A 144,179-nucleotide genomic window follows, 5' to 3' on the forward strand; every position below is an offset into this window, starting at 1 on the left:
TTTTTATTTTACCTTTCAACTAGTATTGCCCAAACCAACAGTGATAATTCTGTTACATGCTTTTATGGACTCAGCAATCTTATACTAAAAACATTTTGACAAAAAATGGAAATGAGTAGGATTTGGGCACTATTTGTTCCCCTTGTATTATCATGCAGGGGAAGAAATGTTGTATTTTCTTTGCTTGTTACCATCATACTTACAAGGTCCAGGGTGTGATTACCTATGGGAGAGTGTGCCTTTTAATGATGTTCCTTGGTGGTGACACAATGTGTACTACAAAGAAACTAATTACAGTAAAGATTGTATGCTGCTCAAATCAGGGTTGCCTAATTGAATCCAATATTACTGCTGATAGCTATGAATATATTCAAAGAATTTGTTGTGAAATTTCCTCCCAGGTTTACTATTATGACTCAGCCTCCATTCTGTGAGATTACAGGTCAGGAGGTTCCTGGTACTAAAGGGATAATGTTAGCTTGCAGTGTGAGTGTGTATGTGTGTATCTGTGTGTGACCCTTCAGAACCTTTTCATGCACTCAAACCCAAGCAGGTGAAAGCCGTTTTCTCATTTACTAACAAAGGTTTCTGTGGTTACCATAAACCACAACCTCCAAAGGTCCTTGTTTACATTAGTTGATATGCAACAGTTCTGACACACAGTTCTTCACTTGTCTTCACATGTGTGGTAGCTACTGCTCATGGAAACCCCGTGAGTCTTAGGACCTGGAGAATGAAGAGAGCTCAATGATATACCTGGAAAGTGTCGTGGCTAAATGCTCAGCAACTGCATTATGACCTATGACTGCAGTAAGGGAATCTTCTGATGAGTATTGTTGAGTGGAAGGATTTTACTGAACACAAAAAATACATAGATGCTAAAATGTTTGCCTATGGAAAACTAGCAGTTTAATTGGGGGCAACCATAAATAGGCCTATTCACCAAAAACTATTTGACATGTGGATGTATGCACAAAATGTTAAGTGGAAATGCAGAGAAGAAAATGATTGATTTTACTTGGAATTAAACAAGAAAATTGAGAGTGGAACATGGTTTTGTAATTCCAGTGACTCAGGGGACTAAGTCAGGAGGATTGCAAGGTTGAGGTCAGCCTCAACAACTTAGTGAGATCTATCTCAAATATAAGAAAGGATTGGGAATGTAGCCCAGTGGTAAGGAACACCTGAGTTCAATCACCAGTACTGGAAAAAAAGAAAAGAAAAAAGTGTCTTGGGAGTCCACTACTATGTACAAGAATACTGCATATAGTCTATGCTGTATGAGGCTTAGACCTCCCCAGAGGTGTACGGGAAAGGTGAGATTTAGAGTTACAAAGCCTTGACCTTGAGTTTCAGCTCTTCCATTATCAGACACATGTTAGTAAAGTAATAGAGAAACGAACTTAACCTCTATTGAGACCCAGTTTCTTTTACTGTTAAAATAGGAGTGGTGGTGCTACCTCACTGAGCTATGAGGACCAAAAGAGAAAACCAGTGCACATAGTGCTACACAAATGCCAGTCTCCCTTCCCTCCTCTCACCTCCATCCCTACGTTGAGAAATGTGGAAAGGTCAAGTTGTCTGTTTACTGGGAATGGTCATTTGGTCATACTTTCAGGGATTCAGGGCAGATTTCAGAGTATTTTGAAATCTGAAAGCCAGATAATCGTCCAAGTATGAGCAAAGGAGAAACTAACAACAAGAATTTTTTTAATCTTTTTTTTTTTTTTTTTTTTTTTGGCACCAGGGATTGAACCCAGGGGTGCTTAACTACTGAGCCACATCCCCAGCTCTTTTTTTTTTTATGTTTATTTTGAGACAGGGTTTTGCTAAGTTGCTGAGGGTCTTACTAAATTGTTGAGGCTGGCCTTGAATTTGTGATTCCTCTTACTTCAGCCTCTGAGGTGCTGGGATGACAGATATATACCAACAATAGGCTTAATAATTTTTTTAATTCTCCCAAAAGCCCTATGAGGGAAGTAATGTTCCCCATATTCAAATACTATTTTCTTACCTACTATAATAGTTAGTATGACTTAATTCATTTTATCATGCAAGTTTGGTGCCTTTCAAAACTCTGAGACACCTTTTTTTTTTTTTTTTTCCTTTTAGTAAGGTTTCCAAATTTAGATACACTGCCATCAGATCAGCCTACTTGGCTGCAGACACCCAATACAGATGGAGCCACAAGGCCTGGTGTTCAAATGTGCTTGATTGACTTAAAGCTCGGTATATTTTGCATATTTGTATAGAAAGGGTATACTGCTTCATTAAGAGTAATTTTTTGTAAAGTTTCTTAAAAAAAAGAGGAGTAAATAAAACAATCTGTTATCTTTCTGTTTCTTTTTAATCAGCATATCACAAACTTAATGTTATATAGAGTTCAAGACTAGAGTGTTCCTTTATTATGCATTCTGAATCTTAGCTGGGGGTCAAAACTCTTCCAAGACTTGGATATGCCTCAGAGCTTCTGACTAGATTAGTATGGAGATAGTTTTTCTCTTGGTTGGCTGTGTCTTTTTCCCATCTTTGGCAAAAGGACACTGAAAAGTAGAATTTTTTTATTTATCTTTTTAAACCACAGATCAGCTACCTTCCATGCTTTAGCTTCTCTGTTTAACGTTTCCATTGGCTTCCCCTCATTACCCCACACTGGATATAGGATAAGTGGTTCTAAACAAAAGACCCTAGGATGCACCATGACTCTAAAAAAGGGGAAGTTAATTTTCCCATGTGATACAGATTGAAGGTGAGCATTGGCAGTCATCTAGCAGATTGTGTCCTATAGGTCATTCAGGGAAGCTGGTCCCTATATCTGGCTGTTCCACCATGATGTTGCAGACAAACAACTCAGCAGGGTTAGCACTCTGTCTGATTTCCAGCCCAAGAGATGCGTGAAATCTTTTCTTTTGTCTGTGTCCTTAAGGAGATAACCTAGAAGCAGTACACATTACTCCTGTTTATTTCCCATTGGTTTGAACTTATACATGAGATCACTCCTCGTTGCAAGGACAGCTGGGAAATGTAGTTTATAATCAAATGGCCCTGTGTCTAGCTATAACTTAGGGAACTCTAAATAATAAAGGAGAATTGATACTGAGATATAGTTAACAATCTTAATCCTATTCCATTAGATAAAAGTTGAAAGAGAAAGGTAGCTACTTAAGGGAAGAACAAAACCTCCGCCATTGTGTTTTTGTTTATTCGTTTTCGTTTTGTGGTGCTGGGGATTGAATCCAGGGCTGCATGCATGCTAGGCAAGTGTTCTACCACTGAGCTTTCCTCCACTTTTTTTTGGTCCCCAATCATGAGGCTTTTCCCCAATTTGAGTTTTTAGTATTCCTCTCCTCTATCATCCTCTGCATCCTCAACAGCATTTAACTGGTATCCCTGTCTACACACTTGTCTTCCACAAAGGGATCTTTATCAAATGTAAACTAGGCAATGTCATTTCTCTTACTAATAACTTACTGATGACTTCCCAGGGCAATGAGAATCAAATCTAAACTCTCTTTCATGGCCTGCAGGCTGCCCTGTTAGCTTCTGCTTACTTTTCTTTCTTCTCTGCCCTCTGTTACAGTCTTTTATTTGTCCAATTTATTGCTTGAATATACACCTTGGTCTTTCTGTCTTGCTATTCCTTCTGCTTAACAGCCTATCTTCACAAATTGCCTCCTAGTATTCAGGCCTCCACCCAGATGTGATCTCTGCAGTGAGGCCTTCCATGACTACCCCAGCTAAGGCAGCCATACCCTCCCAGTCACCATCTGGGACATGACCCCAAAGTATTGAAAAACTGATGTGACTCCATTTTTGAAAAAAGCTTCTACCTCAAAGCCTGTCCAAGGAAGGGGGAATGACCCTTGTCCTTGGAAAAACACACAGAGCACTCCTAAGCACATACCCACCCTGCTGAGTTGTTTGTCTGCAAATAACAAGAGAGATCTTAGGCACTAGGTGTTCCTGACTCAGTTAGACTAGGTGAGGACCCATAGCAACCCCCTAGCAACTACCAATCAGCATGAGACAGGGAAAATACCTGGGGTGCCAGATAACCCCCCAGTAGTTTATGGTGATTGATAACATGTTGGGAAACCATGTAGTTTAGCACATACACCGCTCGTGACTTAAACCAATCAGTTCAAAGGAATCCCCCTCTTGTACTAACCAATCACCCCCACCCAACTTGTTCCAGCCAGTGAATGTGCTAATCAATGTTAAGAGTTGTAGTTTGATTTTCCCACGGTGTGAAATGATTTGCTGTGTGATGTTGTGATGCATAGAGCATCTCCAAAAACCTATAAAATCTCACTGAACAAAGGACCAGGACTCACTCCCTGGGACCGCTGCTGTGTTGGAATGGTTGTGAGTCCAGGCTCGAGTTTGCAATAAAGACTCTTGTGTGATTGCATCAGATTCTGCTCCTGGAGGTCTATTGGGATCCCATAAATCTGGCATTACTGTATCACCTTCATAATAAACATCATGATGACTATTACTTACTACTTGTTTTACATATTTATAGCATGTAAGTTCCTGGAGTCAGAGAGATTGTCTTCTTCTCCCCTGTATCCAGAGCTCCTGAAAAATAGCTATAAGTGTATAATAGGCACTTTTTTTTTTACTTATCAATGGACCTTAATTTTATTTTATTTTATTTATATGCAGTGCTGAGAATCGAATCCAGTGCCTCATACATGCTAGGCAAGTGTTCTACCACTGAACTATGACCCCAGCCCTAATAATATGCACTCTTTGGTCTTAGTGAAACATCAATACTATTTATCTAACAGCTATTAGCACAAGGCCTTGCACATGGTAGGCATTCAATAAATATTTATTAAATAAATAGAACTGTGCAAATTCCAGTGAATCAGAGGGACAAAGAGTGCCATTTGATAAATTGTTATAAACATTTTGTGCTTAATTAATACTTTTTCTGAATATTAAAGAAATAAATAAGCTTTGTAAAAAATACAGCAGATAGGGCTGGGGCTGGAACTCAGAGGCAGAGTGCTTATCTCTCACATATGTGAGGCATTGGGTTTGATCCTCAGCACAACATAAAAATAAATAAGTGAAATGAAGATACTATATCCATGTATAACTAAAAAAGAAAAATACAGCAGATAACTATAAAGAAAAGCCCTACCACTGCAAAAAAATAATTGTTATCATTTTGGTAAGTATTCAAATAGACTTTTTGCCTATATGCACACACACGTTTTTAAAAATTGGCATCATATTATATATGCACTTTAAATAGAAAACTTGCCAAGCACACTTGCCAAGAAATAATGCTTATTTTAAAGTATGAAGATGAGCATTAAAATAAATTAGGTTGGATGCTTAACTTACATATTTTAGGTGGTGATTATAGGAAGTACAGAATAAGGTTTTCATAGACATTCCTATCAGCAGCTGTAACTATGCCCTGTGCCAGGGACCCTCTGTAGAACAGGAGAAAAAAATTCCCTAGCAGTTTGTCAAGTCTTAAATAGTGCTTATTTTTATTTAGGTCAAAATCTCCTTCATTTCCAGAGATACATTGAGTACTTCTGTTAATCTTTTCTAGTAAAAGATGATGAATATTACTGGAAGGAAACTATCAAGAAATATATTTTGTCCTTTGCCATAACTTGTGTCCAATTCAAATTCCCATAATTGAATTGTATTTAAAGCTTGGATACTAAAATGTCAGGGGTGTGCCTGTCTCTCAGGAAGGGGAGGGAAAACAACTAGATTTGGAAATCTGGGATGCAAATGTATATGAATATACAAATGACATTTATAGATCCCAATACACCATGAATATACATAGTTGGCATGAAGTCACTAAGCATAAAAATGTTGTGGGTGTTTACAAGTTTTTAAAAAAGGCATTATTTGCATTAAAAGAAAGTTTTCTATTTTCCAAAATAGTTTATCCAGGGAGTTGGGAATTTGAGCTAAGAGAGAAAGGTGAGAAAAAGAAGTACTGGGGAAAAAATGGGAAAGTCTATGAATAAAATAGTCTTTGTGCTTTGGGCCCTTTATACATAAAGAAGAAAAATCTGTGTTCCCAGTTTTAACTTTGATTCTTTCCCTGGATGAGTCTGGCCAAGTTGTTTGCCTTCACTGAGTCTTTATTTCATTTCTTCATCACAAAAATAATGCAAGAGAGAAAAATAAAACCCCAGAAAGAGTTTACTCAGTAGTGCACCTAAATAGTACAAAATGTTCTATCTGGCCCTAGCTTCCTATGATTTTTTTTTAGTTGTAAATGAACACAATATCTTTTTTTAATTGATCTTTTAAAAAAATAAATGACAGCAGAATGCATTACAATTCTTATTACACATATACAGCACAACTTTTCATATCTCTGCTTGTATATAAAGTATGTTGACATCAATTCGTGTCTTCATACACGTACTTTGGATAATGATGTCCATCACATTCCACCATCCTTGCTAATCTCCTGCCCCCTCCCTTTCCCTCCCACCTCTCCGCCCCATCTAAAATTCATCTGTTCCTCCCATGCTCCCCCTCCCTACCCCTCTATGAGTCAGCCTCCTTATAGCAGAGAAAACGTTCGTTTGGTATTTGTTTTTTGGGATTGGCTAACTTCACTTAGCATTATCTTCTCCAGCGCCATCCATTTACCTACAAATGCCATGATTTTATTCTCTTTTATTGCCGAGTAAAATTCCATTGTGTATATATGCCACATTTTTTTTTATCCATTCCTCCACTGAAGGGCATCTAGGTTGGTTCCACAGTTTAGCTATTGTGAATTGTGCTGCTATAAACATTGATGTGGCTGTGCCCCTGTAGTATGCTGTTTTTAAGTCTTTGGGGTATAGACCAAGAAGTAGGATAGCTGGGTCAAATGGTGGCTCCCTTCCCAGATTTCCAAGGAATCTCCATACTGCTTTCCATATTGGCTGCACCAATTTGCAGTCGCATTAGCAATGTATGAGTGTACCTTTTTCCCCACATCTTTGCCAACACTTATTGTTGTTTGTCTTAATAATAGCTGCCATTCTGACTAGAGTGAGATGATAGAGTAGTTTTGATTTGCATTTCTCTAATTACTAGAGATGATGAACATTTTTTCATATATTTGTTGATTGATTGTATATCATCTTCTGAGAAGTGTCTGTTCAGGTCCTTGGCCCATTTGTTGATTGGGTTATTGTTTTTTTGGTGCTTAGCTTTTTGAGTTCTTTATATACCCTAGAGATTAGTGCTCTATCTGATGTGTGAGAGGTAAAAATTTGCTCCCAGGATGTAGACTCTCTGTTCACCTCACAGATTGTTTCTTTTGCTGAGAAGAAACTTTTTAGTTTGAGTCCAACCCATTTATTGATTCTTGATTTTAATTCTTGCACTATAAGAGTCTTATTAAGGAAGCTGGGGCCTAACCCACATTATAAAGATTAGAGTCTACTTTTTCTTCTATTAGATGCAGAGTATCTGATTTAATTCCTAGGTCCTTGATCCTCTTTGAATTGAGTTTTGTGCATGGTGAGAGATAGGGGTTTAATTTCATTTTTTTGCATATGGATTTCCAGTTTTCCCAGCACCATTTTGTAGAAGAGGCTCTTTTCTCCAATGCATGTTTTTGGCACCTTGGTCTAATATAAGATAATTGTAATTGTGTGGGTTAGTCTCTGTATCCTCTGTTCTGTACCATTGGTCTACCAGTCTGTTTTGGTGCAAATACCATGTTATTTCTGTTACTATTGCTCTGTAGTATAGTTTAAGGTCTGGTATAGTGATGCCACCTGCTTTACTCTTCCTGCTAAGGATTGCTTTAGCTATTCTGGGTCTCTTATTTTTCCAGATGAATTTCATGATTGCTTTTTCTATTTCTATGGGGAATACCATTGGGATTTTGATCAGAATTGCATTAAATCAGTATAGTGCTTTTGGTAGTATGGTCATTTTGATAATATTAATTCTGCCTATCCAAGACCTCTTTTGTTGATTCCCAAGTATCTTTTTTTTTTTTGAGGTTATTGTAAATGGGTAGTTTTCCTCATTTCCTTCTCAGAGGATTTGATCTACAGAAATGCCTTTGATTTATGGGTGTTGATTTTATATCCTGCTACTTTGCTGAATACCTTTATTTTTATTTATTTATTTTTATGTGGTGATGAGGATCCAAACCCAGTGCCTCACACATACCAGGCAACTGCTCTACCACTGAACCACAACCCCAGCCTGCTTTCTATGATTTGGCTGTTATAAAAGATACTGTGTCATTTTGTACAGGTTAATTGTATGGATTATTGCTAGGTTTTCTCTTGCATTCTGTTTGTTTGGCTGGCAGGTAGTTTTGCTAAATGGTGTTTTATCTGCTTAAAATGTCTTGCTTGGTACCAATATCTTTTTTTTTTCTTTCTTTTTGGTAGCAGGGATTGAACTGAGAGGCTCTAAACTATTGAGCCATATTCCCAGCCTTCTTATTTTTCATTTTGAAACAGGGTCTTCCTAAGTTGCTTATGGTCCTGCTAAATTGCTGAGGCTGCCTTTGAACTTGTGATCCTCCTCACTCAGCCTACTGAGTTGCTGGGATTACAGGTGTGAGCCACCGTGCCTGGCTATAACTAACTTTTCTAGTATCTAACAGCTGTACTTTGAAAGCCTCTGGCATTTTAATTGAGGTAAACCCTCCTCAAATGGTTGACCACAGTAGACTTGTTCACAAAGGAGTGGTGGGTTCCCTGAAGAAGACTAAGGTCATGAGCACAATCAGTTCAGAGCTTTGGTAGGCAGGACAGGCAACTGGCTGGGGAATAAAAATATGCTATATGGTTTTCAAGAATGGAAAGATACTTGCCATAACTGACTCTTAGTTTGTGAAAATAAAATTATACTGAAGTCCCCTAGAGCTTGTGAATCATAAAGTCTCCATTATTATCCACAAAACAATTTTCTTGAAACTTGTTACCTGAAAATTACATGCTGTCTTAAACGAGGGCTTGGAGAATGAGAAAGAAAAAACAAATAAAAACCCAAATAAAACAAAGAATGCAATTGAATGATGTGGAATAGAGAATTTCATGCAGCATTCATTTTTAAAATAGACAGTAAGAACTTTCAGGACCAAGGAGAAAACTAACAGAGTGTCTACTATGATTGCCAGAAATCCCAGGCTAAGGCACAGGCCACACTTTGAAAAACTGTGGTATAAAATAGACAATCCTGATTATTTACCATAATGTTTCTTTTAGAATTTTACTTGAGAAGATGGGGTAGGACAAAGAATCAAAACAGTTCTGAGATTTCCTCACACATCCAATTTGAAAATTGAATTTCTTTGCTGGAACTGCTGATCTGCAATTCCCCCAGCTTGTGTGGGTTTCAAAGGGCTGTTCTACCCTTAGACCAGTGTTTCTCAGTTTCTGAATTATTGATATTTGCAACCAGATAATTCTGTTGTGGGACTGGCTGGTGCATTATAGGATGTTTAGCGGTATCCCTGATCTCTTCCCACTAGATACTAGTAGCACCTTCCTTTTACCCTTGTCCTCACCTTCCATGTGTCAACAAAAAATGTTTCTAGATGTTTCCAAATGTCTGGAGGGTGGGGTGCTAAAAACCCCCCACTGAAAACCACTGCTTTCCTCTGGGTTGAGGACCTTTAGTGAGATTTAAGAGAAGACTGAGAGAGAGAGAGAGAGAGAGAGAGAGAGAGAGAGAGAGAGAATAGAAAATGATTCTTTCTCCATATATTTATTCTAGAAATTATTCTATTTATGGAATTTAGTCAAAGATGCTTACAAGTGTTTCTTAGGAAATTGATCTTATTCCAAAGCAAGCCAATATTACACATATTATTTTAAATTGTAATTGATAACTGCTTCTCTGTGGTATATTGTCAATGATTCGAGCCTTTACCTTGAAGAATGTTAGTGATCCATTAATTGTTTTCATAACTTGCAGAACTGCTGGCCTTCCACTGAGTATTGTATCAGGTGGTATTTTTTTTTTCTTCCCCCAAGCTTTGCAAACTGCTTTGATGCACCACGGAAAACACATTTTAGGAGAAAAAGTTATATTTTATTCCAGTTCTCAAATTAAACTAGTTATTAGAGCAACTATTTTTTGTTTGTATTTTGAAATTGTCTAGATCCATTTTACAATGTTGTCACACAGGCATAAAGCATTTTACTACCTGCAAATTGTAGTTTGCATACAATACTGACTTTACCAAATAACCTTATGAGCAAACCTCATATCTAAAGCGTAACTAGAGGGGCTGGGATTATAGCTCAGTCATGAAGCCCTTGCCTAGCAGGTGTGAGGCACTGGGTTCCATCCTAGGCATCAATAAATAAATTAATTAATTAATAAATTAAAAAAAGAGTGGCTAGAAATTAATATAGTGTAATCTGAAGCTTAGGGACATAGCCTTCTTCAGAGTATACATCTTATCTTGACTTGTATTTTGCTCCGAAAAACAGAAAAATATTACAAGTGGTGGGTTTTGTTTTGTTAATAGAGTGCAATTTATTTCAAATAATATTTTTTGGACACTGTAGGCCAGGAGTTGGGCCCATTTTAAGCAGGCTGGATTTTTATAAAGCAAAACCTCTGAGTTATATGATTCAAATATGGTGAGAATTCCATTTTCTCTCATTTTACTACTTGGCATCGAGTAGATGAGAGAAAAGCTGAAGCTCTGGGATAACCTTTTATTTTCTCCTTGGCAGTTCTGGAAGAATCAGAGGAAAACTCATGAAATGTCTGTGATTTCCGATGAGATCTGGACAAAATATATTCTTTCTGGCCCATAAAATTTTCATCATCTTTCTCCAAATTTCCTACTGATTTATTAGTAATATGTCAAGTATCAGTAGTAATAACATTGTTAATTTGTTTAAAACTTTAATTTTTTTTTAGAATCTGGATCTTTTATGTAGGTACTGGGCCTCTAATCTGGTACTTGTTTACTTGGCTATATAGGAGCTACATGCTATTACCCACTGCAACAAGCCTGGTGCTCATGAATCTTCATGAACCAGGGACCATGCTGGAAATTTTCAGGATTAGGGGTCAGTCCCATTATTATGTACAACTATTATGCACCAATTTAAAAAATGTGGAAAGAAAAAGAAAAAAAAAAAGAGTAGGTGACTGACCTATAGCAAGCATGACAGAGATGGCACGTGGGACTGTTGTCAGTGTCCCTTAGTCAAATTGTCTACACACAATCACTGGCTTCCTTGAAGAACCCCATTCCTCCCATCTAGGTTCCCTCTCCCCAGACACTAGGAAGAATTGTCTTTGGCAAGAGTCAGATGCACTGGCTTCCTCCTGCTCTGGTACAGAGAGTTTGCAATAGCACAATGTTCCTCATGCTCTATGGAGCACCATTCTGTCTGAGTGATAAAAAACAACTGGAACCTGAGAAAATTACTTTTTGTGTTTATCTTGGTTCTATATGTCACAGAAAACAATGCATGTGTCATTTTAAACACTGTTATTTAAAAACACTCTTTCTCTACTTCCTTTCTTTTTCTGTTGTTTCTAATTCTTGTTTCTTGGTTATTTGCTCTTCAAGGAGAAGGAAGCAATAGGTTAAAAACTAACTAGAAAATATGGGAGAAGGAAAGAGAACTCACTAGAGTAGTTTGCAAGCCTGGAGTGCCAGAGTAGAAATTGTTTGCTTAGGGCTGGTGTATAGCTCAGAGGCAGGGCATGTGCTTAGCATGCTGGATCTGATCTCTAGCACTGCAGTAAAAATAACAATAACTGCTTGGCATAGTAATCTATAGCAGTAACTATAGGGCAGTAAGTGAGTAGTCCTAGCAATGTATTTCCTAGCTCTGGAGACCAGTGTTCCTTCCTCCTATCACTCGCTCAGCTCCAGTGCCCGCCTGTGAATGTTGCTCTGAAGGTTAAGGAAATACAAACATTGTCATGAACCGAGTTGTCTCCCCTCAACATTCATGTTAAAATCCTGATTCTTGGTACCTCAGAATATGTCTCCTTATTTGGACACAGGGCTGTTGCAAGTGTAATTAGTTAAGATGAGGTAATGAGTAGGGTGGGCCTGTAATACCGTAGGAATGGTGTCTTCATAAAAAGGGGAAATTTGGAGATTGTCACATATGCAGAGAGAATGCCACGTGAAGACTGAAGTTATGCTTCCACAAGCCAAGGGACTACCAGAAGCTAAGAGAAAGGTCTGGAAACAATACTTCCCTAGTGCCTTCAGAGGGAGTATGGCCCTACCTTCAACCTTGATCTTGAGTTTCTGGCATCCAGAACTATGAGGCAATGGATTTCTGCTGTTTATGCTGTGAGATAGTCACCCTAGCAAACCAATATACAGTGTCTGTGCTAATTCTGACCAGTGTCCTTGGAAGGGTGCAGGTTTGGTGGAGCTAAGAAGTGTGTACTATCCAATTCAAACATCCAGAATGAAACCTGTGTACATCTATAACAGACATATACATATAAGGACATAAATAAAGTCACTGCAACAACCTCTGAACAATTCTATAACAATAATGCTATTGAACCTACTTTCTATGGTTCTTAATACAAATGATAGAATCTGCAGTCACTGTTGGATTTCTTCAATGTCAAAGGATATTAATCTCTAAATAAAAGGGTAATCCCAATAGGTGAGCATTCCAGGCCACCTCATTCTGTAATTCAGCTCAGTCAACATTTATTAGCCTGATCAAGTTTCAAGGAATTTGAAGCAAAAAAAGCATCAGACACAATTGTGTCCTTAAGTAGCTTGTTACTTGTAGCTAATAAGGAAGGCAAAATCCTGGGAAAATCTTTCATTAATTAACCTATAGGGGACTCCATCCATTTATACTCTGGACTGTTCAACTCTTAGTTTCAGGTGATGGAAACTCTATTCAAGCTGGCTAAAACAAACACAAAAGTAAGACATTGGATAATTCAAAGATGAAAGTACATTGTCAGTGCATTAATTGGGGTTCTCCGGAGAAACAGAATCCATGAGGGGTGATATTTTAAGGAATTCACTTGTGCTTACAAGGGCAACTTACAGAGTGGGCCAGCAGGCTGGAAATTCAGATTAACAGTTGATATTACAGTCTTGAGTCCAGATTATGCAGGGCATTAGGCTCAACCAAGGTTCTATATTGTACTCTGTAGTACTCTGGGAAACTTCAGTCTTTGCACTTAAGGCCTTCAACTGATTAAATGAGGGCCTCCCACATTATGGAGAGTAATCTGCTTTACCCAAAGTCTACAGACAAATGTAATCATATGTAAAAACAAACAGTAAAAAAAGAAACAAAAAGACCCCCAAAACCCACAGCAACAGGTAGACTGGTGTTTCTGAAACATGGAATTAATCATGACAGGGAGAGTGGAATCCAAGGAGTAACATAAAATCATCAGGAAGTTACCTCTACTCATCTTTACTACTTCTTTGCTATAGGCTTTGATTGACTTGTCTTCCAAATGTTTCCATTCCTGAACCAATCACTGTGGGTAAGGGAATGCAGTTTTCTGGCTGGGCGGAAAATAAAGAAATAGGCTGTGGTGTTACAGAAGAAGGGCTGTGGGTAGCTGAAATCAAGGACCTTTCATCAGATGGATCCCACCGACCAGAGGGTAAGGCAGAGAGAAATGCAGTTTTCAAGGGAACTGAAATATTTTGCGCAAAAGCAGTCCTTGGGTACTTAAAGGTAGGAAGGATAAGAGATAAAGGAAAGAATATCAGGAAAATCCTATATACTCCTGCTGCAGGAGGCAGCTGGGACATCAATAATCACCAGAGACCAATGGGATTAAACTCATTACACTTAAACTACCGTTGAATCTCATGAAATTTTCCTTTGAGGAAAATTTAGTTTTTTTCATTGATTTAAAGTAAGTAATCTCTGTTCTTCTGAGCACAGAATTGCTTTTAATTAGAAATGCATGACATTTAAAATTATTTAAATACAAATATTTTTACACCAAAGGGTATGGAATGTGGGGTGTGGGATGAAGGGATGGAAGCAATGAAATTTTTCCTGTGCAAAAACCCTGCTGGAAAAATATTTTCCCTTAGTCATCGTTCTGAAAATCATCCCTCTCAGGGATGCTTGTTATTTAAAATTAAAAGGAATTGGCATTTGGAGATTTTGAATAATTTATCTGGACTTGTTTCAGTGATTACATAATGGCTGCAAATAGGTCAAGACTCCAGTCATTCTGGGGAATTTGTAAATATACTTGTTTATGTGGACATCACCTCCCTCACCCTCATCTTCTATATGCACCCCTTAGCCACCTCCAAGTCTCCCACACTGGAAGCACACTTAGGGCAGGGCTACTTTTATTCATCTCACTCCCTGGCATCTTGGTGGTGTGTGGCATCTTGCATACAGTGCTTTTCTGTGTGTTGAATTGCACTAATGTCTGGGAAGCTCTGGCATTTTGGAAGGTTCCGAAACTCTCAGAGAACAAAGTCCCTGGGTTGGTTCTAGGATGGTTCTGAAATTCTCAGAGAGCAATACTCATTTAGAACAAAGTCAACATAACAACAGTTTCAAAAATTTCTAGATGTATAGCTGCCAACAATGGCATCTTACAACAAACATCGTACAACAAACATCTTACATGTAGTTAATGTCAGTCAAATATTGAAAACCCACTCAAAGCCAAAACTGAAGTGCTTTCTGTATACTCATTCTTCACTTTTGTTTTAAACTTCTCTCTTTCTCTCTCTCTCTCTTTTTCTTTGTAGTTGTAGATGGACAGAATGCCTTTATTTAATCTACTTTTATGTGGTGCTAAGGATTGAACCCAGCGCCTCACACATGCTAGGCAAGCACTCTACCACTGAGCAAGAGCTCTAGTGCTTAACTTCTAATTTTAAACCACTCTCCCAACTGTTTATCCAATTTCAATATTCAAATCTCCCCTACTGTTTTGATTCCTTCATCTTTTCAAAATAGGAAAGGACATCATTTTAATCATTATAATTGAATCAACTGGTTATTAGTTAGGAATTAATGAATTTCATTGACCTTTTGCTCTATTCTAAAGTGAAAGGATATGTTACACCTGCAAGGAAATCCAGGTATGAATAAGCTGAGAGGGATGGTCCTTCTGCCCATTGTCCTCCCTTCTCCTCTGGAAGGGGTTGGAAAAGAGCATGTATAGGGTTAGTGTGAAGACCAGCGCGAACACCGTAGGGATTTTACTCCTTTGAGAGTGATGATGGTATGAAATGAATATGGTGTATGGTTTCATTCCTACCTGCCAAGCATTTACTTCTAGAACATAAAAAATCCCTTTAGGAATGGTCATTCTACTTTGCCTTAAGCCAAGCACTTTGAGGAAATAGTCTTTCCCCTTGTTTCTTTTCCTCTTTTCAACACAGGTCACAGTCCCTTCCTTATCCTCCTCTAAGTCAATTATTTCTGACCCTGTGCTTAAACAACAAAAACTACAAAATGCCAACTTAGCCCAGCAGTGCTCAGAGCTTGCATACACTATTGCTGATCTGAACACAACCTCCAGTTAATATTGTTTCTATTTTGTGTGTGAGATTCAGAAAGGATTGGTCCCATCCTCAAGTGTTCACAGAATTAAGTGGCAGTTGGGGAGCTTTGGTCTCTTGAGTTCCAAAGCCATGTCCACTATACCACTTTGCGTCCCAGATGTATGGCATCTTGGATCACATCATCATGCCTACTATATGATTTCTGCTCTAGTTAAATGTCCCTGGTACTTTACATTCTATGTGATAGGGGAGAGGAGGGGATGTGGGGATAGGAAAGATAGTAGAACGAAATAGACATTATTATTTATGTATATATGCATGACCACTATGATTCGACTGTATGTATACTCAGAAAAATGAGAAATTATATCCCATCTATGTATGATATATCAAGTGCATAAATGTATTCTATTTTCATGTATAACTAATTAAATAACAACAAAAAATAAAGTAAAATAAAAATAACTGAATGTTAACCTACTTCTATGTTCTTAGTTTTGTTAATTCAATCAAGTTGCCTAGTTGTTTAAACTAGAAACCTGGGATTCTTGGTTATATATAATAATATTTAGATAATTATAATTAATAGTCTTAAAATAATCTTTACAACTTGGTGAGCAATTGAGAAAAGGGAGTGAAAAAAAGTGAGAAAAATCAAGATTCCCAGGTTTCCACGATGTCAGGTTAGGGAGACAGCAGAATAACATATTGTTGATTTTTTTTTTAATGAATGCCTGACTGCCAGATAACATTAAAGCACTTCTGGGAGGCGAAGTGGTGCAGTGGACATAGAATCTTTGGAGACCTGAATGAGAGAACAAAGAGAACTCTTACAAAAGGAAAACTGAAAATCCAGGGAAAGATCTCTCTCTCTCTTTTCCCCTCTCCTGCCTCTCTTCCCCCATTGCTATGGCTTCAGTGTGTCCCTGAAAATTCATGTATTGAAACTTAATCCCCAGTGCAATATTGTTGACAGGGTGGACCTTTCAGGAGTGATTTGGTCATGAGGGCTCTGCCTTTTTGAACAGATTAATGCTGTTTTCCTAAGAATGGGCTCCTGATAAAAGGAAAAATTCCCTCTTCCTCCTCCTCTTCCTCCTCCACCACCACCTGCTAATGCTCTTGCCTTTTCACCTTAAGCCATTGGATGATGTAGGAAGAAGGTCCTACCAGATACATGACCCTCAACCCTGGACTTCCCAACTTTCAGAACTATTAGAAATAAATCCCCATTCTTTATAAATTATTCAGTCTTAGGGATTCTGTTATAGAAGCACAAAACAGACTAAGATATCTGCCACGATAATCCTGACTCAATGGCTAGTTTTTAACCTACTAGTTATACTTTTGCAACTGCTAAACTTTACATTTTCACTTTCCACATGATCTTCTATTCATTCATCAAGTTCAAACGCCAGTTCTATTGTGAAACCCTCCCTGGTTTCTCTGGAAAACTGAGTTTCTTTGTATTTCATAATTCTTAACACATACGTTGATTAAAGAATACATACCATTGGGATGGTGATATAGCTCAGTGGTAGAGTACATACAAGGCCTTAGGTTCAACACCCAGAACTGCAAGAAAAAATAAATATACCATTGTACATGGCATATCTGTTGATAGTGTACCTCTCATCCCCACTAGAGTGAGAACTTTGTTGGCAAAGATCTTGTGTCATTTGTGTGTGGCATTAATGTCTTGCACTGTTTCTGGAAACCACAGAACTTCAATAAATATTGTTGGGTTGAATTTAGTTGAATTTATCTGAGGAATGAATTTCATAGTGCCCACCTTCCAGTCTGTGTTTGTGATTTAAATAACTACTCAATTAATCTGAAGGCTGAGCAAAATAGGGAAAATGTTAAAGTTTGTCTTTTCTGTCTGTGGCTCTCCTTCTTTCCTATCAGTAACAAGAGTCCCTCACTTCCTTTTAGATTCCTACTGATCTCTAACATATTTGCTCTGTCCCTTTCCCCATATTAGGAACCATCACTTATATCCCCAAAGAAATTCCCAGCTCTGCTGCACACTAGCTGGGATCCCAGACAGGTTCTTTACCTGACTGAATATTTTCTCTTCTAATATGGAGCTAATACTATCTGCTCCTAGGGTTGCTGTGGAGATTCAATAAGAAACTCCAAGTAAAGCACTAACACAATCCATGAAACATAATGGTTCAGTGAATGGTTTTTAAAAACCGCCTTGTTTATACAGGCATGCTAATTCTTCCCAAAGCATTTTCTTTAAAAATACTATTTAATTGTGAATGAATGATCTCTTATTAAAGAAATCTGTTAGATAAATATCTATTAACAATTTTCTTGGTGCCTGGCTCCTACCTTGTACTAGGAAAGCAGGTAAGCAGACTCACTTGCTGCCCTGTGAGGTATGCAGATCCCCACAAAGTTCCCAGGATGGGGGCTGCCACGTGAAATGTTTCCAGAGTTCAGAACAGAGGCACACATGAGGATGTCCAGGGAAAGTTTTCCAAGAAGGGGTCCACTAGGGTGGCATCAATCTGAGGAAGGCAGTCTCGTCAGAGGAAACATGAACAAAGGGATAGAAGTCAGATAGGGTTTGACAGGAGAGAAGTGGTTCAGTTATAGTTTGTCTGTGTAGGAGGAAGGAGTCAGAAAGATGAGTCTAGAAAGATAAGCAGGTGGCAAAATCCTCAGGGCAATAATAGCAAGTGAGCAGGGAAGCTATGGCCTGTATTCTTCTAGCCCAGTAAATCTTAACTGTGTTTAAATATTGGTATCACCAGCAGCTTTTAAAAGTACCAAGGCTTAGAGACAATCACATATGAATCACTATGGTGTAGTCAAGGCATACTCAAAAAAAAAAAAAAAGCTTCCAAAGTAGTTCTAATATACAGCTAATAATGACAACTGCTATAATTAAACCCCTGAAGTCCTACTAACCCAGATTTGGCTGCAGAGGTATTTAGTGTAATCATGGACCTTTAGAATTACAAGGAAACTGAAAGCACATGTGGTCCTAGGTACTATTTTTTTTTTTTTTTTTGCTGTTGGTGATTAAACTCAGGGACACTCTACTACTGAACTGCATCCCAATCCTTTTTATTTTATTTTACACAGGGTCTTGCTAAATTCGCAGGCTGGCCTTGAACATCCTTTTCCCCTAGCCTCCCAAGAAGCTGGGATTACAGGTATGTACCCCACTCTTGTATTTTTTTTTGTTAAATAATTATTATTGAAGCAAAATATACAAAAAACTTTTTGTTTTAACCATTTTTTAAAATACATTTTTTTAGTTGTAGGTGCACACAATACCTTTATTTTATTTTTACGTGAGGATCAAACCCAGTGCCTCACGTATGCCAGGCACTCTACCATTGAGCCACAGCTCCAGCGCTGTTTTAACCATTTTTAAGTGCACAGCTCAGAGGCATTAATTATACACACTGTTGTGCAACATCCATTTCCAGAAATTTCATTATCCCAAACCAAAGCCCTGTACCCACTGAACACTAATTCCCTATTTCTTTCTCCCCCAACCCCTTGCAAATACCATTCCAATTCATGTCTCTATGAATTTGACTTATCTAGATTCCTCATACAAGTAGAATCACACAGTATTTGCCTTTTGTGATTGGTTATTTCACTTAGCCTAATGCCCTCAATGTTCATCCATGTTGTAGGGTGTGTCAGAATTTCCTTCCTTTCTAAGGCTGAATAATATTCCATTGTATGTACATACCACATGTTGTTTACCCCTCATCTATTGATGGTATTTGAGCTGTTCCCATCTTTTGGCTACAGTGAATTATTTTGTTGTAAAATTGGTGCACAGATATCTGAGTCCCTGTTTAAATTATTTGGAGAATATGCTCAGAAGTGAAATTGCTGTGTTATACACTAATTGTATTCTGTTTCTGGGCCAGATGTGCTTTCAGTTTCCTTGTAATTCTAAAGGTCCATGATTACACTGAGTACCTTTGCAGGCAAATCTGGGTTAGTGGGACTTCATGGGTTTAATTATAGCAGTTGTCAATATTAGCTGTATATTAGACTTACTTTGGAAGCTTTTTTGGTTTCCACAGTAGCAGTACCATTTACATTCTTAACAGCAATGCATAAGAGTTCCAATTTCTCTACATCTTCACCAACATTTATTTTCTGGCCATCCCAATGGGAATGAAGTGGCATCTCTTGTGATATTGAATTGCATTTCCCTAATAATTAGTGATGTTAGCATTTTCTATGGGTTTACTGGCATCTGTATATCTTATTTGGACAAATGTCTATTTAAACCCTTTGCCCATGTTTTGATTTTTTTTGACCACTGAGATGTAGAAGTTCTTTATATATTATGGATTTTAATCCCTTATTAGATATATAGCTTGTAAATATTTTCTTCCATTCCACAGGTTGCCTTTTCACTCTGCTGATAATGTCCTTTGATGTGTGAAGGTTTACCTTTTGAAGCCCAATACATCTATTTTTCATTTGCTGCTGTGCTCATGTTCTGTTTTATAGACATGCACACTCAGTCCCACAGGATGGGGCCCCAGGAGGCAGACTCCGGAATGGAGGCTGGTATACAGGTCATAGGGAGTACCCCTGGCTTCACCACCTGTTGAAGGGAAGGGAAGAATGCATAGATAGAGGGAGGAGCTAGGCTCAAAGAAAGCCTCAGCTGACTCCACAGTGAACTCTGAAGATGAGGTGCATTTTCAGAGATGTCACTTGTTGGAGTGAAGGAGCTGGTCTTTATATTTGACTAGTCATTGGATATAAGATGCTACAAGAAAGAGGGTGGTCAAGGGCCAGGCAGTTCAGTTCTCCTGAGCCCAGACAATTTTTATTTTAATTTTGATTTTTTAGTTGTAATTGGACACAATACCTTTATTTTATTTATTTATTTTTATGTAGTGCTGAGGATCGAACCCAGGGCCTCACCAGTGCTAGTCGGGTGCTCTACTGCTGAGCCACAATCCCAGCCCCAGACAATTCTTAAGACTGACAGCTGAGTGCTGTAACTGGAGAGAATAACGTTTTCATTCCTGGAGCGGGTCTTGGTGATCTTTGCAACTATTACAGTTACAAAGAGGTCTCCTGCACAACAGGAAAATAAACCAAGTGTTTTCTCCTGCTATACTCTCAACACAGAACACTTCAGGTCATCAAAATGTATATGGGTTTTTTCCCACATTGACCAATTCTATAACACCAACTGGGATTCCTATAATTTAACTCTATTCTGGCACTAACCAAAGTTAGTGTGGATTCTACAGGTCAAGGGCTCAGTTCCACAAGACTTTCCTCAATTTCAGATGCCAATCACAAGCTCAGATTCCAATCTTGCCTCTGACTAACCAGCTATAAATTAGGTTAGAAGTTCCAGAAACCCCCTCCTCAGGTTTGATCATTTGCTAGAATGCCTCACAGAACACAGGGAAATTTGTTTACAAGTTTAGAAGCTTATTATTTGTTATGTTTAACAGTTTATTATCAAGTATGTTACAAAAGATACAAATGAAAAGCCATTTGGAAGAAATGACTAGGGCAGTATGGAGAAGGGGCACGGACTTTCCATTCCCATTTTGAGTTCTGCCACCCTCTTAGCACTTCCTAGCAACCTGGACCTCTCCAAACCCTCTTTGGGTTTTTGTGGAGGCTTCATTACATTGTCATGATTGATTAAACCATTGTCCCTCAGTGATTAACTCAACCTTCAGCCCCAAACCTCTCCCCTCTTTGAGGGTCACGGGGTGGGGATGAAAGTTTCAACCCTCTAATCACACTGTTGGTTCCCCAGGTAACCAGCCCCCATTTAGAGTGTATCCAGGAACTCCTAGTCATCAGTTATTTCATGAGCAAGCAAAAAGACACTTATTGCTTAGGAAATTCCAAGGGGGTTCGGAGCTGTGTGCTAGGAAACAGCGCAGGGCGAACGCACAGGCTAGTTGTATATTTCTTATTGTTTCACATCTCCTCTTACTTGTTTGCTCTTGTAGAGAGGGCATGTCATTGGTACTCCAATACAATTTACAGAGGAATCTAAATTATAGGAATCCCACTTCCCTTGTCACCTTCCATTTGCCATTTCTGATCTTTTTGTTTCCCATCTACAACATTGTAATGTTACTGTTGCCCTTCTGTTAATGTCTGCAATTTTATTTTATGCCCCAGGATTCCTGCCATGTTAAGCCTTTCCTTGCCTAAGTCATAAGTAGCAGGAATGGGGGCAAAAATGCAGCTGGCTCAAATCTTCAAGAATGAATGAGATGAGGGAAGAGCAGAGACATGTTGGGATAAAATACTTAAATACAGAAATCCCCGACTCAAGGGCATGAACTCAGGTACTGAGGAGAAGAAATTGAATCACATAGATGACTAAAAAGTTATGGGGGAAAAAAGGATAATAATGCTATTGTTTGGATGTGGTCTGTCTCCCAGCAGTTCATGTGTTGGAGCCTTGGTCCTCTGTGTGGTGGTAGAGAGGAGGGAGGACTTTAAGCTGTTGAGCTTAGTAGTGGAATATCACTGAGGCAACTCTCCTCTGAAGAGATTAAAGCAGTTCTCAGGGTACCCTTCGGTAAGTTTGAACAGTTGCTTAAAATTAACCAGACTGGCTGTGCTCCCTCTTTTGGCTTCCTGTCTTGCCTGATTACCTTTTACTCTTGCTAGTGCTCCTGCCATTATGATACCCTCTTCCAAGATGATGTAGCTAGGGGCCCTCACCAGAATTGGTGCTGTGCTCTTTGGATTTTCAGCCTCTAAAACTGTGAGTTAAATAAACTTATTTTCTTTTAAAATACCCAGCCTATAGTATTTTGTTATGGTAACAGAAAACATACTAATATAGATGGTTAAAAGGTTCTTGGCATCAGGAACATAAACTGACCTTGGTTTTAAATGTTCAAGAAATGACAAAATGAAAAGAAAAAAAATAAGTGTAATATTCATGTCTAATTACCATGCAGTATAATAATTCAGTATGTAATAAAATGTGTTAAAACTTAACTGGTTAAAACCATTTAAATTCTCTCTTGAGTTGATTGGAACAATATACTCTTACATAATAAATAATGAGCTGCATAAATTGTAGCTCACATAACATGGAGCGCTTAACACAACCCCACAATATCAGCGGAAATGATCACTGCAGTGTATCATCTTCAATAGAAGGAAACTATTTTTGGATACCTCTTGCTTCCCCTTAGAGCTCACAGATACAGAATCCATGTGCTGAGTTCTTGACCCTAAACCCTAAGACTAGTTTTTGATAAAAATTTCTTGTTAGTCAGGTGTGGTGGTCCATACTTATAATCTCAGCTATTTAGAAGGCTGAATGAAGAGGACCTCAAGTTTGAGGCCAACCTGAGAAATTAGCTAGACCCTCTTGCCAAATAAAAAATAAAAAGAGCTGGAGGTGTTGATCAGTGGTAGAGTGTTTGCCTAGCATGAGGAGGACCTGGGTTTAATCCCCAGTACCTCAAAAGAAAAAGCAAAATCTTACTGATAATCTTAATGGTATACTATAACTATATTTTGTTATATGTGTTCCTAAAATATTGAATTTTTAATTTTCCTAACATGTTGAAATTATTGCATTTATGGACACTTCTATTCCTACCTTAGGTAACCCACTACTCCTCAGTTTTAATTAAAGTCCATTACCCAAGGGTCTTCCCAAGGCCTTTATGTCAGTCATCTGAAGTCAGGCTCTATTTGGAGCCTGAGTAATCTCCCCCCACCCCCACCCCTGAGAAAAATTCCTGAGAAAGTATCTTCTGTTTGGAAATGGTTCAGGACAATCCAGATGGAAGAACAAAAGATGAATTTTATATTCTTCATTTCCCCCTCTAGTCCATGGTTTTAAGGACATTAGAATTTCCTTCAACCTTCATGCTACCATATCCCACTCCCTTCCCTGCCTCAAATTAAATCAGACTTTCTATCAGAGAGATTGGGAAGATTCACTGAACTAAATAAGCAGTTCACCTGCACAGACTTTCCATTTGACCCCTATTTTATTTCTGGGTGTCATTTTCATTTCTCATGTGGACCCTATTTATACACTCTACATCCTCACATGTTTCTCTGGGGAAATTTACTCAGAATAAACCCACAAACGCAAATTTCCTTAAAAATAACTTAATAAGAAACAAGTCTTGACATTTCCTTTGGGTTACAGCCTCATTTTTCTCAGGACACCCATGTGAGAACTGAAATGACGTTTTGGTTGCAGTAAAGTCTTCTTTATTCTCCTCTCCTTGATCATTGCTATTAAGTATTTAGCCTACGTTTTTATGGTTCAATCTTGGAAATGGCTTTTAGAGTTTCGTGATTATTTCCTTAATTGTTTCCATTTTTCATCTTTTACATGACATTAGCTACTGCCCATTCTTTAAACTGCCCAAAAATTAGGACCTGACTTGTATTACCAAATAGTAAAATGGAAAGTTCCTCTCCTAGGATTCTTAACTGGTCACAGGAGAAACCCTGAGGATATGTTGTCTCACCACAGAGCCAGCTCAGAAGCCCAAGACCTGAGCAAGTTCTCTACTTTGTTTACAACTTATCAGTGTGAAATCTCATCAAGACTTAGTAAAAAATCATGCTGCCTTTTGATTGTTTTGCTTCATTGTTTAGCATAAGACAAGTTACAAATCAAGTCTCCTCTCCCTTTGCTTTCAGTTCTTCCTTTATGCCAAGTGTTCCAAGCAGCTCCTCAGCTCTTATCCTCTGTTTCTAGTGGTTCCTGGACTCTCTAGGCCAGGATGAACAATATATCTCTATGAGGGAGATATTGACATCAATCAGTGATCAATGGTACTTGATGAAAATCACCCAAAGACCTGACAAAATATAGCATTGTTTGTCAGTGTATCCCAATTCTTCCTGTTTTCCTATCCCTTCTCTCCTCCCTTCTACCAGTCATTAGTAGTTAGGAATAGATTATATCATTTTGGGGCAAAGGAGATAATTCCTAATTATCTAACTTCACCTTACTGTGTTATTGGGTTACAGTTTCACCTGAAATGGAGGAAGATCCTTTGTTCTTCTAAAGTTCCTTTTTTCCCTGAAAATTCTTGCCTGAAATATTAGAGTTGGGGGAATGAAAGTAAACCAAGAATAATTTTTTTTTTCTATCATAAGTAGTAAATCTAGTTTTCAAGTCAAAGAGGGGAACTATTAAGACTCACAGCAACCCATTTATTACTTGGCTTTAAAAATCATGAGATGTTTTTTTAAAAGATTTTTTAAAACATTATAGTTTGCTTTTCATATTGTGATTGCCATACACAAATAATGCAAGACTGAGTCAAACCTGGGGTGTGTGCAGGGTCAGTTCCAGAAAACAAGGGACATGTAGTGTTTTTATTCTGCCATCTAAGGGAGAGATTCATGGGGCAGCCAAGGGCAGTAATTATTGATCCCTAGCCTTTACATAAAGCTAAAAGCAAAGTGCTAGAAGTTGAGAGTGGGAGATGAATATAGTCCATTGGGGAAAAATGGCAAGCTACCAGGCAACAACAAGTTAGAAAACAGTCACCAATGCCATTCAGTTAACTCTACCATGCTGTGTTTTCCTTGGCTGGGACTTTTTTTTTTTTTTTTTAACCTGGGTGGCCAGTCTTCATTGGCTTTTGGGTCTCAGCTTCTTAAAGGTACCACTTAGCATCCGGAAGTATATTGGTGCATTTAATCATCATCAAATCAGTAATTCTTTTTCAAGAATGCCGACCAAATCCTAATATGCCAATTCTTCTGGGAACTAAATTGTTGGTTGGATTTGATAAATGTCTTTTCCTTTTAGAAGTTTGTTAAGGTACTTTTTCTGGAGTTGACACCTTTCCTGACTTCCTGCAGCTTATTTTACATAACACCCATGGCATATGTATGATAGAAATTCATGCAAAAATGTACTGCATCCTACAAGCATAAGGATAGAATGGTTAGAAGCTATTATATTTACCCACCACAATTGACTGTTTGCTTTCATATGGGTAGCAATTAAGGAAAATACTTGGGAGAGAGGAAAAGAGAGAAAAAAGAGCTTCTTCTGTAACATCCAGTCTTTTCTGGGGGTGGGGGGAAAAGAATACCCACATCTGTGTTTAGTGGGCAATGTTTCCAACCTTATTATAAATAATGGAAAGGACATGAAGTCCTAAAAGAACTTTCACAAATCATTCATTTTGACAATACAGCCCTGTCCACCAAAGCTATTTCAAGAGAAATACTCAGGGGAACTTCCTGAACTGATAAAGTTCATCTACAAAAACCGCAAACTAACATCATGCACAATGGTGAAAGACTGGATTTTCCTCCTTATCAAGAAAAAAAACAGAGAGGTCACTTCTTGCCTCTTCTAGTCAATACTGTACTGGAGATCTGGATACTCAGGCAATAGAAAAAATAAAAGCATCCACACTAGTGAGGAAAAAAATAAAACTGTCTTTATTTGTAGCTTTATTGTCTTTTATATAGAGAAAACATTAAGTAATCTATTAAAAAAAAACTACTGGGAACAACTAAATTTAGAAAGTTTGCAGGACACAAGAGCAATATACAAATATCAATATCAATATCTATATCTATATCTATCTATCTATATATATATATCAATATCTATATCTATATCTATATCTATATATGTATATATATATTTATACTTTAGCAATGAACAATGTGAAAATGAAAGGTAAAAACTTTCATTTAAAATAGCATCAAAAAGGGGTTTGGGGATTTAGCTCACTGGCAGAGCACTTGCCTAGCATGTGGAAGGCCCTGAGTTCGGTCCTCAGCCCTGGGAGAAAAATAATAGCATCAAAAAGAATAAAATAGTAATAAATTTAACAAAATAAATGCTTCCATTCATATACTGAGACTACAAAACACCATTGAAAAAGACAAAGATCAAAATAAATGAAAACAGGGATACAAGTTTAGCTCAACATACGAAAATCAATAAATATAATTCATCACATCAATAGACTTAAAAGAATCATATGATTATATCAATTGATGCAGAGAAAGCATTTGACAAAATATAGCACCCTTTCATGTTCAAACTACTAGAAAAACTAGGTACAGTAGGAACATACCTTAACATTGTAAAAGTTATTTATGCTAAACCCAAGTCCAACATCATTCTACATGGAGAAAAATTGGAAGCATTCCCTCTAAAAACTGGAACAAGACAGGGATGCCTTCTTTCACCACTTCTATTCAACATACCCCTTGAAACTCTAGCCAGAGTAATTAGACAAAAGAAATTAAAGGAATACAAATAGGAAAAGAAGAATTCAAACTATCATTATTTGCTGATGATATGATTCTATACTTAGAGGATCTAAAAAGTTCCCCCAGAAAACTTCCAGAATTAAAAAATGAATTCAGCAAAGTAGCAGGATATAAAACCAATACCCATAAATCAAATGAATTTCTATACATCAGTGATAAATCCTCTGAAAGAGAAATTAGGAAAACTACCTCATTCACAATAGCCTCAAACAAACAAACAAACAAACAAATGGAATCAATTTAACAAAAGAAGTGAAAGACCTCTATGATGAAAACTACAGAACACTAAAGAAAGAAATTGAACAAGCAATCCCTCTCCTCTGTCTATTCCCAAAGGACTTAAAAAGAGCATACTACAGGGACACAGCCATATCAATGTTTATAGCAGCATAATTCACAATAGCTAAACTGTGGAACCAACCTAGATGCCCTTCAATAGATGAATGGATAAAAAAATGTGGCATATATACACAATGGAATATTACTCAACAATAAAAGAGAATAAAATCATGGCATTTTCAGGTAAATGGATGGAGTTAGAGAAGATAATGCTAAGTGAAGAGAGCCAATACCAAAAAAACAAATGTGGAATGTTTTCTTTGATATAAGGAAGCTGATTCATAGTGGGATAGGGAGGGAGAGGATGGGAGGAATAGATGAACTCTAGATAGGGCAGAGGGGTTGGAGGGGAAGGGAGGGGGCATGGGGTAATTAATGATGGTTGAATGTGATGATCATTATTATCCAAAGTACATGTATGAGGTCACAAATTGGCGTGAATATACTATGTATATAACCAGAGATATGAAAAATTGAGCTCTATATATGTAGTAAGAATTGTAATACATTCTGCTATTATATATAAATAAAAAATAAATAAATAAAAAGGAAAGAAATTGAAGAAGACCTTAGAAGATGGAAATATCTCCCATGTTCTTGGATAGGCAAAATTAATACTCCCCAAATGGTCATACTACCCAAAGTGCTATACAGATTCAATGTGATTCCAATTAAAATCCCAAAGTCATTCCTTATAGAAACAGAAAAAGCTATCATAAATTTATTTGGAAGAATAAGAGACCCAGAATAGTCAAAGCAATCCTTAACAAGAAGAGAGAAGCAGGAGGCATCACAATACCAGGCCTTAAACTATACTACAAAACTATAGTAACAAAAACAGCATGGTATTAGCACTAAAATAGACATTAGACCAATGGTACAGGATAGAAGACAGAGAAAAACCCACATAAATACAGTTATCTCATACTGGACAAAAGAGCCAAAAAAAAAAAATACATTGGAGAAGAGATAGTCTATTCAACAAATGGTACTGGGAAAACTGGAAAGCCATGCATATCCCTATCTCTCGCCATGCACAAAACTCAACTCAAAGTGGATCAAGGACCTCGGAATTAGACCAGAGACCCTTCGTCTAATGGAGGAAAAGGTAGGCCCAAATCTATCACATTGGATTAGGTCCCAACTGCCTTAACAAGATTCCTAAATGACAAAAAATAAAATCAAGAATTAATAAATTAGATGAGTTCAAACTAAAAAGCTTCTTCTCAGCAAAAGAAAAAATGAGGTGAAGAGAGAATCTACATTTTGGGAGCAAATTTTTGCCATGTGCATGTCAGATAGAATCTCCAGGATATTTAAAGAACTCAAAAACTTAGCACCATAAAAACAAACAACCCAATCAATAAATGGGCTAAGAAGCTGAACAGACACTTCTCAGACACTTACATCTCTAGTAATTAGATAAATGCAAATCTCACACCAGTTAGAATGACAATTATCAAGAATACAAACAACAATAAGTGTTGGTGAGGATGTGGGGGAAACGGCACACTTATACCTTGCTGGTGGGACTACAAATTGGTACAACCACTCTGGAAAGCAGTATAAAGATTCCTCAGAAAACTTGAAATGGAACCACCACTTGACCCAGCTACTTCACTCTTCAGTCTATACTCAAAGTAACACAGCCACATCAGTGTAATAGCTCAATTCATAATAGCTAAACTGTGGAAGCAACCTAGATGCCCTTTGAAAGATTAATGAATAAAGAAACTGTGGTAAATATACACAATGGAATATCACTCAGCATTAAAAGAAAATAAAATTATGGCATTTGCAGGTAAATGGATGGAGATGGAGAATATTATGCTAAGTGAAGTAAGCCAATTCCCCAAAGCTAAATGTTCTGATAAGTGGATGCTGATCCATGATGGCAGGCAGGCCATGGGAAAAATGGAGGAACTTTGATTAGGTAAAGGAGAGAGAGAGGCAGGGAGAGGAGGGTTTATGGGGGCAGGAAAGACAGTGGAATGAAATGGACATTATTACCCTAGGTACTTGTATGACTGCATATATGGTGCAATACTACATCGTGTACAACCAGAGAAATGAAAAGTTGTGCTGCAATTGTGTACAATGAATCAAAATACATTCTGCTGTCATATATACCTAATTAAAATAATTAATTAACTTAAAAAATAAAAATAAATGAAATGACACCCCATGTTTGTGGACTGGGAGATTTAAAATTGTTAAGATAGGAGTAACTCTCCAGATCTATAGTTGCAAATGCAATGCAATGCAATTCCAGCTTGATTTTTTATTAAAGTCACACTCCCCCCCCCATTTTTAACAATTTATTATTTTTTTGAGAGAGAAAGAGAGAGAGAGAGAGAGAGAGAGAGAGAGAGAGAGAGAGAACTTTTTAATATTTATTTTTTAGTTTTTGGTGGACACAACATCTTTATTTTTATGTGGTGCTGAGGTTCGAACCCAGCGCTCCGCGCATGCTAGGCTAGAGCACTACGCTTGAGCCATGTCCCTAGCTCCTCCAGCTTGATTTTTAAATAGGAATTTCAAAACTTTTTGCAAAGCTGCAATAATCGAGGCAATGTGGTAGTGGCATATGTAACAACATTTAGATAAATGGAATAGAATTGAGAATCCAGATACAAACCCCCATATTTGTGGCCAACGATTTTCTACAAGGGAGCCAGTCAAGACAGTTCAAGGAGAAAGAGTGGTCTTAGCAAAGAGTTGCTGAGACAACTAGATATTTGCATGTAAAAGCAAGAAGCTTGATCCTGTTTATGTATCTTATATAGTAATTACACAAATCAAAGATCTAAATATAAGAGCTAAAATTATAAACCTCTTGGAATAAAACGTTAGAGCAAATTTTTGTGGCCTTGGATTGGGTAATCATATAACACCAAAATGCAGGCAACAACAAAAATTGGATGCCATCAACATTAAAAAATTTTTGTGCTTCATTTCAAGAAAGTGAAAAGACTGAGCAAGGGTGAAGCTTAGAGACATAGGGCTTGCCTTGTACGCACAAGACCCTGGGTTCAATCCTCAGCACTGAAATGAAAAAGAAAATATTAAAAAAGTGAAAAAGACAAACTACAGAATGGATAAAATATTTGTAAATCAAGCATCCCTAAAAAGGAACTGCATGAGAATATGTAAAGAATTCCTAATAATTCAAATATGGGAAAGAGAAATGACTCAGATAAAAAATGGGCAAAAAACTTGAACAGACATTTCTTGCAAAAGGATACAAATGGATAATAATCACATGAAAAGATCCTCAGCATCATTAGTCATTAGAAAAATGCAAACCAAAACTCTTAAAATACTATGTCACATCCACTAGAATGGCTATCATCAAAAAGATGGATGATAACAAATGTTGACAAAGATGTGGAGAAATATAAACCCTCATTCCTTGTTGGTAAGAATGTACCAACTTGAGAAACAGTATGGCAGTTCCTTGAAAGGCTAAGAATTGAGTTATCATATAGTCTAGTAGTAGTAATTCTAGTTAAACATCCAGAAGAACTGAAAACATGGTTACACACAACACTTGTTCACCAATGTTCACAGCAATATAATTCATGGTAATTAAAATGTGGAAACAATCCAAATGCTCACCAATTGATGAATAAACAAACACAGTGTGATATATCTATACAATAGGATATAATTCACTCATAAATGTTCTGAAATTAATGCTGATAGTTGTACAACTTTGTGAGGAAGCTAAAATCATTAAGTTGCACACTTTGAAAGGGTGAACTTCTTTGTGAATTATATCTCAATAAGTCATTATTTTAAAAAGTAAAAAAGAAGGAAGAAAAGAAAAAGTAACAGAGCCAACAGAAACTTATCTAGGATGGTTTAGGACACAATTGCCATAACTGGTTGTTTTAATGCTATCAGGTATGCATAAATATGCAAATATTTATTTCTCATAGTTCCAGAACTATGAGAACTTTGAATCTTTTTGTGCCTTGATCTTGGACTTCTCAGTCGAAGTTCAAGAAGTGGGGACTCACTTCCTAGTTGACACATTGCAGTCTTCTCTCTGTGTCCTTACATAGTGGAAATGGGTAAGAGAGCTCCTGGGGCCTCCTTTATAAGGGACTAATCCCATTCATAAAGGCTTTGCCCTCAAGAGTTAATCATTTCCCAAAGACCTCACTACATTGGGGGTTTAGGATTTAACATATGCATCTAGGAGTGGGCACATGCAACCCATGGTAATGACATATCAAACTGATGATGGATTCTCTTTAGTGCCAGGTTAACATCTTGGAAATATTCATTTAAAGTTAAAATGAATAATAAATGGAATAAAACACATATAAAATTAAGTGAACCCTGAGGAATGCCCTTTTATATTGCCATATTAATAGTGTCAAAAAAAGAAAGAAAGAAAAAAGAAAGAAAAGCTGTACCCGTAGGTGTATAATGATTTTGGATAGTTAGGCAGCAACCCTCCTTTTGAATTGCTCACAATGCTTTACAGCATTTACTTCAGCGATTGTCACAACACCCTTGTGGGTGGCAGGCACTGTGCTAACAGTGAAGTACAACTGCAGGTCAGACAATTAAGGGACACACAGTTATCACATGAGCCATGGAGAGCCCAGGTAGGCGTGAAACCCAGATGGTCCATCTAATAATGCCTCATCCACATCTGACCAAAATGGCTCCTTCTTGTACTGATAAACTCCCTAACAAATAATAGTTTTGAGTTTCCATTATTCTGGATTTTCCCAAGTGTGTCTGCCATATCTTAAACAGATGGTCAGTATCACACAATACGACTGTTTTTGATGGTAATAGGAATCACATGGCTTAACACTTCCTGAGAAAAACTGGATTAGATATTGAAAACTGAACCCCAGCTTTTGAAAAAGTTGATTTCCTGTTTCATTTCCAGAAAAGCACAGAAATACTGAAAGCCTATAAAAAGAATTTTGAAATAAATTAGTGTCTACATTTATTATGTCATACAGTTTGAGAATTTTAAAAGAAAATATAAGACAAAAAAAAAAAAAAAACACTATACTATTTCCTTCAGAGACCAAAAATCAGCCAAGAGCACAGACAGCTTCGTCTATACAATATGTGGGGCCTCAGTTCCTTCAATGTAAAATGAATGTTTGGACTAACCAATCTTGTAGACCCCATATATTATCTGCTTGATCTGATGATTATGATATTTTCCCTGCTCCAGTTGGACAAGGACAAGCATTGCAGGGACAGTACTCATTTGTTTCATTTTAACCAGTATATTCCCCCTACTTAGCACAGTGCCTGGCACATAGCATGTGCTCAGAAATATTTTTCTGAATAAATGAATGTCATAATATTTTGTTTTATACGATTTTTTTCTTTGGCACACTCACAGCTCAAGTTAAATTTATCATAACAATCCCTCTCAGAAACATACTTGTTGGATTGGTAATGTGTATTTTTCCAGATTTTTAAATTCCTAATTTATTGACGGACCCTTCACAGAAAGATATTATGCTGGAAAGATTTCCAAACATCTCTGGTGAGGTAATTCTACACATGTTCACAGGTTTCTTAGCTAAATATTAAATGTCTATTTATATCTGCTATACTTTTAGCATTTAACAAATAATAACAATATTACATCAACTCTTACTTCATTGTTTAGCCTCTCGAAGTTTTTTCTTTTCTTTTCTTTTTTCTTTTTGACATCTTTCCTGATGCTATTACTCTCATCTCCAGTAGTTACCAGTGCATTTTTTTTTTCTAGCACCAAGATTCCTCGGGAAGACAGAGGAGATGACCTATTTGTCCTTGATTTTTGCTTCCAAGATGCACCACCAAATAGGAACTTCTTAGAGAATGCATACGCTTTAGGGGCATCTGTCTCTGCCTTTAACTTTACAAAAATAAAATAATAAAGTTATGTGTTTCCTTCACACATTTAAAAGCCAGAAATAGATTTAGACGTACATGTTTCAATTTGTGTGCCAAGCTAATGAGCAGAGCGCAACAGACTGCGGGAGCAGGGCCGTGCCTCCCCCGCCCGCGCCGCTCTTCCTCCGCCGCCTCCCAGAGCCTCCCGGCAGCCAGCAGCCCTCAAGAGCCCCACCAGCTGCTCTCCTGGCAGCTGCGCAGTTGCCTCTGGGTCCTTGGTGCCGCCTCGTGTTCCTGATCATAGAACCGCAATGTTTTAGAGCTGAGTGATTCTGGATTGCCTCCTTGTACTCCGAATTTCTGCAGATTGTTTACCAGTTTTAGACTCTTAATGCTTTACCATCAAGAACGGCATGGAGAGGACATTGGGACCGGCTGTCAGTCTGATCTGCTGGGGTATCTGTTCAGAGTCCTCCTCTAGAAGCAGAGGTCAATGAGAAAGATTCCAGGTGCCCAGAGATAAGATAAGCCTGAGGGAGGACACCCGATATGGCATAGTCTTCCTTCAAGGAAAAAAATCTCCGAAACTTGTGAGAATGTAGAGCCCAACAGTATAACGGGCTTTAAATTAGCAGTGCATACGACATAGGTTTTCCCTTAGAAAAGATACAGTCCATTCTGGAAGGCCTGCTATTCTACTCCAGTCTGTTACACTATTGAGTGAAGAGTATCCCTTGGCCTAAATTATGCTATCTGAATCTCTATGGGAAGTCGGTAAATAGGAAATGCTTATTTCAGTCTGTCCTGGTTCTAGCACTCCGAGCTGCGGATTGACAGTATTTGGGGTTGTGTGCCATGGGGCAATGAAAACACCTCTGTAGATCTTGCAGGCAGTGAAAAAGGGAAAGAAAAATAAATCTACTGAGAAACTATAGGAAGCAGAAAGAGCAAGGTTCCTGGCTTCCTGACTTGTGCTTCTAGCTTCCGGGATTGGGCAGCTTCCTACCCTAGTCTTAAATTCCCTTCTCTTATGTGCAAGGAAAGTTCTTTCCTAAGACAGTGACTCCACAAGGTTTCTGACCACATGACACAGTCATAATCCTTTCATCGAGTGTATATATCCAAGAATCTGAACTATAATTAAGAACCAGAAGCAATCAGATAATAATATCCAAATAATGGAAGCTGTTTTTAGTCCAGAATGGTAACACACATGGTTGTTGGTTGTACTTCTGACCCTACTATCTCCTCAAAAAACAATTCACCAAATACCTATAGGGTAGCTGCTATATCCTTTGTTAAACTTTAAAGTTGAAGGTCAAGTGAAGTCTTGAAAGCCATGAAGACAGCCCCTGCTTCCTAGAAGCTTTCAACCTCTTGGGGAAGCTACCCTAAAATAATTCAACCATCTTATGTTACTCTCCATATAAACTCAGAGTTGACTAAGAAATGATAATATTATTTATTTAATGTTTCAGGAAGCCAAGCATGAGCATCAGCTACAAAAATTTCAAGAATTTTTAAGACATAATGGGCTTGCATTGCATTCTTTTGATGATGTTGGACCAGAGCTTCAGAGTTCTAGATGAGGAGGCAGCAGTGTCTTCTGATGCTTACATATTCAACCAGATGAGGTATATTAGAAACTAGCTGACCTATCAAACAACCTAACTTCTTTTTGCTGGTTGTGTGGAATAGGTCTTACAGGATCACATTGACTTTGAAATAGTCATGTTGAATTTTTGATTGAGCTTTCTATGTTGACAATATAGCAAAGTCCTTTTTGATCCAAGAAACAAAACTTAGACAATGTCAGAGACCAGTTATATTATCAAGTGGCTTTATGAGATATGTGTGTTGAAATATCTATATTAATACTTTACTAATTTTGTATTGATTATATATTAAAGAACATAACCCATGTGTTTTAAAGTTAATTTGGCATTCAGAAAAGGGTTTATAAATATGCTGGGCACAGTGGCGCATCCCTGTAATCCCAACATCTCAGAAGGCTGAGTCAGGAGGGTCTTGAGTTCAAAGCCAGCCTCAGCAAAAGCAAGGTACTAAACAATGCAGTGAGACCATGTCCCTAAATAAAATACAAAATATTTTATTTTGGCTCAATGGTTGAGTGCCTCTGGGTTGACGCACTGAAGATACCCCCCCTAAAAAAAAGAACAGGGTTTATAAATAATCATATATCTATTACATATAAGATTCCAGGTACTACATTTATAATTTCAAACTTAAATTTAATTTGAAAAATTTCTGGTGACAAAACTTATAAAGAATAATATAAATACATATCCACCATTTATATTAAGAAATAATATAATAAAAAACCCAAAAACAAAAAAAATACATTATCCATCTAATTAAAGGTCTATGTACCCCATCCTGAAAGCATCTATGTCATAGTTAAGAAAACCTTGAACTCTTCTCAAGCATTTATTTAACCACATTACACATGTATTTTGTGTTAGCTTTTTGTTGCTGTGACCAAAATGCCTGACATAAACACCTTACAAGAGAAAAGATTTATTTTGGCTTAACAGTTTTAGTCCATGTTCTGCCAGCTCCATTGCTATGGGCCTGAGGCAAGACAGAAGTCAAGGTAGAAGACTGTGGCAGAAGAATTATGTTCACTTGAAGGCAGCTGGAAAGCAAAGAAGTGAGTCCTTGGGGACATACTCTTGACTCACTCCCTTCAACTAAGCCATACCCTGTATAGTTTCTACCATGTTCCAATAGTACATTCAAATTATTAATTCAAAAAGTGAATTAAATCACTGGTGAAGGTACAGCCCTCTTGATGCAATCATTTCCTAAAAGCCCCACTTCTGTACACTGTGGGTGACCAAGCCTTCAACACATGAGTCTCTGGGGAATACTTCATATTCAAACTATAACTTATTTGTAATGTATTTTTGCTGAGTTATTTAAGAATATTCAATTCTGCTATAGAAAATCGGAGAAATTAACACAGGGAGAAAAATGAAACTAAGAATCCAAGGAAGTGGCATACAAAGACAGGCGAAATTTGTAAAATATGTTAAATGAGAACAAGTTAGTAACCTGTGGGACATGTTAGACATATATAGAGTGGAGCATTTGTATAAGGAACATAAGAAGAAAGAAATGGAAAGCGCAAGGAACATCTAATAGTCATGATACACTAAATATACACAAGGCCTGAATCATCAAATTTTCAAGACGCACTGAAGATAATTAAGGCAAAGGAAATATTCACTATTTTCAAGGTCTTAATTTGGCCAGCCATGGGTTCCTCACATGAGGAATGAATCTTCTGCACAGGAATGTAAATAAAACCCATGGTTGCTCATGAGGCTAATTGTTAAGCTCCAACTATCAGTCAGGTGCACTTGCTCCGAGGACTGTAGAGCAAGCGTGTGTTTTGACACGAGTACCTTCTGCCTGTTAGGTTACTTTGCTTAAATCTCAATTCTGGTCCTTGTGAGCATACCCTCAATAAAGTAGGATGATGTGGGAGGGAGGGAAAGAGGGATGGATGGGGGGATGTGACCATGGATTCACGTAGAGTCATTTTTCTATCCTGCCAATACCAGATCTTCAATGAGTTAACCTACCCCATAGTCTCTGATTGATTTAACTAGCCATGTGATTTATCTTGTTTTGGTCCATGAGCCTTTCTGTTCTATGATCTCTTGAATAACCTGTCTGTTAGTATGCTACAGGCTACCATTGCAGCAAGGTAGCTTCCCACACAATTAGAGTATTTACAAGTTTTAAACTGATGTAAATATATTCTACACATTCATCAGCAAGTTGATTTTTTAAATTAAGGTAATATTTGTGATATTTTCCCATGTAGATACATAGATCTACTTCATTCATTTTCATGGCTGTATTCATTTATATTTCACAATTTATTCATGAATTCTGTTGCTTTAATACAGGTTGCTCCCGATATTTTACCAGAGTAATCAGCGTTGCTGTGAATATTTTTGTATATATCTCCTTGGGCACAGGCAAGAAAACTTCCTAGAAAATATATCTAGTAATGACCATCCCATTCCCTGCTTCTATGAGATCAACCTTCTTGGGTTCCACATATGAGTGAGATCATGTGCTACTTGTCTTTCTGTGCCAGTTTACTTCACTTAACATAATGCTCTCTGCTTTAATTCATGATGATACGAATGAATGGATCTTGTTATGGTTAAATAATATTTCATTGTGCAAAGAGATGATCACATGGCACTATGTACAATTGTTGTTTTTATATATCAGTTAAAACAAATTTAATTAATTTAGCACATTAACAACAAAAATTCAATACCTAATAAGCACTATCTTAAAGCTTGTAGGAAGTTTGAGATGATGGCACTAACCACGAAAAATATGGCACTTATTCACATGCCTATTATTTGGTTTAGCTAAACAAACAACCCTTTGTGTGAGTCAGGAAAAATGAAGCACTAAAAATTTGTAAAAGGTTTTACTAAGGTTAGGAAATGAAACTAAGTTCACAACTAAAATGTGTGCTCTGTAAAAGTTCAACATCTATGGGTATAATCAGTTAATTATGCTATGCACATATATGAATAAACCAGTGAATCCCATATTTATGTATATCTATAAAGCACCAATTAAGAAAAACAATAAATAAATAAATAGAAAGTCTAGTAGAGTAGAGGAAGAGAATAAGGGGCGGGGGTAAGACGGGTAGAGAAAGATGAAATGCTGGGAACTGAAATGAACCAAGTTATATTTCATGTATGAGTGATTATGTCAGAATTATCACCACTATTCTGTATAAATAGAATGTACTAATAAAAACATTAAAATACAAAAAAAAAAAAAAAAAAAAAAGAAAATATATCTAGGATTACAGTCTGAGTCAAAGAGTATGTATACCTTTAACTTGACTATTGCCAAATTGCACTCCAAAGTGTTTTCACCGATTTATACTTTTACCAGGAGTATGAGCTCCAGTGTTCTTAATCTTAGCCAACACTTTGATGTCAGTCTTTAAAATTTTTGCTGATGTGATAAATAGAAGCACTTTGCTCACAGAGAAGTAATAATTGTGGCAACTGAAAAAAAAATCTATGGCATATCTTTAGTACTTTGATTATGAGGAAAATATGTGCAAATTTATGTCATATTTTTGGACTTTTTCATCTTCTATTTAAGTCCAAATAAGGTTTCCCCTTTCTACTTCCAACACTATCATCACTAGAGGAAAAACAACTCTGCACACAATTTGTCGTACTTTTTCATAGGGATTAGGGTTTGGAAGAGTACCATGTTGGATGCTTTATGTCACAAAAATATCCTGTGATTATACAGAGGCACCAGAAAAATAATTTAGCTCCATCTATGCAAATCAATCATCACTAAGAACATGTCATAATGATAGTGGATCAGTAGCAGAACTACTATTACTCACAGGCTGAAAATGCACTCATTTAAAAAAATTCTAGAAAGTTGTTCCCTGCCCCAGAATATCTAGAGACTTATTCCATGCTTAAATTTGACCATTAGAAGTTAATGTGCTAGGGTAAAAAACTGTTCATATTTAAGAAAACTCCAAGAGAAAACACATTTCTAAAAATACATTTAGTACTGAAAAGTCAGTAGTACATTATTCACCTCATCTTTTTCAAAAGTACAAAAAAGAATGGGACACAGACCTGCTAGTACTAATAGACTATAAGATGAAGGCCATCCTCAACTTCATCCTTTCCCTTTACTCTGCCACATTTAGGCAGGCAAATCTCTGTTTATAACATCTTGTTTACATCTTTTGGAGCACTAAAAACCCTAACAGTATCCTCAAGGTGTGGCCTAGGGAGTCTGCTGGCTTCAGATCCCTTAAGATAATTATTTTAAAAAATGAAGATTCCTGAGTTCCACTGAAGGCTTTCTCAATCAGTAGTCTGAAAGTGAAGCCCTAAAATCTTCATTTTCACCAGATAACCCAGCTTGATGTTTCCTTTGTTTTTTCTAACAATTGAGAAGTACAGCACACAACAAGTATACAAAACATAAATGTGCAATTCAGTGCATTATTACAAAGTGAACATCCACATAACTATGGCCCAGAATAAGAAGGGAAGCCTTGCTAGCATGTCAGAAGATTCCCTTCCATTCACCTCCCTCTTCCTTAACAGTACCTCCTGTCTGATGCTCCCAGCATGCTGCTTCTCACCCCCCCAACCCCCCCACTCTCGCCCCACGGAAGATGAGAACTACAGGGGCTGGGTTTGTGGCTCAGTGGTAGAGTGCTTGCCTCACACGTTAGGCACTGGGTTTGATTCTCAGCACCACATATAAATAAATGAATAAAATAAAGGTCCATTGACAACTAGAAAAAAATGGGGAAAAAACAAAAAGATGAGAATTACAGCAACAACATAAAGTCCACACTCTTAGCGTGTCAGATGAGGTCCCTGAATAATTTGGTCTTTGCAACCTCATCTTCTGCCCTCGTCACATCTCATTCTCAAGTCATTTTGAACCAGTCAAGTTTCACTTTGTAATTATCTCCTTAATTCACTGCTCATGCTGTTTCACTGCATTTGTGCTTCTGTACTTGCTAAGCAGTGCCTGCACTTCCTGAGTCTTTCTATTAAATCCATCCTTCAAGAGCTGTTCAATTGTGGCTCTCTTGTAAGACCTTATGATATTCACCCTTCTGCCCCACCCAACAAAGAACCGTTACTTTTTTTTTTTTTAATGAGTATCATTAATGTGTGCAACTGCTGATTTATGTGCTTATTTCCCTTTCCAGACCAGGAAGTAAGGCAGATAATTTTTTTTCTTTTGTAATTCTCTTGTGCATGCATACAGACTTAGTGTGTCTCCCTCAACTAATGCTTAATTGTCGAACTAGTGAAATCTCCAGGTAGAAACGTCTTTGGAAAAGAATCACACTGCAATCCTAACACCTCCAGGAATATTTGGATCAGATCATGTTCTTCCTTGTCAGGAAACAAACTCAAGACATCAGGAGCACACTAGGTGCCTGTAAAAAGAGGTAAAAGCAAGTGAAGGAAGAGGGATGGAACACTGTAGAAGGGGGAGGAAAGAGCTAGCAATGTTGCCCAGAGCTCTGCCAGAGCCCTGCAGGAGGAAGCTTGTAGGAGTGCTCCAGGCAGCACCACAGAGCCCTCCCCCTCCGTGCCCAGAGGACTCCCAGTTGTCAGATCACTGTGCTGTATAGACAGCATGGACTATTCTAGTTTTTTCATCTTTTCTTGACTGTAATTATGTTCATTGCCTGCATCTGCTTCTCTGAGTGTCCATTCTTGCCTGAGAAATGCCACCTTATAAGTCAGTAACCTGCCTATTTCTTTGACCCTAGCATCAAAACTCCTACCCATCCATAGTATGTGTGAGTAGGAGTGGAGGCAATGAGCCACACAGAGGAGCCTTGTGTAACTGCCCGGGTGCTCAGAGGATCTGATCATAAGCATCTGGGCAGCTAGCCACGGGAAACTTTGCAGCAGTGTCGACAGTCCTTGACGCAAATGAACTCACTGTTGGGCATACTGAGAGGTTGGAAGGACAGAAATAGGAGGAAAATCTTGAAATTCATTAAAGTCCCAAAAGATATTATAAAAACTACAATATATAAACAAGTAGTCAATAAATTTAAACCCTTTCTATTGTGAAAGTCTGAAAGAGAGTCATCACTGGGGTTTGATTACTGGGACAGGGGCAGGTGGCTTTGGGTCTGGAGATGACCAAGGTTGGGCTGGAGCCAGCACTCTTGGGTGGGAGATGTTTGTATTTGTGAAATGAATGCTAAGCCTACAAGCTGCAGTTTTGGAGGAAACGGGCTCCTCTGTTTTCCCCTAAAGAAACACAGTGGCTTACAGACAGGCTCCACTTTGGTGCAGCCAAACAGGGCAAGAAACAGAGGCATCAGGAGCTTGCCTAGAGGCCAATTCTGTCACTGGGTATAAACACCCAGTGAACATCATTTTATGAACTGTAACAGCCCTGGGAGTGCATAGGTTCCTGGAGTAGGAGGATACTCAAGAAGGAATACAAGCAGATACATGCTTGAATGATGAATCAGGAAAAAAAGACTATGGCATCAGATTAGAGCAGTTCAAGCACGATATACACATATATATGTATATGACACATGGTAGACTCTTTAAGACAAGTAGTTACATAGGTTGAATATACTAAGTACTCAACACACACTTGTTGGATAAGCTCCTGATGTTTGTTTTCCTCTTCAATATTCAATATTGTGGATAAATACAGTATAATTTTTTTAAAAATATTTTTTAATTGTAGATGGACATAATACCTTTATTTTATATATATATATATATATATATATATATATATATATATATATATATATATATATTGCTAAGGATGGAATCCAATGCCTCACATGTGTTAGGCAAGCACTATATCACTAAGCTACAACCCCAGCCTCAATTTTGTTTTCATTTTTAGTTCATTGTGAACTGCTTTTGAAGCAGGATCTTTGTTAAAGTAAACATTTAATGTTTGCCCATTTTGAAGGTAATGCATATTTATTGTTGAAATTTTGAAAAATTGAAAAAATATAAAGAAGAAAACAAAAATGATCTATAATGCTATCACTCAGAGAAAACAACTGCTAACATTTGGTGAATTTCCTTCCATGTTTATTTAGGTAAAGATATTATAGACTTATTTTGATCTATTCTAGTTTTACCTATAGTATTATTTAATATCAATTTATATTAATTGAATATTTTCTACCAGATAAATGTGATATAACTGGTTTAACCAATTCATTAGTTTGAATGTTTTCATGTTTAAAATGTATAAATAATGTGTGGTAGATATTCTCTTTAATGTTTATAAATTGTATAATATCCTAGAAGTGAATGTTTGGTCAAATCCTATTAACACTTTGAAATGCTTGTTTGCTTTGCCAAACTGTTGTTTTAAGGTTGGTTACTTTTTATCAGCAGTTAAAAGCCCCTAACCTTACCAACACCAAGGTGATCTGTAATATTGTATTTCATGAATGTATTTTCTAGTTGGGAAAAAACTCTCTTTTTGCCATTATGAGAGATTGTTGTTACAGTAGGAAATGAAGCAATATAGCAATAGATAGAAAATGAAGAAATCTGAGTCCTTAAAATTTTTTATTACTACATACCGTTGCCAATCCTGGGCAAGTGGGTGTCATGGTGTACAAATTGGATAAGCACAACAGTATAATTCAAACTGTAATCATATAACTTCACAATGGTATGTGAACAGAATCATGTATGATACTCCTTTATTTCAGTAGTTTAAGATCTCTTATTGTAGAATATGTGCATTGTCCTTTAAAAGTGCTCCTAGTCACTATTGTGTAATTTGTTGTGACAAATATTTGGTTGTACTTATTGCCTAATATTATACTTTTCTGCTCTTCATATTATCAGTGTTTAGTATAAATTCCTAAGTTAGATGACTTCTAAGACCTATGTAGTTTCCCCAAAGTCTATTTATAATAGACTATTTCCTCCATCATTTTATAAGTATCTGTGGTTCTCCTGGGATTCTACCATTTCATTTGTTGCTTTTTCTTCTTCTAATAAGGACTATATTATCAGTTCAAAATTATCAATTTACATATAGATTACTGGAAACTAACCAAGTTGCACATTGAATTTCTGCAAAGTAAATATACTTTGAAAATAAAAAGATTGAACTTGGTGGACTTTATGATCTTTTATATCCTAAAATTGTACAGCATCTGTAATAAAATGCAATGTATAAAAATTTGCTTGACTTTTTTAGAAGTGCAGCTATTTTTAAAGTCTTTGCTCTTGAAATAATTATTACATATTCCAATTAATTTATCTCTAAGAAATTTGTTTTTAATCTTCATACAGTTAAAAGATATAAAAATTTCTATACACTTAAAAATCTATTTTATCTACAATACAATTTCAAAGTTTAAACTTCATACTACAAAATGAGGGAAATTTTAATTATATTTCTGGTAATATGAATATTTAACATGACTCAGTTAATTGTAGGGCCACCACCACACAGAGTGGAAAATTTGTTAAGTACAGAATTGTTCTAAGGCAATAAAAAAAGAATGTGGTGATAGAATTATATTGTATCTTAGAACTCGTAGGTCATAAGCCATGTTATTTTCTCCTCTAAGAAACTTTTAAATCAGTTATACTTTCTTTTGTTTTAAATCACCGAAGCATTTTAAAGCAAGAAATCTTTATGAAGTAAAAAATTAATGCTACTCAGTGAAACTTTCACTCAAATGTCAGAACCACTACTTTCTACATTTTTCTTATTAACTTTTTAGTTTCACTACATGTAAATATTTTTTTAGAAAGAATTTATTTTTGCAAATGAACTAATCATATACATATATACATTTTTTTTGTGTGCTGGGATTGAACCCAGAGGCCCTTACCCCTGAGCCACATCCCCAACCCTTTTTAATATTTTATTTTGAGACAGGGTCTCACTAAGTTGCTGAGGCTGGCTTTGAACCCGTGATTCTCCTGCCTCAGCCTCCCAAGAGTGCTGAGATTATAGGCATGTGCCACCACACCTGCTGACTCATTAATATATTTTTAATGATAATTCTTTAAAAATTCTGTTAAATATGTGTTCACTGAATTCAAGAGTATAAGACAGAACATAGTTCTTCCCAAAGGATTTACACTATACTTAGGAAGCTGAACACCAATGAAGCAACTAAAGATGCATAAATAACTATGAGCTTCCTTGTGGCACAAAAGTTAGTAACAATAGGAATAAGGAAAACAACATCTTGAGGGACATGGTGGCCAGGAAAGGTGCATCTGGACCTTCAAAGACAGGAGAAAAATGTGAGACAGTGTTTCTGAAACATCAGCACTGACATTTTCGGACTCACTGGCATAATAGCTGACACACATGCTTTAGGACAGAGTGCTTGGTCTTATACCCTGGCTCTCTCCTGTGACTTTGACAGAATTTCAGTAGCCTGTATTTCAGTTTCCTGACAGCTATTAGAGATGATGATGGGGGTAATAGTATGTGTTTCAAGTACAATGTTTACATTATATAATGATCAAATCTAGCTAATTGACGTATGTATTATCACACAGTTATCATTTTTGTAGCAAGAACCCTAAATCTACTCTTGTTTTTCAAGAATACATTATAATGTTAATTATAGTCATCAAGTTGTGCAAACTTGATCTTAAAACTACAAAATAAGAGAATATCAGTTTTATTCCTAACTGAAAGTTTATATCCTTTAACCATCATCATTTCACCCCTCAACCCCCAAACATCCCAGTCCCTATAAACCACCATTCTACTCTCCATTTCTATAAGATCAAATCTTTTAGATTCCACATGAGCAAAATCATGTGGTATTTGTCATTCTGTGCCTGGCTTGTTTCACTTAATGTTCTACAGGTTCATCAATATTTTTGCAAATGACAGGATTTTCATCTTTTTAAGGGCTGAATAGTATTCTATTGTATATAGACCACATTTTCTTTATCTATCCATCTACCATCCATCCATCCACTGGACATATAAGTTGATTCTATATCATGACTGCTGAAAATAACGCTATAATAAACGCGGAAGTACAGATCTCTCTTCTACTGATTTCATTTCCTTCAAATATATACTCAGTAGTGGGATTGCTAGATCATATGTTGTTGCATTTATAATTTTTTGAAAAATTTTTACAGTGTTTTGCATAATGGCTATACTAATTTACATTCCCACCTTAGTAGTTTTCTTTTAAACATTCATGTTTATTTTACTTAAATAAATCTATTTAAAAGATATTTTGATATCATTATTCTAAGTATGTCATTAATCTCACTTGCTTCAATAGAAGAAAACCATAAAAGCAAATACAAAGAAAACAAAGCTATTAAGTTCTAGCTGTATACTGAAGCCTTGAGCAGAAGCTTGTTCTCCCTGTTTAAAAAAAGAAGAATTCAGTATGTGTTAGAGGGATTAGAGACATACTGGCACCAACTATATTTCTTCCTTTAGAAGGATTGAAACAGAACTTAAAAGGGAATAACTTGCTCAGTATGTGATCTAGTGCTATTTAATGCCACCATCCATTTCTATCTTGAATCATCTCAGCATGTTTCCCATGCTTTGGGAGGGCCATTAGAAGAAAAAAGAAGGAGCACTGTTCATTTAATATTGACCAGTCTTGTTTTTAAAGGTGTATTATATGCACTGATTGTCTATTTTCAATGGAACACATTATATTTTCTTATCAATTTCAACTCTCATTCAGAAGGTCTAAAAAAATATTATTCTTTCACTCCAATTTTTAAATTCAAGAGGGAAAATTTGGTTTTCTGAGAGGATAAATAATATCATATTTGGTTGTACACCATGACACATTCTACAGTATTGGTTAAAATTAGAAACAAAACTGTAAAATAAGCTTCTCCTAAATCTATATCTATACGGTGAAAACAAAACCTACCATAACCTGGGAAAAGGCCTTCCAATGTTTCAAAATTTAAAACTGTACTAGTAATATTTGTTTAAGCCATCAGAAGGAACTATGTATTACCCTTGCCTTTACAGATAATAAATTAAACCTGGGATAATATTTCCAAATGGTGTTCCTAGGAATAAACATACATTAATAACAGATGACAAATAATTTGATATATTCTTTAGGTCACATCTCAAGTGGAGTTAAAATTGAAAATTTGGTATACTTATTTACCCTTTCTAAATTATAAAAAAAAAATCTGTGCTTGAAACATAAAGTGAATTACTTTAGTAATATTCTAAAAGCAAAACTGCAATTTATATACTGCTTTTGAGCATACTCTATTCTCAGAACTTTATTGGAAATGTTATATATTTAGTAAGAAGTAGATGTACCACACATTTTAGAGACTTCTATTAGGAAATATAATTCATACCAAGAACATAAAAAAATACAAAAACTCAATTTGCTAGGCAATTCATGTTGTCCATTTTGTTCAGTTATTCAACAAATATTTATTGACTACTATGTGTCAGCTACTGCTCTAGACATTGGAGATAACAGCAATGAATAAAATAACATAACATAATAGATAAAATCACCTACCCTTTTAGAAATTACATTCCAGTGTCCTTTAGGTTTTTATTGAAATGTAGCATGAAATGTGTGTGATGTTTCCATTTTTAAGAAAATTTATTTTATTGTGATTTCAACTTAAAGGAGTTTTATGAGAAGAACATTATCTTACTCTTTAGTTAAAATAAGTATTGTATGAAAAAAAACAATAAAAGCAGTAAAAAGAAACAGAGCATTTTCCTTTGCCTTTTACATTTCCTTTTGTCTTCTTTACTGTCACTGTTTTATAGAAAAGCCCTGGGAACAGAGAACCATGATGTGTCTTTTTGTCCCCAAAACCCAACCTTAAGCCTAGCACTTAACTGGAACTCAACAAGCTGTACTGGATAAATGAATAACTTACACAGGTATTTACAGTGTAAAATCAAATCAGGAGTAACCAAAACCATTGCATGAATGTTTAACAAAAGATACCCAAATGGTCTGAGTAAGAACTATTTTTGTTACCATATTCTCTTTCACCTGTCCAGAAATGCTTCCAAGAAAATTCTAAAACCCTGAAATCTTTCTACCATTGGCCTTCAGGCACCATAATGTAATTGTTACCTTACAGAATTAAAGTGAACCTTTTCCATCTTCCTTAACAAATCACTAGGGCCTGAGAAGGGTTGGAAGACTACGTGTGTTCGAGTGGGGAAGGTGGTGTTTAGGGATGATAAAAAGTGGCAAGGTGCAAAATAAGAATTAGTGCTTCATCCAAATTGTCTCATATGCAGGTGAATGACTTGATTCTTTGGAGCAATCATGTTGACTAGTGTTGTCATACAGACAGAACTGGATGCCTAAAACCTTAAAATTTTATATTTTCTTCATTTTCCTTCCTCCCACCAACTCCCCCAGCACCACAGGGCATTTAAGTAAAGCAAAGTGGGCCCAAAATGCCATTCTTAATGTGGGAAGAATACACTATCTAAATGTGCCCAGAAAACAAACAAGGAAAGATTTCAGTGTTGAAACAACCAGTTGCAAGTCAGAGGAAAGAGTATCTGCCCCAACACATTTCCTTTCAGCATCAAGTTCAGCCAGACACATTCAAGGTTGGATTTAATGTCGTTTCTTCCAACTCTGGAAACAATTCCAGTGGAAGGCTCAACAGTGCAGGTAAGACCACTCATTTCATGACTCATAAATCACTAATTGTACATCTTTACTGAAGAAAGGTCTTTTTCTCTAGCTGTTCAGAAGCAACAATATTTGCAAATCATCAGGATTCCAGAGAGGAATTAGAAGAATTCTGCAGATTTCACTGCCTGAACATTCATTAACCTCTACCTTTCCCAACCAGCTAAGAAATTGCCTAGTCTTTATTGTACCATAAAAACCTAAGTTAACTTTCTCTTTAGCAGAACAGGATCTACAGCAGGGAAAAAGAAAAGAAAAAAAAAACTCTCATGATTATAAAAACAAAGAGAAATGTTCAGCAGTGATTTCTTCAGTTAAAGAAGAAATTGAGGAAGCAAGCAGGTTTACTAATTTGAAATAACAATTCAAACACTCCAGACAGATCCTGTCACTAACGTGAAGAAATTTAACTTTAATGATATATATTCCATTATGACATTACTCATTCTTATTTTTGCAGGTTTTAAAAAAAACAACAGGTTCTGTACTTTAATAAGGTCTTTTTCTTTCAATATTATCATCATCCTATCCATCACTGCGACATAAAGATGTGGTTTGAAGAATTTCCCATCTCAAAGAATGCCTTGTATCCCCATCAGCAAAGTAGGCATACTCTGGGAGGCCAGCCAGGATGTGGGAAATGCCTCCTATATAAAACTGGATTCTTAATATGTATGTTGAAACTGGATTCTACCTGTATGGCAGTTCTTTTGTATTAACTAGTGCTCTCAATCCTTCAAGAATACAATAAAACTTTAAATCTTTCATTTTTCCATTCTTTTGAAAAAAAAAAAAGGAAAATAAGACTTAAAAAGTTTTCTAAATATTTTAGCAATAGCTCAAGTACATTTTTGGAGGTGCCTGAGTATTTTCTTTGGCTAAATAAGTTTATGCAAAATAAACTCAAAAATTCTGTATTGTGCCTTAGGAACTCTATTTTGACACACTCCAAGACAGAACCGAACCTTCTTTTTTCCTACACTATGGTAATAAAACAACAACAAAAAAACGTTAACCAGTAAAATAGCAGGTTTTCAGGAGGTGAGAAGGTTTGAATTAAAGTTACCGGACAAGACAGTTGTCAAACCGCACCTCTGGCTTGGTGGTTCCCTTTCCTCCCCTCCCCCTTCTCTCCCAACGCCAAGGCGGTGATGGAGAGGGGACAAGAAGGGCGAGGCAGAGATTCGTTCAAAACTGCGGGTTTTTCCAACTCCGCGCACCTGCCGCCTCTCCTCCTCCACGCGGTCGCGGCCAACTTCCCGCAGAACACCCAGGCCCACTGCCTCACCTGGCCCACCTGTCCAGCCCACCTCCTCTGCAAGCCAGAGGGGGGCGGGGCGAGCCCAGCGCCCAGATGTGTGGGCGGGGCGCGCTATTTTATTTTTTTTAAGTCTGCCTCCTGGGGGATGTTGATTTGGCGGGGTATGCTCTTTGAAATACTATATTGGGAAGCTCACACTTAAAAAAAAATATATTTTTTTTAAAGAATCGCAAACCTTCTGCTCCACTCCGCAGCTGGAGAGCAGGCCCGAGGCGGCGTCCCCTCCTTCTCACCGCCCCCGTCCCCCTCCTTCTCCACAACTCCCCCCTCCCGCCACTGCCCGGAGCGGGACTGGCGGGAGCCGCCCCCTCCCGGGCGCCCACTTGGTTCCTCCCAGCTGCCCTGTGAATGGGCCGCCCTCCGGATTCTGCGGAGGGGGGCGGTGGGAAGAGGCCGAGTCCCGGCCCCTGCGGCCGTCGCCCCCGCCCCCGCCCCGCGGCGGCCCACGCCTGGATCTGCGTCACTCGGCCGCGCGTGGGCGGGAGCCGGAGCGGCGAATGTAGCAAGAGCGGAATCTCCCAATGTGACAGCGCGCGGGGGGTGGAGGCGGCGGCGGAGGCGGGCGGGGGAGGGGGAGGGTGCAGAGCGCAAGGGGAGGGCGGGGGAGTCGCCGCCGCCGCCGCCGCCGCCCGCGCGTTCGAGCCCGGAGGAGCCTCCGCCACCGCCACCGCGGCGGAGCGAGCGCCGTCGGGGCGGGCGGGCGGGCAGCAGCGGCGGGCCCGAGCCGGGGGGAGCAGGGAGAGCGCGCCCACCACCTTCCCTTCCCCCCTCGATGGGAGCGGGGGCGTCCCGGCCGCTGCAGCCGCCTGAGGGAGAGCCGGGGGCTGCCTCTTCGGAGTTGGGGCTGAGCTGTCCACGGGGGAGAGCGCGCCAAGACTGCTGCAACTGCGGGCCAAGTACGTACCCCAGCCGACGTCCGCAACTGGGGTCGGCCGGGTGCGGGACGCGTTCGCGGTGGTTCGGCCGCAGGGCGGGCGTCCTGGGGGAGCTGGCCCTGGGCGTCCGCCGCCGGAAGGAGAGGCGGCCTCGGGCTTGAGTGGGCGATCCTGAGGAACGCTGTGCAGGGGCGCGGGGTGGGCGAACGCGGCAGCAGCCCCGACTGGTGCGTTTTCCCACCGAGGCGAGGAAGCTTGGGCATGTGTCCACTCTCCTAACCGGGCCTGGGTCGTCTCGCGGTGCCCTCGGGCATCGTGGGTCTGTGTGGGGTGGTGCGTCGCGGGTGCGCGCGCGGGCCCCAGAGTTTCAAGCCGCCTTCGCCGGGGGGCAGACTCTTTTTTGTTTGTTTACTTTACAAAAGTGCTGCACTTAGTGTCTTAATTTTTTCCCTGGATATTCCCTTCTTCCGAAGGTAGTTTTCTTTTTTAAAAGCGGAAGGAGAGTTTTGTTTGGATGAGGCTTTCAGAAACTTGGCACCGAAGTGCAGGCATTGGAAAGACTCAATGTGCCCCTAAAGCCGAGTAAGGAATCTGCAAAAGATGCGGGGCGTAGAAGTCTTGGATGGAGAGGTGTTTTGACTTTGTCAGTGAGAAATACTGAAGTAATATCAAATATTTGTGATCTGCAATCTTAGGGTTCACAAGATATGAAACGACACTTAAGTTGCAAGATCTTGTAGAAAAGTGTAGCCGGATTTAAAATTTGCATATGTGGATTGTGCAGACCAAGTCTTGCAGCAGGTGATTTGGAGTAATCCTGGATTTGCATACAATTACCCCTAGTTCCCTAAGATTCCAGAGGCTTGGGAAATTTTGGGGTGACCGTTAATTTTCAGTTTCATCTGAGAAAGCCGATTTGGAGTAACTTGTCACTTGCCATTTGGTTTGCCTGTGACGTGTCTGGCAACTCTTAAGGAGTGCAAAGATCAGAAGCTGAGAGGGAAGTTTTCAGGTCTTGTTTAAAAATATTTTGGCAGATTTAATAGAGAATATTAGATTGCATAGGAACAGAGGAACCGAATTTAAACTAGATCAGTCACATACAAAATGTCTTAGTTAGAAAAGTGTACATACAGTGAATTATCTTCTTAGATTTTCACTTTGTGAAAACTATCTTGGTATTACATTCCCAATTATGACTTTTTGTGATTATCAGTGGGTTTTAAGAAATATTGAAGAGAGAATGCAGAGGACTTGTTTTCTGTTTTGGATGGAGGCTCTCTCCCTGAAGAGCTGCTTCCAATCCAATCTGAGTTCCAGTAAAAGTGTCTCTTAGATTCAAGGTATATCCTTTTTTCTTTCATGTTTATATCATTTGAGACATTTAAAATTGTTCTTTCATTAAGTTTAAGAGGTTATTTTGTCTGGATAGGACAAATGGGGCTAATATGCAAATAAGGATAGAGTTAAGAATTTCTAAATGACTTACTGGCAAGGTCAGCCTTCCTTATTTCTGTTTGGGGTATTAGATATTGGAACTTTATCTTGAAAGAACATGTTTTTGAAAGAAAATTTCAAAGAAACTTTGGAAGATTTAAAAAAAAATTTACCATCTTTCACTAAAGCTAGTTTGCCATCCCTTTTGAAAATACTTTGTTTTTCCTGGCTGTGGTGGTCTCTTTGTATACATTAATTCATCATTAATAACAGTAATAATAAAACATGGAGGTACTGTAGATTTTTATTTCATTCTGTAATTTGTGGTTGTAATTCAGATGACAAAAATCCTTAGGACTACTATAGCAGATACAGGTGATTAAGTGCACTTATATGTCTGTATAATCGAATAATCTAATAAATACTTTGTTATTTTTAAAAATTATTAATACAGTTGCATAATTTTAGCTAACCTAAAATTACATCAAAAACATCCACCGTAGTGTTGGAGAGTTAGTAGATTTTTGTTCTTCTGGTTATCATTTAGAGAATCAGTTAAAGCATTAGATATTTTCTTGTAATCACACTTTAAGAACATACTGACTTATTAAGATTTTGGGGGTTTGCACTCTGGGTACTTTGAAGAAATTATAAGGTCAGGGAAACCTTTGAAGAATTCATTGTTTGAACTTCAAATTTTAAAGTCAGAGACTCTTGGGATACTCTTGGATAGAAACAGAAGTATGTTGGGGTTTTGAGTCTGTTGACTTAGACTCTGTCCTAAAACTTACGTCTTATGTATTCAGTTATAATAAGCCTGTAGTGTTTGTTGTTGTTGTTGTTCATATGCATTTCCGGAAAGAGAATCTTTATAAGATTTACCTTTCAATATGAAGCTGTGTTCTGGATACCACATAACCATCATATATGTTACTTTCAAAGAAGTGACCATTTTACAAACAGTTTAGGATCATGCTAATGTGTAATCATCTTGTGTATGCAAATATGTAATATTAAATGTATTACAGAATAAATAAAACCCACTTGAGCATGTAATATAAGGTTGCTAGCACCTTTGCTTTGAATTTATGTCTTACCTGATTCTTCCTTTCTTTTGAGTAGTAGAAAGAAGAATAGTACAGTTATTATACTAAATGCAAATTTCTTTTCTGAACTGACATGTTCAATAACTCATACAATAGTAGAATGTACTCCCTTAAAATTAATAATGGAACAAGTGAGAAATTTCAGAAGTTGATGCTGGGAAAAAATATTAATCCTCATCTTGTGAGAATTCTGACAGCTAAAACATACCATTAAGCTTTCAAATAGTTTGTCATTTCTCAATACTTTGTGTTTATGAGACTGCATGTCAATTTGCATGTTATGTTAATTTTTACAGAGAAACTTGTAAAAAGGTGGCAAAATTTATATATATTGCCTATGAAGTATATCTCCAGAGTGCTTTTAATACCTGTTGAATGGTTTGACTGTTGGTTGATTGAAGAATTTGTAGGCATTATATGAAATGCTAGTATTTGCTTATTAGGTATTAAATTAATGCTGTGATCATCTAATAGCAAAACAAATATGATTTACTTTTTAAAAAATCAATAAATGCATTTAAACTTGCCCATTAAATATTTTTATCCAATCATAAGGGTGAGGATCTTTAAGGCTTTTTTCCCAGCTAAAGAATCAAAATTTCCCAAAGTATCATTAATTCATTAGAAACCATGTATTTAATTCAGAGTATCTTCATTTAAAATATTATTGCATGCTTACTAATAAGTATGCCTAGGTAAAACTTTTGGACCTTGAAACATACATAGGAATTAGTACCCAGGCCATTCCTGCAACATTAAGTAACCCATGAAATTCAATCATTTTAGCTTGAGTTCTGGATTGTAGGACTAGGATAGAAGTGTGAATTCATTTCTTGGAATCTCATCCTTTCCTAAGCCAAATTCTATTTTTGGCTTTCTTTGCACCTTTCTCCCAGGCCACTGTACCTTCAAGCTACACTCCTTCTAAACCTGGCTTACTTCAGAAGTTTTAAGTGTAGTCTCTGTCCTCAAATTTACTTCTTCCTTTGTCCCCATTTCCTATCTTAATCTTTCATCCCCTTAACATGCAACAGATCTCTTCTAGATGTTAAGAGAAAAACAGTTCAGTGGAACTAATTCACCTTAATCTGTTAATGATTCATGAGCTCTTAACCAAGGTTTTTCACATTTTTTGGGTATGTTTCTAAGAGTCCTCTGTATAAGTCAGGCCTTAACTGGGATTTTGCTTTTGATTTCTTTCTACTTAAAGAGTCTTTTTCTCTTTGAATGTCACAGACTTCATAAAAAGTGTACATACACACATATACACATATGTGGTAAATGTTTGGGTATATAGCAATGGTTCCTATAGCAGGAAAGGGAAGTTTTCAAGAATAGTGATTATGAATCCATTTAAATATAATGGTAATTTATAAGATATTTGTTATTTGGGACTAATTTACATTAAATTTAATTTTAGAAACACAAAACGACCTAGGGTATTATGAATAAACTTGAATTCTTAAAAATGTTGGTCTTAACTGGTCGTGGTAGTACACACCTGTAATCCCAGGATCTCAGGAGGCTGAGAAAGGAAGATCTCGAGTTCAAAGCCAGCCTCAGCTAGCATTGTGGCTCAGTGGTAGAGTGCTTGCCTAGCACTGGTGGGGCCCGGGTTCGATCCTCAGTACCACATCAAAATAAAGGCATTGTATTGTGTCCATCTACACCTAAAAAATAAATATTAAAAAAAAAAGCCAGCCTCAGCAAAAGTAAGATGCTAAGCAACTCAGTGAGACCCTGTCTCTAAATAAAATATAAAATAGGGCTGGGGATGTGGGGTCAGTGGTCAAGTGCCCCTGAATTCAATCCCCAGTATCTCCCTCCACCCCAAAAAATCTGGTACTAACCACATGCAGTTCCTATATTTGGGAGCACATCCTTTGATCTCTTGGGAAAATAGCCATATTATAAGAGTCTACCAAAAGGCCTTCTAAGAAAGAGAAAGTATTGAGGATGAGAGAATGAAAAGAATTATAGGTAAAGTAACAGAATGTACCATTATTAGATTGACATTTCACTGGGACGCCAATTTACCCAGAAGGTGTCCCTTTTGAAATACGAGAGGAGGCTGCTGATCAGACTCTGACTCAAATTTTGGGTTTCATTAAACAATCATTATAGAGATGCTATTCTACATAGAACACTTTGCTAGGAATAAAGGTGAATAAAAGATTAATGAGATCTAATTCCTATCCTCTGGGTGCTTGTAACTACAATAACTTGTTCTACAGAGATAGGTTAAGTCATCTTTGTTCTGTGGATCCTTTGTATGACATGTTGCATAGCATTTATCACAATGTTTAACCGTCTGCTTCTTGTCTATCTCCTTCCCCTTAATTGTATTCTTTATAAAGGACAGTCTTTACTTTGTATCCCCAGAACTGACTCAAGTGTGTGGCATACTTGAATAAATTAAAAAAAAAATGAGAAAGATAGGAAAAATTGTGGGGTTCCAAGAAGGGAGAGGACAGTGTTTGAAAGGCTTTATGAAAAAGGTTGTAGAGGAAGGATGTCTGGCCTTGGGCAGAGAAATGGAAGGCACATTTGAGGTATGCCCAGGGGCTCTTTTTGGCCTGAGTACAGGGTCATGTTAAGAAACAGATTTGAAAGGTTTGGATCTGAGATGCCCATGTAAGTAGCTTGGGTTTCTTTTTCTAAGCTGCAGGGAAATTTGCATAGATGAGTGAAGATGGGAAATGAAGTTAGTATTGCAGTGTGGGATGTATTAAAGGTGAGAAAGCTATTTTCAAAATTGGGCAAGAAACAATAAAAATCAGAATTAGGTGCCTTTGAAACAAAGAAAAAGGGTGGCATGGTCTAAGGACATGTAGATTTGAGGATGGAAGAGGAAAAAACAAAGATGGAATCCACATTTTTATCGATCCAGGAAATCAGAAAAGTCATAGTGCAACTAAAATTGCACCAGGAAGGTGTGAATAGTGAAATTGAGAATCCAGAAAATGAGACAATGTCCTTGCTTTTGGACATACCAAACTTGAGGTTTTAACAATCCCCGGGTGAAATTCCATATTATATAATTCACAAGAAAATTTGGTTCTGATAGTTCTCAAACTTCTCAGATGTAAGGATCACTTTTTAAATTAAAAAAAAATGTAAGGATCACTTTTTAAATTAAAAAAAATTGCAAATGTGATAATTTTGCTTTTAGCATTTGTTTATTGAGAATACATATTCTACAAAATTTAATTACACTTTTAAATGAGTTTTTATTTCATTATATCACAGAAATATTATTTTAGTTTCATATATAAGGTGGACATGTAACTCAGCAACCAGAGCTTGATGTACATTGGATTTGAGAACACTTTGAGTAACTACCTAGCCCTTAGTTTTGAACATTTGGTCCAAGCTGTAGATAGAGATTTGGCATTCATTGCCTATAGTGATAATTGAAGCCATCAACGGGACAGATCATCAGGGGAGAATATGGACAGACAACAGAAAAAAGACCTAATGTAAAACCTTGGAAGCTGGGTTCACTGATGGACATCTGTAGCCTCAGCATTGAGGCGAGAGGATCACTTGAGCCCAGAAGTTCAAGATCAGTCTAGGCAACATAAAAAGACCCCCCACTTAAACAGAACAAAACAAAACAAAAAACCTTGCACTTAGAACACATTCAGAGAAGGTAGGGAAAACAAAATGATACAACATTTACCAAAGTCAAATGAAAAGCATTTTAAGGAGTGACTTGCAGCAGAGAGATTAATGAGAGAGGAAGAGACCAGGTGATAACTCAGTAGTTACTAGAGATTGATAGATTGATGGGGTCAGAAAGCTGGCTGGATTGAGACCTCTTTGAAGGAATGATTTTTCTGTTCCCTAGGGACCATGAAAGAGGCCTCTGTCCTCCCCTATATCCTCACATGGCAGCTTGGAGAACATCATATAAAGGTTTTGTTTTCCACAGCAAAGAAGTTGTTCAGTAAAGTCTTTCTGTATAAGATAGCTCCTTATGTCACTTAGCATAATTTGAATCTTGCAATTGACTGATGCTCCTTACAAGGAGCCAAAGTGAGATATATTTGTTTTAAAGATTTGGGACAAATCATAACCATTTAAAATGGATAAATGAATAAACATCATCAAATGGTCTAACTAATCTGTTATTTAACTCTTCTTCTTTAATACTGGTCTTTTTATTGGACTGACCAGGATGAGGAATGTATAAGCTCCTGTAAATGGAAGTTTGCTGTGCAAGAGTAGCAAGGCCTCCTATTATCTTTCAAATGTAACAAGAAAACTTCTTTCTCTTAATTGTGGATTTTTCATGGAAAGGTCAGACTCAGCATGGGGTTCCAGGATGTTTTGCAGAAGCCTTGGTAATGCTTCTCAGCTGAGTAGATTTACTATACTATAAGCTATCTGAATATATTGTGACCCTTTATATTTACTTCAGACCAGAGAGATGCAGGTTGAAATTTGCTTTTAACTTATTTGAACTTTATGTTGAAGCATGAATTGTTACAGGTTTTATGAAAACAGAGAAGCCCATCTTATAAAAGTTTTCTTTTAAATTGAACCAAGTTAATGTATGAAGTGGTGGGTGTTTAAATTATCACAGCAGGCTTTGGAAGGAAACTGAAACATTCTCCTAAGGTAAAAGCTTAGGGGAAAAAACTTTTCCCAGCAGTAAGTATGGGTCTTTAGAAAGCCTCCTGGGACTCTGAATAGTTTGCTTACTTATCTTTCAACTCTTATCTTGACTTTGGAAATGTATACTTGGTCCTATCAGTCCTTATGGAGTTATTATATCCATAAGTACTACTTCCTGGTTCGTGAGTGCTTCTCTAGGAAGTAGGGAGTTTTCTTTTTTTTCTGTGTCAATAGGAAAAATAAAAGTTGAAAAAATTATTATTTTCTAAAGTTACTGCCTTAATAAGTTTGGGTCTTTTAGCTCTCCTTTTATTGTTTCTCTTATATTTGTCTACCATGTATTTTTTTTAGATGTTAATTAAAAATATTTCAAAACCCTATTCTAGATTTTTGTCATGTTCTCTATTCCATAACATAAGGAGTTGAGTGATGGTGATCACTCCATAAACACTGCATAGTTAGTTCTTATTAAAAAGGTTATCTATGTACATGTTTATTTATATGTGTATGTATTGTATACTCCAGTTGAATGCATGTGGAACAATTGTATTAGGTGTATGATGAGAAAGTGAATTTCTTCCACTTTGGACTTTTTTAGAAGCTCTTCTATTAGGTTTAATGTAAACATCTGTAACTCCCAAGGGCCGTGTTTTTGTGAGCTCACATCCAACAGGAAGTTAGACTCTTCCTGAATTGGGAGGACAAGCAGATCCCCATTTAGGTGATTTAGAAAATGCTAAGATATTTTTATCCAGACAGCTGAGATGGCATGAACCCTAAGGTGAACCTAAAGAATGTAGATGATCACAAAACCTGTACAGTGTCTGTGTTGCTCAGAGGAAATACTAAATAGAGATCTTCTTGAGCAGTTTGCCTCATTTACTGAATCCTTGGAGGGACCTGGGAAACTGTTTTTCAATAGCATCTCATGGAGAAGTTACTGAACATTAATTTGCTCTTTTTATGTCTTTTTGAATGTCAACAGGCCATGTCCATACTAGCCCTTGAAAATAACCATCAAGTTTAGGAGATCACTAGTTGATCAAAACAGATTGTGGATGATATAAAGGTTCTTGGAGATGGGGCTTCTCAGCTGTTAGTCTTTAGAGTGATAAGGAGATGTGTTCTCTTTGTTGTGGTGAGTGAAACTAGAATTTTATGTAGCATTCTGACTAGTGGTATTTGAAAACATGTACCAGGTTTGGTGACTCTTGATTTCAGGAGTGTTCCTTATATGCCTTTGCTTGCATTATCTCTTAAGTTAACTATTGCTTCATACCATTTGAGTTGAGAATAGACTTCTTAGACTTCTATTTTCTTCTGATGTATGTATTCTTTTAGCCTTCTGTAATTTTCTCCACAGAGGGCTCCAGGGTCCTTTAATCCTAAAGGTGCATTGACTGCAGCAAGTTTATTTTTCTTAAATGGAAATACTTGGCCAACTCTTCTTTGTATGTGGGAGGTCTCCAGACAACTTTTGAAGCCTGCTAAGAGGTCAAGAAGTACTTTGCTGGATCTTGTTCTGTTTCTTTAAAAACAGGTTTCTCTCTCTTGCTTGGACTCCAAAAGTATCTTTCTTCTATATGTTGTTTCTGCCCTGGGCTCTCTGCTGCTGCTTTGGAGGGCTCACCTATCCTCTAGGTTTCATCCTACATCTTTATCAATAATACATACTTAGACCCTGTTCTGTTATTTTCCGTGAAGGGTAGTTCTATAAAAGCATTCCATTCTGCATTTCAGTGCCATGCATTTGAAAAGGAATCCCATTATCCTGATTTTTCTGTATGTTGAATACCTGTCATAATTCTAGACTCTCAGATATGTAATTACATAGTTACTTGTAACTCTTCTTAAAACCACAGAAAGTATCAATAAATGTTAACTTTATCTTCTTTATCATTTATACTTAAGTGATCACAAGTCTTGACACTTATTTGAAGTCTTTTCTTGGTTCCTAAATATACCACCTTCTATTTTCTTACCTCCAATTCATATTGAAATTTATATTTCTTTACCGGCCAGACTAATGTTGGTAATTTTTCTTTATAAAATAGGAGTAATTGTCCCTATCTCACAGAGGCTACTATGAGGATTAGAAATAAGGTAAGGTAGGTAAAGTGTTTATCATGTGGTGTACTTCTTACCTCCTGCTAATTTTGATTATCTTTGCATCATGGAAGCAGCAAAGTGAATACCCTAAAATATGGGAGATAGAGCCCTGTGAGCCTTGGTTTGAGTCCCCAGTCTCCTGCTTACTATTTATTCTCCTTTAGAAAAATAGGTCAGTTTATTTTTTACTGATGGTTATGATTGTTGTAAGTGCAAAATGGGATAAAGATGTGTAAGGGAGAACAGTTAGTTGCTGTGCAAATATTCTCTTGTTTTTGTTCTTCCTGTACTTCATTCTTAAATCCTGTAATGTCTAATAACATATTTGGTTTAAGAAGTTTGAAGCAAGTGTGGTAAGTTTTTCCTGTCTTCTTTTTGTAGGTTAAACCAATCTACAGTAATGGCTGCGGCCTTACCCAGGACCCTGGGAGAGTTGCAGCTATATAGAATATTGCAGAAAGCCAATCTGCTCTCTTATTTTGATGCCTTTATCCAACAAGGTGGTGATGATGTCCAGCAACTCTGTGAAGCTGGAGAAGAGGAATTTTTGGAAATCATGGCACTCGTTGGCATGGCTAGCAAACCCCTACATGTTAGAAGATTACAGAAAGCTTTGAGAGACTGGGTTACAAACCCTGGCCTTTTCAATCAGCCACTGACTTCCCTTCCTGTCAGTAGCATACCTATCTACAAATTACCAGAGGGATCACCAACATGGCTAGGAATATCCTGCAGTAGTTATGAAAGGAATAGCAGTGCCCGGGAACCTCATTTAAAAATTCCCAAATGTGCTGCCACCACCTGTGTGCAGAGCTTGGGACAGGGGAAGTCAGATGTGATGGGGAGCTTAGCACTGCAGAGTGTTGGTGAGTCCAGACTCTGGCAAGGCCACCATGCTACTGAGAGCGAACACAGTCTGTCCCCAGCAGACCTTGGCTCTCCGGCTTCCCCTAAGGAAAGCAGTGAGGCACTGGATGCTGCTGCTGCCCTCTCTGTGGCGGAGTGTGTGGAGCGAATGGCCCCCACACTGCCAAAAAGTGACTTGAATGAAGTGAAAGAGCTGCTAAAAAACAACAAGAAGTTGGCCAAAATGATTGGTCACATTTTTGAGATGAGTGATGATGATCCACACAAAGAGGAGGAAATTCGAAAATACAGTGCAATATATGGCAGATTTGACTCAAAGAGAAAGGATGGGAAACATCTCACACTTCATGAGGTAAGAAATGTGTGTGTGGTGTGTTATAATTCCTCAAAGGGAAATTTGGTAGTGGTTTTATTTTATTTATTTTTGCAGTGCTGGGGATCAAACCCAGGGGCTGTGTATACTAGGCAGGTGCTCTACCACTAAACTACATGCCAGCCCAAGTTTGTTGAAAGCGTGCAGAAAAAAAAAAAAAAAAAGATATACTTCCTAAAAGTGATATTAAAAACAGTTCAGGTGTTAGCAAAATAATATTAAATGAGTCTGAATTTATTGTTTAGGGGTGTTTTGTGTTGCACTCAAACATGATTTAGCTTTGAAACAACAAAGTAAGTTTTAGAAAAATGTCAGAATTTAAACAGTGAAAGAAAGCCTAAAATCTTTGCATTTTTAAGAAGTTTGTTTTTTACTTATGAAATAAAGTAGGATTTTAAATATAGTGACATTTAAAAAAAATACCTTTATAGGCTTCTACTATAGAATTTGTTCCAACATACAAAAATTACTGAATCAAGGAATATGTAAATTTATTATTTCAATATTCTGCTAAAATGTCTTCTAAAAAAGCTGTGACAATTTATACTTCTGCTATTGTGCAAATAAATGTTTAGTTCTCCACATACTTGCTAATAGTGCATTTTACATTATTTTTCATCTTATATTCAGTCTAACAGATGAAAACTTTTTGTTGCTTAAATTTACTTTTCTTAGTGAGGATAAGTATTTTATATTTATTGTTTATATGCTTGAGGCATTTAACTTTATTTTCATATCCTTTGTTTTGGTATTATAGTTGTCTTACTTTTAAAAAATTGGTAAATATTTTTTATATTTTAGGGATATTAAGCTTTTGCCTGACATTGTAACATTTTTCCAAATTATTGTTTGTCCTTTGACCTTTCAGAGTGTTTTACCATGTGAAATTTTAATTTTATATAATCGTATTTACTGATCTTGTCCTATATGGTCTCATTGGTCTAAGTTTCTATTTCTTCATTTTTATAGAGTTATTTTAGTTAATGTAGCTATATAATATGGTATGCTCTTTGGAAAAGGACATATTTCTTCATTAATTTAGTTTTGTAACTTTTTTGTTTTTGTTTTTTGTATGATAATGTTACACAAATAAAATTTTAGATGCATTTGTTAGGTTTCTCAAAATGTTATTTTGATTATAAATGCCTTAAATGCATAAGTTAATTTGATAAAAATTGACTTATTTACAGTGAGACCCATACAGAAATATAGTATATGTATTTATTAATATACTAATGTATTTATTAATATACTAATATAGTATATTAATTAATACATATATTATATTCCTGTATGGGTCTCACTGTAAATAAGTTTTCTTTTGTTTTCCTTAGTTATATTATATTGTTTTTTATTTATGATACTAGGGATTTAGCCTAGAGTGCTCTACCACTACATCCCCAGCCTGTTTAATTTTGTGACAAGGTCTCGCTTGCTAAGTTGCCCAAGCTGGCCTTGAATTTGTAATCCTCCTGCTCCATTTTCCCCAGTTGCTGGTATTATAGGTGTATACCATGGAGGCCAGCTAGAATTCTCTCATTGATGTATATTTTGTACATTTCTTGTTAGGTCAAATATTAAATGTCTAGTATGTATGTTTTTAAATTTCTTTGATTTAAATAGGACATACAAATAAAGGGATATAATCCAAATGAGTTTTCCCCCGTTTTTTTAATGACTATCACTGGCTGAGATTTGTATATTAATCTTGTTTTCAGCAATTTAACCATTTGATCTTTAAAATAAGTGATTTTAGATATGAATACTGGAGCTTAAGATCAAAGAATTGGTTAGCAGAATGATTTAAATCACAATAAGTTTGTGACTGTTTTGTATGTGTCCTTTTGCAATTGTTAGGTGTCATTATTTCTACACAAGTGCCTCACAGAAACTTGTGTAGAAAACATGCTTAGCATTATAGTTCACTTTGATGCTTTTTTTTTTTTTTATTACCTATGAACCAGTAGAGGAATCCAATTAAAAAGCTATCTGGCTGTTATTAATGGAAAACAAGAGGCAAGCATGTTGGCAGTTTTAGTTTCATGCTTTAATGCAGTTTTCATAAAATTTTTTAAATGTAGCACATGAAACACAAAGATGAATCAAAAGACTTGTATTTTTATCAAGGTAAAATATTTTCAAAAGATTACTCAAAACAATCCAGTCAAAGTCCCCTCTGCTCCGTGTGTGTGTGTGTTTTGGTACCAGGGAATAAACCAGGGGCACTTAACCACTGATTCACAACTCCAGCCTTTTTTTATGTTTTATTTTGAGACAGGGTCTCAGGTTCTCACTAAGTTGTTTAGCACCTAAGTTGCTTTGAACTTTTGGTCCTCCTGCTTCAGCCTTCTAAGCCACTAGGATTGCAGATATATGACACCAGGCCTAGCAAAAAATTCTATTTTAAAAAATACTTTAAAAGTTATTTTTACACTTGGCTTTTGGTAAGGGGCTCTTTGCTTGTTTAGATAAATAAGTACAGGTGGTATTTAAGTAATGAGACCATCCTGGGTTTCCTGAAATAAGGGAACACTCAAAATGAATGCTAGTAGGCTGAGATATGGAGGTGGGGTCTTTGAAAAATGTGGCTTATGTTTTCAAGATTTAACTTAGACCACTGGTTACTTATAACTCAAGTTTGTGAATCTAGTCCAGTAATATAGGATAGATGTTTATGAATCAGTAAGCTTTTTTAAACTAGTAACTTTTTAAGACTTTGGATAAAATTATAAAATCCTGAGGGAATTTAAAGAAAGTATTAACTGTAACTTTGAGGTATTATAAAAATTTCTCATATTTTCATTTATTTGAATCAGAAAAACTTTTGTTTGTTTTTCTAAATTCCTTAAGATTAAAAAATGTTACTAGTTTGCCTTCAACTTCCAAACAAGGAAATGTATGACTTAATTCAGTGTTGGCTTAATCTCATTGTCCTGAGAATTTTCTTTATAGAAACTCTATGGTGGGCTGGGGATGTGGCTCAAGCCGTAGCGCGCTCGCCTGCAATGCGTGTGGCCCGGGTTGGATCCTCAGCACCACATACAAACAAAGATGTTGTTTCCGCCGAAAAACTAAAATAATAAATAAATATTAAAAATTTAAAAAAAAAAAGAAACTCTATGGATACTGTTTTTTATTTTTCAAGACAAAGCAACTATATGTAGGTGTGGATGGAAGTTATCTACATCTGAATTTTTTTTTAACTCCCCTAAGTACCTGTGATTTTTTTCTTATAAACTTTTTATATTTTTATATTTTATATATTTATATTATATTTTTATATTATATTTTTATATTTATTTCCAAATGTATCGTATACTGTTTAGGAAAGAATTATAGTGTGAATCATGTTAAATGCTTATTTTTTTTTTTTTAAATTTGGTAGCTGTAGATGGGCTGAATGTCTTTACTTTGTTTTGTTTTTATGTGGTGCTGAGGATTGAACCCAGTGCCTCATGCATGCTAGGCAAGTGCTTTGCTGCTGAACTACAGCCCCCAGTCCCTAAACGCTGTTTTTTTTTTTTTTTAAACTGAAGTTTTTTAAACTGAAGTTTAGGACCTGGCTAGACATAGTCTGGTTTATAGGAATCAGACCATGAAGTTAGTGTCAGAGGATGATGAGGTTTAGAACCACACAAGTAGTTGGTGTGGGACAAGTAGGACAAATGTACCCAGATGTAGTACTATAAGGAATTTCCAACACCCAGAATATTTTATTTATCCAAAGAGATGTTAGCAGACAGTAGATGCTAAACTAGGCTAAACAGTATGCTTCAGATCTTCAGAGAGAGGAATGGTTGGGAACAACAAGGTAGTAAAGAATATATATCTCTTGAAATTATATAGGAACTGGGCTGCACACTGGTTACCAAGACAAGGACCCAGGCCCATAAAATAAACAATGAAGCCATGCTTAGGTTGATTGCCATTGTAATGTTGAGAAGTCAAGGCTGAGGTGTTTCAGAGAAAGTTAAGTTTGAACTTTGAGAGAAAAGGAGTACAGAATCTGGTAGACTCAAAGACTGAAAAACATTATTAATAAGTTTTGATGCTGTATTCTGAATTCTTGGCTTAGAATTGAGAGTTTTTAGCATCTAATACTTCAAAAGAAATGTTGGGCATTTCCTTCTATTTATTTATTTATTTATTTATTTAATTTTTGTTCAGGGATTTCAATCCAGGGACACTTAACCACTGAGCCACATCCCCAGCCCTTCAAAAACTTTTTGTTTTGAGACGGGGTCTTGCTAAATTGCTTAGGAACTTGCTAAGTTGCTCAGGCCAGTGATTTTTTTTTTTTTAATATTTTTAGTCGTAGATGAACATAATACCTTTATTTTGTTATTTAGTTTTTTTATGTGGTGCTGGGGATGGAACCCAGTGCATCATATGTGCTAGACTGCTAGGTAAGCGCTCTACCACTGAACCACAACCCTAGCCCAGGCCAGTGATTTTTAAAGTAAGTTATAGGACTACTAAGGTACTCTGTTTCTTAAATCACTTGATAAATTTACAGTTTTTCTTACAATATGTCTGTTTCGTCTGTTTTCAAACTTGCTGGCTTGAAAGTTGTTTATGGTTTTTAAGAACTAATTGTGTCTGTGAATCTGTCTTTTTTTTTTACCCCTGGATCAACCTTGACAGAGGATTCTCAATTTTATTTTATTTTTTTCAGATATCTGCAAACTAGTATCTGTTTTTGTAAATAAATTCTTTTTGTGGTTCTGGGGATTGAATTCAGGGCCTTGTGCAGGTGGGGCTAGCATTCTACCAACTGGGCTATATCCCCAGCCTGTAAATAAACTTTTATTGAAACACATGCCATGCCTATTTATGTATTGTCTATGGTTGCCTTTAAACTATAATGACAGAATTGAGTAGTTGTGACATAAACTAGACTGTGAAGCCTAAAATATTTACTCTCTGGCCTTTTATAGAACCATCTTCCCAACTCCTGATCTTTATGAAGAAGCGGCTTTTAACTTCGTATTACTGATATTTCTGGTTGTGCTATGTGTTTGTTTTACTTTCCTGTATTTTATTGTTCTAGCTTAAGTTGGGTATTTAGTTAATCAGTTCTATCATTCTTATATTTTTTAAAAATTTATGTGGTGCTGAGGATTGAACTCAGTGCCTCATACATGTGAGGCAAGCACTGTACCACTGAGCTACAATCCTAGCCCCTTATATGTTTAATATAAGCAAGCAAAATTATAAATGTTGATTTAGTCTTATTCCCACCAAAGTTTTATATGAGGTTATCTTGTTATTTTTTAGTTCTGATTATTTTTTGTTTTATGATTTCTTTTCTGACCTATGAGTTATTTAGAAGTGTTCTTCATTTCCAAATAGAAGTGTCCCTGCCTCCATTATTTTTTGTAATGTTTCTTAATCGAATTACATTTTGCTTTGGAGAGCATAGTTTTCATGATGCCAGCTCTTTAAAATTTTTTGAGATTTTAATTATGATCCAGTATGTAGTCAGTGTTTTTGATATATATGGAATGGTATCTTTGGCATTTGTTGGTGGAGTCTTCTCTGTCTGTTTTAATAAGCTTATTGACTTTGTTATTCAAATTTCCTATATTCTTACTTATTTGGGGGGGGAGTACTTGCTATATCAGTAAATAAGAGTTGTATTTTAAAATCTAGTGTGTTAGTGGAGTTGTCTTTTTTTCTTTTTGCATTGTGTAGTCATTTTATTAATCATTTAATGCATTTTGATATAAAGTCCAATGTTTGATATTACAAATACAATATATAAATATATTAAGTCTCTTAATAATTGCCTGTTACATCTTTTTATCATTGTTTTATGCTATGCTTTTCTGAATTCATGTTTTCTATTGTATCTCCTATAAATACCAGTGGTTGAATTTTAAGGAATCTAGTCTAACAATCTTTTTGTTTTTTAACTTAGAAAAATTGGTCTATTTACATTTATTGTAATTACTAATATTTTGGATTAATTTCTATTATTTTATTAGTTTTTCTCTACTTCTTCCTCCCTCCACCACACACACATACTTTATATCTCAAATTTATCATCTAGGACTAGTTTCCTTCTGTCTCAGGTGGATTTAATTTAACTGATTTCTAAATGAAATCAGTAGGATTTAAAATTTTTCTTAATAAAATTCTATTGGTGAAAATCACTCTGGTCTTCTCTACCCCACCAGAAAATATCTTTATTTTGCTTTCTTTCTTAATTACTAATTATACAAGGTAAATTTTATATTGTCTATGGTTTTTCACAGTTACCATTTTATTGGCTTTCAACTTTTTTAGAAGTTAGTGGTTGTTCTGTTATTTATTGTCTGTTTTTTTAAATTTTCTATTTGTTTCTGCCCCAATTTCTTTCTTTTATCCTCTCAGATTATTAATTTTACTATATTGCTTTTTAGTTCCATTTAGTCACATTTTGTCCCATCACCTCAGATGGGGAACACATAAAAACGTATAGTAGATAATATATAATTGTATAATAATAAAAAGGATACAATTATAATAGTTATAATAATACTAGTTAATATAATAACATATAAGCCGTAAATTATTATTTCCAACCTATTTTAACGCACCTGTGTCAATTTCATTAAAATATGTACAGAATTGAAAACTTGAATGTAATGGGGTAAATCAAGTTTTTGAGGGTCTGATTCACCTGTTTTTCTACTAGTTTTCACTTTGGATGCTTATTTTATGATTTCTGTCTATGAACTTATATTTCTTGGTACTTTAACTGTGGGACTGTTTAGAAGTGAACTTCCTTAGAGGTTGTTTGCTTTTATTTCTACCAGGCAGCTGGAGACACTACAACTCTAGGACTTTGAGAAAATAAATTCTCATCGTATACTTATTGTGAGTTAAGGCCATAGATCTATATAAAGGTGGGTTTGTTTTTATGAAATCTCAAGAGCATATTTTCTGTTATGTTAGCACCAAAGTTGAAGACAGGTAATTTTCCTTGCACTCCTCTGGGGCTACAGATGATTTTCTTATTCACCCATACATTGGTGTTCAGTGCTTTGAGGTTTGAGTTTTATTGAAGAGTTGTGGACTTTGCCTTTTTGTCTTTTCTCACATTCCCCAGCCTCAGGCTATGAAGTTTGAAGCTCAGGTTCATCCAGTTTAGCACTTGTATTTAACTTCCTCCTTTGAGGTACTGTCCTTATTCTTTTTTGGCCTTATTCTTTTTCCAGCATTTAAGATGTTTTTCCCCACCCCTATTTTATTCAACATTTTTGGTTGTTTCTTTGAAAGAGGATGCAGCAGTAATGGTACCTAGCTCTCTGAATACTAGAAGTAGAAGTCCCGATTGCCTTTTTTTTTTAATTAGTTGCTCAAAACATTACAATGATCTTGCATATCATATATTGTACATTTGATTCAAATGGGGTATGAATTTTTATTTTTCCCACATGTACAGATTGCAGGATCATATTGGTTATACAGTCACGTTTATACATACTGCCATATTAGTGTCTGTTGTATTCTGCTGATTGCCTTTTGAACTCCCTATCACACAGCATTTACACAGTATTTTTGTGCCAACGATACTTAATCTAGAATTATCATTCGATTAAGATTATAATTTTAACTAATAATAAAATGTTTTCTTAGAATTAGTTACCTTCCTTTCTGAAAATAAAGACATCTGTGGTTCAGTTTTTAGGTCCAGTCATAAATCATACAAAGCTAACTTAAAAAAGTCTTTTACAAGATGATACAAATGGAATTTTGGTATTTTGGGCCATGAAAAGAGGAAGTGGGAGAAATAAGTAAAACAATAAGGGAGAATATTTTGTTACTTTATACTTTAATAAAATAAGAATATTGGCATTTTTGAAAAGCTAGCATGGTGCTACAGCTGGCAACTACTACTACTGTGTTGGAGTGTGTTTATTATTTTTTCAAATATATTATTGATTGTTAATTAACCACTAGGGGCCATGAAATCTAGATAACTTTTTTTTTTTTGTTAGGGAGATAACTTTATAAGTCAGTTTCTTCTTACTACTTGAAAGTGAGCTAAAAGTATTTCTCCAGTCTTAATTTTCTACCAGAAGTTTCCTGAAGTAGGGAGATTTCAGTCTAGTTTTTCAGTCTGTAGAGCATGAATGCAGTGACAGTGAATGTGTTTCGTTTTTTTTTTTTTTTTTTTCCCTCCTGGTAAGATGATGGAAGGCATACTAGAAGATTGCTTACAGACTATGTTAAAAAGTTGTTTTTTGTGGCTGTGCATAGCTGATACTTCTGAAATGTTGTTAATTCAGAAGTTTTCATAGTAATCTAGATTTACAAGTACAAAAAGCAATTTGAGAAGGGTCTTCAAGATCATTGTAGCTACTACCATGCTGAAATTGCAGTGTACTTAGGATGTCATTCTTTAAAGTATATTTTACTTTTAGCTCCAATAACATTGCACCTTTCAAAAGAACTTAGAGAAGGAATTGATCTTTGATGGTTCTTTGGGAGGAGGGGAGAAGGCTGAAAATAGATTTCTTCCTTCAGTTACACTTTTATATTCAGCTACAAGCTTAAAATAGGAAACCTGGTCTTATTATAACTTTGCTGTCAGTAGCCAAATTAATTGTCTCAGAACAAACCAGTACAGATTATAGTTGGAAATTTAAGGATAAAGATGTTAGATACTATATCATGCCATTTACCATAACACATTCTAGGTGGATTACTTAGTTAAGTGAAAGGTTTTAACTATTAGATTAAGTATAGGAGAACATCTATGTATTGTTTGGGTGGAAAGAGTATTTCCAAGCATGGCACCCAAGGCAAAAACTAATAAGGCTAATGCCAGACTGTGGGGGAGGCACCATATATGATGGAGAATTAATAATTAATACTCCTAATACATTAAATAATTCCTGAAGTCTAAAATTCGTAAGAAAATGAAACAGACATTATAAACTTTAATAATTCATGTTTTCATACATGTACTTTGGATAACGATGTCCATCACATTTCACCATCACTGCTAACCCCCTGCCCCCTCTCTTCCCGCCCCCTTTTGCCCTATCTAGATTTCCTTTATTCCTCCCATGCTCCCCATCTCTACCCCACTGTGAGTCAGTTACCTTATATCAGAGAAAACATTTGGCATTTGTTTTTTTGGGATTGGATAACTTCAGTTAGCATTATCTTCTACAACTCCATCCATTTACCTGCAAATGCCATGATTTTATTCTCTTTTATTGCTGAGTAATATTCCATTGTGTATATATGCCACATTTTTTTTAACCATTCATCTACTAAAGGGCATCTAGGTTGGTTCCACAGTTTAGCTATTGTGAATTACAATTGTAATAAGAATTGTAATGCATTCCACTGTCGTTTATTTAAAAAATAAAATCAATTAAAAAGACAAAAAAGAAAATTAAACAAATTCCTTAAGCAAGCAGATTTTAAAATAAGTCAAAACCATAACAAAAAAGTTCAGTTTTATAGTCAAATAAATGCAAATTATAACCAAATGATATTGGTAAACTTTAAAAAGATAATAACCAGTGTTGGGCAAGATTCTAAGAATGGGCTCTTCATAAAATTGTAGTATGATGTGGAATAACTTTTCTAAGGAGTAATTTGGTGGAAGGCATAAATTTCTTAAAATTTAGTTCTATGACCTAACAAGTCTATGTCAAAAAATAATTAGATATATGTGAAAAAATGTATATTTAAGAATACCCTATGTAACTGTGTTTGTAGTATACTGAAAACGAAGGTAGTTTAATTTCTGGAGTGAGATTGTTCAAATAATGTATTATTCTTTCCTATAATGGGATATTATATGACTATTGAAAAATTATATTATAAAGTACTTTAAAATTTATTTATTCATCAACAAATATTGAGCATCCAGTGCACACTAGATGTATCTGGCAAGTCTCTGCCTTAATATATGATTAAAATATAGCATACATTAAATGAAGAAAGAATATTACAAATCTGTATTTACATATATACTTAAGTTTATATTGTGTACTGAGAAATATTATTAGTCTATATTAAAATATCAGTAGTCGTTCTAGATGGAAAGATTTCATGCTTGGTTTATTTTCTTCACTTGTATATTTTCAAAAAATTTAAATAAGAAAAATTATTATCAATAAAGGTGGCATGCCTGGAGAAAAAATGAATATCTGATTCTCTTTTCTTTAATGAAAGGAAAACAAGACTAACACTGACAACTTGTGCCAGGTGTGTTTCCTCATTTCTTGTTAGAGCCCTTTATAGTAGTGCTATCCTCCCATTTGTCTCTTAGAAGGCTCTGAGCAATTTTTGCTTGTCCAAAGTCACAGAGCTGGTAAGTGATGAAGCAGGACTCATCTCACATCTGTCTGACATCAAGTCCTATTTTTTTTTTTTTGTCACTGATCCTGTCTTGATTGAGTACGTTTCTTGCTTTTTAAAAACAATCTGATATATTTCTTGGTAGTTCACTATATCTGAGTAAATGACAGAATTTTCTAGTTTAAAGAATTAAAGGTTTTGAGTTTAGGATGACATTTACTATTTTAGTTTAAGGTGTTTGGTCAACTAGCGGCTCTCTTGGCAGTGTCTAAAAATTATTGAATTATGGAAAGGTAGAATTAGATTACTCTTACTAACGATTAGTCTCCAAGACCTTGATTTTTCCAGGATAGCCCTAATTTTTGATAATTTTGTTTTACTTAAGTGATTTGATTATAAGTTTAACTAAAATCATTTAATTTTGAATCTAAGAATTTTCATTTCAGTTCACACTTAAAAATGCTGTCAGACCAGGTATTAACTTTTAGTTAGGAAAGTATTTTCACCATATCATATTATTAAATCCTTTGGTTTTTCATCAGAAAAATGAGATGTGAGTTATATAATATTCTTTACTTTTTCAAATTATCCATAAACTCCATTTAGCCCCCCTCTCCCCCCTGCAAAAAAAAAAAAAAGAGAAAAGAAGAAAAAGAAAACATATAAATAAGTTAAGTAAAACCATGATGACTATTTTGAATAGTTTGGTCTCTGCAAAATGGTAAATAAGTTGGTTTTCTTCCAAAATTTGGCAATTGGAGTAACCATCCTGATTTTTTGTGAATATGGTTTCATTATACAGTGATATGAAATATTTATATTCTTTAGTGATACCTTTTATGCATCAATGAAATATAAATGCTTATGATTTTTATAACTTTATTTTGGATATCTAGCTCACTGTTAATGAAGCAGCTGCCCAACTCTGTGTGAAAGATAATGCCCTGCTTACAAGAAGAGACGAACTTTTTGCTCTGGCTAGGCAGATTTCTCGAGAAGTCACCTATAAATATACTTACAGAACCACCAAGTAAGTGTTAACTAATTGGCGATATTTTTGCATTGCCTGATAGAAGTGGTTTGAAACACCATCCATTGATTGAATATAAGCATTTTTGAAAAGATGAAAGTGTGATTATGATGGTTTTTCAAAACACTATTGTTTAAAATTACTTTATAATTAAATTTAATCTTTTAACCTGCACATAAAAAGATAAAAATAGTGCATATTATGAAGTACCTTATGAACATTATATGTTTAAATCAAGCATTTATCATTTTTTAATGATGAAAACATTTAAAATCATTTTATTTTTTGAAATACATAGTACATAATTGTTATTCATGTATTCATAATTGTGTCTATCACCTTACTGTGTAAATACACACCAGAACTTTTTTCTTCTAACAAAGTGATTTTTGTTATTTTGTTTAATTCTCCTCTTGTCTTCTTTTCTTTTGAAAGACATGGTTTCCCTGTATGTTAATGTTGTTCTTACAGGTAGTTTAAACATTTTTCTCATACTTATTTTGGGTTTGGGGATGTTGATGCAATTCAGAAAAACTTTTTAGACTTATTTGCATACCTACAACTACATGAACTTTTTGAACTCTCTGAGGAAACAGAGTGATTCCTTTTGCAAGGTGCTTGCAGTCTTGAGATTGCCTGAATGTAAAAAAAGATGATAGACTAGTATTTTAAGGGAGATACTTTTAAAAAATTGAATATAAAATGTGAGTTTGAAATAAAAAACAAAGTTGAAAAGAATGATGATTTCAAAATTTATTGTAAAAACACCATATTCTTCTTTATCTTATCTTCACTTTAGTCTCTAAGCATTGTCTGTAGGTGTAGGATCATTTTTATTTTGTTCACTTGGTACTGCCAGTTCATTGTTTGCTTGTCTCTGTGGATGCAAATGAATACTTGTATTAGAGTAACTCTGGTTGTTTGTTAAATTCACATCCTGAACACCCTTCCCAGCCTTAATAAATCAATCTGTGGAGATGGATCCTTGGAATTTTAAATTTTTACAGGTATTGCAAATGATTATTGTACATACTGAAGTTTGAAGTTTACTACTATATTATAGGCATTTGCTATCATTTACCATTGTTTTCTCAAACTCACAGTGGCTTCATTTTCTGCCCTATCTGGGCATCTACATATTTGCCAACATATAGTAAGTAAAATTATATATATAGAGTAACAGGATAAGAATATACAGCAATATAGGATTATTTCCAAGATTTTTTTTGAAGTTGGATTAACAAAAACTGATTTTAGTGATTTTTCATTTTCAGTGCTGCATTACACAAAACTTTGAGTATTTTATTTAGATGATTTTCTTTAATCAAAATAATACATATATATGATGTAAGAAGTCATATAGTACACAAGGTTTATCATGAAACAACAGTTCCTGTCCTCTGCCACCTTCCCATTTCACGCCATAGAAGCAACTGCCTTCAATAATGTTAGCTGTTTTTTGTATATTTTTTAAGTTAAATCTATTTTATTTTACTTTTTTCTTAAATATTTATTTTTTAGTTTTAGGTGGACACATTATCTTTATTTTTTATTTTTATGTGGAGTTGAGGAACGAACCCGGCATCCCATGCATGCCAGGCAAGTGCGCTACTGCTTGAACCACATCCTCAGCCCCAGTTAAATCTATTTTAAATATATTAATACTTTAATATAATTTAGAAGCCCAAACTATAAAAAAATAGTAAAAAAAAAAAAAAGATTCACTTCCATTCCTGACTCTTACTCTATTCTAACCTTCCCCAATCCAGGAATTTTAATTGTTTTATTTTCATCCTTCCAGTTTGTTTATGCATTTGTAAACAAATACAAGTAATGCTATCTTTTCACCTCTTTTTTTTAATAAAAGCATATATCTATAATGTTCTTTATTTTGTCTTTATTTAACTTAACATAAGAGAACTGTCTATATTAGTACATACATACACACACACATATATTCCTTATTTTTTACAGCTGTAGGCATTAATTATGTGAATGTACCATTTAATTGGTCCAGTGCCCTACTAATGTACACTTGAGTTGTTTTTGGTCTTCTTTTATTAGAAATAATAACATTATAACACCACACATATATTGTTGATTGTGAAATATATTTTTTTCACGTTTTCACATCTTTTATATTAAGGTATTAACAGTTGAAGTCTATTCATAGTTTAGTTGGCAAGAATATTTCAGGGTGGTATATGAAATAATTGTGTATCCTAGAATTGAAGAAGTGACATTTCATATATGTGTTTCTACCTCTGGGATAGATTCCCAGCAGAGAGATTTCTGAGTTAAGAGTAAGTACATCTGTAGTGTCGGTAGATAAACAAAATGCACTTTAATCTCATATAACTTTAAGCATTCATCTTAAATGGTCATTTTTTTTCTTTAATTATTTGTACTGAGTCATAAAAGGATATCCTCTATTTTTAAAGAAATTTTGGTATATAATCGTCATGAAATATTTATTGAGTGCTTTTTCTGTATACATGTATACATTTTATACTTGAAATATGAAATTAATAATGGTGTCTATATAGTCTCTTAATATTAATTTGAAAATGATGAAAAATCTTTTTTTCATTATTTGAACGTTTGATATAAGTATGTCATTTCTTATATTGGGGCTTCAAGATTATGTGTTTTGGGAGAAGGTTCTAGACTAAGATGCCTTAGGAATGAAATTTCTTACCTTCTGAAGTTTTTCTCTTCTCTCCCCTCCCCTTAGGTCAAAATGTGGTGAAAGAGATGAATTATCCCCAAAGAGAATTAAAGTAGAGGTATGGTTACATGTAATGTTTTCAAATACTATTAATGTTTACTTTTGTTTTAAGATGCTTAAAAATAGAGTTTTACTAGTTCAGACTCCCCCCCCAAAAAAAAAGTTGGTTCCAAAAAAATGCACTGAAAAACAATATATAATTTTGTTACTCTGAAGTATCTATAGTATTTTGAACTAGCAAACCAAGTAAATTTTTAAAAGGAGACTATATTGTCTACATTGATGTCCATTCAGTTTATCAGAGGATGCAAAAAATTTGTCTTACAAATTTAAAACTCTTTGTGGGTTAAATAATTACTTTTATAATCTTCCTTATATCATCAAATATTCAGAAGAGCTGACTTTTTAGTTTTTTTATATTAACTATCTGAGGAAAATAATTCAGTAGTTGCAAATCATAGAAACTTTACTATAACTAATGGCTTTTGTAAAGGACCATGGTTGAGACTTCTTATTTTAGACTTGCAAGTAGTAAGGCGGGAATTAAGCAACAAGAATGTATTTTCTTCTTAGGGCTCTCAGAAATATAGAACTATTGTTCTGAAAATCTAGTCTATAGCAGAATGGAAATTTGAAGTCAGATGGCTCCGTCTTTCTTCCTTTTTTATGAGATTTTGTGCACTCTTAGCCATCATATTTTAATTTCAAGTTAAAGCAAGTGAGTTATGCTTGACTGCCCTAAATTTCTATCATAACCTAATATTTTTATGGCAATGATCCTTTATTTATATCAAAGCCAGAATTATTCTATAAAAACATGCATTTCTCTCTTGCTTAAATCTCCCCAGTGGCTTTCTCATGTATTTAGAATAAAATCTAAACTATTCTGGAGGTATCTAAGATCCTATATGATCTGACTCTAGCTTGCTTCTCTTACTATGTTTGCTTCTATATTTTTCTACTCTCTCTTGTGTTCTAGCTATGCTGATCGCTGTTGTGTTCCTGGATTGTGCCAATCTGTTTGTGTTTCAGCATTCTCCTTTGTCTTGCCTCGTTATTTTCTCTAAGCAGCTGTATGTTGCATCTGAGTTTCTACTGACTTCCCTGCCTCCCTTTCTGAAGGTGTTCCTGAACTGCAAAAATCATACTGAGGCTATTATGGTTTTTTTGCTGGCTTTCATAGCACTTAACTACTGTTTGGTGGAATGGTTCCATGTTTGTGTTTAATATAGTATCATTTGTGTCATTGGATGAGAACAGGGCTCTTTTCTTGTGTGTCCACTATGCATACTCAGTTTGCAACAATGCCTTGCACTTAATAAAATCTGTTGGATGAAATAATGAATAGCTGTGGACAAGCACCTTCAATTTCTAAAAACTATCTTAAAGCAATAGTTCACAAAGAAGGGAAGTATTTTGTTCCCCAAAGGGCACATCTTTTAAAAAGTTGTTTTCATGCTTGTCATCTATTCACTGTTAGCTGTGCAGTAATGTTTAAGACGAGTTAATCTCAAATACCTGTCAGAAAATTTGTTGAAATTGTCTAAAAGATTACATTGAAAGATAGTCTAACCAGTGTAACAGTTTTATCCTATTGCACCCTGGGATGAGAGTTAAGAGATCTCTGTGCACTTAGCTGTTAATGACTTATTGCTGCTGTCAGAGAAGGAAGGTGAGCATAGTAAACTTGTTGCTGCTAAGGTCTGTGCCGTCGGAGAATTTAAAGGAAGGAAGTATTAATCCTACTTAGTGGCCAGGAAGAATAATCATCTGCTAGACTAGAAATACATCTACATCACTGTTTTAGTTTTGACCCTCAGTGTGATTGTGATTCAGGCTGCTCTCACACTTAAGCCCTGCTTTCCCTTTTTATCTAGCCATAGAGATCATTATTGAACACTGAAATTTATAGTTTTGAATGGTTTAAGCTGCTTTTTTTTAGTTGTTGATGAATCTTTATTTTATTTATTTTTATGAGGTGCTGAGGATTGAACCCAAGGTCTCACACATTCTAGGCAAGTGCTCTACCACTGTGCTACAACCCCAGCCCTGCTGTTTTTATTTGACTGTATTTAGTCTTATTCTCTCAGCAGCCCTGATCTGAAATTTAAGCAAATGGTTTCTTGCAATGTTTTGAGTTTCTTATTAGAAGTCGAGAGTGTTGGGTTATAGCATTAGATGATTCCTTTGAAACATTCTACTAGAGATCATTCAGATATCATTACATATGATGTCTGTTGTTTTATTAGAGTTCACAAAGCCACTTGAACAGTTCTGGATTCAAATTTAAATAATCAGTGTTTCCTTTTCCTGTGAATAACAATTCTATTCCTTCCTAAATAAGACATGTAACTAATCAGTATCAAACTTCTTGCATTCTTCTATAAATACTGTACTCTTGATTTTGTTTCCAACATATAAAGGCTTTAGCTTTGAATTTAGGACAGTGATTCACTTTTAGTTGTAGTTTTTTTTTTTTTTTAAGAGAGAAAGAGAGAGAGAGAGAAATTTTTTTAATATTTATTTTTTAGTTTTCAGCAGACACAACATCTTTGTTTGTATGTGGTGTTGAGGATCGAACTCAGGCCGCACGCATGCCAGGCAAGCGCGCTACCACTTGAGCTACATCCCCAGCCCCATGTAGTTTTGTTTTGGTTTTGCCTAGTTTTTCAAAAGAATTTATGAGTCATCAATATCTCTTTAAAAGTGTCTTTTGTGTGTGTGTGTGTATGTGTGTGTATATACATATAACATATAGTGTAATCTTTTTCAAAATGTGCAGTCTTGGTTTAAACCCTTGTCTAAATTCTGTTGCAATGTCATCTAAGAGTTTTAGGTACTAGAGTTGATCATTTGATTCTGGAAGCTAATAATGAGGTGTAGCTAGTGTTGGCTATAAAGGTTTCTACTGTTTTATGACTTCTTACTGAATGTGACTGGTTTATTTATGTCTATCTCCTATGTGACTAATGAGGAGAAGGAAACTTTCTGACATGAGAAGGGATATGTTTAGGGTTTTACTGAAGAGGTATTTGAACTGGGTTTTAAAGGGACAGAGGATTTAAGAAGTTAGGGATACCCTTGGGGGTTTGGGGTAGTGTTAACACCAAAAGTAAACTTAAACTATCATGGACAATATACAGAGGTAAGAAAATACTAGGTATGTTTAGAGACAATAAGTAGAATAGTTTGTTTAGATATGTAATTGACATAGGGTACCACATAGATAAAACTAGAAAGATTTTAGAACTTTTGAAATACTTTTACTCTTATTTCATTTTACTGCTTGTTTTTTGATTCTCAGCTTATTATTATTTTTTAAAGAAAGTAATATGACAGATTTCTAATTACTAGGTCCGAATTGAAACAAGTTCTTCTATAATCTGTCAACAACCAGTAAACATACATGCCAAGTTGCTCATTTTTTTCATCTTAAAAAGATAATTTTTACAGTAAACAAAAATTAATGCAATGTTCAGTAGGTAAAATAGAAATTATATCAAAATAATATATAAAGGAAAAAGAAACATTTTCTTGCTTGCTATTATCAGTGCATTAAAGTACACAAGTAAAAGTAATGTATTGTTCAAGTTCAGTATGATCTTTCCTTGTTATATTTCCCTGGTCTGTACTTGAAGAGTTGGGTGGAGTGAAGCTTTAAAAATACTTCTCTGATTTTTCTTCCTGGAAAGCACTTATGTTGTGTGTTTTTCTCTCTTGAGGACAGCTACTGTTTGATTTTTGTCTTTTTAATATTAGTATGAAATATTAGTATACATTGTATAGAAGTACTCAGGATAACCTGTTGTCCTTAAATACTACTCTTCCTTACAGGGTATTTTAGACATTTTAAAAAATAGAGTCTTTGATCTTTATTTCTTTAATTCCTATAGTAAATGAGATAGCCACAAAGGAGAGAGAGAGAAAAAAAAAAAAAGATAGCCTGCTAGCTTATGTAGGGTTTATGGAAACTACCACTTGTAGGGAACTTCTAGGGAAAGTACCTCTTCATCCTTATGTGTTAGTTACTAAGGCTTGGGAACACTTCTGCCCAGAATAGATGAGCAGCTTGTGTGAATCCATTTTAAGCCTAACTGAAAACAAAGTATGTGTATTCTTATTCTTTTTTATCAGGGACTCCAAATCTTGTTGTGGGGCAATTATAAAAACAATTACTTTTTATTCACTGTTATGTGCCATGTTCTGCTAGGCATTGAAATTTATTATTACAAAACTTCTTTTCTGTCCTCTATAAAAGCTTTATGATTTTTCATTTTATAGCCAATACTGACCCAGAAAGGTCCAGTAACTTGCCCAAGTTGTCACCTTGCTATCCAGTAGCAGAATTAGGGTTTCCAAACTTTGTTTCACTTCTCAACTTCAAAGGAAAGTTACCTTTCTAGGTAATAATGAGTATTCACAAAGTACCTCAGGTATGCAAAAAAAAAACACTATTGGGTTTGGACCTGTCAAGGGTATGAAGGGCAAGTACATATAGAGGACTAGTGGTCTCTGAAGAAGAGGAGGAATGGCAGTTATTATTTTCTAATCCAGGGAAGCTTATGTAGTAAACATCTGTAAGTTTTGAGTAGAAAATTTTAACAATGTAAATGACAAAATGCATTATATATAAGCTATATGATTTGCTCATTGTTTAGAATGAATAAAAACTGTGTTAGGAAGATATAGTAAATCAAGAAAAAATAGTCCAATTGATTTATACACTCCCTATGACAGGACATTTTTAAGATGGCTTGACAGCTAGTTAAAGGAATAAAAAATGAAGAGCCAGAGACCATGACTCTCTTTTTTTATTCTAAATTTTTAAAAATTTTAGTTAAAAGTAGATTTAGTTGGTGCATTTTTCAATAACAAGTTCCATGAATAAACTCATTACCTCCAGTTTTTCAAGGAGCATCTTAGAAGGGATGAATGGTATGTAAAGCCACCAGTCTCAGGACTGGTGATGGCAGCTGAGTAAATGAACTAATACTTGGTTCATATCTCATCAGTAAATTTTCTTCACTTATTGGAATTGCTAGAAATAAGGCAGAGATGGGAAGTGACAGCTTTTTTGACTCTGTGAGGTTAGGAGAGCAAGCAGTTAGAGACAGCCAGATGATAGAAATGAAATTTGTTAATAGAACCCAGAAAGAGAACTGGGGATTGAAGAAAGACTTAGAGGAAACATCTGCTAGTAGGTTCCAGTAGGGCGGAGGTGGGGCTGTGAGAAGCAGGAGGGAAGATGGTCAGAATATCCACCTACGCTGTTACTAAGCTTGTTGGGAAAAAAAAAAAAAATGCTGATCTGATTTGATGAAGACTCTTCTCTGGATCAGAAAAACAGAAGCTTTACAATCTGCTATTCATACAGAAAGTATGAGTAGAAAAAAGGAAAATGCACATGTGGAGTTGAGAACATCTGCTATAACAAGTCATTTAAAGATAGTTAAGTAGTTAACTTTAAAGCAACTTGCTGGTGTTTGGTGGAAAAGATGAGGAGAGTGAGGGTAGAGACCAATGGTGTGAGAGTAATTAGGTCACAAACAGCATTCCATCCTATATCTTTTATTAGAGACCTAAACTCTCATCATGATTAATGGCAGCAGCCAAGAATATGACATGGAGATAAATTGCTCATAGCATGTTACAGCTGGTGCCTGAGGAAAAACGCTTAAAATTAAAGTCCTGCACCGAACATAATGTGAAAGAGACCAGTTTCTTGGGAATGTCCTCATTTTTATTTATTTACTTAGTTTTTGATGGACCTTATTTTATTTATTTATATGCAGTGCTGAAAATCCAACCAGGACCTCAAAACATGCTAGGCAAGTGCTCTACATTGAGCCACAACCCCAGACCCTCTCACTTTTATTTCTAAGTCACATATTTTGAATAGCTTAAGCCTACTATACATCTCATGAAGTGATAGCTACTCAGTCCTAGTTTTCCCATCTATGATGAACTGTCAAGACTGGAGGAAAAAATGAAATAGATTAATGTACTGATTATGGATATTATTGGTTACTTGGATATTGTAATTTATGATTCATTGTAAGCTATTATTTCTCTTTATTAATGATTGAGCAGTACACATTTTCGAAAAACTATCACATGCAGAGTTTGGAGTTCCACTCTTCCAACCTCTCAGTATTCTCTTAGCTGAATAATCCTGACAGTAGTAATACCATATATTTGTATGGCACAATTTGCCATTTGTGCTGCTGTTGAATCATTACAAATCTCTCCTGGGCAGGAGGTGGTGTAATCCCCCCTTAAAAGTTGGGACCAGTTGATAATGAAGTTAATTTTATTTCCTGAGACCACACATCTGGTACTAACATGCAAGCTCTTCAAAAATAGTATTGAGATATTGAAACATTTGGGGGTTTCTGGCTGGGTACACTCTGCTCAGAGATTGCTAATGATCTAGTAACTCCACAGTCTGGATTTCCAACCCTGATTTTGCCCTAAGCTCCAAATTCATTATGTCTATTTAGCTGGAATATATGTGTGTGTGTGTGTGTGTGTGTGTGTGTGTGTGTGTGTGTGTATGTGTATGTATGTATATATGTCTCACCAGCCTTTATATTCAGTACGTCCCTAATTGAATTAGTTGATTTTTTTTTACCTCACCTCAAACCCCCTGGCCCAGAGTTTCATATTGTAGCAGATGTTGCTACCAGACTCCCAGTTGCCTAATCTCAGGGATTTATATCTTTGCCATATCTGCTACTGTTCAGGACTAGGGTGCTATTCTCCAACTCCATCATAGCCCTCTAACCAGTCTCCCTACCACCATCTTTGACACCATCACATTCAGCCTGGCCTTTCTTAAGTGCAGATTTTACAGTTTCTTCTCTAAGACTTTTTAATCACTTCTCTTTGCATTTAAGATAAAACCTAAAATTATATATATATAGAGTAGGTGGATACAGTGCCTTTATTTTATTTATTTATTTTTTCAATGAACCTTTATTTTACTTATTTACATGTGGTTCTGAGACTCAAACCCAGAGCCTCACATGTGTGAAGTAAGCACTCTACAACTGAGCTACAACTCCAGCCCCTAAAATTCTTAATGTAGCTTAAAAGTTCTCACCAAATCGTCTCTAGGTTTTTATCTAAGCTGCTCTCTTTCTAGAAAACTCTCTTCCTTCAATTCTTAACCTTGATATTATGCCCTCTAAGGAGCCTACTCTGCCATAGTGCCTCAGCTGAGCCCCAGATCTCTGTTTCCCTCTCAAGACTGTTTGTTAAGAAAGCAGAAGGTGTGTCTCTTTTTACCATTGTACCCCATGTCAGCAGTGTGTGAACCAGTTACATGGCATTTTTGTTGAGTCAATAAGCATGTTTCTAGATTTCCAGAGTGCTTTTCACTAAAACAGTCCCTGACAAATATGCTCAACATTCTCCTGCTGGTTTTAGTATAAAATATCTAGTTCATATGAAATATCTATTCATACTCATTCTAAGATGTCCACACTATGGAAATATCACTAAAATGTATCCTTTTTCCTCTGTATGATAGAGATATAATATATCACTATAGCATGATGTTTTCTTTACTCCAACTAAATCTGGTGGCTTTTTGGATAATCTGACTAAATATCAGTAACAAATATTTAGTAGGTAATACTTATGTGCCATGCATTGTGGCAAGTATTTTTCATATACTATTTGTTAGGTACCATTGCTATTTTATAGATGAAAAAACAAACAGGTGAAATAGTCTGCCCTGTATCTCAGAAATAGGTAGTAGAATTGGGTTTCGAACTCAGCATAAGTCATACATTTAAAGCCACCTCATATAAAACAGAGCAGTAACATCAAAAAACAAACCTGTAAATAACTCAAAAATCTTAACACCAAAAAAGCCAAATAACCCAATCAATAAATGGGACAAGGAACTAAACAGACACTTCTCAGAAGCTGATATATAATCAACTCAACAAATATATGAAAAAAATGTTCAACATCTCTAGCAATTAGAGAAATGCAAATCAAAACTACGATATCATCTCACTCCAGTCAGAGTGGCAGCTATTAAGAATACAAACAACAATAAGTGTTGGCGAGGATGTGGGGAAAAAGACACACTCATACATTGCTGGTGGGACTGCAAATTGGTGCAGCCAATATGGAAAGCAGTATTCCTTGGAAAACTGGGAATGGAACCACCATTTGACCCAGCTATCCCACTCTTTGGTCTATACCCAAAGGACTTAAAAACAGCATACTACAGGGACATAGCCACATCAATGTTATAGGAGCACAACTCACAATAGCTAAATTGTGGAACCAACCTAGATTCCCTTCAGTTGATGAATGGATAATGAAAATGTATGTGTATGTAAATGTATGTATGTGTGTGTGTGTGTGTGTGTGTGTGTGTGTCACTCACACACACAATGGAATACTATTCAACATTAAAAGAGAGTAAAATCATGGCATTTGCAGGTAAATGGAGCTGGAGAATGTAATGCTAAGTCAAGTTAGCCAGTATATAACCTTCTCTGATATAAGGATGCTGATTCATAATGGGGTTGTGGAGGAGGAGCATGGGTGGATTAGACGAACTCTAAGTAGAGCAAAGAGTGGGGAAGGAAAGGGAAGGAGCATGGGGGTAGGAAAGACGGTGGAATGAGGTGGATATTATTACCCTAAGAACATGTATAAAGACAGGAATGGTGTGACTCTACTTTTTGTACAACCAGAGATAAGAAAATTTGTGCTCTATATGTGTAATATGAATTGTAATGCATTCTGCTGCCATACATAGCAACTTAGAATTTAAAAAAAAACTGTAATTGTTATTGTTTCATGAAGGTAATTGTTATTGTTTCATTGTAGGATTTTATAGACTGAGCATAGACTTGGAAGTCAGTTATCCACAGCAGTAAAATGAGGATAACCTCGGGTTGTTTGTGAAGAGGAATAATGTACATAAAGTATAGAACATAGGAACTGGTACTTTGTATGCACCTGTAAAGTGATAGCTGCTCTTATTGTTGTTTTTCTTCCAAGTCTTCTACCACCTTATCTCATTGAACTTTCAAACTTAAATGAAGGTTTGCTAAGACTAAGTTGGATTTTTAGGAATAAATTCCTAGAAGAAAAATAGAATAGATAAGAAAAAGTGTACTTTTTCTTTAGTCTAGATTATGTACACTTAAATAAAGTTTATTCTAGCTCACCTAATGATTATGTTCTATATATTCCAAATATCAGTGTAGGGACTTAGAAAGCTGGCTGTTCTCAATACTTTAAAGATAATGATTGTATATAAAATCACCATGAAACTTATACAAGGCTATTTCAAGATGGTAAATGTATTTGCTTTTGACTTGATTATATTATTTCATGTTTCTGAATTTAAAAATAGCATATTAGTTGTTATTTAGGGGATAAATTTTGGTAGATGAAATATTTGAAAATATGGGCTCTGCAGTGGAGAAATAATTTTTTGAAAAGAACCTGATGGAAGAAGTTTTTTGAATCACTATCTTACATCTCAAGTAATGGAAACTATTTTTTTTTGTTATTGCATTTAATGATTCACCCTCAGTTACATAATCAAACAACAGAAGAAATGCATGTTTTGGAGTTAATGACAGTTTCTGTGAGGAATCCAGTCCTTCAGTAGCTTTCCTTAAAGTTACTATACACCATCATGATGTTTTGTAGTTTTGAAGTTCACATGGAGCAGTAAACAGGCAACTAAAAGAAACTTGAAAGTAGTAGGTGGATTAGCCCAAATACTTGTCAAGTACAAAACAAATAATTTGTTGAAGCATTGTCCAGTAATAGAGTTTCTACAAATAGGCCCTATTTATTTCATTTAATCCTCACAACAACTCTGATAGGTTCTATTGTCCTCATTTTTTCATAGGAGAAAACTGACATTCAGGATTGTTACATTTGCCCATGCAAAGTCATATAGCTCCTAAGCGGTGGAACTGGAAAACAAGTACAGGTCTTTCCAGTTCTAAAGTCCCATTGCCTGCTATGATAAAACAGAAATCACAAGCCAGCATGGAAGAATTCTTAGGAAATTTAGATTGGAATTATTGGATAAGACTTACAATTTTTTTTCTTAGTTTGAATCTTTACCACATTAAATATTAACAAAATTAATTTCAGATAGATTGGAGGGTTATATTTAAGGAAACAAATAAGCAAAAAACCAGGCCTGGGGTTGTGGCTCAGTGGTAGGGCACTTGCCTGGTATGTGTGAGGCACTGGGTTTGATTTTCAGCACTATATATAAATAAATAAAATAAAGGTCCCTCAACAACTAAAATAAGAAGGAGAAGGAGGAACAAAGACCCCAAAATTGCCTTATAAAAACTAAGAGTAGATTTGAGTACAAAGTAGAATGCCTTCCTTTCAGAATTCTGTAGCAATAGAAGAAATCACAAAATAAAACAGAAGTTCATACAACTATAGTACGTAAATTACAAATATGTAAATTACAAAAAATTTTTGAGTATCAAAATAAAAATAAATTTACAAATTTTTAAAAAACCTAACAGTACCAAGACAAAATGTCACATATTGCTTATATTATAACCCAGTTAAGGCCTTTCGGCATAGTGTGTAAGAAGACAAAAAATGGCATCTGTTTGTAGTAATTCTACTTCTCAAAACTTTTTATAGTGGCTAATCTCAACTAGAAAATGCTGTGTCCTTGAAAATATTTTTGCAGTGGTTTTTTTTTTTTTTTTGGGGGGGGGTGCAATTCTGGAGATTGAACCCAGGGGCGTTTGACCCACTGAGCCATATCCCCGGCCCTCTTTTATATTTTATTAGTGGCAAGATGTTGCCGAGTTGCTTAGGACCTCACTAAGTTGCTACATCTGGCTTTGAACTCAAGATCCTACCTCAGCCTCCTGAGCTGCTGGGATTACAAGGGTATGCCACCATGCCTGGCTTTGCAGTGTTTTTAATACCAGAAATTAAGAAAAGAATCTAAAATGTCCAATATGAGGATAGTGTAATTGAACAACTAGTTGAAGTTTTATGGAACCATTATAATGATAATAAAGTTTGCTTTCTTTTTAAAAAAAAATATTTATTTTTTAGTTATACATGGACACAATATATTTACTTTATTTTTATGTGGTGCTGAGAATCGAACCCAGTGCCTCATGCATGGTAGGCGAGCCTCTATCTCTGAGCCATAACCCCAGCCCTAAGGTTTACTTTCTGATGGAAAAAAATAGTGATGATTATATTCTTCTTCATTTTTATTTGTGTTTTTATTGATATTACAGTTGTAGAATATAAGGTACCATAAAAAATTAAAAATGAAATGCTATTCATTAAAACCTTAACTGTGATTATTCAAGTATTGAGTTTAAGGTGGTTTCATTTGCTTTATTATCTGAGTTTTTGATATTATTTTGTTTTTTACAAACTTAAATATAAAGGATATATTCTTTACCCACAGGATGGGTTTCCAGATTTCCAGGATTCTATGCAAACACTCTTTCAGCAGGCTAGAGCCAAGAGTGAAGAACTCGCAGCCCTTAGTTCACAGGTAAATAAACTACCAGTTATCATATCATCATAATATCTGTAGGTTAAAAAATAAATGGCTGCTTCACCTACTTTCAGTTTTAGGTTTCTGAGGACTAAATTTATTTCTGGTTCTTTTTAAAATGTCATTTGATCCATAGCTGTAGCCACAGGATAGCAATAACAACTTGATTTGCTTCATTAACAGAGTCTGATGTGGGACTACTTATTTATTCTTTGTGGTTTGTAGGAAGTTAGACAAGAGTCTCTACTCAAGAAAATTCAAAAGAATAAATTTAGTATCAGAAAATCAGTCATGTTGATCATGGCTCCATATAATATAACTCTGAAATAAAATAGCATTAGTTCTCAATAAAATATTGGTAGTCAGTATAATAATTATTATTATAACTCATTTAAATTCAAGAAGAAATGTTACTATGTACCATCATGTGCTTTTGCTATCATTTATGTATGTTCACTGAAATGAACATTAAAAATATTACTTCTGCAGACATCTTTTAGAAAGTACTATAAGTGATAACTTTTTGAGCTTTTCCCTAGTGACTTGTTTTTATTCAAATTTAGTACTGCCAAATTTTATATTTTCATGGTAAGAGGATGAAAAATACATTTCCCTCTCAGAAATGTTTGCTGAATGTTATCAATTGATAAGTTTAAATGAGATGAAATTATGATTACTTTTGGTCTGATTTATTTGCATTTAGAAAAGTCTGAGTGTTTATCCTATTTATTTGATGAATTAACACATTCACATTAATATTTTGAATCATGACTTATAACCATTTTATATAGCAGCTTGCTTGCTTTCTTATGTAACTAACATGGTAATGAGCATATCTGTACATATTTTTAAATATCTTTTTAGTTGTTGATAGACCTTTATTTACTTATATTTCATCTACCAAAATTTATCCCCTAAATAATAACTAATTTGCTTTTTTTTAAATTCAGAAATATGAAATAATATGTTTCATGAAATAAAATATTTATATGCAGTGTACCAGGCAAGTGTGCTATGGCTGAGCCACAGCCCCCCATAAAAGTACATTTTGACCATTATTTCCTTGGAAAATATCATAGATATGACATACTGCTTTGAATATCACATACAAATAATTTAAACAGAGCATAGAGAAGGAACTTATAAAACACAGGCAGAGATAAATTTATATGTCAGCTCACTAATTTCACATTTCAAAACATGTCTCTTTATGATTGGTTGGGAAATGCTGCCGTTTCATTCTCTGATGAAGGTGAAGATCCTCACTAGCATTGATTTTATTTTTGCATAATTTGCATTATGTGATTTTTAGAGGGAGGTATGTTTGTCTTGTTCTTCTAGACAGCCGTTTTACACCTTTTATCCCTCAAACATACTGTCACCATATCAGAATACTGATAGTCAGTATTATAGTGCCAAATCCTAAAATAAAAATGCCAACATTTCACCCTGTGTGTTAGAAGCAGTTGATAGCAAATATTGCTGTTGCCCTTGGGTTCCTTGTTTAAAAAGTACTTTAATGAACTTGCTACACCTTAGAAAATAAAGCTAGGGTTATGTTGCTTTTGAACTGGGATGGAATTCTCTTTATATGGTTGAGAAGAACCCTTTTTTCTTTTGTATGAAATCCAGTATTTTATGTTTTCACATGATACATTTATTCATATTTATGGAACCGAGCGTACCACATAAAGAGTGAACTAATTTTAATGAATACTAAATACATTTACTGCAGTCTGAAATTGGCATCTTTAAACTATTAAAAAATCTAGAATGTTTGAATTACTGATTTTATTTTTTGCTCTACTTACTAGCAGCCTGAAAAGGTGATGGCAAAGCAGATGGAACTCCTCTGTGCCCAAGCTGGCTATGAGAGACTGCAGCATGCTGAGAGAAGACTGTCTACAGGGCTTTACAGGCAGAGCTCAGAAGAGCACAGCCCTAATGGCTTGCCTTCTGATAACTCAGATGGACAAGGTACATCTTCAGAATGGCCTTTGCCTTTAGAGCCCTACTATGCATACTTCAAAGAGAAGCTGAAAAAAATTGCTGATTTTTATATCTTGATGTTGTATAGAGATTATTTTATAGATTTTCTATGAGTTTTAATTTTTAAGTTGTCCCCTTTTTAAAAAAATAATTTCTCCTAGAGATTTTAATTTGTAATTTTTTAAAATTTTATCATTCTTATACTATAGCTGGCACATCTGATTGGTGTTTATTTTCTAAAGCGTAAGTAAGGAAGGGAGATGCGAATAGTATGTGGATCATTTTCCCCAAGAAACAGATTCCCTTAAAGATGTTTGTGTGTGCCTCTATTTGTTATTTTTTCTTTTCTTGAATTGCTGGGGCTCAAACCCATGGCTTTGTGCGTACTAAGCAAGCACTATACCACTGAGCTATACCATCAGCCCTTACCTTGTTTGAAAAGCTCAAAACTTTTATATTTTTTAGATTTCAAAACTAGATTAGTCTGAAATTTTATAACCTTTATTTCTTAAGAGAATATGGTAGCTGCTACTGAAGTACTATGACAAAGTCTAACTCTTAAATTTAGAAAACTGATTCATGAATATTTTTACCATTCTGACTGAATAGTATTTAATTTTTTTCAAGTCCTCACATGAAGATAATTCCAAATCATTATTATTCACTCATTCAACGAATTTTTATTTTTGAAGCATTTCTTACATGCCCAGCATGCTTCTAGGCACTGAGGATACAACAGTGATCAATACAAGTCCCTATTCACTTACACTCTAGTGGAGGGAGATGTACAGTATATAAGGATGTAAGCATATCTTCCAGTTTAAATAGTAATAAGTATTTGAAGTAAAACAATAATTTTTTAGTGTCATAATTTTTACATATTATTTTTATACTTTTCCGGAGAGTGATCACTGTTGTCAAAAAATAAGACTTCTTTCCAAGTAGATACCTTCTTAATAAGCATTCTTAACCAATCGAATGAAATATTACCTCTGTCATCAGTTCCAAATACTGGAGGAGAAAAAAGTTCTTCCTTCTTAAAATATATCAGAAACTTTTAATATGTGGTCTTATTTAACTTCTCCAATCATTCTTAAGAGTTAACAAGTAAAAGCAATTACGAAAGATGTCTTCATAGAATTATATATACCTTGGGGCTAGCTTGAAATAACTTGCCATTTTCCTCCTCAATTATTATTTAAAAACTTTTTCCACAATCATGGACATTCTTCAATGCCTATTGACTTTCATCTCTTCCTATGGAGTGTTCAAGACAATTTGTGAAAGCTTGTTTTTAAGAAAAACTATGATATTTTTAAAATATTATCTATATATGTATTTTTATTTTTTATTAGGAGAGAGACCTTTGAATCTCCGAATGCCTAATTTGCAGAACAGACAGCCCCATCATTTTGTGGTGGATGGGGAGTTGAGTAGACTTTACTCAAATGAGGCAAAGTCCCACTCCTCAGGTGAGTATGTCTTATACAATCAAAGAGTAAAACTTGAACAAAGCATCTTTAAATTTTGTTTTTCTACTCCACAACTGTCCCTCTCCCCTTCCCAACAAAAATATTAGTGGTCAGTTTTTCCTCCCCTTTGAAATTATGGATTCTATAGTTGTATTTTTGAGACTATAGTATTTCAAAGAATGATAGGGAAAACTTGTAAAGATTGAGATTATTTTTGATTAGCTGTTAAATGAATGGTCTTCTTTTTGAGACAGGATCTTGCTAAGTTAGGGCCTTAGGGCCTTACTAAATTGCTGAGGCTGGCTTTCAACTTTCTATCCTTCTGCCTCAGCCTGTTGAACCACTGGGATTACAAGTGTACACCACTGTGCCCAGCTGAATGGTATCTTTTATACAAAAATTTGAATAATAAATAGCTGATATGAGTTTGGCTGGTTCTTTTTTTGTCAGTAACATAATATGAAATTGTTGGGTGGTATGTATATTTGTCCTCATACTGTATAAGAAAGCTAATGTATCAGAATGTAATTTTTTATGCAGATATATTTTGTGGATAATATATTTCAGAAGTAAACTGACCTCCATAAGAGGATAAGCAGCTTCCAGTTCGGTGTTTACATACTTTTTCTTAAGTAAAGGGAGTTAGACACAGTTGAATTATAAGAGATCACCATTTGAAAGAATCTAGTTATCATTAATTTTTAAAGTTAGAGTATCTTTGAGAGTCACTTAATCAAAGCCACTGATTTTATAGATGAGGAAGCTGAGGCCAGACAAAATAATTGATTCTAAATTTATGTTCTGAGCCAGTGGGAAAAGTAGTGTTACAAACATTAGAATTAAATATGACTTTATACCTGATAGCTAAGTTATATATTTTCTAGGAAAAAAGTTATCAAGAGAGTCTTTGTCTCTTATTTTTAGTTTATGCTCCTACTAGTACATGCTAAAAAGGTCAAAGTCCTAAATAATATTCTGTGCTGTGACTATTTCATACTTGATTTTAGATGCTTTTAAGACTGTCAAAGAAGTTAAGAAATTGTTCTAAACTGGTAACACATGTGAGTCTCATGTTTTTCACAACATGAAAAAGTGATCTGCTCTTTAACTTTCTTAAAAACAAAACAAAGATAAAACACTTTCTACTAATTTTTATTCCTTTGAAGATACTCTATGAAAGAAATACTCCAGCTAAATTTATTGTGTCTTACCATGATTATGTACTTTTTGTATTTCTATTACATAGAGATATAGTTGAGCTTGGATTTTATGTGGAATAGAACAAAGGAGTGCCTTAAAAAGCCTTTTTCCTTCTGTTTTAATTGAGTATAAATAATATGGGTTACATATAGTGCAAACCTGGCTCCAGATGTTAGCATTATACTTGACTGAATAACTCTTGACTTACCCTATCCCTCAGTTGCTTCATCTGTAAAATGGAAATCATTTTTACCTCATAGGGTAGTTGTGAGAATTAAATAAGATGGTATATATGAATTGTATGGCTGACAAGAATTCAGTAAATGGTAGCTAGTATTTTTATTTCTCTCATGCACAATTTAAAATTCCTTTCTGTATAGAGAAGGTGGATTCATAAATTGAGGTATCTAATTTCAGATAAGTCTATTAGCTGAAAGATATGTGTACATGCTTGTGTGTTAACATACATTTATTTGTATGTGTATGTATCTGCCCGTATATTAGACATTGTGATTTCTTATGAAAATAGAGTCATTATTCTTTTATCTCTGTTTTCCCTACCTTAATATATCATGGCAAGAGGAAATTTTAAAACTAGTTTCATATTTAAACAGTGAAGATGTTTTTCTGTCATTTCTTTGATAGTAAATATTCTAACCAAAATAAGTGATCAGTTTTATTTTATTTGTTGGACTAAGCATTTTTAAAAATTTAACGTTCTATATATGCTGTGTTGTATGAACAGTTCATGATTTAACTCTCATGCCACTTTACACTGTAAATACCATCCTCATCTTATAGATCAAGACACTAAAGCTTAGAAAGGTGTATAACTTGCTTTTAGAACTGTATAAAACTAGTAATTGGCATAGTCATAATTTAAATCCATAATCCAAGCTTTTTTAATATTTATTTTTTAGTTGTAGTTGGACACAATACCTTTATTTATTTTTATGTGGTGCTGAGGATCGAACCCAGAGCGTGCACATGCTAGGCAAGTGCTCTGCCGCTGAGCCACAATCCCAGCTCCCATAATCCAAGCTTTTAACCACACCTCTATGAACAAAATGTTACATGGAATTGCAGAATCATGAATACTATTTGCCATGAAGTTTGTGGTCTTGTTTTATAACTGTTTGACTTGTAGTCCCATCAGTTTGAAATATCAACACACTATCTATGTGTTTTCATTTTTATGCAGAGAGCCTTGGGATTTTAAAAGACTACCCTCACTCAGCTTTTACTTTGGAAAAGAAAGTCATCAAAACAGAACCTGAAGATTCAAGATAGCTGTGATTCTCCTACTGTTCTCTGGAAATGGCATCAGATTTAAGGATTAATGCTCCATCATAGAAATAAGCCTTAATAACCAATGTTGCCTCATTCAGCTCAAACAGATTTCATAGCCAAAGCATAAGAACTCCTGCAGCAGTCTGTGGAAACTGGGAAGAAACAACAACAGCCACAAAAGAGAAAAATCAAGAGAGAGTTGCAATTTATATCAGAAACATTTGATCCATTCACATTCCTGTGTAAGTCATTTTATGTGGAAAGGCTTACAAGTTAATATTGTAAGCATTCATTATTTCAGAATGTACAATGTATTTGTGTAATTTATAAAGTAAAATCTAAATGTTGAGACCCGTTTAGTCTAATAGATGTGGATAAAGTTTATTTTACTTGAAATTGTATTGTCTACTTTAAGTGTATTTAGCGTAAATATTATTATCAGAGTTTAGAATCTTTGCAGTCATAAAAAAGAAAGCTTAAGTAATATAGTTATTGGCAAGGTTGCAATGACTGTAGAAAAATGAAAAGCAAATTCTCAATTTAAGCCAAGGAAAATATTGTGTATTTAATATTTGATGAAACTGATTTTGTTTACCAGGAAATGTATAGCATTTATTCAATAATCTTTTTGCTGTTTTAATGAGTGCACATTTACACAATTAATTAGAGAAAAGTTAAAAAGATGAGCACTTGTACTACTAGGAGCACAAACTAAAAGTTAAAAAGATGAGCACTCAGAAAAATCTCTCTTACCTAGTTGACCCAGATGGATTACATAATTGCTATTTACATAACAAATGAATTTTACATAACAAATGAATAGGAAGCTATTCCTTGGACAGAACTTGAAACAAGTGGACTAATGTATAAAATCTTTGATTTAAACATTGGTATTTCAGAATGTGTTAAATAGATTAAGATGTAGTACATTAACCCTAAATGTGATAAAGGTGTTGACTTAACAAAGGCTATAATGATTGTTAGATTTTATATTCAGAAATTCTTCTCCAAGTATAGGAGTCAGACTAGGTGGCTCTCGATGGGGAATGCCTTTCCACCCATCCATCACAAGTGTGGAGTCACTGATCCATATTTGCAGGCATATTTCTATGGAAGTTCAGTTGACAGGTTTATTATTTATTTTACAATTTCATTTTTGTACACCTTTCAGATTTTTGAATGCTTTTTTTTTGTAAAATTCATTTTAACTTGAAAGTATACTTATAATTTCCCCTATTTAATTAGTAGACCGTATGTTCATACACACTATTAAATATTAATAGTGCATTGGCATACTTATAAGAATTTCATATTTGAATCCATAGTGGGTATTTAAAAAAAAGAAAGAAAGAAAATCCAACTCTGCCAATATCCATTTTTTTCTGCTGATTGAAGAGAAGATATTTGACAGTTTACCTACTTCCTACAGATTCATCTAAACCCAGATATTGCTGAGAAGAGTATATGGACATGGAATATATGTCTGTTTTTAGTTCTGCTTTAAATCATAACTGTGTAGCAAATATTGTCATGATCTGTTATACTAAAATTTGTCAGCCAAATGTTAGATGAAATGTCTGCACTGTAGTCTCTGATCACTGTCACATATATAATTGCTTTTTTCATTTTGATTTGTAGAAGAGCTTTATGGTAGAAAACACCAGTAAACAACTTTTATACTATTAAAAGGCTTTTTCCCCCTTCTAAATGTTTTAAATGTACCCTAGTATTTTGCCCACTGAAGAAGCTTTTTATGGACCTTGCAACTTTGTTGCTAGCTTGAGGTTGATTATTGTGGTTCTATTGTTCACTGTGTGTAGAACTAGTATGAGTACAATTTAAATAGAATGTTCAGTTTTTAATATTAGCCATAGCACTGGTTAGTATCTCAGTAGTTTCATGAAACGTTTCCTGTATTCTAATCTATTTTGAGAAATTTTGTGGGTTTTTTTTTAATTGTGTCTTACAGTTCAAGTTTATAGATTTTAATAAGCAACAGTTTTTAAAGATGCAATAATCTTCCAACTAGTATTTATCCATCTTTCATGAACTCACAAACCGCATCTTTAAATCCATAAGTAAGATTCCTTAATCATACTTTTCTGCTCTTTCAAGCTTAGTGATGAGGAAGCACAAAAATTTCAGTAGAAAACAGTTTTTATTTTGTAAACACTAATGTATTAAACTTGCTATACATTAAAGCAAATAATATATATTTTTATTTGAATTGTATATATGAATTGGATGTTATAACTAGTTGATTTTTTTTTCATTGTGTTAGAGGTATTTTCACTGAACAAGGTCAATTGGTTACCTCAGTATTACAGCCAATATAGTCCAAGGGACCATTTTTCCCCGAGTCTGTGTTATATTTTATTGTGTGAAGTCTGTATTTTTGTGACTCTTAAAGCTGTTGGTGAGGTGGGATGAGTGCACTTGTTTCCTGCGGCAATAAAGATTTTGTTTGCCTCACATTTATGTCCATAGCACTTTGTGCATAGCACTTGCCACAGTGGGTACTATTAGCCTGCTGTACCTCCCTTATCTGATTATTTAGGCTGGGCTTGGGTGTCACAGGACAGGAGCTTAAGTCTTTAAGTTGTAATTAAATGAGATTGCCAGCTTCCTTCATTTCTAAAAGATTATTTGGGAAATGGTTGTAGGTTGATTCTGGTCTGTCAGAGAGAGATGTTAGTTTATATTGTTCTCACTCATGAGAAGCTTATAAAGACATTTTTAATAGTCTTCACCATTTTGAACCAACTAAACTAATAAATAGGAGAAACATTAGGATTTGACATTTATAATATATGTTTGTAAATGTTAATATGATTTGGCCTCAGTGTTACAGGCTAAGTATGTGAAATTGTACTAACCTGTAGTAAAGAAGTTTTAATTGACAAGTTTTGAAGATGAATCTTCATCGAAGAGCTTCAAGGTGACAAGCACTATGCCAGGTATTAGGATAGGGATGAAGACCACAAAATAAATATAAGATTCAATTCTTGCCCTTTGTGAACTCATAAGCTAGTTGGATGGAAACTAACACCACTCATAAAAACTACGAATTTTAGTGTTACAAAATTGGGAATAAGGAGCTGACATCTAAGTGCATTTTGTGTTATGTAGTTATTATGGTAGTACACATTTTAAAGGAGAAAATATTTCATGAATGAGATGTAGAAGAGACCAGCCAGGACTAAAATGGTTAATGTTGAGAGGTGAGATTTGATACAAAGTCACAGTGGTAATTTGTTTCATTTGGAGGCTCTCTTTGTTGTTGTTAAAAAATAAAAAATAAAACGAAACATGCTCTTTTCCTCCTGTCCTTAATAAAATTACTTGGGTAAAAGCCTTACCATTTGGTGAATATGAGGTCCCTAGCTCCTATGTCCTTTTATAATTATAATTGACAGTATTAAAGATTAAAACCTAAATAGCTGGATGGGAACTTTAGTTAACATGCTCCACTCGGCTACTCAAGTGGTTAAGTATTATTAACAACACCCATTTTCTTATGACTTGACTTAGTACTGCATTGAGTCTTCAAAAGAAAATCTGCCTAGGTATTAACATAATAAAACTAGGAGGTCTGTCTCTTAGGAAATGAATTCAAATACTAAATAGCTGAAGTTAGAATTGAGTAAACATTTTATGTTTGTATCAACTTAAAGAATATGACCAAATATGATAGCTGATATTTAACTGAAAACCACCTTATGCTCTTAATCTCAAAAAACCTTAATGCTTAGCTATTAATGACTGAGATGATTCTTATTTCCCATAGAAGTTATGTTAGAGGTAGGATATTTCTTCCTTTCCAAATATGCAATGGTTAAATATTTAAAATTTCTTTAGCTTTGCTTTCTACCAACTTATGGAAATAGAAGAAGAAAAAAAATTACCTCGAAGGTGTTTTTGCTTTTTGTGCAGAAATGCTAATCAGAAATTTGTTTTTTAAAACTTCTAGTTAACTTATTAAAGTTGGAATCCCAAAACTTTCTGTGTGTATAGTTTTAAGTTCAACCTAGAAATCTTTGTAAGTTTAGCAAATTTTAACAATCATAAAAAGAACTATGATAATAATGGCTTCCATTATAGAATTGGTTTGTTAAGCTCCTGAATTATTCTTTCATGTTCTTCTCATCTGTTAAGGCCACACAGTTCTTAAGTATTAAAACCATATCCTCTTGAACCCTGGGTCTTCTGAGTGTGTCTGACTCTTTAGACACAATTTACAAGGTGGATATTCTGAAAGCTAAGTGAGCAATTTTCAAAAAATCACTCTAATATAATGTTGAAGGTCTAATTTTTACTATCTTCAACCAAGGGAAGTTCTTACAACATTTTTGTGACAACTAGATGAGACCATCAGGCAAGGAACACCAGGAAAAAACATCACGGAAGACGTTTTCATTTCATCAGCCATGTGAACTGCACAGTTACCGTTATTCTTCCATTCTTTTAAAATTTTGCAATATTTAATTGACATAGAAATTACAATCAATGGGGCTGGGGTTGTGGCTGGGGCTGGGGTTGTGGCTCAGTGGTATAGTGCTTGCCTAGCATGCATGAGGCACTGGGTTTGATCCTCAGCACCACATAAAAATAAAATAAAGATACTGTGTTCACCTAAAACAAAAAATTTAAAAATTTATAATCAAGTATGTGATTTTATGTATACATATAATATACATACACACACACTGTATACAGATTACCATAGTCAATAAGACACTTCAGTAAGAAATTGCGATCTAATTTTAGTTTTTACACTTAATACACTTTGATCAGTTTCTTTAAATTTAAATAAATGAAGGAAACTGGCAATCTCATTTAGTTACAACTTAAAGACTTAAGCTCCTACACCAAACAGTTCTACATTGATATACATTGAGAACACATGAGGACGTATACTTCTAAGTTCCGGAATTTTCTGTATTTCTCTATTTTTACTTTATAATTGCCTTATTAAGAATGGTAAATTTTGTGAGTTTCCAGGTAGTCCAAACAATTTGGTAATCAACCCAGGGTAGTTTTGCTGTGGGTGAGCACCAGTGATGATACAAATTAGATTGTGCTTCATATTTACACATTCTGAAACCTTATGAGTCATCTTTGCATTAAAAGTTTGCACCTCATAAATTTATGTTTAAAGTGTCATGTTCAACACCCACACACAATCCTAAGCAAGCAAGGCCATTCTCTCATAACTGTCACAGATATCCTATATTGGCAGGTCATTTAGGCCTGAGTATGTAGGAAGATATTTAAGTAGTACATACGTAGGTGGAATCTTACTGGTAACTGGCTCAGCAGAGGCATTTTTGAGACTACCTACTATCCTTAGCTATGAATTGTTAAACCAAACATCTGTGGTCTCACACCATACCCTGCTGTTATCTTTCCCAGAACACAAAGGGATTTCTTTGGTAGCATACTCTGATACTGTAGACTCTCCTCAGTCTCATGATTTTAGTTATGCTAACCCTCAAAACACATTTCATCTTCAGGTCCCTGACAACATACGGAGATTTTTCTATGAACAGTTAAGATGGACTAGATACCCTTTAACTTTCTGAATTCAGCCAATGTTTCTATCATCGAAACACATCCATGTATTTTGTGAATTTCTCTTGTATACATCAGCTAACTCAAATTGGACAATTTCTAATTTTTATAGATAAGAAGGTAACCTGATAGCTTGTATATGAGATAGAAAGGGATATCACACAGCTAAGTCCTTAATTCCATTTCTTATATATTAAGGGTATATTAAGAAGTAATTTCCACTTAAATTAACATTGAAGGTATTATAATTGGAGGCTACCCCATTTACTCAAAAAGAACAATTTTATTTATTTTTTAAATATTTCTCTTTGTTGTCATGGACCTTTATTTTTATTTATATGTGGTGCTGAGAATCAAACCAGGGCCTCACATGCTAGGCAGGTTCTCTACCATTAAGCCACAACCCCAGCCCCCAACTTTAGGGTTTTTATAATTAATTTTTTTGTTTTGTTTTAAGGAAGAATTTTAATATATTGTAATATTCAAAATTGAGGAGAGAGAAGGATCCTATTTCCCAAGACTTTAAGCATGATAGTTGTTTATAGGAGAAGTCACTTTTTTTCTCATGGTTCCTTATTTAAAAGGCAAGATCTAGTTCTGCCTTATTCACCACCTCATAAAACCAAGACTCATTTTTTTAATCTATTAATAATTGCTGTAGTGCGTATGTCAAACCCACCACTTCCTAGCATGGGGCCAATTGCTTTACATTTAATCCTCCACAACCTCAGATTAAGTATTACCACCTCCATTTTGCAGATGAGAAAATGGACATCTCAAGACTAGTAATAATAGTTACATGCTAGTAAGTAGGAACTTGGGCCACTATAGCCCATGTTATGGTTTCGATATTAGTTGTTCCCAAAAGCTCATGCATGAGAGAATTCAAGAAAGTTTAGAGGTGAAATGATTAGATTATGAGAGCTTTAATCAGTGCATTAATCCCCTGATAGGGATGAACTGGTGGTAACTGTAGGCAGGTAGAGTGTGACTAGAAGAGCTGGGTAGATGGAGATGTGCCCTTGGGGTTTATATTTTGTCTGTGATGAGGGGTGCTGTCTCTCTTTCTCTTCTTCCTGGGTGCCATATTTCCAGCTGCTGTCTTCTACACATTTAGGCCATGATGTCCTGCCTCACATTGGGCTGAGAGTACTGGAGCTGGCTGTGCGTGGATTGAGACCTCTGAAACCTTGAACCCCCAAATAAACTTTTCCTCTAATCATTCTTGTCAGGTCTTTTGGTCACAACAGTGAAATAACTGAATAAAACACTCTACTTGTCTGATTCCAAAGTCCGTGTGCACCCTAAACTTGAATATCTTGTAAACTGAGTGGCCTCTGTGATATATGAACATTTTACACAGTAAGCACTTTATACAGATAAAGCATAAACATCCACCAATATCGAAACAACTAAGCCATATGTGAAAATGATTGTATTAATAACTGAATGTTGATTAACTAGTCAGTAGTGGTGTCTATAATCCACTTAAAGGACATCCATCAAGCCATTCTGAAAGCAGGGGTGGAAGCAAAGAAATGGAAGGCATCACACTGCTTTGGAACTAGCATGTTGGAAAGACCCAAGTAGAGGAGCAGAAGAGTTACACTTAGATACCATCAGGAAACCAGAGCAGAGAATTTAAATAAAATTTTAACTAGAGATGAAACAATAGAGAAGACAATGCCTACAAAATAAAATCCTTTTTAAAATATTTTTATTTATATATGACTGTGGAATGCATTACAATTCTTATTACACATATAGAGCACAGTTTTTCATATTTCTGGTTGTATACAAAGTATATTCACACCAATTTGTGTCTTCATACATGTACTTTGGATAATAATGATCATCACATTCAATCATCATTAGTAACCCCATGCCCTCTCCCTTCCCCTCCAACTCCTCTGCCCTATGTAGAATTTGTCTATTCCTCCCATGCTCCCTCTCCCTATCCCACTATGAATCAGCCTCCTATACCAAAGAAAACATTTGACATTTGGCTTTTTGGGATTGGCTAACTTCACTTAGCATTATCTTCTCTAACTCCATCCATTTACCTGCAAATGCCATGATTTTATTCTCTTTTATTGCTGAGTAATATTCCATTGTATATATATATATATATATATATATATATATATATATATATGCCACATTTTTTTTATCCATTCATCTATTGAAGGGCATCTAGTTTGGTACCACAGTTTAGCTATTGTGAATTGTGCTGCTATAAGTATTGATATGGCTGTGTCCCTGTAGTATGTTGTTTTTAAGTCTTTTGGGTATAGACTGAGGAGAGGGATAGCTGGGTTAATGGTGGTTTACAGATTTAATGCAATTCCTATCAAAATTTCAATGACATTCCTTATAGAAATAGATAAAGCAATCATGACATTCATCTGGAAAAGTAAGAGACCCAGAATAGCTAAAGCAATCCTTAGCAGGAAGAGTAAAGCGGGTGGCATCACTATACCAGACCTTAAACTATACTACAGAGCAATAGTAACAAAAAGAACATGGTATTGGCACCAAACAGCCTGGCAGACCAATGGTACAGAATAGAGGACACAGAGACTAACCCCACACAATTACAATTATATTAGACAAAGGTGCCAAAAACATGCATTGGAGAAAAGATAGCCTCTTCAACAAATGGTGCTGGGAAAACTGGAAATCCATATGCAACAAAATGAAATTAAACCCCTATCTCTCACCATGCGCAAAACTCAAAGTGGATCAGGGGCCTAGGAATTAAACCAGACATCCTGCATCTAATAGAAGATGCATCTTCATAATGTGGGATTAGGCCCCCACTTCCTTAATAATACTCCTATAGCGTAAGAATTAAAATCAAGAATCAATAAATGGGGTAGACTCAAACTAAAAAGTTTCTCCTCAGCAAAAGAAACAATCTGTGAGGTGAATAGAGAGCCTACATCTTGGGAATGAATTTTTACCCCTCACACATCAGATAGAGCATTAATCTTCAGATTATACAAAGTTCTCATTTAATTTGGAAAACAATTGGAAGTATGAGGAGAGGAGTAAAACAGTCCAAAAATGTTTGGAGTATAATCTCAAAGTAATACAAGTTGTATCCATATTGTGAAGTATTCCAAGAAGGTCCACAGGGCTTGATTTGGACTATAATGTACATGAGGAGGGATGGAGTGAGTAGGATTCTGTTGCAATTGTCCAACATTCAGGTGGTCATAGTGAACTCAGTTGCACAGTGAGAATAAGAATCAAGAGGAACTAGAGTGAAGGATCGCAATCATTGAATAATAATTTAGCAAACATTTGTTAAACCAACTGCATAAAAATATTCAGGTGCAGTGTTAGGAACTGGGACTTGCAAGAACATAAGTCGTCATTCCTACCCATTAGGGACACCCATTGTTCACTAGAGGAAGACTATGATGGCTGCTTATGAAATGGCAGTACTTCATAGATTAAATGTCCTCCTCATGAGAAAGGGACATACTGATGAAAATTATCCATGGTTATGACCCTAAGGAAAGGTGATCATAGTAATGTCACTTAATCAAAGAGAATTTAAGAAAAAGAAAGTTTGGTGTCAACATTTTGTTTGGGATGGTTCAATCTGGGATTTGTATATGTGAATAGCACATATGTAAACAGGCAGTAACAAATAAGCAAGAAATAATGGATCAAAGAAAGTGTGGATCCCAGTTGAAGTTGAAGATTTTTTAAAAATTTGAAGTCATTTTCTTGAGAGACCCCCACTAATCATAAACTGACAACCTATGAGAAAACCTCAGAGAACCCTGATTAAGGATTGAAGTGTTTTGTGTGTGTTTTTTAGGGGGCAGAGAAGAAGAAGGGATTTGGAGACAGAAACAAGTGAGGTAAATATGGTTCATTTTAATTTTATTTGCTTTTCCAAATTTCACCCACAAATCATTTTTAAAATATTTTTTAGTTATACATGGACACAATATCTTTATTTTTGTTTATTTTCATATGTGATCAAACTCAGTGCCTCACATGTGCAAGGCAAGCACTCTGCCACTGAGCCACAACCCTAGCCCCACACATTATTTTAAAATTACAAAAGGGCAAAATTAATTTTATAATTATTAACTATATTCTTTCCCATATTGAATAAAAAAAAATCTAGGGACAACACCTGAAAGTTAGTTAGTTACAAGTCTGTTTATCACTGCAGTTGTGACCTAATTAATCTGATTTACAAACCAGCAAATATGGCATTATCCTTATTTTATAAAACAAAAACCATGAAGATGTTTAGAGAGTTGATGCCTAGAAAAAGAATTTAGTTGCCTTGTGATATGTTGTTTCTGTTCTGATTTCTGTGTAATTAGGAAGGAAAATTAGATTAAATGTTTAAAAAAATATTGGTTGCCTCTAGCTCCTTTATGTGGGCCAGTGTGAGTCCAGTGAGATAATTGTGGGAGAGTTGAGAAGTAAGCAATATAAATACTGGTAGTTTGAGATAAAATTAAATATCAGTATAGTTCTTTATTTTTTTCTTTAATTGAGAGTCTCTCTTTTTAGATGGAAAAATAGTGATTTTTCTTAAAAAAAAACACATTTTTAAAACTTGGTCTTAAGTACAACAAAAATTTTCATCATTAACACTTTTCAGGCACACCTAAGGAAAAAGTGACCATAAGAATAAATGATACAATTCTTGAGCTCTTGAGCTTGAAATGTTGATAACTGAGCACAGCATCATTTGGAACAAAGATGAAGAGTAAAGATGGCAATTATGCCCACTTCCTAGACCTATCCTGTCTTCACTCAAGGATATAAAATGGGGATCACTGGGGAATGTCTTGGATGCTGTCTTCCACAGTGAGGGATACGGGGCTCTGTTTGGGACAGAGTTAGTTTGAGGAGGCTTCAGTTTATCATAATAGAGTTATTTAGGATTTATTTGGAAACAAAAATTGAGATTGGAAAAGTTAGAAAATTATAGAACATTAGAGAAAGAAGTTGAAGAAGACCTTAGAAAATGGAAAGACCTCTCATGCTTCTGGATCGGCAGAATTAATATTGTCAAAGTGGCCACACTACACAAAGCATTATACAAATTTAATGCAATTCCAATTAAAATCCCAACAATATTCTTGATAGAACTAGAAAAAGCAATCATGAAATTCATTTGGAAAAATAAAAGACCCAGGATAGGCTAAGCAATCCTTAGCAAGAAGAGTGAAGCAGGAGGCATCAAAATACCAAACCTTAAACTATACCACAGAGCCATAGTAACAAAAACTGCACGGTACTGGCACCAAAACAGACACATAGAATGATACAGAATAGAAGACACAGAGACAAACCCACATAAATACAGTTATCTCATACTAGACAAAGGTGCCAAAAACATTCACTGGAGAAAAGATAGCCTATTCAATAAATGGTACTGGGAAAATTCAAAATCCACATTTAACAAAATGAAATTCAACCCCTATCTCTCACCCTTCATGAAACTCACCTCAAAATGGATCAAAGACTTAGGCACTAGACCAGAGACCCTGCACCTAATAGAAGAAAAAGTAGGCCCAAATCTTTACCTGTCGCCTTAAATCTAACTTGCTTAACAAGACTCCTAAAGTGCAAGACATAAAATCAAGAATCAATAAATGGGATGGATTTCAACTAAAAAACAAAGGAAATAATCAATAATGTGAAGAGACAGCCTACAGAATGGGAGAAAATCTTTATCATATGCACCTGAGAATATTATTCTCCAAAATACATAAAGAATTTAAAAACTTAACACCAAAAAAAACCCCTAAATAACCCAATCAATAAATGGGCTAAAGAACTGAACAAACACCTCATAGAAGAAGAAATTTACAATCAATAAATAAATATATGAAAAAATGTTCAACATCTCCAACAATTAGAGAAACACAAATCAAAACTACTCTAAGATTTCATCTCACCCCAGTCAGAATGGCAATTACCAAGAATACAAGCAACAATAATTATTGGCAAGGATGTAGGGAAAAATGTACACTCATACATTGCTGGTGGGAATACAAATTGTGAAACCATTATGGAAATCGGTATAGAGATTCCTCAGAAAACTTGAAAGTTTTGACCCAGCTATCCCACTTCTTTGTTTATACCAAAGGACTTAAAATCATCATACTACAGTGATGCATCTACATCAATGTTCATAGCAACTCAACTCACAATAGCTAAACTATGAAACCAACCTAGGTGCCCTTCAACAGATAAATGGATTTTAAAAAGTGTGGTGTATATATGTTATGGAATATTATTCAGTCTTAAAGAAGAATGAAATTATGGCATTTGCTAGTAAATGGACAGAGCTAAAGAATATCATGCTAATCGAAATAAGCCAATCCCAAAAAAACAAAGGCCGAATGTTTTCTCTTATATACAGATGCTATTTCACAATGAGGGGTGAGGCTAGGGAAAAATAGAGTAATGTTAGATACAGGGTAGTGAAGGGAGGGGAGGAGGTGTGGCCTAGGGATAGGAAGGATAGTAGAATGAATTAAGACATTATTACCCAAGTATGTATATAACTGTAAGTGGGATTCTACATCATGTATAACCAGAAGAATGAGAAATTATGCTCTATTATATATAATATGTCAAAGTGCATTCTACTGTCATGGAACAACTAATTTTAAAAAGTCAAAAGAAAAAGCTTGGAGGTCAGGTCAAGACTGGAATCTTAGATTTGAGAGTAATGGGAGTCTCATAAAAGATGCTGAACCCATATGAATGAATGAAAGAACCTGAAAACAAGACAAGGTGGTTGAGGATAGAACCCTGGGAAATATTACCTCATATGAGGCAGGTAGAATGACAAGAGCCATCAAAGACACTAAAAGCAGTTAGTTGGAAGGACAACAAAGGAGTAATATTCTGGAGGCCACAGAGTTGAGTTGGTCAGTAATGTCAGATGAGGTAAGATGAGGACAGGCGGTTGGAGTTTATTATTAAGGAGGTTTTCGTTTACTTTCAGAGAGTGCTACCAAACGAGTGCTACCAAATAGGGCAATCATTTAATGTAATTTGCTAAAGTAAAACACAACATACTGATAAACAATATGAAGATTAGTAATGAACTTGATATAAGGAATCTTTTATTCACATCTAAGAGTTTACCAGTTCCTTGATAAATGCCACATCCTTCCTTCTTTCACAGAAGATTAGATTTACTTAGAGCTATTTCATACATCCAAACTCATATGCAAGCCAGAATCATGCAGCACACCTAGAATATTTAAACTCCTCACCCCAGTCTCCGACAGTCTGTCCCTCAAAAGGATGAAGAAGAATCCATCAAACAACTGATTGGATAACACCTAAATTTTACATCTGCACAGATTGATGTAAAAGAAAATATTTAGTTTTTTTTCTTTGTTTTCTGCATGTTTCTGCAAAATAACTTTTTATTGACCCAAGACACAGACCACCCTCATAGACATCTGGCTGGGGTTTTTTTGGTTTAAAACATTTCATTTATTTTTATTACTGCATATCTGCGGTTATTATGCCTTCAAAAATAGGTAGTAGGTCCGGGGTTGTGGCTCAGTGATATAGTGCTCACCTAGCACATGCGAGGCCCTGGGTTCAATCCTCAGCACCACATAAAAATAAATAAATAAAGTTATCATGTCCAACTACAACTAAAAAATAAATAAATATATTTTTAAAAATAGGTAGTAAAAATCAAGGCACAAATAGAATTTTTAGAACACAATAGTAATAGTTGATCAATATGTTTTTAAATTGAAAGATGTTTAAATCCCTAAAATGTATTTATTTTTCTCATGCTAATGTCAGCTTTGAGTTATGACTAGAGCACTATAGTAACTGGAGTTTGGTCTAATCAAGTTCTCCCTGATTTCTCAGAAATAGATTTTGATGACTTACTGCCATGAAAGTCAACTTGCTGCATCTGCTCTTAGTTTCTCCTTAGAGTGACTAACCAGCCTAAAAAGGAACATGTTACCAGCCACTTATCTAGGAAGGAAAGACATGCCCAAATGCAAAAAACATCAAAACTGGGAATACTGAGTTTTGCAATTTTAAGATTTAAGTAGTGTACAACCTGTTATTCTTTTTATTTTTAATTTTTATTTTTAGTTGTAGGTGGACACAATACCTTTATTTTATGTGGAACGGAGGATTGAACCCAGTATCTTGCACATGCTAGGCAAGTGCTCTACCACTGAGCCACAACTCTAGTCCTACAACCTGGTATTCTTGAGCAGAAGTACAAAGTAATTAACTTTTATTAAGACTTCTGAATTAAGGAAGTTAGACTAATTGGACTTACCCTGTTTTTGACTTAGTAAAAGTGGCTTTTAAAATTCTCTGCATTCTCTAATTCTCTTACAATGTAGTTTGACAACAAGTGCGACACCAGAATCCTAAGGCAGAGGTTATCACAAGGGCTGTGATACATACAGATAGAAGAATCAAAGAATCATTTTATTGAAGAGTAAAGGTTGTTGAGATAATCTGCTCAATTCCCAAAATGAACCCAGGCTCCGTTGTTAAGTGACTTAAAGGTCTCATAGCCAACAGTGGCAGAGCCAGGGTGGGACCCCAGGTCCTGTCTCCCTAGCCCAGTACTTATTCTTCTTCATCACCCTTCCTATCTGCAAAATGAGGTTTTTATTACCTACAACAATAACAAAACCATGAAAAATATCTAACTATTGTTGGTCAGAGAAAATTCTGGACACTTGAATTTGAGCCTTGGTTCATCTACCATTTTTGACTTCCACCAAGAAGTCAATTTTTCTTTCCTCTATAATTGCATTTCTCTTGCTCAAAGAAGTGCACTTTGATAGTTCAAAGACCAAAGGACTGGGGGTCAAATAGCCTCCTTTTTGCAATTGGTTTTATTTTGGGGTGATGAGGCTTTTAAGAAGTTATTGAAGCCTTCTGACCCTCAGTTTTCTCATTTGTGAGACATGAATCATAAGAGATGCTCTTTGAATCCCAGGATTTTGTTTGGGACTATGGCACATAAAAAACATAAAGATGCCCTAAGATTGTCAGTCCCCTTAGGAGGTGCAAATACTTTCTTACCTGATTGCGTGCATATCTCCAAGAATCCATGAGGCTCAATCATTAATGTTTAATTGTATTCACTGAGGGAAAAAAATCTTAGCATCTGCAACCTTCTCCTGCCATTAAAGAGCATGCTTTGCCTATTATAATCTGTCTTTCAAGCAGCTCTTATTAAAGCACTTGGGAGTGCTATCATGCAGAGAAAGAACATTGACTAAAGTTTCAATGCTTGGATTCCAGCTCTTGGCTCTACCATTGTCTTCACAAGTGACTTTATCAAGTCTTATCTTTGCTGGACCTCAGTTTCTCCCTATATTAAAAGGGGGTGGACTTTTATTGATTGTTAACTGTGTCATGTGCCCCACGAGAAAGCTGATGAAGCACATTGATGCTCGAATGACAATGTGCACAGACTTCAACTTTTGCATAGATTTGAGGCTCACAGTCAAACTTAATATATAATGGACTCCAGGTTAATAAACCCTAACCTAGTTGATCTCAAACTAAAAATTATCTAGGAATGCTATAACTAATCAGTCTCTATCATTTTGAACAACGATGGAATTCCATTTTCAGTTAGCATTTTAATTCATTAAATCTTAACTGAAATCCTGCTGCTGTTAGGAACTTTCTCAGGCTAAGGACAAGGTCACTTCACAGATGAAAGTCATGTGAAAAAGGATCTGAGCACCTCAATATTATTTAAAATAAAAACTGCTAAGTCTGTCATCCCATATCTTAAGGATAGACAATTTTTTGGCTCCCACATCTAGGCCTACAACTAAAATATACTACCACTTTGTAAAGCAAATTCTTTAATCTCTGTTCATATTAAAAAAGCAAATTTTAAGAAATGGAAATTCCATTTTTTGCTCTGAAAAGATACATGGAATGAGAAGAAATAAACTTAGATCATGTCTTTTTCTTGATACAGCCTGTTTTGAAAATCAGATGAATGGGCAATGAGTTACATATTCTACCAATTAATGACTGACCCCCTACAGAGAGTTATAGGCTAGATATATGGTGGTTGACGGGAATAGAATGCTTTCAAATTAATTTAAGCACAAAGGAAATTTTCTTTGAAGAATATGAGAATATCTAAAGGAACCCAAGGACAGGAAGCATAGTCCAGCCTCAGAAAGAACCAGAACCAAGAAGCTGGGAAACTGAGAAGCAATGGTTATTTTCTTCCTCTCTGGAGGAGGCTGAATGGTCCCTCATTTCCTCTTCCCTCTTCACATCTGCTTTGTTTCTCAGATGAGCAATGTCTGCTTCAGGATGTTTATTCTCAGATCTACCCAGCTCAGCCCTGCAACGACTTTCTACTTAGACCTTAACAAAGACTGACTGGAGTCTCTAAAGCCCAATTCCAAATTTCCTGCAGAGAGTATCTGACTGTTCCAGTTTTAGGCAGGGATATGTTCCAGTGAGCTGAGAGAAGTTGGTTCATATTACTGCCTGCTCAATAGGAACTAGAGGAGCACAATTCCCAAAAAAGAGGCTTGCATGGGCAAGTGAAAATAATAGGTAGGGATCTTAAGGACTTTTATTGCTAGTATGTGGCAGACAGACTTTGAATAAAAGAAAGGAAATTAATAGCATCAAGAGCCTCATGGTGGCCAACCGAGTATGAAGCTATGATGCTTGTTTCCATGGAATAGTCTCTTCCTGCACTTCCTCATGAACAGAGAGGAAGCCTTTACCTGGAGAAAATATCCATAGCCTCACAACTACCACTTAGCACAGGAGGGTGGAAGTAGGTAAATAGTTTTGGTCAGATCTCTTTCAGATCCAACACAGAAAACTTAAAGTTTCCACCACAGTCTGACATCTTCATCATGGAAACATAAACCAGAGTGGCAATGAACAATACAGACTTTCATAACAAAAGTTCTTGGAACATTTAACTGCATATTAATGTTAATCTCTATAGTGTTTTTCTTTTAAAGATGGCTGGGAAAAAATGTAGCTTAGCTTTGAAACTATACAACTGTATTAATTAGCGTGTTTGATTGCTAAAAATATAGGCTCATTTGAGTTAGCCTAAGAAAAATTACCAATTTATTTCAAGAATACAGTGATGTTTAAGGACACGAGCATGAAAGGGCAGCTTGAGTTGGACTGAAACAGAAAACCTAAAAGGTATCAGGAACCATGATATTCCCCTTCCCACTAGTCTCTCTGCATGTCACAGTGAGCGTTCTTCATTATTATCTCTGCATACTGGTTCTACCTGCCCCCTAATTCATAGGGTAGGGTATGACTGCCAGCAATAGCAAGTCTCTGGAAACGTGTGTGTGTGTGTGTGTGTGTGTGTGTGTGTGTGGTGTGTCTGTCTGTCTGTCTGTCTGTGTCTGCTTTGTACTTCCTACTGCTCACCCAGAACTTTCCACATTGACTTAAAGAAGACATGGATGGTTTTAGCTGGTGAGAGAAGATAAACATTCCATGCTTTTTCGTTTTCCTTTTTGTTTTTTTGGATTTATAAAACAGGCTCTTTTGTAATAGCCAATCAGAAACAAAAGTTCTGCGAGTCAAAACTTTTGATTTAAATGATGTAGACTTTATGGAGAAAAGAAAAGGATCACAAGGGCTGAAAGGCCTTGAAAGAAACAGGTATAGAATTTTTGTCCCAATAACACATTGAAAAGAGAAGGGGAAGAACACCCAGACTGTGACTTCCCCTCCTCAGGTAGAGGAGGCTGGGAAGCGGAGCTGGGGACAAGAGAACCAACAGCTACAGGGACTGAGGAAGAGGTGGCAACAGAGCCCGCGTGCACCCCTCCCCACGGAGGCCAGGGAAGGTAGCCCAACCCAGCCAGTTGGAGTAAGCCCACACTTTTCCCTGATCCTTTGTGCTGCAATGAACTAGGGTTTGTTGCCTTGCTGAGTGTAGCCCATCTACTGACAACACTCAGCTTTTTACCTTGACCTGTTCAGCAAAAGGGGAGTCTTAGACTTGGGAATTTGTGCATCCGCACCTGCTCTGCCCCTTGTAAACAAGGGGAGGACTCTGATTGGCTTAGCCTTGGTTAGGCATTCATTCCAGTCCAACAGTGAGTGGGCAATGAGTGCAAATTAATCCGCTTTGTAGAGGGCGGGGAGGAAATTTAGGGAGAATCCTTGAAATTGTGCAGAGACTCCAAAATGGGTTCATATGAAACTTACACAGTTTTAATCCACAGAAATGAATCATTTACATATCTTAGCTTTCAGACCTATAGAATTCAATCTTTTATGAATTATTATGTAATCTTGGATACAATGTCTCTGTGCTCCATTTTGTTGTTTTGGTTTTGTAGTTTTTTATTTAAACTTTAAAGATATTGGTAAAAGTAATTCTAAGGTTTCTTAAAACTAAGATTTATTATTCTCTTTATTTCACCATGTCTTTTGATAGTGAAGGAGTTAAAATATATCACTCTGGCATATTGACTGCTTTGCATTAAGGACATGAAAAACAGCAGGTGCAAGAAGTTCCTTCTGACCTATTTTCTGTTTCTGAAATGCAGATGAAATTCCATGTGAAAGACACTCTCCCTATACTAAAAGCCAAAGTGACATTCTTATCATCAAAAACAAGAAATGAAACTGAGAGAATTTTGTTCAAAATAATTAATCTTTTAAATCTCCCAACATCATTTAGTTGTTCTCAGAATGTACTGTTCTTTGTCCAATTCTATTTATAAAAAACTGACTGTAACTGCTTCTTTGGGTCTTCACTTCTTTATGAAGGCACCCATGCCTTGTAAAATTTGCATTAAATGAATGTGTATGCTTTTCTCCCATCAGTCTGTCATGTGTCAATTTAATTCTCAGGCCCAGCTGTAAAGAAATTCTAAACGGGAAGTTTTGCTTCACTACAATAGACACAGGTTGATCATTCAAGGAGTTGTATTAAAAAATTAAATTCTGTTCTAAAACAACCAGTACAGGACTGGGGTGCGGTTCAGTGGTACAGCACCTGCCTGCCCAACATGCATAAGCTTTGATCCCCAGCACTGCAAAACAAACAAACAAAAGCCTTCAATGTGTATAAACACCAAACAGCCCATACTGTAATAAATCAATTCTTTTGAACATAAAGAGATATGCAATTTTTTTAATTGCCAAATACAACCAATAAAAAAAAATTACAAAAAAAATATATATGTTATGTATTTGTGAAGAAGTATACAACTTTTGTTAATAAAAATCAGCTTACCACTAACGACATATGGAACAAAATCTAAAGAATATTGATTTAACATAGAGTCAACAATCTAATTGGTGCAGGCACCAACTTTCTTAACAAAGCTCTGAAACACAAGAAGTAAACAAAGAAGCAGTAAGTGGGGTGACTTTACATAATTGACTCCTTTTGCATAACAAAGGAAATGACTGAAGAGAGAGCATACAGAATAGGAGAAAATCTTTGCCAACAACTGTTCCAAAAGGGGATTGACATCCAGAATACACAAAGAACTCAAAATACTTAACACCATAAAGCAAAACCAAACCAAACCAAATAACCCAATCAAGAAGTGAGCAAATTATCTAAACAGATATTTCTCAAGAGAAGAAATACAAATGTCTAACAAATACAAGAAAAAATGTTCACCATCCTTAGCAATCAGGAAACATAAATCTAAATGGCATCTAGATTTATCTCACTTCAGTTAAAAGAGCAACCATCCGAATACAAATCATAATAATTGCTGATGAGGATGTGAGGCCAAAGGTACACTCATACATTAGTACAACCACTTTGGAAAGGAGTATGGAGAGCCCTCAAAAGACCAGGAATGGAGTTACCATTTGAACCAGCTATCTGTCTTGGTATTTATCCAAAAGAACTAAAATCAGCATACTGTAGTTATAAATACATAACAACGTTGACATCAACACAATAGCCAAGTTATGGAACCAACCTAGATGCCTTTCAACAGACAAATTCATAAAGAAAATGGGGTGCAAATAAACAATGGAGTTTTACTTAGCCATAAAGAAGAATGAAATTATGTCATTTGCTGGTAAATGAATCAAACTGGAAGGCATCATGCTGAGTGAAATAAGTCAGACTCAGAAAGTCAAGGGTTGAAAAGTCTCTCTCAGAAGCAGAAGATAGAAGGAAAGAATTTTTAAAAGGGGGACCTCATGAAAATAGAAGGGAGAACAGGAAAGTAGAGGAAGGGACCTAAGCGGCAGGAGGAGGATTGGAAAAAGGGAGGAACTGCAGAATAAAACTGACCAAATTATGCTGTCAGATACATGCATTAATATATCACAATGAATTCTTTTATGTATGGCTATAATGCACCAATTAAAAAAATAAGTAGAAGGGAGACCAGGAAAGTAGAGGAAGGGGGCGAAGGGAGCGAAGAGGAGAGGGAGAAAAGTAATGGGTATTGAAATGGAGAAAATCATGTTATATGCATCTATGAATATGTCCTAATGAATCCCACTATTATGTATGTCTATAATACACTAGCAAAAACATTTAAAAGAATGTGTATTTGAAAAATCATATATCTTGGTTGGACTCTACTTATACTATATTTCCTATCTATTTAGAAGAAATTCTAAAAGAGTTTATTCTTTGTCTACCCTGCTTAAAATACCTGATTCAAACATTTTTATCTTAACCGCTTCCATAAAATCAGCTGTCCCCACCAAAATATGCTCAAGGAAATCTTGAAAGGGGAGTTGACAGAAAGGCCACCGACTTACATCTAACTGGTGCCAACATTATCTCTTCAACATTTCTCTTCACTTAGACCTGAAGTCTGAGTCATTTTTTTTTTTCAAGTTTCAGAGATTTATTAATCAGTGTAATAAACTCCAACAAATCAACATGATTTCATGCATTTAAAGGAGAATTATTTCCTGGTTAACAAGCAGCTTTACAGTGAAATGTTTCATTTAAAGTCTGGGCCTTCTTTCTTCAGTTTGCTGTAATCAACATTCACTGAGTAGAACTTGTATTGATCATTAGGACCCAGTTTTTTCCAGGGTTCTGGATTATTCTTCCTGTCCCAGCTGACATCTGGATTGAACAATGCCAGACGCATCACATACAGTGCTGCTCCAGTACCTCCTGCTCCAATAAATACAAAGAGGGGAATCAAGCTTGGATGCTTCTTGGCCTGACCAATGATCTGGCGGAGCATGTTTGCAATAGAGGCCTCCGGCCCAAAACGAGATAAGAAAAACCTGTCAGGCCCAAGACCAAGCAGCCTCTGCACCCAAGCTGTGCCTGAGTCATTTTTGAAGCTTATCTTTCTCTACTTTTCATATTCAGTCGGATACCAAGAAGAACTGATGACTCTTCATTTGTGTTTTCTCACTCATACACACACATCCATTCCTTTCTAGTTCCCCTGTCACCCTTCATTTCAGTCCCTTTCATCTCATGCAATTTCAATATCTTTTTTTTAAAATTTTCTGATCCATTCTGTATATTGTTTCCCAGAATTTCCCCCTCCACACCACTTTTCTCTGCTAAAGAAAAGCAAAACACAACACAATCAATGATTTCAATGGCTATTACCAATAGAATGAAATCCAAATTCCCAAAGCCAGTATTTTTTTTTCAGGCCAAGTCAGTACCATTAAGAGATTTCTCTATCCAGATACCAGAGCCTCTATCTTACTAGAAAAATTAAAGTATGTGCTTTGGCTCAGAGGACCTTCCTACCTGGTACTTCTAACCTTCTCTCCTATATCTTGTCACCAGATTCCTCATTGTCTGCCCTCTTCAGATCAATCGTGAATTTGGGCACCTGCTTGGCACCTGCTTGGCTTTGGATTAAGCTTCTAAAAAGGTGCTTTTGGGAATCTCACTTCATGCAGTGTGGTCAAATATGTCTTCTGACAAATTTGACCCAGCTGAGGAGCAACACCCTGGCCCTTACCATCTGGGAAAGAGCAAGGTAGCCTTTAGTGGTCTTTTCAATATGGCCTCCACACAGATTTTTCTAAAAAATTCCTTGTTATGGTTTGGATGTGAGGTGTACCCTGAAAGCTCACATGAGGCAATGCAAGAAGGTTTGGAGAGGGGCAGAGGTTGTGACTTAGTGGTAGAGTGCTTGCCTAGCACGTGTGAGGCACTGGGTTCAGTCCTCAGCACAGCAAATAAATAAGCAAACAAGTAAGTAAGTAAATAAATAAATAATAAAGAGCATATGTGTGTGTGTGTATATTTATATAAAATCATTTCTCCTCCAAACCTCCTCCCCCCCCCCCTCTCTCTCTCTCTCTCTCTCTCTCTCCATATATATATGAAATGACTAATGATTGTGTTTTAGCCTTAGCCTAATCAGTGAGTTGGTCATGATGGGATTAACTGAGGTGATAGGGTGTGGCTAGAGAAGGTGGGAAATGGCTTTGGGTATATATTTGTATCTGGAGAGTGGAGTTTCTCTCTCTGCTTCTTGATCACCATGATGTGAGCTGCTTCCCTCTGCCACACACTCTGCCATGATGTTCAGCCTCACCTCAAGCCCAAAGAATGGAGCTGGCCTTCTATGGACTAAGACCTCTAAAACTGTGAGTTCTCAAACTTTTCTTCCTCTATAATCATGCTGGTTGGGTTTTTAAGTCACAGCAGTAAAAAAGTTGACTAAAACATCCCTCCTTGTGCAAATGATTTATTTCAGCATAGAGTCCACCTATGGTACCCTGAATCTCTACAAACTCATCCTAATTCATTCTCTTATTAGAAGTCCTATTAGTCATCACAAAAGAATGGAGAGGTCACTCCTGTTAGATTTCTAAGGCTGTTTTCTTCTAACATATGGATACAATCAGGGAATCCAGTGTGACCTCTCTATCCCTCATCATGTTCTCTGCTTCTGTAGACTGTGTTTCACCTATCACCAGGGACATATCAGGAATGACCACTCCTAGTGATCCAGTCGGAGTCAAAGTCCCCTTCAACTCTGTCTCTACCTGACCCATTAGCCTGTCAGTCTCTACTTAACCAAACAGGGCCTCAATGAAAGTATGTGGGGTGTTTGTTGTTACAGTTGTTTCCTGAAATGACTACATTAACAGGGTGCAAATGATGGCAGGATGTAGATTCTTGTTACAGAGGTTGATTTTGATCAGAAGTAGTTACTCAGAAGCAGCATCATTCAATGTAAGTAGGGTTTTCATAGGGGCACAATAACCTTATGATCAAATTAAATTATGTAAGAAAGGCCTAGATTGCTAAAGAATGGCATTCTTGGGGGTTCAAAATGGATAAACAATAAGGTTAGGGATTTCTAACTTTGTGCTAAAAGCAACAAAAATACATCTCATTTTTGAGAAAAAAATATGTTCACCTAATTTTTCTTTTTTTGTACCAGCAATTGACCCTAGGGGCGCTTAACCACGAAGTCACATCCCCAGCACTTTTTAAAAATATATATTTTATTAGCAACGGGGTATTACTGAGTTGCTCAGAGCCTCACTAAGTTATTGAGGCTGGGTTTGAACTTGAGATCCACCTGCCTCAGGCTCTCGAGTCACTGGGATTACAGGCATGTACCACTACCTCTGGCTCTTCACCTAAACTTCGGTGGAGAAAAACAACTCTAGTGTTAGTGATAAGGCTGGATTGGAAAGACCTGTTTATCAAATGCTTCTTTGCAGAGCTGGTGAGCTTTGCTTGGACACATGGTGTTTCCACAAGGCTAGTAGTACAGTAGGATTTCAGCCTCGACAGGAAGATGCCTCAAAGGGTCTTCTTTGTTGCCTAAATCCTTTTGTCTACATACCAATGCCACTACCCAGTCTCAGCTATTCTTAGTAATCCAGAGAGGACCAAATTTCCTCCTTCTATTTTATTACACTACAGATAACCTAAAAAGTACATCATATAAAATAGGTAAGTATAGAACAAAAGGAAAAACCAATAAAGCAAATGTATAATGCACTGATACTACTTTAGTATTTAACTTCATTATTCATGATGGTTATTATGTATGTTTGAAGATCCATAAAATTGATTTTCTACCCATTGGGGAATAAATGGGCTATTTTAAACAATAGGCCCACAAACAAATCCTCTGAGGTGCACGACAGCACATTTTCCTCCTTATAATCGCCCACAATTAGAGCAGATTCTTTCAGATACATAAATTAAAGCAATAAAAAGAGGTGGCTATAAATAGCTCTGCTTGTTCACACTGAAGGAATTGAGCTGTACACTACAAATCCTTGCCCAAAATAACTTTGTTCTGTAGTTGCGAGCACTGATAAGAATAGGTTATGGAATCACCAGATGGGAAGAAATCTTAGTCTAGTGCAAATCTTTTCTTCCAAACTAGATTGGCTCAAACCTCCCAGAAGACAAGAATCTGTCTTGCTCTACTCGGATCATCCATATCAGTGAATGTCCACAGATTAGGCTGGAAAAAAAGAGAGAGAGAGAGAGAGAGAATACCTGTGGGTGTTTCTTATAGCTCATACCCTACACAGTGTCCCTTCCCAGGGAAGTGAGAATGGGATAAAGCTGACATGCTGTAGTGGGTGCTCAGGGACTGAGCATCTCTTCTTATCTCTGGTTGAGATGCTTGAGGTCAGGTGAAGACCTGAGAACGTTATCCTCAAAATGCTTCTGAGATACTAAATCCAAAATCAGGATGCCCATTTGGGGGTTTGAGGGCAGACTGAGGGCCAAAGTATGAAATTAAAATAGGACAAACAATCAAATCAGGGGTTCTGAAGGACTTGGGTGGGTGGTAGAGTCCTTTTGACAGATTTGGAGTCACAAGAACGATACTTCCATTCATGGATATTAAGTTCAGACACTTCTTCCGAAGAATAATTTTTTTAACATAAACTTCTTGAAAGACAACTGGCTAATTAGGCAATGTGTTTTGCATGGCAGATTTCTTTTGATTATAACAATTATAATCAAGAAGGATCACCAAAATAATAAAAATGAAAAAGCTAGAGCTCACACAGCTGCCTATTCATTTAATTCTGCTTTCTTTTGTTTATCTCATGTCAATTTTATGTTTTGTTTGTAATAACAATGAAGGTGATAAGAATTTAAGAGGCTGCAGATTCTATCTCCATCATCCATGGAGGCAATTACGTTTAGAATAAAGTACTCCACAGAGTACAACTAACACGCAACGGCAGAATACACATTTTCATTTCTTTGCTTTAAATTTAATACTAATCATTTCAAAAATCTGAAAAATAATAAAAAGTGAATCTGGAAAGACGCATCCTCAAGAAATTGATAGTCCAGTTAAGATGAGACCTGCTCATTTCTCTAGCCATTTAATCAACCATACGTTTCTCAAGAAGCTGATGTTTTAAAAACCATGTTTTAGAACTATCAAGTCTTAGAGATGAAACAAACTCAGAATTCATCTGGCTCCAAGTATTCTCTAATGTGCCTTTAGAATTAGACTAACAACCAGAGAGGAATTAATGCATGAAATATGAGAAACCACGAGTAAAGGAAATGCTGGGACTACAGAAAGCTCAAGAAGGAATTGCCAATGTTGGACAAGATTTGGTGAAAGAGATTCTCCAGGGCCTTTCAAAGGTGAGGGCAGAATGGGGTGAGCCTCTTGGTTGTTCCATTGATGCTATAAAGAAACCAATCTTTATTTCCCTAGGAGTTTATATGTGGAAGTCCCGGATTTTCAGGAGAGATGCTTTTACCAACTTCATGTGTAAATCCCATCACTTTCTGTGACCTACCTTATCATGTAGATAATCCGTTTTTAAAAAATATTTTTGCATGTAATCTTTTTATGTGTCTTTGAGGGTTTAAATTTTTAATGAAGTATAGCATTTGACTATGCATGGTACATGCTCAAAGAGCTTCAAGATGGTAAACTATGCTTGAAAATTTGAAGAATGCTGAGTTTTGATCTCAGAATCAAAACTGCAATAAACTATATATTCAGGCATATTTTTATACAAGACAGTATGTCTTTTTATGTACTTCTTACCAACAAGTATAACAGGCATATAAGGTAGAGATCCTCTTAGAAATGAAGCCATGGGAGTTCATCTGGCTAAGTGGTCTTCCTGTGGGGAAGCAGCCAGACACTGGCTAAGCAAAGTCAAGAGAAGAATTATGGAAGAAATGGTTGTTCTTTCAACTTTTATATTCATCCTAAGAGAAAATCTTTTTATTTACTTATTTTTAAAGTTCTTCAATAGATCCCTCAGGATCCTTAAAATGAAACCTGGGGAAGTTAATCTAATCATTCCTTACAAATTGAAATTCAATATTCCTATTGTCTTAATATTATCCAGAGACTATTTTATATAAAACCCTGCAAAGATAGAACATCTACAAAAAATAATTTAATCTTTCTTCATTTAAAGGATAATGCTAAATTTATTAATTTAATCATTTTGACATTTCAGAATATGAATCATCAATTTTTTCATTATAAAACAATATAACCACATTATGTTTCTTTAAAATGTTAAAACTAGAGAAGAAAGAAATGAGCTATGATTTCACCAGCCTAAAAAGCAACTACTTCCATGCTGGTGTGATTTTTACATTTCTCCACATGAATAGTTTTTCTTATGCATAAAGATTAATGGAGAACTAAGATCTTTTTCTAATTTGAGTTTATGGGCATTTGAAGAGGGACAAGGCAGGAGATGCTTGAAGTCAACTAGTAATTGATAAGAACAGAAAGGCTTGCAAAACAGACCCCATGGTTGTACCTCACAGCTCTGATGGAAGGAGACTTAGAAACTGGAGTCCCCTCAATGCAATGCCTGCTGCTCCTGAGATTCTCTTGAATTGTTTTATAACCCTACCCTCCTTGCGGACCAACCAGACAAATTCAATCATGCCTTTTAGGGTAAGTCTAGGCATTTTAATTTAAAAACTCCTCAGCAGATTGTGGGGCACTTGCCTAAAAGAAGCACCAGTATGGTGGTATTCCCAGTCATCAAGCCCATTCTGGAAGAGAAGGATACAAACTGGATGGTGGCAAAAGAATCTTCACCTTCAGCTGGTAGTCCATGGACCTCCATCTTGGAATAAATCCAGAAGTTTTTGAGGCCTAAAGGGAAGACTGTTTAATGCCTTTTCTACCAAGTGTGAAAGTGAATGGAGAAGATGGGAAGAAAGCAGAAGTTGGAGGCAGGAGAGGAAGAAGGGAAAGAAAACATGGGGAAATAGTAAGCACTGTGGGAAAGCAAGAGTTCTCCTGTTCTTTAAATATGTTTGTAATACACTGCTTAGGGTCTACATGAATGAGAGAACCAAGTGAAGGTGATGGAGATGCTTAAATTGGAGAATAGAAACCATAAGGACTAGAATAGCTATCTTCAAATATTTGAATGGAAAGCCACAATACCCAGTCTCCTAATAAGGCCCAACACATGCCAAATTTTAGACCAAACAGTATCTACAACTTTGGCATGAAAAATAAATTAGACTTCTGTACTTTAGCTGCAAAGGTAGAATCAGGACTTCCAGATTTAACGTTCTAAGTTCTTTCTATGAGAGAGTTTACAAGGACAGAAGGGCTTTAGAGTCTTAGTCTAAAGTCCTGGGCTTTTATTATTAACTATGTGATCTTGAGAAATATATTAAACTCTCTGAATTACTATTTTCTTACCAATAAAACAAAAGTAATAACATAAGATTTTGAGACTTACAAGATTATATACATATATAAAGGCTCTAGTACCATGTCTTTTTTTGGTAATTAAAGCACAATGCTCGGGGCTGGGGATGTGGCTCAAGCGGTAGCCTGCTCGCCTGGCATGCGTGCGGCCTGGGTTCGATCCTCAGCACCACATACAAACAAAGATGTTGTGTCCGCCGAAAACTAAAAAATAAATATTAAAAAAAAAGCACAATGCTCATGGGCATTTTCCTGTTGCTCTGTAATTGACAACTGGAACCCGAAGCTGAAGGCAAAGAAGCATCAAGGACCAAAGGTGGTGCATTGCTTAGCAACATCTATACTTTCTGGGAAATACATTATTAGGCAGTTGTGTCCTTGTGTGAACATCATCAAGTGTTCTTACACACACCTGAAAGATATAGCCTACTGGGCATCCAGGATGTGTGGATGTGTATGTGGTATAGCCTATTGCTTGTAAGGTCATGGTGAAAGCAACATGAGATTAAGTCAAGCACAAGAGAAAACGATACAGTCATGAACCGAGGCACACAGACACGTGAGGTTGCTGCTGGCATAACACAGCATCCTGTGTTATAGGAGACATTTTGTAATAAGTGGAAATACAGTGTAAATAATGATAAAAGAGGGTGGCATAGTGAATGCATAAATCAGTGGCAGTCATTTATCATCATTATCAAGCATCATGTACCATATATAATTGTATGTGCTATACTTTTACATGCCTGGCAGCTCAGCAGGCTTGTTTTCACTGTGATATTACATCAGCTCTGATGTCACGGGGGGGATAGGAATCTTCAACTTCATTATAATACTATGGGAACACTGTTGCATAGTGGCCTGGCAAAGCGTTGTTAGGTGGTGTGTAACTATAATGAACAAGCAGCAACCAGACATCCCTTTGAGGATGTATCAAGAAGTGGCTGAACTTGTTCTGCTTCTCCAGCTTTCATTATTACCACCTGCTTTCTGTCCATATACGCAGACAGGGGCTGGGAAAATTCGGAAAAGTCCTCTTCATTCTTGGGGTGCTGTGCAGTGAGGAGATACTTTTCTGCTCCCTCATCACTTACCAATTGGCTGGGGGCTTATACCACAGATGGCCTGGTCTACCTCTGTCCAATCTGACAAGTACAGAAATGGAAAGGAAAGGCAGAGAGAAAGGGTAAGGTACCACAGTTTCCATGCCCAACATTTAACAGTCAGTGATGGCAATGTGATTTTACCATGGATCAAAGAGGCTCAATGGAAGGCAGCCAGGCTTGAGCCTGGCTCGTCAGGATCTCACCCAAGAGAACTGACTGCCAAGAAAGTGGACCCTGGTAACAAAACACAGAGAATGAATCACCAAGGCTGGGAGCAGATGGTGGAGATTGTGAAGTGGGAGGTTCCCTATGGGGTTTCTGGAAAATTCACATAAGCACCAATGAGGAAGCGAGTATTTGGATGTCTGCCACAGAGAAGGCACCAACGGCCAACCAGCACTGGCCAGAGAGACCTCAAACCAGGGACAGGTAAGAAACAATTGTCTTTCTCCCTGTCCCCTCTTCCCAGTCTCCTCACAGAGAGGAGAAATGCAAGTGTCAGAAGAGGAGGCTCCAGGAGGGCATATACACCACTGTGCTCTGGGGCCAGGGGAGAGGAAATGTCATTGAATAGGACCTAAATTAAAGTTTTAAAGTGAACTAAACTGGATTGTGCTTGTTATTCCTGGAAGTGACTGGAACCCTAAATGTGGCTGTACCAGAGTTTTTGTTAGGAGACATACAGAGAGATTGTGAGCATGGCAGAGGCGAAGGCAAGAGGCAGTAGAAAAAGAAAATCTTACTGAGCTAGGATCGTTCAATAAACCAGATGTGGTAGCCACTATTTTCATTAGTAACAAAGTGGCAACAGGCGGGTCTGAATGATACCTCTTTGGGGAAATGCACTGGTGATGAATCACTGTGTGATTATGCGGGTGGGGTTTCCCCTGAAGGGACTGAACTGCTCCCCGCCAGCTGTCCTCAGGAGAGGTCATTCGTGGGGCAGGAAATCAGAACTCTGGGACCCAGAGCTAGTCTGCCTAGCTCTCCCAGGAAGAGAAGAAACTCTGGGGCCCTGGAGTGCTTATTCCTGGTGGGGGCAGGGCCTAGCATCAGCACTGACTGATTTTGTGTTCTATTTTCAGGTCATTGTCCCTGACTTTTGTTGTGATTTGATCAATGTCTCAAATACATTGGCTTCTGATGCCCTGGAGGAAATTAAGAGAAAAGGTCCACAACAACTCTGAGAGCAAAGTAGCGCAGCAGAGGGCAGCAGCTGTGGACAGCAACGGGAACAGCCTGGCCAGGCGTGACATCTCACAACAGCTGACTATAGAAGTATGCATACGTGAGGGACAGGTTCTTGAATGCACATGACAGGGTTCCCTGGGAGAGTTCAAGATTCCTACGCATAGCAGAAGGCGCTGGGAGTGGGGGATTGAGGGCTGCCAAATTATGCCAATAAAACTAGTGTGAGTCAAGCCATTATCATTTTAGTGACACTATAATTAGTTATTCAACAATGGAATAAGCTCTTTGTCACTACAAGTGTTTAAAGTATAAATATTTTCTTTTTATTTAACATGTATTTATTTTGTACTTATTGTATGTCAAGCACTGTGCTAATAAGTGCTCAGACAAATCCTATTAAAAATCTGGTGTTACAGATGAAGGACCTGAGGCTTGCCAACTGAAGTAAGTTGCCTAGGAATTTATCACTAACACATAGTAGGGACTCCAAAGGTGAGTGCAGACCTCCCTGACTTATAAATGTTGGCCTTCTGAGTTTTTCCACCTTCACGTTGATGTTTAATGATGTATTTGTTAATGTGAGTAAACATACCCCAATCTGGTTTTCACTTTCGCTACAGTATTCGGTAAATTACATGAGACATTCAACACCAGTATAAAAGTGGCTTTGTTAGTTGATTTTGCCCAATTGTATGTTTAAGGTAGGTTAGGCTAAGCTATGATGTTCAGTAGGTTAGGTGTTCTAAATGTATTTTTGACTTAGAATATTTTCAATTTATTATAATTATACTGGGAAAACCACATTGTAAATTAAAGTGCATTTGTGCCCTAGAACATGCTAGTCTAGCGGGGCAGCAATGACACAATTGCAGATGATGACTCATCGATGCAGGTGTGCATGAACTGTTGCAGAGGCACATGAATTAGTGTCATGGGAGGGGAAGAATGGAATGGAGGGAAGGCGCTATAGGGTGTGCCTCTAAGGCTAAATTATATATGATGGAAAGGAGTTAAAGAAGGAGGGAGTGTTCTGGGGGTGAGTGACTAGCGCTGACATTGCAGACAAGAGGGCCAGCGGTGATACTTAATGAGATAGCTCAGTAAATATTCACTGAGTAGTTGAATGCCAGCATGGGCCAAGTCCCCCAGTCAGGATACCACATAGCTTTGGAGACAACAGGAGGTTAGGGAGACCCTGAGCCTGTTGGCATGGAGGACCAGGGGCAAGATGGGCAATTCTAGTGACTGCAGACATCAACAGGCCAAGAGCCAGGTGGTTAAAAAAGCAGCTGTGGGTGTGGCAGAAATGTTTGGAGATTGTTTTCTGAGAGCATAGTTTGTGTTCTAAGGTTTCTGAAGTGGAGCACTTCCAGATGATAAGATTCACGCCTGGGTGGGAGCCTTGACCGAAGGAAACAGGGCTGAGGGTCATCGGCATTAGAAGAACGTTCCAACATTTTGAGGCTAAGTAGACTTCTTATAACTCTGAGAATCTACAGTTCTATTAATTACTTGACTTTTCCCGAAATGAATGGGTTGGTTAAGTGCTGTAGCACACAGAGGTTGGCTGTCTCATTAAAAGTTGCTGTTTTACTCAGCTTTTTGCAAATGCATTGCCAGGGTGTTACGATCAAAACCTGTGATTTTTGTAATAGTACCAAATAAACATTTGGGGTTTGTGATGTGTGGACAGTGTTTGTTTTTGACTCTAACATCCCACAACCTGGTGCAATGAAAGCATACAGGACCAGTTCATTGGTCTGCAGGCAACTGATGAAGCTCAGATATGTATTACTCTAAGAAACAAATGGTTCACCTAACTCTAAGGGTTCAGGTAAACAGCTTAGTTAGAAGACTTCAAAAGGCTTTTCAGTCACCAAAGGTATCTCAGGTGTTTATAAAAACCTTGAGAAGCTTCCATCAGTCCCATGAATCTCTTTATGTGAGGCATGTTGACCATCATCAGTATGAAAAGGCACCCCTGAGCATGGTCATGTTAAACAGAGAACTCTGGAACACTTCGGTATGCATTTACCTTGAACAACTGCCATTCTGAAGTTATGACTTCTTGCCCCATGAACTTTTAAACTTTTGTTTAAAAAGGATTATTGCCAAATATAAGTGTTATATCTTGGCCTTTGTTTTTCCCCAGTAAGAAGATAGCAGAGAGATACAGATAGATCATTTGAGTTGAGCTGAAAAGACTAATTTTTATCACTAGCAAAGGCAATGTGTCAGAAATTGGAGATTTGTCTTTGACAACTAAATTGGGGTTGGTCTTTTTCAATTGCTATCTGCTTCTATGCAGCTCCATAACCTCTGGGAAAATGATCATTCTGGGCTCTTGAAAATCCCCATAATTTTTGTGTCTTTGGTTGAAATTCAAAAAGACAGTACTGAGAGGTATACTCCCAACCCAATTTCAGTCCTAGAGATGGAGTTCTTTATTATGTTTTATGTCTCACAGCCACGTTCCTTCCCTCCCACTTGCTGGAAAGGTCAATTGATCTCAACTCTGTCATTTGAGGAAAATGTTCCCAGTCTTTTTTTTTTTTTTTTTATTGCTTCAAGTTTCAGCTTGTGGTGAATTTTTCTGGTTAAATTAAAAAGGCCTCAAAGACCAAGAGGCAACATGAGAAGTTCAGAATGGAAATGCTGACTGCTTTCTGACTGCTGCTGCTGACAAGCATCTACTATACCTAAACCTCAAGGATGCAAACACTTATCTTGCACTTCTGGGTTTCTTGTAGGGTACATGCTGGGAGTGAGAACAGAAGTGCTGACTTCAGTGGAAATTCCCTTATCAAAGACCCTTACTAATGTTTTGAAAATTGGGTCTCCAGGCTCTGATAGGCCCCTCTAAGTGCCATGGTGATGCACTCCTGACCAATCTAACCTGCTATAATGAACAAAAAGAAATGAACCTTCTCTATTAATTTGGCCACTTAGTAGGAAGTCAATGCCTGAAAGGACATGGGGGCTTTCCAAGTTCCTAGTTGTCTGGAATTTAAGGGGAAGGTCTGGTGCCAACCAGGGCAAACCAAAAGCTCTGTGCATGTCCTGATATTCCCAAAGGCCTTGTTCCCTTAGACAACACTTCTTGGAACTTGGAATAAAAAGTCTCTATTATTTGCTCTTTCAGGAAATGATTCACGGTATTTCCAAAATCAACAGAATCTCTCTCATACAGCAGAATATTTGAATTCCCAAAGCAGAAATTATAGACCTCCACAATCTCCTTGTTTATTAAATGTATGTCTGTTAGTGTCTTGTTGCTTGCGATTGTGGCAGTCAGACCCCAAATAAAGCAAGGTAGAAACTTAAAAAGTTTGGATTCTTTTAATTAAAAAAAAATTTTTTTTGTAGTCTCCCTGAAGCACACCCAGGGTCCTGGTTCTACCTTCTAGGAGAGCAATTTGATGCTGATGCAGAAGGGATGTGTGAGGGGCCATGGAAAGAAGGCCAAAGATCAGACTCATCAGATCTTGGCCCAGCATCAACCGCCTAGTGGCAGCAGGACTCTGGGTTCTTTGAGCCTGCAACCTCAAAGCCTCAGTTTACTTAATTATAAGAATGATAACATTTATTCAGGAGTTTGCATGAGATCAGAGGACCTCATTTTTAAAAAAATATGAAAAAAAAACAAAAATGATGTCTGAATGTCATTGTAAGTATTATACTTGGAAACTGAGCACTTTGTCATTTAAATGAAGGGATGGCAGTGAAGCAGAACCCCTTGTGATGGGCAAAACATTCTAACTCAGAATTCCTCTAAGTGGCTGGGAGGATTGATAATAGGATTTAGGCAGATGTTCATCTTCATATAGTCTCTGGAAAAAAAGCAGGGCTACTGTGTGGGCTCCAAGACACCAAATATTCAGTCCTATAAAGCCTTACGTCCTAATATACCTTATATAATCCTATGTCCTATATACTCTTATGTCATAGGGTTCAAGAGAGTCTGTACCTTATACACCCCTGAACCCTATGTATCCTTATTGTCTGTAGAACTCAAATTTCTTCTATTAGAATTCCAACATATTCAAAGGGGTTGGATCCCATTAGCAAAGAAGGAATGGTGCTATTTATACAACCAACAACACTCAATTCATCATCTCCTCTGTGATGGGTGCTGGAGTATACTGACCACAGAAATGAAGCACTCATTGACCCAGCTTTCTGGACGGTTGCTCAATTTCTTCTGTTTTCTCCAGAAATTGTTTCAGAAGTTGCTTCCCTTAACTTGAGGGAGCTGTTAACGCCTGGTCAATGTAAAGGTAGGAAGCCTGACATCCTGGTCTCAACTTAAGACATCTTTGAGGAATCATCCAGATCCAGAGTCTCTGTGGGAGTGCCTGAGGTCGTTGGAGCATCTGCTCCATGGTTCAGTTGAACCATTTTCCTCTGCCCAGTCTTGTTTCCCTGGATTCCACATAAGTGTTATTCCTAGGAGCATGCCATGCTAAGACTTAGCACAGCAGCCTGAGACTACTGTCCTCTAAAACATTGATTACAAGTTTGACCCTTGGCTGGTGCCCAGAATTGAGATTTCAGCAGGGTTTGTACCATTCCCAGACTGATAAGGGCAGCTCACTGTGACAAAACTATTTATAAAAACAATGTGGTTCCTAATGAACAGCCACTTTTCTTCTGGGAGTCTGGAATTTTAGTACATGCTAGGCCAAGGATGCCTACATGACCAACCCCCACTAAAAACCCTGGACATGGAGTCTCTAATGAGCTTCCCTTATAGATGGCATTTACTATGTATTGCCACACATGTCCTGTGTGACTCCACTGGAAGAAGACTCTTGGAAGCTTGCAACTGATTTCCTCAGGACTTCATCCTATGTATCTTTTCCCTTTGGTAACATTTCTTGATACTCTTTTGCTATAATAAATCATAGCTGTGAATACCACTGTATGGTGAGTGCTGAATCCTACCAGCAAATCACCAAATTTCTCAATGAACTTCCTGCATGCAATATGCTATCATCTCAGAAAACTTGGCCTAGTACCCCCTCCTGACCTCTTCTCCAAGACCCAATCTTCCTTCCAGCTCAATTACAATTAATATTGACATTCTTCTAGTTTAGTCCCCCAATCTTAGAATCTTAGAATCAAAGTCAGTTCAATTGACCAAGTCCTTCCAAATCTATCCTTATAACATCTTCAGAATGTGACCCCTGCCTTCTCACCACTGTCACTGTCGTCATCATAATTTCCATCTGGACAATTGCATCAGTTCCTTACTTGTTCTCTTCCGAGTCCCACTGGCACACAGTGTTGCCAAGTGAATCTTCCTAATGTAAACTTTGGAAAAAGTGAATTTCTTGCTTTAAAACCAAAACAACTTCAGATTTCTTTTCACTGATGTCAGAATAGTGTTAAACTCCTTAACAAGGCAGTCAAGGTTTCTGTGAACTAGTCATAGCCACTGTGCTGGTCACCCTCCTTTCCACCCCCTGTACTGTGCCTTGAGGCCATATGAAACCTTATACTGCTCACCAAAGAACCCTGTGGTTTTTGCCTCCTTTTTCTCTTTATTTGTGCTACTTCTTCCTTTTCAAAAGGTCCCTTGCTCATCTTGTGTCAGGACTTATCACTGTTTTCAATGCCAACAGTCTTTTGAGCAGCTTCTTCCATAAAACCTTCCCAGTCTGCCTCCTCATGGTAGAATTAAAATTTTATTCTCTGTTCTTCTATGGTAAAAAATAGATTCCTTTTTCCTATTCCCTTTTGATGAATGTCTCTGAAAATGATATCCAGTCTCCCTCTCCTTTCTTCTTTCAGCTAGATCAATAGACTTGGCTTAAAGAAGAGCCAGAGGGAATTCTTGGCAAAACTTTTTTTTCCTATGGGATAGAGAACCATCATCCATAATTTGTAAATTGAGCATTCTGAACCAAGGATCTCCAAATGTCCTGGGTCCTGGTTCCCTAAGAAAAACTGAACCTGTATCTGCTTATTTGGGGAAATTTTTAAAGTAATATTTTATGAATATGTAGAGCACACAGATAAATAGTAATTTTTCAAAGGTGAGATTAAAAAAATGCATGTAGAAAGTTCTAACAGTTTCATCCCATATCCCAGTGAATTATTTCAATGAGGTGAGTGCATCCCTTCCTGGAGACCCTTTCTTCTCACTCCCAGAACTCTGTGTGTTCAGTTTCTTCCTTTATGAACTTCCTGCCTTGAATAAAAAAAAGAAACAAAAAACAAAAAAAAACCCCAACTTTTCTCAATTACACTCTGAGAAAAGCTAGGAAATATTACTTCTTTTTGGCCCCAGTGCAAAAATAAAATTATCTTCTCAAAGAAAAAAAAATGGATTTTGTAAACAAAGCAAGTTTCTTGTCTTTAACTGCACCTCTATAGCCAGAAGTTGCCCAAAAGGAATATGAGTCTTAATTTGTTAAAGAGGGCATGATATCCAGGCAGTCCTGAGGACTTTGTTGTTGTGTTTGTTGCCATCAGACGGTTGTGTTTAAATCATACCTTCTGATATGCCCCATGATTAGGAGGACTTTTCAAAATCTGGACTAGGCTGAAAGTAAATTGTGGCCAAATACTTCTTTCTTAGTGATGACAGATTCAGATTCATAATATAGAACTTCAAGTGGCAATGACCTTAAACAATATGAAGGTGTCACCTCACTTCTGTTGTAACAACAGACTTGAGCAAACCTAGCAGAAAAACAAAAGGACAAGAAATACGTAAAAGAGAGTGGTACAAAAATAACTATAGGAAAGTTTTGGGAAATATGATCACATGCAAATTAGCACTAACCTTATACTTGAGAATATGACCAAAGTGAGGCTCAGAAAGAAAACATGTTGCAAAAGAACATTTACCCAACTTTGCATTTAATAAGATCTTTGACTTAAATTATTGAGGAAAGAGAGCCCAGAAAGGAAACTTCTGTTGTGTAAGAAAATCTCTGGGCTAGTGTTCTGGAACATTTCCCCACTTAACTTTAATGTAATTACATTAAGATTAACATAAAATGAAACCTTTGTGTTTATAAATGGGCTTTCTTTCTATTTCTGCAACACAGATTATCAAATGAGTATTACTGGAAACCACTATGCCAGAAGTCATTGAAAACAGATTCCACAATAACCACAAAATGCAAGCTAAGCATCATTAGTTACTGTTCCACACACCACCCTCTCACAGACACAGAGACACACACACATGCACACGCACACATGGAAAGACAGCCACAGTTCATTCTGTCTCTGAGTGTAATTTTCCAAACCCAGCCACCAGCCCACCACTAGAAATTGACAACGTGGGTTTAAAACAAAATGAATCTTTTTCTTGGGCAAATTTTATTTCAATTAAAGTCAAAATAAATGGGACAGAAAGGGTATACAATTACTTTCTTTTCCATAGTGGTGCTGGCATATTCTGTGTACACCTGGTGCCTCTAGGCAGAAATCTTTGCTTTATACACTGCCCCATTTTCACATGGCTCAAAGGTAGGGGAAGCTGAGAAGTGGAGAAAAACCCTTCCTATTATCTGTCAGCAGCTGTAGTGAATTATGAAGCAGATGTAGTTCTTGAGGGTGCAATGTGAAGCTGCTGGTGGTGGTGGTTTTGCCCAGTGAAGCTTGGGTGCACATGAGCAAATGTAAATCAAGTTATGCAGGTGATTAGTACAGTTTTATTTGCCTTTTCTACAACCATTTGAAGAATTTAAATGTGAAATATGGTCACATGGCATTTTATCCAGTCGTCGACATTTTAAAAAATGCTACAGAAATCTTGGAATGCAACTCGTCAGTTAATACAGAAATTCTGAAAAGAAGCTATTTTTATGTCTCTCCACAGTAGACATGTAATGTATATTTTAAGATCTTTTTTATTCTGTTGATCTTAAATCAAATACAGATTGAAGAACCTCATTATTCAATAGCTGGTAAGCCAAGAGAAGAGACACATCAAGGCATAGGCTCTTTTCTAGTTCTTGGGATGTGACATTTGTAATTTAGGTTAAATGTCTGTGATAAATGACTAAAAGTGCCAATTAGATATGTGAATTCTCTAACGGGATGAAAAAACTCTTAATAATTCCAAGGAAGAAAATACCAAAACGAAGTATAGATTGTAACTAATTGGCAAGATTGCGTCTAAGAGAAATCAGCAACAAAGAAAATTTTTTTTTTCCTGACACCAAGGTAAATTTTGAAGGAGAGTCCTCTTTTAGTCAATCAAGACTTGTCAGAGGTTGATCTGTAAGCTATTTTCTGCCATTGGTTTTTTTCTTCATCCAGTGCCCATGCTCAGGGCTCTCTCTCCATGTTTTATTGAACTTCTTAACTGGAAAAAAGAGGACAATCTGAAAGTGACACCTCTTCACACATACACACATGGACCTCAACTGCCTGAGTCCTAATCTACACACCTCCTTTCTTAGGGAATACGGGGACTTTGAGAATAGCAAAGTAATCCCCCTCACATAGAAGCCAATATACTATTCCAGATTTAGTCAGGAAAAGAGAAACTTTTGTAGGTACTTCCAACATGAGGGATTTAACACAGGGAATTGTTTACAATGGTGTTGGAAGGACTAAAGTGGCAAAAGGAAGAAGAGATCTGAAAGCTCTGATGCTTGCTTCTAGGCTGGCACCCATGAACCTGTTCCTGGTACTGGGAAGCTACAGGTGCTGCTGCTTCAAGTACTGGAATTGTCAAAATTGACCCTCCGTGGCTCAGACTGTAATCAGAAAATTGATTTGCTGCTCCTAGGCTGCTATAGTCTGCAGCTACAATGCTTCCTCTACTTCAGCATCAGCTGGGGTTGAATTAAAAAGTAGAAAGTTTCTCCCTCCCTCCTACATTCTGATCTTTCCCAATGCCTGCAATTGGCAGATATGGATGGGAAACCCCTGGCAAGAAGTCTGAGAAGTGTAACTTGCGGAATTCTAGCCCTCAGCAGTACAAAGCAGATTGTTAAAAATGAAGTATTAAGCTGAGAAACAACAGATAATCAAGGGTCTGACATTTTGTTGTAAACCAAAGCTTGCTAGACTTTTTATTAGGTCATGGTTCATAGTGAAATTAGGATAAATTGGAGAAGATTTGGGGGGCCTCTATGTGGGGCTGGATAAAACATCTACTAAACTTTATTTACATTATAATTTATGATGAATAAGTTCAATACAAAGCATAAGGGGAGATGTTGGGTATCAAATTTGTCTGGAATTTTCAAGTAAAATATTTCAAAATTTTAATGATAAAATTCAGCTTGCTTCCTTAACATGACTTCTTTTATGTTGTGATTTGTGCTTGAAATGACTACATGTAATTCTTATCAATATTCTTCAGTGACATTTCTCAAATTCTTCATAGTCCTTATTGATGTTCATATGTGGGTGGTAGAAGAAGTGAAAATAACAATTCAAAAATTCACTGCCATTGAACACATATTGAAAGACGAACGGCTCTTCCTTTATTGACAAACACAGTGTTGACATTTCTTGTGATAATATGATGGCTTTTGAATTCAATCCAAAAATTGCAAATAAAGTTAATATGTTCCTATCATGCCTAATTTGTGGGCGTGGTTAACCAGCACCTGTCTTAGATGTTTCTAAAGGACACACTGCTGAAAATAGATGGAAGGTTTGAATAAATGTGAAAAATGGAGACTTAGTGCTAAGGCTGTATTGGGAGTTATAACAGTCCAAAGCCCCTGACCAGCCTCCCCAAACCCACCTCTCCTGCACCTTGGCCGATCAGGGCACAAACTCCCATCGCAGGTTACGTCCTCCTCATTCATTTTTAACCATGTTGACATGTTCTAAGTGTCCTACTGAAGGAGGTGCTAGGTAGTAGAGCACCCTGTGACTGCAATCCTTGAATTTTGGCAGAGTAGAGGTAAGGATGTGCTCTGTTTGCCATCTGCAGGAATCTTGGGGCACAGTTTCACACCTCACTCCACAATACAGGTCACAATATAATACATTCACTTGTGGCACACGAATTGGACGAGCAATTGGATCAGCAAGCTACTTTTAAGATCAGCAAGTACCACATAGTTTTATCTGCTATGGTTTTCAAAAGTTTGAGTGTAGGTGTGCCTGAATTTCCTTTCAATGATTTGTAAAAGTCTACATTCATCCTCAAATACAGAGACATTACTTGACAAAAATTTCCAATATATTTCTATAGATCTCTAGAGGAACTTTGCATTGCAGCTCTGAAATAAGAACACTGGAAAACCATTCTTTGACTAGTATGGTAGGTAGTGCTATCTATGATGATTCCCAGGGATCCTGGGCTGGTAGCCATTCAGGTTATTGTAACAAAATAACCCAGACTGAGTAACTTTGAAACAACAGAAATATATTGCTTACAGTTCTGGAGACTGGGAATTCTAAGACTGAGGCACTAACTCTTTGGTGAGGGCTTGCTGTCTGCTTCAAAGATGGCAACTTCTTCAGGGTAGAAGGGTCAAGGAAGCACCCTTCAACTTCTTTCTTAAAGGCATTAATCCTATTCACAAAGGTGGAACCCTCATGACTTAATCACTTCCAAAAGGCCTCATCTCTCAATATATTAGATATTAGATTCCAACATATAAATTTTAGGGAGATATCTATATCATATCATAGCAGATGTCACCACCAAGATTAGACAGCCAAAGAACTCTGGCTTCCACCTTGCTTACCCTCTCCTGGTCTCTCACTTACTCCTCTGATTGAGACCTGTTGTCTTATTTTGTGCTTTATGGAGAAACCCTTAGGGCAAGACACTGAGAAAGGTCTCCAGCTAACAGCCAAAGAACTGAAGCCCTTTGTCCTACAGTGTGAAAGAAAGTGAATCCTACTAACAATCCTGTGAATGAGTTGGGAAGCAGATCTCCTGCAGAACAATGAAATGACTAGAGCCCCAGCTAACACCTTGATTTCAATCAAAGGATTTTGGTGAAGCCATACCCAGATTTCTGACCACAGAAACTTCCAGTAGGGGCTGTGGATGTGGCTCAAGCAGTAACATGGTCGCCTGGCATGCGCGGGGCGCTGGGTTCAATCCTCAGCACCACATAAAATAAAATAAAAGATGTTGTGTCCTCTGAAAACTGAAAAACAAATATTAAAAAATTCTCTCTCTTTCTTCTGTCTCTCTCTCTAAAAAAAAAAAAAAGAAACTTCGAGCAATGTTTATTGGTTTTATAAGTTTTGGGGTAATTAATTACTCAGCTGTAGATAACAAATACAGTCAATGTCCTTCAATGAACAGAATTAAACTCATAAAGCATTTGATAGCCTTTTATAGTATACCAAGAGCTCATTAATTACACAATCACAATCACTTGAAGAACGCCAAATTTAGAAAGTTAGGAAGGAAACCAACAGTAACTCTCATATGACTTTTCTTCTACTTCTTTCATAGATTTAGGATTGTTTTATAATTCATGAAAATAAATGCCTTAACATAGATTTGGTGAAAAATAACCAAATAAATGCAGTCTTAGAAAAAAAGAATACGTAGACACTTCATATTGATTTGCTGCACAGAAGAACTGAGTTTTATCTTACAATACTCTCTCATTGAAAGGAAGCTAATAATTTTTAATAAAAATTTAAGAAATTTGCTTTCTCAAAACAAAATAAATTTGTTATCAAAACACTGGGAAACACAGAAGGGTCCAAAAAAGAAGGTTAAAATTTCTATTATAACCGTCAACATTTTGGTGTCTATTTCTAGTGATTTTTTCCCTGTACAATATGTGTGTGTTTGCGGGTGGGGGTGGGGGTGGGATGGGTATGTATACATATACATTTGTAGCATTTATTTTTTTGAAAATAGGATTATACTGTACATTTATTTTGTAAACTATTCACTTAAAATATGATGAATATTTCTGTTATCTTATAAACTTCTTCAAGTTTCTATGGCTACATAATATTCCTTTGTATAAATGTACTGTGATTTTATTTAGCTGTTCCTGTTATTTAATACATTCATTTTTTTCACTGCTATGTTGTCCTTCAGCGTTTGAGTTTGTACAGTATGAAAACAAGAAAGAAAATACAAAATACACAGTTCTTTTTTTCCTTATTATTCATGATTAGTCAAAAGCAAACATAGGGATGACTAAGTTGTAGCTGTGGGGGGTTAAAAAAATGGTTCATGACAAATACTGTGTTTTACATACTGTCACTTCCTATATTCTTTCTTACTCCCAGAACCCTGATTTTATAAAATAGTGATTTTTTCCCCCCAGCTTAAAACAAAACAATCTTATAAAGTGAGCAAAAATATTCCTTGATTTCCCAGATAGGTAGAGAGGCTGCATGATTCAGGTGTAGCCAATAATGTCAGCAGTGTTTGGAGGCACATTCATGAGAACACCATGGGGTGGGAGGCGAAATCAGCATGTAAGCGCATCTTCTTTCTTTGTCCATCTCCTTGTTCCTGGTTGAAATGTATGCAAATATGATGACTGGAGTTCTAACAAACATCTCAAGAGTGTGATGGTGAGGATCTTGTTGTAATTTAGATGAAAGGTATAATTAGTATGGGTCTCAGAGAACGTCTTGAACCTTAAACTACATTTTGTGTTAGAAGAATAAACTCCTAAATTGTTTAAAGCCTGGTTTAGGGTTTTATTGTTTGCAGTCAAACATTTTTTTGTTAATTGAAAAAATGTCTAAGATAATAATACTTTGATTATATATTCACAAGATAGCTCTTTTTGATGAAATTGTATCAGATTTATGTTGATAGCCTCTGCTACTTTTTTTTTTTTTGTGTGTGTGTGTGGTGCTGGGGACCAAGTACAGTGCAGCAGAAATGCTAAGCATACACTCTGAGATACACCAGTAGCCCTACCATTATTCTTATATTAAACAGTGAAAAAGCACATGTTGTGTCACTGATGCCTTGCCAGGTTTTGCATATGGAGTACAAGATGAAGCAGGTGCAGATCGTACCTATAGAAGACATATCCTCTACCTATCAAAGTAAGGAACAAACTGGGAAGAATGATAATCTCAAGAAACATTAATAATGAATAAATAAATCTCTCTAGAGGGAAGATGAAACATAACTCAAGGAATAATGGACAAACAGCAACATGAAGAAGTGTAGCTTTAAAGAAGAATCACACAGATTTAGAATGCCAAACAGTATTTTCCTGCCTAAATTAGATATTAAACTATATTTTTCAATTGGACTTCTGTTTGTGCTGTAAATGTTGTGACATTTGCCCATATATTTTGGATAGGTTTTGATATTAATAAAGGAGGAAAAAACATTTATATAGTCTGAATGATCTTTAAGTTCCCTAAAAGAATCACAATGTATAGTCCTCAGTCTTTTTATCCTCTGGAACAGATTACTGTCATTTGGAAATTAGATGCCGGAGTTGTGCATTGGAATCATATTAATCAAGAAGAATATCTGAAGTACTGGAATCATATTTGCCTTATCTTACACTGGAACTTTGCCCACACTATAGCAACTTGTAGGAACAGAAATACTCTGACACGTATCTCATATCGCTCTTTATATAATTGCCAGTACCTGAGCACATGAGGGACAAAGGAACCATTCTCACTATAGGAATTGTTCTTTCTCTTTCTCATTTCTGCTCTTATATGTAGCCAAATTTACATAAGTTGAATGTGCATATTATATATCTCCTCTTTATTTCTATATCTCTTCTACTACTATCTGACATCACTTTAGAAATCCAAGTATTTTTATTGTATACCTACATAACTAAAGACTTCTTTAAAGCGTAATAAATTTCTAAAGGCCAATGATAATTTCCTGACATTCACAATGGTTAGAAAAGTTAAAGGTACTTTTTGCATTTTGTGTAGTATATGTACTGGAAAGTGAAGCAGACAGAGGGCTGGGATCTCCTTGTTAACAGTTGCCCAATCCACCCTTGAAATCCTTGACTATTGGCTTAGATCTATTGAGTTTTCCAGGTTAGTTCAGCTGTGCTACCTTGACCCAATCAGTAGGTAAGCTGAACTACCCAGGCACATCTGACACTTAAATTTAGGAGGAAAAAAAGTTATTTAATTATAAAGGGACCATTTAGGTGAGGCAAGAAGTAGCTCCTAAAGCATAGACCAACATTGACCAGTTTTGATCCAAATTTGGGATATAATCACACAATGATAGGACTAACGACATCACTGATAGAGAATCTAGTCCAGAAATGACCGAGCTTTACTTGCCAATTTAAGAAATATGAAAGTGTTTACAGGTTTCAGTTTTCCCCCTTCCAAATGGAAAATAGTTTTAAGTTTCACAAAGACATGAAAAGTCTTAGAACTTACATTACCCAACCCATTGAATTGAAAAATATCAATAACATGAATGGCTCTACTTTTAGTCATTACAATGTTAATACATGAGCATATTTATGAAGCAGCTTACTAATGCAGCATTTTAATTCTTTATCTTGAAATTAGATTTCTAGCTATCCTGCAAAGAACCCTGGGCTCATTTTCATCATTTAGGCAAAGTAGAGCTGAGAAAAAGTACATATTTTTCCCAAGGCACAATGCTGATGATATCTCTAGGCATAGAATCTTTCTTGACTCTCTTTCTGGACTCTCTAAGCTCTTATCTTCAGGACAGTGGTTTGAGACTTCAGTGAAAATTATTTGCATATAAAATGCTCTGTGGTGGACAAATGTTTATAATTATTGCTACATCAATTACTGTTAATTACCTTTAAAAATTGAAGATAATATAAATAAAGTGGGTTTTGTTTGTTATATTTTTATCTTCTTCATGATGTTATTTTCCAAATGAAGTTAGTTCTGGATATTTTGGAAGGTATACCATCTAATATTACATTTTTAAAATAAAATATCTGTTACTGGGAAATAGAAGCAGAATTAGACGCACACACTAAATAAACACTAAACATTAGTGTTAGAGCCTGTAAAAGGTTTGGGTTTGCAAACATTGAGATGAGAATCCAGGTAAAATCAGCTTTGTAGGCTAATCTCATATACACAATGACATGGAAAAACATAGAAGAAAGAGAGTGTTAAATCTAGCAATGGAATAATTATAAAATGGAGCAGCTCATTTGATATTGCCAAACAGAATAAAAAAGCATTAATTTGGATAGCAATTAAAAGACAGATTGACAAAGTAAATTTTAAAAGTTTTAAAAATGACCAAACCATATGCTATCTACAATATACTTAATTAAATTGAAATATAATGACACACATCAATGGAAAAGCATGAATATACCATAAAAACACAAACAAAGTAAAGATGGAATGACTATATTGATACTCAAGTAGATTTTAGGAAAAACAAAATTAGCATAGCTAAAGAAATATGTTTCAGGGCTATGGTCATGCCTCAGTGGTAGAGTGTTTACCTAGCATATATGAGGCACTGAGTTTGTTCTTCAGCACCACATAAAAAAAATAAATAAAATAAAGGTATAAAAAAGAAGTATGTTTCATAATTTTAATTGTGTCAGTTTACCAAGAATGCTAATAAAACTTCAAAAAATGAATACTGGCAGAATTTAAAAGAGAAGAAGGTAAATTCATAGTCATAGTTAGAGGCTTCAACATACCTCTTTCAGTATTCTCTAGGACTAGTAAAAAATCAGCTCTATATACTTATAGAACTGTAAAGAATCAGACAGTAAATGCATTAAGCTTTCCAGGCACATTAAGTCTCTGTCACAAATTCTTTGTTTTTTACAGCTCTTTCTTAGCTCAAGGGCAATACAAAAACCGGCTATCAGCCAGTTTTGGCATATGGGCTTTAGTTTGCTGACTCTGGTTATAGAAGAATTGAACAACATTATCTGCCAACTGGATCTAATTAGCACTTATAGTACATTCTTCCCCCAAAAGAACACATTCTTTTCAAGACATAAAGAACATCACAACATAATAACAATCCATAGGCCACATTCTGGGTCATAAAACAAATCTCAAAAAAATTTAAAGTAATAAAAGTCATATGAAGTGTGTTCTATGACCATAATATGATGAAATCAGTAATAGGGAAAATATTCAAATCGTTAGAAATTAAACATACTTCTAACTTATCAAGGTCAGTGAAGTACTTTCAGAGAAGACAGAGAATATTTTGAACTCATCAAAATACAATGGTTAGAAGGAAATTTATAGCATCAAATCTTTATATTAAATCGACGTAAGGTCTCAAATCAACAGTCTAAAACCTTTTAAAAACTAATAACAAACAGTAAAAAAGCATAAATCAATGATCAGGCAGGAAAAGATAACAATAAGAGCAGAAATCTATGAAATAATGGATAAATTCAACAAAGCAAAATCCATTCTTTTGAAAAAAATCAGTAAAATTTACAAATCTCAAGCCAAACTGTCAAAGAAAATGAGATTACATAAATTACTAATACCAAGAATGAAAAAACATGGGCTTTCACTAAAGGTCCCTCATGGATACTAAGTGAAGGAATACTATATGCAACTCTGTTTCGACTAAAATGAAGGAATACTATATGCAACTCTATATGTGACTAAAACTTTATATTTGACTAAATACTATATACAACTCTATATATGACTAAAATGAAAGAATACTATAAGCAACTCTATACGTATAAATTTGACAACTTTGAGAAATTGAAACAATTCTCAAGAATCCCAAACCACCAAAACTCATCCAAGAAAAAATAGAAAATACGAATAGTCCTATAAGTGTTAAAGCAATTAAATTTGAAGTTTAAAAGCTTCTTGAAAACGGAAACTTCCAAGTTGAGGTGGCAAGTCCAATACTTGAAGAAATAACAATTCTCTACAATCTCTTCCAGAAAACAGGAGAAAGAACACTTCCCAACTCATTTTATTAGCCATCCTTATCATAAACCAAAATTATAGAAACACAATGTAAGAAAAAAAATATAAAAGATCATTATCTCCAATGAATATAGATGCAAAATCTCTCAATAAAATATTAGCAAACTGAATTAAGCAACATATAAACAGAATCATACACCATAGCCAAGTGCAGTGTATCCTGCAAGGCTGATTTAATATTTAAACATTAATCAATGTAATTCAACATAATAACAATCCAAAGAAGACCATATGTCATGGTTTGGATGTCAGGTGCCCCCACAAAGCTCATGTGTGAGACAAATTTGGAGGGGAAAGGATTGGGTCATATCCTCAACCTAATAGGGCTAACTGAGTGGTAACTAGAGGCAGGTGGTATGTGGCTGAAGAAAGTGGTTCTTTGGGGGTGGAGCTATGAAGTATATATTTTGTATCTGGAAAGTAGAGTCTCTCTCTCTCTCTCTCTGCTTCCTGATTATGAGGTTAGCTGCTTCCCTCTGCCATACTCCTCCACCATGATATGCAGCCTTACCTGGAGTCCCTAGGGAATGGAGCTGGCTGTATGTGGACTGAGACCTTTGAAACCATGAGCCCTTAAATAAACCTTTCCTCCTTTACAGTTGTTCTGGTTGGGTCCTTTAGTCATAGTAGTGAAAAAACTGACTCTAAAACCATATCATCAAATTAATTGAGGCAAATAAAGCATTTAAATAAATTCAACATTTGTTCTTGATAAAACTCTCAGAAAAACAGGAATAGAAAGCAACTTTCTCAATAAAGGATGTCTACAAAGCAAAATAAACAAGCATCATAGTTAATGATGAAAGGCTTGATAACTGCCAAGATCAGAAACAAGAGAAGAATGTTCCCTTTTCAATATTCCTCAGCTCCTATGTTTAACATGGTAGGAAATTAAGCAAGTACAATAAGAAAACAAATAAATGGCATATAGATTGGAAAGGAGGGAATAAAATTGTTCCTATTCACAGATACATGATTATCTATTTTAAAAAATCCCAGATAATCCATCAAAACATTCTTTTTCTAGTTGTTGATAGATCTTAATTTTTATATATTTATTTATTTATATGTGGTGCTGAGAATCAAACCCAGTGCTTCACACATGCGAGGCAAGTGCACTACTGCTGAGCCACAGCCCCAGACCATCAAAAAATTCTTTTAGCTAATAAATTAATTAAGGTTACAGGATTAAACACCAGAATTTCACCATCTAAATCAGGTTGGGGTGTGTCTGAGGCTCCTCAGTTGTAGCTCTTTAAGCAGAGCTATTCAAGTATCAGCCTCTGGATTTCTAGATCCGTTAAAGTAAGGAGACAAATTGTCTGGCCCCCTCACACCCAACACACACGAGATGTGACAGGTTTAGGATAACAATCACAGATATCCTAAAACAATCTATTTAAAAAGGTGGGTAGAATCACTAGTCTATCCTGATTAGGTATCAGGTATGTGAATAATTCTCCATGATTCTCTGGGTTCTCAAGGCTCTTGGTTAGATTCTCTAAGACATCTTTTTTTTTTTTTTTTTTTTAATGAAAGGTTGAATGAATTTGCAGCCTAGTGGTCTTCTCAGTATGCTTCTTGACAGTAGATTCTGGAGGTCCAGTGGTCTCATCATTTTGTACCATTTTTGTCTCTTTCATTTGAACTGGCAGTATTTTAGCAGGTATAATTCTCTCAAGACCTTATGGCCCTCTTGTGCATCTCTCTCTCTCTCTCTCTCTTTCTTTTTATTTATTTATTTATTTATTTTGGTTCTACTTGTACATGACAGCAGAATGCATTTCAATTCATCATATAAAAATGAAGCACAATATTTCTTTTTTTAATATTTATTTTTTAGTTGTAGTTGAATATAATATCTTTATTTTATTTATTTATTTTATGTGGTGCTGAGGATCAAACCCAGGGCCTCAAAGGTGCTAGGCAAGCACTGTACCGCTGAGCCATAATCCCAGCCCCAGCACAATATTTCAATTCTCTGCCTGTACACGATATAGAAACGCGCCATTCATGCAATCATACATGTATCTAGGGTAATGATGTCTTGCGCATCTCTTTAGAGTTTTGCCATTAGACAAAAGCCCCACCTGGGAAATCCTTTCTATACCTTGTACACCTGTAGAGACTTCTGAGGGACAAATTCTTAAGCCTCTGTAAGGTCCTAGTATTTGATTAAGAGGATCTGTGAGGCACACCCTTAATCCTTTTAAAGGTCTCATGGTATGATGGAAGAGTACTCTGAGTAACCTCCTTTGATCTTAAAAGGTTTTATAATCATATTCTTGGCTTTAGTTTTAACTTTTTCCTCCCAGCAGTGCTCTGAATTTGAACTTTACAGAAAACCATTTCTTAATTTGTCTTTTTTTTTTTAATGTCTGGAGTGGCTGAGAATTTTAACAGTTCTCTTAATCTTTTTTTTTTCCCTTTTCCTTTCATCATTAATTATGTTTGTAGACATCTTTCATTAAGTTGACAAAGTTGCTTTCTATTCCTAGTATTCTGAGAGTTTTTGTCAAGAATAGATGGTGAATTTATTCAAATGCTATATTGCTTCAACTGATATTATATTGTCTTCTTTGGACTGTTATTCTGCCAAATTACATTGATTTTACTATAATTAGCAAGAAGGAATCATGTTGTACCTTCAACTCTTTGCTCAGAAATCTCCTTAGCTAGATCATCAAGTCTATTCAGCATATTCTCTACTTTCTACATAATCACAGACATAAATGTTGATTTCTGTAACTACATAAAAAGGATCTCCATTGTTCTTCACTTCCTTTTGAGTTTTCACCACCAGCTTCCTTAAAGTCCAGATTTCTACTAACAGTCTATTTGAGGAAATTTAGATTTTTGCCCAACATTTCTTCTCAGAATTCTACTAGCCTCCACCCACTGCTTGTTTCCAAAACTACTGCCACAATTCTGTTTATTAGGGCTGCACTCTACTCTCAGCATAAGGTTCAATCAGAGAAGAGGAACCATCACATACCATACACACACACATACACACACACACACACCCCACAACATACAGATTTAATCCTTAATTGTGGGAGGTAAATGAGCAGTACCCATAAGCCTACTGTCTTCCCTCTTCACATCTGATGCTGAACCTTGATGTCCACAAGGCAGGCAGAATAAGGAAGGTATGAGGGAGCTCAAGAGCAAGTCAGAATCCATAAACATGAACTGGAGACCTATGAGAACAGACTAAAATCCACACTAACTCTTTGTGGTAAGAATGTGGCAGAAGCCAAGCCTCACTGTCACAGAGCTAAGCACATACATATTTCAGAAGTCATAAGTTGAAGAAGAATCCAGAGGAAGGTAGAACAATTGCTGCCTCATACCAATGAGGTGAGTCAGCAGATGAGCAACCAGGTGTGAGAGTTACCAAATGGCTGAAGACCTTCAACATTCCTTCAAGAAGTTCCCTGTGGCCTCCTGTGGAAACATACAAGAAAGAGAATTCTGGAAAAGGTAGTTCAGCTTGGCTAAACTGACATATTATCAATCAAGTCACCATACACCATCATATTTGCAGTCCAACCACGGGAAGGAACAAGGAAATGAAGAGTTCACGCTTCTTTATTTGAAGACACTTCATCAAAGGGCTGCCTGTCCCTTCTATTTGCTAAAACCCAATCAGTTGACTACACTTAGTCATAGAGGAGGAGAAAATGTGGTCTTCACTCTAGTGGCCATGGGTCCAAGAATTTTATTCCCAGGAGAGAAGGATAGATATTGGGGGATGACTGACCGCCTCTGCCACAAGACACTTGGCTCTGCCTGGAATATCTTTTCTGTTTGGCAAACTCTAGTTCACCCCACAGGCCCAGCTCAATTATCATCCCTCCCACAAAACTGTCACTGTTTTCCATTGGGTTTTATGAACCCCTCCATCTTGGCACTTTCTTGTTAATTCATTTAGCAAGTCTGAAGTCCCTGTGTGTGTCTGGCATTGTTCTGGGAGCTGAAATTTTGCAGTGACAAAAACAAAAGTCCTTTCCTTTACAAAGCTTATTGTATCATACTACTTAGTATCCTTTGTGCTCGAAGTCTATCCCAAATTGAGCTAAAATAAAGGTTAAGATTCATGAGTAATTTCAAGAGTTTTTATTCCCTACTAAATATTTAAGTCTGTTATACAGGATTAAAATTAAATAATTGAGTAAGGTTTCAAAAGTACATTATATTCCTTCTTGTTAATTGCAAAGGATATATTTGGATTTATAAATCATGCCTCTTTTAGGGAGTCATTAACCTTGAAAAACGCTTGGAGATGATCTGATTAAACCATGTCAGTGTACATGAAAAGTCTGAGACTTGGATGACTGAGATTATTTGCTCAGGATTATGTGCCAACCTGGGCTAGAAGTAGAACAGTATTAATTCTTACACTGGCGCCCTTGATATTTTGTAAGACACACAGTAAAAAAACAAATGAACAAACAAACAAACAAACTTCAATTATGTTTATGAAATTAGTCTTTACAAAGTCTGTAGCATCAAAATTCAGGCTAACAATAACAACAACAACAACAATTTGTTATAGGAATAGAAAGGGGTATGTTGGGGTCCGTGTGTGTGTGTGTGTGTGTGTGTGTGTGTGTGTGTCTATTATAGTGTATGCATGACAGTTTTAAGGGCAATTTCTAGTTTCAACGTGTAAACACAAACATAATTTTAACATAAACAAAATACAGTGGTAACATAGAGTTATAAAATTTCATGTTACATTTTAAGGGTGACAGATGAATTTTCACATCAAGATCTAAGATCTACATATATCTTTTCTAAAATTTCATGATTCTACTAGAGTTCTGATTTTTGTTAATTTGAGATCTACAGTAGTACACAAACACACATATACAACACACACACACATACACACACACAGTAAAAACTGAAAACCAGAGCTTTAATTGAAAACCAATATTTAAAAAGAAAGCCATCATGTAGTTTTGAGTAGTCTCTGAATTCTAACACACGTTCTTGCTCTTTGAACCTTTCCTCCCACACACTAACAGATGCAGTCTAAAACACACGCCCCCATGTTCACACCTACACACTCAGTCCTTTGCACCCAGTTCTGACACATTTGTTCTCCCTCCTTCATTTATGGGCGATGGTGTGAAGGAGAAATGAAAGTCAGGAGCACAGATGTGTGTAGTATATAAAACCTGTGGGGAAAAGCCTCTGATGAAATAACGGAATTAATTTATTTCAGAAATATTTGCTTTCAGTAGAATCAGGACAAATGCATTTTTTAAATCAAAATATACTTGAACAAATCAAATAAATTGATAATATCATGAGAAAAATAATATGATTGAATCAACTCAAATAGTCCAAAAAAGGATTAAATAGTTTTATTTTTTTCTGATAGAATAGGAAGATTAAATTTTACTCACTGAGTTTTGTGCTGAAGCCTGAAGCCTTTCTGATTCTGCACTATATTTAGATTTAGAAGGATACAATTAGATCAAAAATCAGATTTTTAAAATAAATGAATAAGGAAAATCATCAATGCTACCACTAAAAATATACAAGCCAAGAACTGTGAAAAATCTAAAATTACCAAGTAAAATAGATGTTAGAAAATTCTTCTAAAAGCCACAGCTATTGACTGTATGTTATTGTTGCTGAAAAAAAAACAGTAATTTTCACGATAAATTTTGGTTTACCAAGAATCTTAGAGGTTCTGACAAGCATTAAAATTAAGAAAAATCAGGATAAGAAGAAGCATATTTCACCATTAATGAATAGAAAAAGCTCTGCCCCTCTCTCTCTCTCTCTCTCTCTCTCTCTCTCTCTCTCTCTCTCTTTTTCCTCTAAGAACCTCTCCTTTGATATAGACTAAGACTCCAGGGAATGAGCAGGATGTTTTTGGTCATGAATGACAGAAGTACCTGACCAAAAACTGTCTCAAAAGGAGATTTATTGGTTCACTCAGGTGAAAAGTCCCATTATAGGTACAGGTTTCAAGTACAGCTGGATTCAAGCTTAACAACTCAACAGCAGTTGGGTGGCTTGTTACCTTTTAACTCTGCCTTCTGTACGGCTTCAGTATCAGGTTCCATGTGGTGAGAATAGAGTTCTTTCCACTTTTAAGCTCAAGACCAACAAGCAAGAACAAAGCCTGCTTTCCCAGGAACTCCATTACTGCAGCGAGTCTTGTGTGCATCCCTGGGTCAAGCACTATGGCTAAGGCCATGGGACACATTGACTGGCTTGGGCTTTAGGAACATGTTTCACTTCTGAAACATGTTCTATAGTCTTGCTCAGTCACATGGACTGAGAGCT

General features: G+C 36.1%; 1 protein-coding gene and 1 pseudogene across 3 annotated transcripts; one reads left to right on the forward strand and one right to left on the reverse strand.

Annotated features, from left to right (window-relative positions):
* Window positions 1-49,257: 49,257 nt before the first annotated feature.
* On the forward strand, window positions 49,258-95,099 carry Nab1 (NGFI-A binding protein 1). 3 transcript variants are annotated; one of them, XR_013344369.1, is made up of 9 exons: window positions 49,258-49,433; window positions 59,066-59,903; window positions 71,129-71,262; window positions 73,997-74,048; window positions 85,443-85,532; window positions 87,350-87,512; window positions 88,880-88,996; window positions 91,398-91,728; window positions 92,812-95,099. XR_013344369.1 is itself a non-coding variant. In XM_077803040.1 (8 exons), exons 2-8 carry the CDS (start codon window positions 59,085-59,087, stop codon window positions 91,484-91,486), a joined length of 1,461 nt encoding a protein of 486 aa, XP_077659166.1. In that variant the 5' UTR covers window positions 49,258-49,433; window positions 59,066-59,084; the 3' UTR covers window positions 91,487-95,099. The 3 variants fall into 3 exon arrangements, 2 of the variants coding, with proteins under 2 accessions (XP_077659166.1, XP_026244839.2); XM_077803040.1 differs by having other exon boundaries at window positions 87,353-87,512; window positions 91,398-95,099; XM_026389054.2 differs by having other exon boundaries at window positions 91,398-95,098.
* Window positions 95,100-112,020: 16,921 nt separating this feature from the next.
* Window positions 112,021-112,272, reverse strand: LOC113182947 (cytochrome c oxidase subunit NDUFA4 pseudogene; annotated as a pseudogene).
* Between the last annotated feature and the right edge of the window lie 31,907 nt (window positions 112,273-144,179).

This window comes from Urocitellus parryii, chromosome 1, assembly GCF_045843805.1.
Source record: "Urocitellus parryii isolate mUroPar1 chromosome 1, mUroPar1.hap1, whole genome shotgun sequence".
NCBI lineage: Eukaryota > Metazoa > Chordata > Mammalia > Rodentia > Sciuridae > Urocitellus > Urocitellus parryii.

Coding starts and splice junctions, on each gene's coding strand:
- Nab1 (XM_026389054.2), top strand. CDS start 59,085: ATGGCTGCGGCCTTACCCAGGACCCTGGGAGAGTTGCAGCTATATAGA. Junction 85,533..87,349: donor TCGCAGCCCTTAGTTCACAG/GTAAATAAACTA, acceptor TCTACTTACTAG/CAGCCTGAAAAGGTGATGGC. Junction 87,513..88,879: donor TGATAACTCAGATGGACAAG/GTACATCTTCAG, acceptor ATTTTTTATTAG/GAGAGAGACCTTTGAATCTC.